General features: G+C 42.8%; 1 protein-coding gene across 1 annotated transcript; it reads right to left on the bottom strand.

Moving 5' to 3' along the window:
* Positions 1-69,826: 69,826 nt before the first annotated feature.
* LOC126239888 (esterase FE4-like) lies at positions 69,827-142,500 on the bottom strand. Its single transcript, XM_049947893.1, has 11 exons — positions 142,386-142,500; positions 135,049-135,186; positions 126,598-126,726; positions 126,292-126,439; positions 109,463-109,648; positions 106,936-107,135; positions 95,132-95,297; positions 91,396-91,577; positions 86,879-87,011; positions 70,944-71,064; positions 69,827-70,329 (listed from the first exon to the last, which is right to left on the bottom strand). The coding sequence occupies exons 1-11, from the start codon at positions 142,452-142,454 to the stop codon at positions 70,170-70,172; spliced, it is 1,632 nt and encodes a 543-aa protein (XP_049803850.1). The 5' UTR covers positions 142,455-142,500; the 3' UTR covers positions 69,827-70,169.
* Positions 142,501-144,179: the final 1,679 nt, after the last annotated feature.

Genomic DNA, 144,179 nt, shown 5'->3' with positions numbered 1-144,179 from the left:
CGAGGGGACCGATGGCATCTCTGTTAGGTCCCCTCCCGCCCAATCAACCAACCACCCAACATATTCACAAGAAGTTACAATTTGGGCGGGATGTTCAGTGACAGGTCCAGCTAGTGAACTTTTTTGCAACTACAGTAATAAAGTACAAATAATTCCATCATGTATACATCTCAGTGGACAAGAAAAACTAGGGAAGTGTACTCTGTCTGTAAGCCGAAAACTGGGCAGCGCCCATGGCCTTTTCGCGTAGAGCGCCACAGCTGCAGTTAAAGACGACTAATAATCAATTTTCCCTCTAGCAACGAAAAAGAATTTGCAGATATTTTCGAGGATTCTGTCCATATGCGTTTCTTGCGTTTGTGTTATTAGTAACTCATATCAGTCTTCCATGCAATGTTAACGAACTTTGTTTAAAATAAATACCCCTGCCCCGTCACCCTCCGGCATGTGCGCACACTGCCTCACCAATGATTCATAAGGTGAGCTGTCGAAGATTCGGAATAACCTCGTGAAACATCCTGTAACTGCTTCTAGTGGTGTAATTGGGTCAGACAGTGGGAAATAGCCTGCTCGCTCTTGAGATTTTACGAATATTTTGCCGTCTTGACGGATGTTCTGGAATGTTTTACATTATTCTGGAATGTTCTAGAATAAGACTTGGAAATGGCACAGACCGAATTTATCTTCACTGCGGCAAAATCTTGTTAACTGATGAGTTGAACAACTTAGTACAGGCATTGGGGCAGCTCTTGTGAAAAATTTATTCGCTACATAAACTAACAATTGTTGCTTGAGTGAATAGTTGGTTCAAATGGCTCTGAGCACTATGGGACTCAACTGCTGAGGTCATTAGTCCCCTAGAACTTAGAACTAGTTAAACCTAACTAACCTAAGGACATCACAAACATCCATGCCCGAGGCAGGATTCGAACCTGCGACCGTAGCGGTCTTGCGGTTCCAGACTGCAGCGCCTTTAACCGCACGGCCACTTCGGCCGGCAGTGAATAGTTGTAGCGATAACAAATGACGTAGTTCAACAAACAAATCAACAAATACAGAATATGATACCAAACGAAGAAATAATTATTAAATCTACTGATAGAATGGTGAACCAAGACGAAAGAACTGAAATTGAATTTTTAACTAAATTTTATTTGATGCTGTAGGGTTACATTGTGCACAGTTTGATGTGTGTGTAATATAAGACACATTAAACAGAAGAACCGTTCATTATCACTTACTTCCAAAGGAGCAAGTATTGACTATAAAGAGCAATGTTTACAAATTCAAGGAAAACCCATTGCAGGATTGAGACTCGAGGATCTGGGTTCACTTCCCAATACTGCCACAGGTTTTTCCTTGGTGGGAGCGGTGAAACGGGATGCTCTCAACCTCGTGATGCCAGGTGACGAGTTACTCGGACGAACTGTAGCGGCTCCAACGTCTGGGAAGGCGGAATAAAGGTCGGGAGAGTGGCGTCCTCACCCCCTCCCCTCCATACAGCATCCAGTGACGCACCTGGCTAAAGTCCAGAAGGTGGAGCTTGTCTGTTTCAGTTGATTTAATAGGTACCCTTTAATACAGTAAAATACCTTTTTCATCAGACAGTCTTCGTGTTTCTTTGGAAAGTCAGTGTCATGTATGTTACCGTGCAGATTTTTACGCAAACTTCTCTTGATATCTGCGTACCGGGGTCTTTTTTTCAAGAACTGTCAGTCGGTGGGGTATGCCTTGTATTCTGTTCTTCCTCTCGCTCTGTCTCTCTCTCAGGCAAAAGATTAAATACATGTATTTTTAAAGCATGTTCTGCATGTTGCAGGTAGGAGTCCTTCTTCTTAAAATGATCACAAGTGCTTTTTGTAATGTGAACACACGTTTTATTTCTTGAATGTTTGAATTTCCTCACACTGTCACTCCATAGTCTAGGTATGGTTCAAAGAATCGATGGGACACTACACACAGACGCTGTCCATGTGCACATTGCGGTAGCTGCTTCATTTTGTTTCTTACATACGATGCTGGATCACTGTTTCTATTTCGGCTGTATCCACAGTAATACCTTAGAAGCTAGCGGATTCTACTTTCCCCAGCTGACTATCGCCCACATCTAAATCCATATGCACAGACTTCACTTTGATTCTGAACACTACACACGGATTCTTTTTCCGAGTTACGAGCAGTTTAGTTTCCATTAGCTACTGGAGAAATATTTCCTCTTCTCTCACGCTGATTTTATCCTATTGTAAACCAACACAGTTCAATTGCACTATTTTGTGTGTCAGATTCTTGTGCGGCTACCCAAACCCTAACCCCTGGATCTGGCACAACTGGATCCACTTCTGGACACTATCCTGGACTTAACACGGGTGAATCCACCTTCAGGCGCTATTCCGTACTTAATGAGGGTGGTCCACTACTGAACCCTATCACAAACACTCCCTGCACTGTGTGGGCATCATGAGAGACTGACACAGGTAACTGAGCTATGTTGCTTACAATAGGACAAAGGCAGTTCTCTGGACATTATTGTTTTTTATTTTCGATTATTCCCTTTTGAGACACCGATTGAACTTGAGTAGTCATGATTTCTTCTTCGTTCTCCCCAAATTCTCTTCATACGTTCACTGTCTTCTTGCGTTCTTCCGACCATCTTTTCCCATTCTGTTCTCTGTACATTCTTGTTTAAGTGTGTGTTTCTTTACGATGTTTCTAAACTGTTCTCTATTGTTTATGTTGTCTTGAATGATCGCCAGTTCTTTAATGTCTTCTGCTTCAGTGATCCACTTTGTCTTGTTTTTGCTCTTGTTTACTGTCTCAAAGAATTTTTCTAGTGAGCCTGCTTTTATTCATCCCGCTGTTATGTCCATAAAATCTCATCCTTCTCTTTCTAATGGTGTCTGTTATTGTTTCTATGTCTTTGTAAATACACTCCTGGAAATGGAAAAAAGAACACATTGACACCGGTGTGTCAGACCCACCATACTTGCTCCGGACACTGCGAGAGGGCTGTACAAGCAATGATCACACGCACGGCACAGCGGACACACCAGGACCCGCGGTGTTGGCCGTCGAATGGCGCTAGCTGCGCAGCATTTGTGCACCGCCGCCATCAGTGTCAGCCAGTTTGCCGTGGCATACCATCGCAGTCTTTAACACTGGTAGCATGCCGCGACAGCGTGGACGTGAACCGTATGTGCAGTTGACGGACTTTGAGCGAGGGCGTATAGTGGGCATGCGGGAGGCCGGATGGACGTACCGCCGAATTGCTCAACACGTGGGGCGTGAGGTCTCCACAGTACATCGATGTTGTCGCCAGTGGTCGGCAGAAGGTGCACGTGCCCGTCGACCTGGGACCGGACCGCAGCGACGCACGGATGCACGCCAAGACCGTAGGATCCTACGCAGTGCCGTAGGGGACCGCACCGCCACTTCCCAGCAAATTAGGGACACTGTTGCTCCTGGGGTATCGGCGAGGACCATTTGCAACCGTCTCCATGAAGCTGGGCTACGGTCCCGCACACCGTTAGGCCGTCTTCCGCTCACGCCCCAACATCGTGCAGCCCGCCTCCAGTGGTGTCGCGACAGGCGTGAATGGAGGGACGAATGGAGACGTGTCGTCTTCAGCGATGAGTCCCTTCTGCCTTGGTGCCAATGATGGTCGTATGCGTGTTTGGCGCCGTGCAGGTGAGCGCCACAATCAGGACTGCATACGACCGAGGCACACAGGGCCAACACCCGGCATCATGGTGTAGGGAGCGATCTCCTACACTGGCTGTACACCACTGGTGATCGTCGAGGGGACACTGAATAGTGCACGGTACATCCAAACCGTCATCGAACCCATCGTTCTACCATTCCTAGACCGGCAAGGGAACTTGCTGTTCCAAGAGGACAATGCACGTCCGCATGTATCCCGTGCCACCCAACGTGCTCTAGAAGGTGTAAGTCAACTACCCTGGCCAGCAAGATCTCCGGATCTGTCCCCCATTGAGCATGTTTGGGACTGGATGAAGCGTCGTCTCACGCGGTCTGCACGTCCAGCACGAACGCTGGTCCAACTGAGGCGCCAGGTGGAAATGGCATGGCAAGCCGTTCCACAGGACTACATCCAGCATCTCTACGATCGTCTCCATGGGAGAATAGCAGCCTGCATTGCTGCGAAAGGTGGATATACACTGTACTAGTGCCGACATTGTGCATGCTCCGTTGCCTGTGTCTATGTGCCTGTGGTTCTGTCAGTGTGATCATGTGATGTATCTGACCCCAGGAATGTGTCAATAAAGTTTCCCCTTCCTGGGACAATGAATTCACGGTGTTCTTATTTCTATTTCCAGGAGTGTATCTCTAGTTGGCCTCTTCATCCAGTTTCCTTCCCGAAACACTGGTCCATATGTTTTCCTCAGAATTTTTCTTTCCTGCTTTTCAGTCTCTCTGATCTTCATATGACCATGAATCACTGTAGTTTCTGCAGCATAAAGTGCTTCTGGTGGGACTACTGTGTTGTAATGCCTTAGTTTTGCATTGACAGAAATAGATTTCTGATTATAGTGATTCTAAGTGAGCTTAATGTTTTTTGTACTCTGGAGATCCTGTCTTTACTGGCTATTGAGTTCAGTCCTGATGGTTGGATTATCTCTCCCAGATATCTGAAGTGGGCAACTTGTGCCACTTTCCCGTATGCAGTAGTAATGGGGAGATTATCTGCAGGTTTGTTTTCCATATACTGTGTTTTCTCGTAGGAGATTTGTAGCCCAGTTTTCTGTGAGATTACGTCTAGTTTTTCCAATTCAAGTTTGGCTTCCTCTCTATTGTTCGTTATAATGGCAAGGCCGTCCGCGAAAGCCAGACACTTCACCCTAATTCTCTGCTCTTTTTTAATCCCAAGTTGAATTGCTTTTATTTCCTTTTCCCATGTCCTCACAATTTTTTCCAGAACCATGTTAAACAAAAGGGGGGGACATTCCATCGCCTTGGCGAACACCAGTATGAATATGAAATGCTTCTGATGTTTCTCCCATGAATTTAACTTTGGAGGTTGTATCTGTTACTGCCTGTTGAATAATTGATATTGTTTTCCAGTCAATCCTGAACTCCTCTAAAGTGTGAAATAATGTTTGTCTATCTATTGAATCTTAAGCCTTTTTAAAATCGACAAATGTTGGCACAGTATTTCTACATCTTCTTATTTGCAAAATTGTTTTTAAGTTCCATATCTGCTCGATGCAAGATTGACCTGTGCGAAACCCTGCCTGATACTCCCCTATTAACTGGTCCGCTTGTTCTTCTAGTCTGTTTAACAGGGCCTTTGAAAAATTTCTGTATATTACAGGGAGCAGTGAAATTCCCCTGTAATTATTTGGATCGGTTTTTGCACCTTTTTTATGGAGAGGGTGAAATAATGCATATTTCCACTCTGCAGGTATTTGTTAAGTTTCCCACATATTTGATATAATTCTGTGGGTTGCTTGTGTGAGATTATTGTCATTTAATTTCCATACTTCTGCTATCCCCCCCATGAAGCCGGCCGAAGTGGCCGTGCGGTTAAAGGCGCTGCAGTCTGGAACCGCAAGACCGCTACGGTCGCAGGTTCGAATCCTGCCTCGGGCATGGATGTTTGTGATGTCCATAGGTTAGTTAGGTTTAACTAGTTCTAAGTTCTAGGGGACTAATAACCTAAGCAGTTGAGTCCCATAGTGCTCAGAGCCATTTGAACCATTTTTGAACCCCCCATGAACCATGGACCTTGCCGTTGGTGGGGAGGCTTGCGTGCCTCAGCGATACAGATGGCCGTACCGTAGGTGCAACCACAACGGAGGGGTATCTGTTGAGAGGCCAGACGAACATGTGGTTCCTGAAGAGGGGCAGCAGCCTTTTCGGTAGTTGCAGGGGCAACAGTCTGGATGATTGACTGATCTGGCCTTGTAACATTAACCAAAACGGCCTTGCTGTGCTGGTACTGCGAACGGCTGAAAGCAAGGGGAAACTACAGCCGTAATTTTTCCCGAGGACATGCAGCTCTACTGTATGATTAAATGATGATGGCGTCCTCTTGGGTAAAATATTCCGGAGGTAAAATAGTCCCCCATTCGGATCTCCGGGCGGGGACTACTCAAGAGGACGTCGTTATCAGGAGAAAGAAAACTGGCGTTCTGAGGATCGGAGCGTGGAATGTCAGATCACTTAATCGGGCAGGTAGGTTAGAAAATTTGAAAAGGGAAATGGATAGGTTAAAGTTAGATATAGTGGGAATTAGTGAAGTTCGGTGGCAGGAGGAACAAGACTTTTGGTCAGGTGATTACAGGGTTATAAATACAAAATCAAATAGGGGTAATGCAGGAGTAGGTTTAATAATGAATAAAAAAATAGGAGTGCGGGTTAGCTACTACAAACAGCATAGTGAACGCATTATTGTGGCCAAGATAGACACAAAGCCCATGCCTACTACAGTAGTACAAGTTTATATGCCAACTAGCTCTGCAGATGATGAAGAAATAGATGAAATGTATGACGAGATAAAAGAAATTATTCAGGTAGTGAAGGGAGACGAAAATTTAATAGTCATGGGTGACTGGAATTCATCAGTAGGAAAAGGGAGAGAAGGAAACATAGTAGGTGAATATGGATTGGGGGGAAGGAATGAAAGAGGAAGCCGCCTTGTAGAATTTTGCACAGAGCATAGCTTAATCATAGCTAACACTTGGTTCAAGAATCATGAAAGGAGGCTGTATACATGGAAGAAGCCTGGAGATACTGACAGGTTTCAGATAGATTATATAATGGTAAGACAGAGATTTAGGAACCAGGTTTTAAATTGTAAGACATTTCCTGGGGCAGATGTGGATTCTGACCACAATCTATTGGTTATGAACTGCAGATTGAAACTGAAGAAACTGCAAAAAGGTGGGAATTTAAGGAGATGGGACCTGGATAAACTGAAAGAACCAGAGGTTGTAGAGAGTTTCAGGGAGAGCATAAGGGAACAATTGACAGGAATGGGGGAAAGAAATACAGTAGAAGAAGAATGGGTAGCTCTGAGGGATGAAGTGGTGAAGGCAGCAGACGATCAAGTAGGTAAAAAGACGAGGGCTAATAGAAATCCTTGGGTAACAGAAGAAATATTGAATTTAATTGATGAAAGGAGAAAATATAAAAATGCAGTAAATGAAGCAGGCAAAAAGGAATACAAACGTCTCAAAAATGAAATCGACAGGAAGTGCAAAATGGCTAAGCAGGGATGGCTAGAGGACAAATGTAAGGATGTAGAGGCTTGTCTCACTAGGGGTAAGATAGATACTGCCTACAGGAAAATTAAAGAGACATTTGGAGAGAAGAGAACCACTTGTATGAATATCAAGAGCTCAGATGGCAACCCAGTTCTAAGCAAAGAAGGGAAGGCAGAAAGGTGGAAGGAGTATATAGAGGGTTTATACAAGGGCGATGTACTTGAGGACAATATTATGGAAATGGAAGAGGATGTAGATGAAGACGAAATGGGAGATAAGATACTGCGTGAAGAGTTTGACAGAGCACTGAAAGACCTGAGTCGAAACAAGGCCCCGGGAGTAGACAACATTCCATTAGAACTACTGATGGCCTTGGGAGAGCCAGTCATGACAAAACTCTACCATCTGGTGAGCAAGATGTATGAGACAGGCGAAATACCCTCAGACTTCAAGAAGAATATAATAATTCCAATCCCAAAGAAAGCAGGTGTTGACAGATGTGAAAATTACCGAACTATCAGTTTAATAAGTCACAGCTGCAAAATACTAACGCGAATTATTTACAGACGAATGGAAAAACTGGTAGAAGCCGACCTCGGGGAAGATCAGTTTGGATTCCGTAGAAATGTTGGAACACGTGAGGCAATACTGACCTTACGACTTATCTTGGAAGAAAGATTAAGAAAAGGCAAACCTACGTTTCTAGCATTTGTAGACTTAGAGAAAGCTTTTGACAATGTCGACTGGAATACTCTCTTTCAAATTCTGAAGGTGGCAGGGGTAAAATACAGGGAGCGAAAGGCTATTTACAATTTGTACAGAAACCAGATGGCAGTTATAAGAGTCGAGGGGCATGAAAGGGAAGCAGTGGTTGGGAAAGGAGTGAGACAGGGCTGTAGCCTCTCCCCGATGTTATTCAATCTGTATATTGAGCAAGCAGTAAAGGAAACAAAAGAAAAATTCGGAGTAGGTATTAAAATCCATGGAGAAGAAGTAAAAACTTTGAGGTTCGCCGATGACATTGTAATTCTGTCGGAGACAGCAAAGGACTTGGAAGAGCAGTTGAACGGAATGGACAGTGTCTTGAAAGGAGGATATAAGATGAACATCAACAAAAGCAAAACAAGGATAATGGAATGTGGTCGAATTAAGTCGGGTGATGCTGAGGGAATTAGATTAGGAAATGAGACACTTAAAGTAGTAAAGGAGTTTTGCTATTTAGGGAGTAAAATAACCGATGATGGTCGAAGTAGAGAGGATATAAAATGTAGACTGGCAATGGCAAGGAAAGCGTTTCTCAAGAAGAGAAATTTGTTAACATCGAGTATAGATTTAGGTGTCAGGAAGTCGTTTCTGAAAGTATTTGTATGGAGTGTAGCCATGTATGGAAGTGAGACATGGACGATAACTAGTTTGGACAAGAAGAGAATAGAAGCTTTCGAAATGTGGTGCTACAGAAGAATGCTGAAGATAAGGTGGGTAGATCACGTAACTAATGAGGAGGTATTGAATAGGATTGGGGAGAAGAGAAGTTTGTGGCACAACTTGACTAGAAGGAGGGATCGGTTGGTAGGACATGTTTTGAGGCATCAAGGGATCACAAATTTAGCATTGGAGGGCAGCGTGGAGGGTAAAAATCGTAGAGGGAGACCAAGAGATGAATACACTAAGCAGATTCAGAAGGATTTAGGTTGCAGTAGGTACTGGGAGATGAAGAGGCTTGCACAGGATAGAGTAGCATGGAGAGCTGCATCAAACCAGTCTCAGGACTGAAGACCACAACAACAACAACAACTTCTGCTATGATTCCGTCCGCTCATGGAGACTTGTTCTTCAAAGAATTGATTATTTCCTTTAGCTCATTAAGTGACGGTGGATTTGAATCGGGACTGGATGTTGGTTTTTCGAAATCTAGTTGTTCTGTCGGAGGCTTGCAGTTGAGAAGTGAAAGAAAATATTTAACTAAAATTTGACAGTTCTTTTTAGGGCTGGTTTCCAGTGATCCGTCGGGCTGGCGAAAGCACAGATTAGGTGGTTGATACCCTGTTAGATTTTTTTCGAAAATTTTGTAAAAATGTATGGTGTTGTTCTTGATACATTCTTGTTCAATTTCTTTAAGCTGTCTTATTTCATATCTACGTTTTTCTCTTCGTATTGCCTTGGATGAACTCTTCTGTATTCTCAAAAATTCCTACCATTTTTCTGTAGTTTTGCTGCTACTGAAAGTTCTCCAAGCTTGTATTCTTTCTTATATTGCGTGATCACATGCACTGTTCCACCATCTGTGTTTTCTCTTTCTTGGGGGTTTGCCAAATTTCATGGTGTTTTTCAGTACTTCTACAAGTTCCTTCCAGTTCGTTGCGTTTGATTGCCCAATTTCCTGGAGAATTTCCCTCTTGTTAAGTTTAAGTTATTCTGGATCAATTCTGTTTTGTTCATTTGTGGTTTCTTTCTGCTAGGTTGAAATCTAATCTTTATTTGCAGCAGATGGTGGTCTGACAACAAAAAATCCCTTTCTTGTTCGTACCTTGAGTATTTCTTTGGTATTCTTATTAGATATGGCAACATGGTCTATCTGAAATTCACCCAAAGTTGAATTTGGTGATTTCCATGTAGTAAGTTTGTTTACAGGTTTAAGGAATTTTGTAGACAGGATTTTAAGATCAAAGTTTCGCAGAAGTTTATCAGTCTCTCGCCGTTTTTATTTGTTCTCTTGTGAGCCGTATGAATTCCCGTTGTTTTCCTGAATTTTTTCTCTTTGCCGAGTTGTCCACTGAAATCTCCTAACATAATTTTCACATGATGCGTAGGGATTTTATTTGAGGATGCCTCCAGTAGTTCCCAGAAGTCATCTATCGCCTGTGGATCTTTTCTGTTGTAATCATTTGTGGTGGCATGTGCATTTATCAGTGTGTATGCCTTGTTTCCAGATTTTACTGAGATTGTCGAGATTCTTTCTGATGTTGAATGGAAGTTTATTATTGAGTCTATAATTGATTTATTCACAACAAAAGTCGTGCCAAATTGTTTGGGTCCCTTGTTCAGCTGAACTGCTGGTTTTCCTTTTTTGATTCTGAAGTTTCCTGACTCAAAATGATTTTCGTCAGTAATCTGTGTGTACTTTAGTGTATTTATATATGAGGCTTGGCTTTGGCAGTTAGCATTATATGTTGATATAAGTTGTTTTTGTGAAGACGTTTGGAAGACGAAGAGTAACAGATATCTTATAGACAGTTTGTATGTCTGTCTGGCTTGATCGGGTGGGGGTGGGGGTGGGGAGCGCCAAAAAGTCACTGTTGCTTGCTAAAAATCTTCGAAAAGTAAACAATAAGAGCATATATATTCTTCTACATTTACACATTTACAGAAATATGGAAAACATGGAAAAATATGTAAAACATGGAGAAAAATACGGAAAAATCGAGATACAACAACAGGAATACAGGATATATATAATTATACAGAGGGAGTAATCGAAATCTGTGATATAAGCACTACATATAAAGGAGACTGATAATAGCACCTACTGGATGCAAAAGAAAGTGGGTATGATAAGCAATACGAACACATATATATATATGTGCATACAAATATGGAAAAAATATGGAAGTTACGAAAAAATATGGAAAAGATCGTTATATGAAATGGGAAAACAGGATATCTATGTTTATACAGTGGATGTAATGGAATATTATAACAGACTCGTGTGCGATGACCTACTCCTCACTGCGATTCGGAAACGTCTGGTGGATAACCTGTTCGGGAGTGTTTTGATACAGTTTCGGAAAGCACTTACTACCTATGACTAACTTGCGTTTTATAGGCGGAGATTTAATGCAAACTATTACGGGCGATCAAAAAGTTTCCGTTTGAGGGTGTCGTTGCAGTATAAGTGTAACGTAGTGTGACTCCAACGCGAGCACCAAAATGTAGGCAAGGGATTACTGTGGTATTCGTGTCTTTCTGACGTGTGTGCGGTAAACGCGAAAAAGTGAACGTTGGCGACTGTAATACTAAAAGTTTCCAAACAGGACCAATGTTTTGTTGATCTTTTCTTGGATGCAGAAGGACAAATACCGATATACGTGCAACAGAGAATGAAGAATGCGTATGGGGTAGCATGTCTGTCGAAAACCACTATTGTGGAATGGTGAGCCAAGTCCAGCGCTGGTCGGGATTCGACACAGGACTCTGGTGGATGTGACAGGCAGACCTCGTCCGTTGTGGACAGGTGGGAGACACTAGAGTGCCAGTTCTATGGTCCTGATCTCTCACCATGTGATTGTCAAGTCTTCGGTGCCTTAAAAAATGTCTCGAAGGGTCGATGATTCCCGTGGGACGGGGACTTGCAGCAGACAGTTAAGGACTTATTTAGACAGCAGGACGTGGCGTTTCACTAAATGGATATCTTCAAGCTGGTGCGTCGGTGGGATGCCTGCATGATTGGTGTACCGATTATGGACAGTACGGCCTTTGAGCAGTAAGTTTTAGATGACCCCTTAAATTATATGTCTGTCTATAGGTTTAATTATTTAACATGGAATCGAGTACACGAACTCCTACAGTTCGTACACTTGTTTAAAAGAATGTATTCTGGGACTTTGACTACAAATGATGCACATGCATACCTTATCTGGCAGGGTCATCATACTTCACAGCAATACCCTAGACGTGGACAGACTTTATTCTAGATGTTTAGAGTCAAAAAGCGATACTATGCTCGAAACAAAACAAGACTGAAAAATATATGCGACTATGTGGAAAACCTAAGTTCCACACATCTGCTTCCATTGCTCTGCTGTGTGAGTGGTTTCCATTCACGCAGCAGAGCAATGGACACTTTGTTACAGGAAATGTTCAAAATGTCCTCCGTTAGCGAGGATACATGCATCCACCCTCCGTCGCATGGAATCCCTGATGCGTTGATGCAGCCCTGGAGAATGGCGTATTGTATCACAGCCGTCCACAATACGAGCACGAAGAGTCTCTAAATTTGGTACCGGGGTTGCGTAGACAAGAGCTTTCAAATGCCCCCATAAATGAAAATCAAGAGGGTTGAGGTCAGGAGAGCGTGGCGGCCATGGAATTGGTCCGCCTCTACCAATCCATCGGTCACCGAATCTGTTGTTGAGAAGCGTACGAACACTTCGACTGAAATGTGCAGGAGCTCCATCGTGCATGAACCACATGTTGTGTCGTACTTGTAAAGGCACATGTTCTAGCAGCACAGGTAGAGTATCCCGTATGAAATCATGGCGGTGAATCGAGGAAGTACAGTACATACTGACGAAACTAAAATGAGCTCTAACGTGGAAATTAAGCGTTTCCGGACACATGTCCACATAACATCTTTTCTTTATTTGTGTGTGAGGAATGTTTCCTGAAAGTTTGGCCGTATCTTTTCGTAACACCCTGTATACCATTGTTATATAGGTTGGTCCATTGATCGTGACCGGGCCAAATATCTCACGAAATAAGCGCCAAACGAAAAAACTACAAAGAACGAAACTTGTCTAGGTTGAAGGGGGAAACCAGATGGCGCTATAGCTGGCCAGCTAGATGGCGGTGCCATAGGTCAAACGGATATCAACTGCGTTTTTTTAAGTAGGAACCCCCATTTTTAATTATATATTCGTGTAGAACGTAAAGAAATGTGAATGTTTTAGTTGGACCACTTTTTTCGCTTTGATAGATGGCGCTGTAATAGTCACAAACATATGGCTCAAAATTTTAGACGAACAGTTGGTAACAGGTAGGTTTTTTTAAATTAAAATACAGAACGTAGGTACGTGTGACATCTTATTTCGGTTGTTCCAGTGCGATACATGTACCTTTGTGAACTTATCATTTCTGAGAACGCATGCTGTTACAGCGTGATTACCTGTAAATACCATATTAATGCAATAAATGCTCAAAATGATGTCCGTCAACCTCAATGCATTTGGCAGTACGTGTAACGACATTCCTCTCAACAGGGAGTAGTTCACCTTCCGTAATGTTCGCACATGCATTGACGATGCGCTGACGCAAATTCAGGCGTTGTCGGTGGATCCACCTGTCATGAAATATGCTGTTCAATACCGCTTCAACCGCACGTGAGCTATGTGCCTGACATCCATCACGTTGGACGTACATCGCCATTGTGTCATGCAGTGAAACATCTTGTAGTAACATCGGCAGTACATTACGTAGGAACTCGGCATACATTGCACCATTTAGATTGCTATCGATAAAATAGGGGCCAATTATCCTTCCTCCCATAATGCCGCACCATACATTAACCCGCCAAGGTCGCTGATTTTCCACTTGTCGCAGCCACCGAGGATTTTCCGTTGCCCAATAGTGCATATTATGCCGGTTTACGTTGCCGCTGTTGGTGAATGACGCTTCGTCGCTAAATAGAACGCGTGCAAAAAATCTGTCATCGTCCCGTAATTTCTCATGTGCCCAGTGGGTGAACAGTACACGACGTTCAAAGTCGTCGCCATGCAATTTCTGGTGCATAGAAATATGGTGCGGATGCAGTCGATGTTGATGTATCATTCTCAACACCGACGTTTTTGAGATTCCCGATTCTCGCGCAATTTGTCTGCTACCGATGTGCGGATTAGCTGCGACAGCAGCTAAAACACCTACTTGGGTATCATCATTTGTTGCAGGTCGTGGTTGACGTTTCACATGTAGCTGAACACTTCCTGTTTCCTTAAATAACGTAACTATCTAGCGAACGGTCCGGACACCTGGATGATGTCGTGCAGGATACCGAGCAGCATACATAGCACTCGCCCGTCGGGCATTTTGATCACAACAGCCATACATCAACACGATATCGACCTTTTCCGCAAATGGTAAACGATCGATTTTAACACGGGTAATGTATCAAGAAGCAAATACCGTCCGCACTGGCGGAATGTTACGTGAAACCTCGTACTTATACGTTTGTGACTATTACAGCGCCATCTATCACAAAGCGAAAAAGTGGTCCAACTAAAACATTCATATTTCTTTACGTACTACACTAATTTGTAATAAAAATGGGGGTTCCTATTTAAAAAAACGCAGTTGATATCCGTTTGACCTATGGCAGCGCCATTTAGCGGGCCAACCATAGTGCCATCTGGTTTCCCCCTTCAAGCTAGACGAGTATCGTTCTTTGTAGTTTTTTCGTTTGATACTTATTTCGGGAGATATTTGGTCCTGTCATATATCCCTCCTGGAAATGTACCCTAAAGAGAGTCCACCACAAAAAAGTGCACCAGCCGAAATTTGACAGCAGAAGAATCAAATTAACTAAGCTTGGAGAAGTACTGTAAAAAGTCCAGGCAGATACTTGGGAAAAATTTCACAGTAAAGTAATCCAGAGAGCTAAAGTTTTAGTCCTCCTGAAGAAAAACACAAAACATCCATGGTGGGATACAGAGTGTGATGAAGCTTTGGGAAAAGGAAAAAAGGCTTTTCTTAACTACAACAGGAAGAAAATAGCGAAAGATCTTCAATACTTCTATGAAACTAGGAAACAAGTGGCGAAAATCATTAGGCAGACCAAAAGAAAATACCTGGAAACCAACTGAACTTAATCGATGAAAGCCTCCGCAACTACAATGCACAAGATTTTTACAGAACTTTTGCAGAAAAAATTCGGGGATACAGCCCCGAAAATTTATGTTTCAAGAAATCTGACGGAAAACTTGCACTCACTAACCAGGAAAACTATAACGAACTGGCACCTCACTTTTCAACACCCCTTAATTGTCCGAAACTACCTTCGAGATTCCCTAAGAAAGACCTGCTTACACCTACCCTGAATCATCTCTACTAACACAAGAAGAGATTCACAAACAAATTATTAAATAAAAAACAGTAGAATATCTGCTGAAGATGGGATTATTGCTGAGCTACTGAAAACTCTAGGACCAAATTCTCTGAGAGAGTTAACCAAAATCATTACAGATATTTGGGAGAGAAAAAAATTACCCCAGGAATGGAAATGTGCGCTTATCCATCCAATAAACAAAAAAGGAGACAAATCTGATGTAAATAATTGTCGAGGCTTATTTCTACTGCAGGTCACATGCAAAGCTCTATCAGCCTGTCTTGTTCAAAGAGTACAAGAGCAACTGAAGAACAAAATTGGTGAATACCCAGGTGGCTTTCGCCCTAGTAGATCCTGCACAGAACAAATTTTCATTCTAAAGACCGTGCTAAAATACAAAGCAGTCAGAAACAGCCCAATAATTTGCACGTTTGTTGTCTTTAAAAAGGCATACGACTCAGTTGACCGACAAGCACTTCTTGATATCCTCGAAGAACAAAGGTTAGATCCATAAACCGTTAACCTCATCTAAGAAACACTGACCGATACTACCTCCAAGGTGAAATTCATGGGTGAAATATCCGAGCCCTTCCTGATCAAAACTGGCGTTCGACAAGGTGGTGATCTGTCTCCTCTCCTGTTCAACCTTGTGCTGGACAAGGTCATCCGCGAATAGGAAAATGAATTGAAGAATATAAACTGCTGGAAACGTATACAAATGGGGCAAGTCAAGGATGGTATAAGAATATCATGTTTACCTTCTGCTGACGTCTTAGCTCAAAAAAATGGTTCAAATGGCACTAAGCACTATGGGACTTAACATCTTAGGTCATCAGTCCCCTAGACGTAGAACTACTTGAACCCAACTAACCTAAGGACATCACACACATCCATGCCCTAGGTAGGATTCGAACCTGTGACCGTAGTGTGGTGTCACCGCTAGACACCACACTTGCTAGGTGGTAACTTAAATCGGCCGCGGTCCTGTAGTACAAGTCGGACCCGCGTGTCGCCACTGTGTAATCGCAATCCTAGCGCCACCACATGGCAGGTCACAATACACGGACTAGACCTCGCCCCAGTTGTACGGACGACATAGCTTGCGACCAGACCTACCAAGTCTTCCTCTCATTTGCCGAGAGACTGATAGAATAGCCTTCAGCTTATTCCATAGCTACTACCTAGCAAGGCGCCATTTGTATCAGTGCTTATAGCTTACTACTATTCAAGAGATGTATTCCAACAAGAGAATAAAGTTAAGTATATTATTCCAGCTACGTACTGTTCTTCTTATTCATTAATAAGTCTCATGTTCCAGTACTTCACGCCCGTCTGCGTTAGTTTAGCGTGCACTTTCAGCCACTTCATTCTACAAGGTGTTGGCCCAGCTGCCGACACATCACATGGCGACGAGGATGGGATGCTCGATGGTTGGTTGTGGTCGATGCTTTCAGTAATTTTCCTTTTGTTGTCCGGATGTCTTCCACGACGTCTTCTGCCACAATCCAAGCCTTGTCTGCTATCTTTTGCATTGAAGGTCTTCCGCAGACTATTGTTTCCGACAATGGCCCACAATTCATGTCCGCAGAATTTCAGTCATTCTGCAAGGCCAATGGTATTCAACATCTGACGTCCGCGCCGTTTTCGCCTCAGTCAAACGGTGCCGCTGAACGATTGGTCCGGACTTTCAAGTCCCAGATGTTGAAATTGAAAGAGTCGCATTCTCGGGAGGACGCTTTGTTACTCTTTTTGTCATCGTATCGCTCTCAGCCCCGCGATGGTCGCTCGCCGGCTGCATTGCTCCATGGTCGATCTCATCGTACCCTGATGTCTTTGCTGCATCCGCCGCATCAGGTTCCTGTGCAGCGGCAGACTCCTGCTTTTGCTCCTGGCGACGTTGTCTATTATCGCACCTATCGCGGTTCACGGCGTTGGCTCGCCGGGCGCATTCTTCGCTGCCTCGGCCGCGCGATGTATTTGGTTTTGGGGGCCTCTGGTGAGGTGCGTCGGCATCTCAATCAGCTGCGCCTCTGTCGTCGCCTGGGTTCTGCCGCTCCCCGTCTGCTTTCAGCGACGGAGCCGTCAGGTCAGCGCCCTGGGGACCCATCTACTGGCTCGCCTCATCCCCAGGTGTTACCGACGCTGCCTCCATTTTGCCCCATGGCGTCGCGCAGCAGCCGCCGCAGCTGCCGCCGGCGCCGCCCGCAGCGGACGCTTCGCTGCAGCCGCCTGGCGCCTCACTGGGTCACGCGCCGCCGCTCGCTTCCCGTGCCCAGCCGTCCTCCGCCATGGACCTCTTGCCCGCTCCGGACCAGATGTCGTCTTCGCCCGTCGGGTGCTCCGACCACATGGAGGTCGACCCTTCTGTCTCATTACGTGCGCATACACCTCATGTTGACGTGCACCCTGGACTAGGTTTGCAGGCGTTTCCTAGCTCCCCTCGGACCGAATGGCCGGGTGCGGGTGGCACAGCCTCGCCTGTTGTTAGGCTCCCCACCTCATCGCATACGTCAACATGGGGTCCTCCCCACGGCGGGCGGAAGCCTTATCTCACGACCGTTCGCCGATTTGCGGGGGAGGAATGTGGTGTCACCGCTAGACACCACACTTGCTAGGTGGTAACTTAAATCGGCCGCGGTCCTGTAGTACAAGTCGGACCCACGTGTCGCCACTGTGTAATCGCAATCCTAGCGCCACCACATGGCAGGTCACAATACACGGACTAGACCTCGCCCCAGTTGTACGGACGACATAGCTTGCGACCAGACCTACCAAGTCTTCCTCTCATTTGCCGAGAGACTGATAGAATAGCCTTCAGCTTATTCCATAGCTACTACCTAGCAAGGCGCCATTTGTATCAGTGCTTATAGCTTACTACTATTCAAGAGATGTATTCCAACAAGAGAATAAAGTTAAGTATATCATTCCAGCTACGTACTGTTCTTCTTATTCATTAATAAGTCTCATGTTCCAGTACTTCACGCCCGTCTGCGTTAGTTTAGCGTGCACTTTCAGCCACTTCATTCTACAAGGTGTTGGCCCAGCTGCCGACACATCACGTAGTAGCAGCGCGGCTCCGGACTGAAGCGCCTAGAACTGGAAAACAGCGGATGATGAGATAACAGCAATCGAACAGGTTGAAACCCTTAAAGAATGTGCAGAGAAAGTTGGTCAGCAAATATTCTTCCTAAAGCCTGAATTCATCGCCACAAAAACTGATACCGAAAACTTGACTACAAAATACGATCATATCAATAGAGTTCCATATTTTAAATACTTATGTGAAGTCCTTGAACCTACAGGGCGATAGAAAATAGCACAAAAGATTGGCCTCCAAAAACTGAAGAGAGCCTATGGAAGAACCTTCAAGGTGTAAAATAAAAAATGCTTGTACAAAAACACTGAAATTAGGCACTATAATACATTAGTAAAACCTGAGGTCCTGCACGCCAGTGAAACGCTGACAGTCCACATAAAAGGTGACATAGAAATTTTGTTAAAGTAAGAATGTAAAATCATCAGAAAGGTACTAGTGCCAAAGAAAACAGAAGAGGGCTATAGACTACGATCTCATCAAAGCACTGAGAAATTGTCGAACCTTGCAGCAGACGTTAGAAAAAGGCAATTAAAATTTTAAGGGCATTTCTTTAAGGTTCCGAAAACAAGACTTATGCACAAAATTCTTAAATAGGTAGAAGGGCTTAAAACTATACCTTGGATATAAGAGATCAAAAAGGACCTACAAAAAACTAAGATAAATTATTTAGATATTTTGGACAGAAAGCTATTTAAGCAGAAAGTTGACAGATGAGAGATTAAGTCAGAGAACGAAGCAGGAACAAAATGGACAGAGAAAAGGAAGAGAACCCATACAGAAAAAATGACAGGCGTGTGGAAAAAAAGGAAAAAGAATAAAGAAGCTTTGCGTGATCCAAGAGGGTCTAATCGCTTATTATACACTCCTGGAAATGGAAAAAAGAACACATTGACACCGGTGTGTCAGACCCACCATACTTGCTCCGGACACTGCGAGAGGGCTGTACAAGCAATGATCACACCCACGGCACAGCGGACACACCAGGAACCGCGGTGTTGGCCGTCGAATGGCGCTAGCTGCGCAGCATTTGTGCACCGCCGCCGTCAGTGTCAGCCAGTTTGCCGTGGTATACGGAGCTCCATCGCAGTCTTTAACACTGGTAGCATGCCGCGACAGCGTGGACGTGAACCGTATGTGCAGTTGACGGACTTTGAGCGAGTGCGTATAGTGGGCATGCGGGAGGCCGGGTGGACGTACCGCCGAATTGCTCAACACGTGGGGCGTGAGGTCTCCACAGTACATCGATGTTGTCGCCAGTGGTCGGCGGAAGGTGCACGTGCCCGTCGACCTGGGACCGGACCGCAGCGACGCACGGATGCACGCCAAGACCGTAGGATCCTACGCAGTGCCGTAGGGGACCGCACCGCCACTTCCCAGCAAATTAGGGACACTGTTGCTCCTGGGGTATCGGCGAGGACCATTCGCAACCGTCTCCATGAAGCTGGGCTACGGTCCCGCACACCGTTAGGCCGTCTTCCGCTCACGCCCCAACATCGTGCAGCCCGCCTCCAGTGGTGTCGCGACAGGCGTGAATGGAGGGACGAATGGAGACATGTCGTCTTCAGCGATGAGAGTCGCTTCTGCCTTGGTGCCAATGATGGTCGTATGCGTGTTTGGCGCCGTGCAGGTGAGTGCCACAATCAGGACTGCATACGACCGAGGCACACAGGGCCAACACCCGGCATCATGGTGTGGGGAGCGATCTCCTACACTGGCCGTACACCACTGGTGATCGTCGAGGGGACACTGAATAGTGCACGGTACATCCAAACCGTCATCGAACCCATCGTTCTACCATTCCTAGACCGGCAAGGGAACTTGCTGTTCCAAGAGGACAATGCACGTCCGCATGTATCCCGTGCCACCCAACGTGCTCTAGAAGGTGTAAGTCAACTACCCTGGCCAGCACGATCTCCGGATCTGTCCCCCATTGAGCATGTTTGGGACTGGATGAAGCGTCGTCTCACGCGGTCTGCACGTCCAGCACGAACGCTGGTCCAACTGAGGCGCCAGGTGGAAATGGCATGGCAAGCCGTTCCACAGGACTACATCCAGCATCTCTACGATCGTCTCCATGGGAGAATAGCAGCCTGCATTGCTGCGAAAGGTGGATATACACTGTACTAGTGCCGACATTGTGCATGCTCCGTTGCCTGTGTCTATGTGCCTGTGGTTCTGTCAGTGTGATCATGTGATGTATCTGACCCCAGGAATGTGTCAATAAAGTTTCCCCTTCCTGGGACAATGAATTCACGGTGTTCTTATTTCAATTTCCAGGAGTGTATATATGGCTTAACCAGAAGCGCCGGAACGAAGATGACGAACGCAAGAGGAGAGAAGGCGGTGAAACGACGTCGACCAATGGTGCGCTGATTAGGACCGCACCACGACAGCAGCGGCCTCTACAGGAGGAGAATACAAGCACCGCTCCTGCTAGCCTCGGGCGTTCAGTAATCGGACAGGCCTAGCAGAGAACGCTACGATAGCAGTCATTAGCGATTCACAAACTGTGTGTCAAACTTACATGAACCTTGTATACAGCAAAGGACTCTGACTTATTTGCACGTCGCCCATCGCTTGCGACACCATTGTAAATTCCAAGTTAAGTATTGTCAATCTTTTTATTTGTAATAAAAACTATTAATGTTAATTGCTTGAATTGTTGTATATCATTCCGAGAACACAGCATCCCTTAGGCCCTCTAAATGAGGTGAGTGGGCAGGACCCCACAATTCACAATATATATATACACCATAGAAGACTGCAGTTTTAACGTAGTATTTGGTAATGGCCTGAGGCAGTACCAAATAACGATACTGTACTTTAAAGAAAATAAGACTGACAAACATACTGTAAATTATCTAGAAAATCTATGTTACACGGATTTGATTCCATTGCTGTGCTAGGAAACTGGCTGTTTGTCATAAGTACATTAATATCAAAATCTATGTGGGATGTATATTCCGTAGAAGACTTCTTATTTTTCACAGCATATTTGTTAATGCCGGGAGGCAGTACTACACACAGCAATAGTAGGTAGAGAAACACTTTTTTTTCTAGATCCAGGACGTCCTTCTCCATAATACTGTGAAATATACGTCTGAGGTTCGTTCGTCATGGATGACAATTCAAATGACCTGTAGGCAAAAGCCGGCCGGTGTGGCCGAGCGGTTCTAGGCGCTTCATCTGGAACCGCGCGACCGCTACGGTCGCAGGTTCGAATCCTGCCACGGGCATGAATGTGTGTGATGTCCTTTAGTTAGTTAAGTCCCATAGTGCTCAGAGCCATTTGAACCATTTTTTGTAGACAAAATCACTAAGGCTCTATTCACATTTTAAAATTAGAACCGTGGTGGATAACTATGAATGTCGATTTTTATACGTAGAAGTACAGGATATAGACAGTTATAGCCCCTTAATGTGGTTAACTTTGGTGCTTATACCATAAAAATGGTTCAAATGGTTCTGAGCAATATGAGACTTAACTTCTGAGGTCATCAGTCCCCTAGAACTTAGAACTACTTAAACCTAACTAACTTAAGGACATCACACACACACACACACACCCATGCCCGAGGCAGGATTCGAACCTGCGACTGTAGCGGTCGCGCGGTTCCAGACTGTAACGCCTAGAGCCGTCGGCCACACCGGCCAGCTTATGGGTTTGTTACTTGTTGATGTAACTGTGCTAGACAGCCCAAACACGAATCGTAGAGAAAAGAAACATGTCTTATACGTCTCGCAATGGTCAAATCCGAAAAATTAAGGGTAAAACTCGTATGTAGATTTACTGACAAAACTAGCAGAAACTGATACTGTTAGAGACTGGTAGGGTGTGAATTGCACCACTGTTATCTGAAAACTTTACCAGTTAGTCAATTATTTCTGTGTGTGGAATAGCCGGCCGAAGTGGCCGTGCGGTTAAAGGCGCTGCAGTCTGGAACCGCAAGACCGCTACGGTCGCAGGTTCGAATCCTGCCTCGGGCATGGATGTTTGTGATGTCCTTAGGTTAGTTAGGTTTAACTAGTTCTAAGTTCTAGGGGACTAATGACCTCAGCAGTTGAGTCCCATAGTGCTCAGAGCCATTTGAACCAATTTTTGTGTGTGGAATAATAATTGTCGAAAACCATACATATATTTTTGAGATTTGCTGTATGTATCGCTTTGTTGCGTGAGGATTCACTATACCTACAGGGTGTTTCAAAAATGACCGGTATATTTGAAACGGCAATAAAAACTAAACGAGCAGCGATAGAAATACACCGTTTGTTGCAATATGCTTGGGACAACAGTACATTTTCAGGCGGACAAACTTTCGAAATTACAGTAGTTACAATTTTCAACAACAGATGGCGCTGCAAGTGATGTGAAAGATATAGAAGACAACGCAGTCTGTGGGTGCGCCATTCTGTACGTCGTCTTTCTGCTGTAAGCGTGTGCTGTTCACAACGTGCACGTGTGCTGTAGACAACATGGTTTATTCCTCAGAACAGAGGATTTTTCTGGTGTTGGAATTCCACCGCCTAGAACACAGTGTTGTTGCAACAAGACGAAGTTTTCAACGGAGGTTTAATGTAACCAAAGGACCGAAAAGCGATACAATAAAGGATCTGTTTGAAAAATTTCAACGGACTGGGAACGTGACGGATGAACGTGCTGGAAAGGTAGGGCGACCGCATACGGCAACCACAGAGGGCAACGCGCAGCTAGTGATCCAACAGCGGCCTCGGGTTTCCGTTCGCCGTGTTGCAGCTGCGGTCCAAATGACGCCAACGTCCACGTATCGTCTAATGCGCCCGAGTTTACACCTCTATCCATACAAAATTCAAACGCGGCAACGCCTCAGCGCCGCTACCATTGCTGCACGAGAGACATTCGCTAACGATATAGTGCACAGGATTGATGACGGCGATATGCATGTGGGCAGCATTTGGTTTACTGACGAAGCTTATTTTTACCCGGACGGCTTCGTCAATAAACAGAACTGGCGCATATGGGGAACCGAAAAGCCCCATGTTGCAGTCCCATCGTCCCTGCATCCTCAAAAAGTACTGGTCTGGGCCGCCATTTCTTCCAGAGGAATCATTGGCCCATTTTTCAGATCCGAAACGATTACTGCATCACGCTATCTGGACATTCTTCGTGAATTTGTGGCGGTACAAACTACCTTAGACGACACTGCGAACACCTCGTGGTTTATGCAAGATGGTGCCCGGCCACATCGCACGGCCGACGTCTTTAATTTCCTGAATGAATATTTCGATGATCGTGTGATTGCTTTGGGCTATCCGAAACATACAGGAGGCGGCGTGGATTGGCCTCCCTATTCGCCAGACATGAATCCCTGTGACTTCTTTCTGTGGGGACACTTGAAAGACCAGGTGTACCGCCAGAATCCAGAAACAATTGAACAGCTGAAGCAGTACATCTCATCTGCATGTGAAGCCATTCCGCCAGACACGTTGTCAAAGGTTTCGGGTAATTTCACTCAGAGACTACGCCATATTATTGCTACGCATGGTGGATATGTGGAAAATATCGTACTATAGAGTTTCCCAGACCGCAGCGCCATCTGTTGTTGAAAATTGTAACTACTGTAATTTCGAAAGTTTGTCTGCCTGAAAATGTACTGTTGTCCCAAGCATATTGCAACAAACGGTGTATTTCTATCGCTGCTCGTTTAGTTTTTATTGCCGTTTCAAATATACCGGTCATTTTTGAAACACCCTGTATCAAGCTGCAATACAAGCGTCACTTTAATACCTCTAACGTTTCTCCCGAGAACCGCTGAATTAGAAGAGTTGTGTATAGCAGAGAGGTTTACTGCTGTAAAAATCGGAGGGAGTATGCTGTGTGTAATATATTACTTCCTCCCATATACATCCCGTGAAATGACCATAATGAGGAATTAGAGTTAGTATATGGTCTTTTTAGCGACAATAATTCTTTCTACACTGACTGAAAAAATAGAAACACCAAAAAGTAATTAATGTAAAGTTATGAAATTTTGGGAAGACATTTGTCCAAGTGATATACTGAAGTGATTAACATTGAAAGATCACGAGTTAATGTAAGTGCGAGATAAGCCGTTGTAAATGTGAAATGCGGGTACATTAATAACCTATGTAATCGCCATGGTGTTGAATGAAGGCACGCGAACTTGCATACATTGTGTTGTACAGATGCCGGATGTCAATTTGTGCTAAGGAGTCAAACTGCACGGTCAGTGAAGGGACGGATAATGCTGTTTGTGGTTGCCGCTGGAATTCTGGTCCGATGATATTCCATATGTGCTCGACTGGAGACAGATATGGTGGTCGAACAGGCCAGGCCAAGCCAACATGTCAACACTCTGTTGAGCATGCTGTGCTACAACAGCAGTATGTGGGCGAGTGTTATCCTATTGGAAAACTCCCCTGGACTGCTGGTCATGAATGGCAGCACAACAGGTCGAATCACCAGACTGACGTACAAATTTGCAGTCAGGGCGGTCGGAATAACCACGAGAACGCCTGTTGTCATACGAAATCGTAACGAAGGCCATAAACCCAGGTGTACGTCCAGTGTGTCTAGCACGCAAACAAGTTGATTGCAGGCCCTCAACTGGTCTCCGCTTAACCAACACACAGCCATCACTGACGTCGAAACAGCACCAGCTTCCAACATATAACATAACAGATATCCATCCTGCCCTCCAATGAGCTCTCACTTGAGAATGGCGTCTTTGTCGCCTTAAAGGCATTCTTGACTAACATCAGCTCACCTCGTCCAATCGCAAAGGTAAAAAATGCTCACGACCGTAACAGCGTGTAGTTAAAGCAAACCCGACTTGCATCCTCGTATCGGCGCTACTAGCGTCACTCTTATGCGACTGGCACGAAATCTTCAGAGGCGTCATCTTTCAGATGTAGAAACACGCCTACAAACTTTCGTTTATGTCGCACAATTCCTTCTTGGTATTTGTTTCCGTCAGTGTATATTGGTGCATCACTGCAAACCGTCCTGCATATGGTGAGCTGTACAATGCCGTCTCCTCGTATTACGTCGCCATGATGAAATCTTTCGCCCACAATATTTTAACACACTGACTGCCATGATATAGTTGGGTTACCGACCCTTGAGGTCATTTACTTTTTTTCAATATTCTGCTTTAGTTTGCTCCAAGTAAACTTGTTAAGTGCAAATGAAGTGAAAATATGGCATTTTAGCACCTTTTTTAAATTTTTTGTGTGAGTTACATGTTATTCACATGGCCCCAGAGTAAGGGTACCAGGTGTGTCATTTGCTACGTCGCTAATAATTTTAGGTTTGTACTCTGTCAGTTTTTCATTCCACAGCATTAGTTGTTTACAGTTCCATTATTGCTTTCCTGCATTGTTGCTACACTCTTTATTTACTGTTGTTTTCTCTGTAGCAAAGTGATATTGTGGCAGAAGAAATTGTCTCGTAGAAGCTATAAAGATGAACAAAGGCATGTACAGCAGGTTTTAGATGAAGTTATGGACATAAGGGATGAAGATTCTATGTCTTTATTTGGTGATAGCTCAGACGAATTTTTAGCAGAGGAGACTGGAAGCGAAACCGGAAGTTCTGATGGTGGAATCACATCAGTGAAGGTAGGAAGAAGAGTTTTATGTTAACATTCAGTCAAAAAACCAGACTTCACAGCTGTTAAAACCAGGCAACAAAGCTCCTCTAACCGTGTTAGTGCCATAACTACTGCAGTTGATTCAGGTTCAATTGAAGTAAGTGTAATATCAGAAACTTCTGAAGATGATGAAGATGACACACTTAGAACAAATTCTAATGAGATTGTCTGGGGGGACAGTAACGTGTAAAATATGAAAAACTTTACCTTTATTCATTCCAGTTATGGTGTAATTGCTTCTGTTGCACTAGCTCTCAAAGGCAAGACACCATACGATTTCTTCAAATATTTTGTAACTGATGAAATTTTAGAATATCTGACTCAACAAACTAATCTGTACGCAAAACAAGTCTTAGAAAGTCATTCAGTAACTGTTAGTTCATGACCGAAAAAGTGGACTGATGTCAGCAAAACTGAAATTGAACAATTTTTAGGATTTTTGTTATGAATGTCACTAAATGTAAAACATTGGTCAAGAAATGTGCTCTATCACAACAATGTATAGAAAGTTATGTCACACAATCCTTTTGAACTGCTTTTACGTATGTGGAATTTTTCCGATAACAACCAGTGCCCACCGGGAAACTGCTTATTCAAAATTCAACCTCTTATTGATAAATTACTGCAGAGATTTCAAAGTGCAGTTGTGCCAGAGGAAGAAGTTTGAATTGACGAAACACTTGGTGCCATTTCAAGGAAGATCAAGTTTCATTCAGTATATAAAGAATAACCGCCATAAATTCGGAATTAAATTGTTCAAACTTTGTCTAAAGGGTGGCTACACCTGGAACATGAAAGTTTACTGTACGAAGAATGTGAATTCTGGGGTTCCTCTTGCCACTTCTGTTGTTATGAGCCTTATGAGTGCATTACTAAATGAGGGCAGAATCATGTATACAGACAATTTTTACAGAAATGTTCATCTAGCACAGCAGCTTCTCGAACAATCAACACATTTAGTTGGTACTCTAAGATCAAACAGGAAACTGAATCCTCAAGATGTTGTACAGGCAAAACTGAAGAAGGGGAACACAAAGCAAAGTTAAGTACCACAGTACTGAAATGGAGAGATAAGACGGATATCCTAATGCTGAGTGCTGTTCATGGAGAAGAATAAGCAGTTCAAACCAGGAAGGGTACAAAGAAAAAACCAGCAATGATAATTAACTATAATCAGTCAGTCTTTCATGCATCTTTCTGACCAAATGAAGTCGTACTCGCATTGCCTAAGGCGGGGTGTGAAATGATACAGAAAGCTTGCAATTGAATTGTTGACAGGGTCAGCACTGGTAAATGCTAATGTGATTTACCGATACATCAACAACAAGAAGATCTCAATCACAGAATTCAAAGAGGAAGTGACTTTGAGACTACTCCATATAGAAGATGCCGATGAGCCTGAGACATCTCTCACCAAAGGCACCGCGTTACCTGCAGATTGTGCACCTGTGAACATGGGAGCAGCCAGACGTAGGTGTACAGTGTGCTACGAAAAAATGTAGAATGAATTTGGACGAGAGCAAGCTGTCAATAAATGCAAACAAACTGCATGGAAATGTAAGAATTGTGACTCATATTTCTGTGTAGTGTTTTTTTTGATAAAGCACAGTGCATACAGGTGTTAGAGAAACTAAGTGGAATGACCTAGATTTTTCAGTTTCGTTGTCGTTGCAATTAGAGTTGAAGAATGTCAATAAAACTGTATGTAATTTGCAATCTACTGTGAAAGTAATATGTCAAACTAAATAATAAATAAATAATAAAGAGAAGGAAAGGCCAATACGACTGAGCCAAGTGAGTTATATATAACTCACGAATTCAGATTTCAATAACTACTCTTGAGCTCTTGAAAACCGTAGGCCACGAACATGATTTGTTACCGAGGCCATAGCCTACTGTAACACCGAGTCACAGCACACTCCTGTGAGTAACAAATGCATTATGGAGCTTTAAATGGAAACAGTTCCATGAGTTGTATTTACATCAATGGCCCGAAGAGAACACTTCCTGTGAATTATATTTAACTCACCTGGCAATCAATGTGTTAAGGTAAACTTGGTCAAACTTGTTACTATACTTGTCTGTATATAATAGAGGGATGAGCACATCGTCACTTGTGTCAAAGTTTGGCTTCTCTCCAATCATCCACTGGTCCTTTTGCAGTATCGACACTTAAGAGATTAAGTTGCTATTTCGCAAATAATTTTATAAAAGTTGAATACTGTGTATGCAAAAACATGGGCTCTGACAATCAAGACTAAATATAGTCACTACGCCGTTATGCAAAATTCCAGAACTGTAGAATGAAATAATAATAACCGTGTGAGACCTGGGACTTAGGAAAAGCAGGAAAAGCTGTGGGTGGGGCCTAATCAGTTACCGTTGGTTTCGCAGTAAACACATACACTTTATTTAAGGAAATATTTTTTAAAAAAACAATTATTTAAAAAATTGACTGTAACACAAGCTACACTGACGGCTAAAGGCCTTATTAAGCAAGAATTCAAATTATTTGTGAGCTGAAGGCCATGAGCAGTACTTCAGAACAATTAATGCCTGAAGGCCTGAATTACAAATGAAGAAGACAATTACACGTTAAAAATACCAAAATAATTTTTAAAACCATCATTAAAAAGAATTGACTGTAACACAAGCTACACTACAGCTGAAGGCCTTATTAAGAAGATTTCAAATTATTTCTCGGCCGAAAGCCACAAGCAATAGGAATAATTTAACCAAAATATTTTTTAAACAATTAACACAATCAGACCAAATAAAAAAGGGAGTAATCCACAGACAGTGCTCCAAGGATCGACCTGAGAAAAGTCCCTATAGCTGCGTAAGTGGTGAGACATGCAGCCAAGAGTTATGCTCAGCTAAGAGGATAGCAAGTCAAACTAGGGACAGTTTAAACGCCGATCAATCCTCTTACCAAATCCACCTAACGTGTTGTTGTTGTTGTTGTTGTGGTCTTCAGTCCTGAGACTGGTTTGATGCAGCTCTCCATGCTACTCTATCCTGTGCAAGCTTCTTCATCTCCCAGTACCTACTGCAACCTACATCCTTCTGAATCTGGTTAGTGTATTGATCTCTTGGTCTCCCTCTACGATTTTTACCCTCCACGCTGCCCTCCAATGCTAAATTTGTGATCCCTTGATGCCTCAAAACATGTCCTACCAACCGATCCCTTCTTCTAGTCAAGTTGTGCCACAAACTTCTCTTCTCTCCAATCCTATTCAATACCTCCTCATTAGTTACGTGATCTACCCACCTTATCTTCAGCATTCTTCTGTAGCACCACATTTCGAAAGCTTCTATTCTCTTCTTGTCCAAACTGGTTATCGTCCATGTTTCACTTCCATACATGGCCACACTGCATACAAATACAAAATTGTTGAGGCTTTCGTGGCCACTTGTTGACAAACTGCCTATTGGCTTCTGTCTCGGGTTCTTCGGCCGACGTTCATCTAATGATTTTTCTGACGTTTCGCCAGCACGAGTGGCTGGCATTGTCAAAGCTTCACCGGCAATGGAGGGTGAAGCTTTGACAATGCCAGCCACTCGTGCTGGCGAAACGTCAGAAAAATCATTAGATGAACGTCGGCCGAAGAACCCGAGACAGAAGCCAATAGGCAGTTTGCATACAAATACTTTCACAAACGACTTCCTGACACTTAAATCTATACTCGATGTTAACAAATTTCTCTTCTTCAGAAACGCTTTCCTTGCCATTGCCAGTCTACATTTTATATCCTCTCTACTTCGACCATCATCAGTTATTTTACTCCCTAAATAGCAAAACTCCTTTACTACTTTAAGTGTCTCATTTCCTAATCTAATCCCCTCAGCATCACCCGATTTAATTTGACTACATTCCATTATCCTCGTTTTGCTTTTGTTGATGTTCATCTTATATCCTTCTTTCAAGACACTGTCCATTCCGTTCAACTGCTCTTCCAAGTCCTTTGCTGTCTCTGACAGAATTACAATGTCATCGGCGAACCTCAAAGTTTTTACTTCTTCTCCTTGAATTTTAATACCTACTCCGAATTTTTCTTTTGTTTCCTTTACTGCTTGCTCAATATACAGATTGAATAACATCAGGGAGAGGCTACAACCCTGTCTCACTCCCTTCCCAACCACTGCTTCCCTTTCATGTCCCTCGACTCTTATAACTGCCATCTGGTTTCTGTACAAATTGTAAATAGCCTTTCGCTCCCTGTATTTTACCCCTGCCACCTTCAGAATTTGAAAGAGAGTATTCCAGTCAACACTGTCAAAAGCTTTCTCTAAGTCTACAAATGCTAGAAACGTAGGTTTGCCTTTTCTTAATCTTTCTTCTAAGATTTCTACGGAATCCAAACTGATCTTCCCCGAGGTCCACTTCTACCAGTTTTTCCATTCGTCTGTAAAGAATTCGCGTTAGTATTTTGCAGCTGTGACTTATTAAACTGATAGTTCGGTAATTTTCACATCTGTCAACACCTGCTTTCTTTGGTATTGGAATTGTTATATTCTTCTTGAAGTCTGTGGGTATTTCACCTGTCTCATACATCTTGCTCACCACATGGTAGAGTTTTGTGTTATAACCAATAAAACGATGGAATAATTGAAGCGAGGGTGAAGTGACAGACAGCACTGCGTCTTCAGAATCTGGTGTTTAAAACATCGAAAGGCAGAAGGAACCACAACAACCAAGCTAGACAAGAGAAACCACAATCCACACCGCAATCAATGAGGCTGTCCAGCTACACGTCATGCCAGACAGCATCGGCAAGACGAGGAAAAGTACACTGCTGCAAAAAATACGCTAACCTCCAGGGCAGGTAACTGTGGCTTTAGCGGCCACTAGGTAGTAAAATACCGCTGGTTGCACTTCACAAAATAATAACACAAAATTAAAAAAGTAATAACAGGCAGCAGAAGACAGCTAATAGATTCCACCAACTCGACATGCTCCACCTGTTGCTATGTGTCCCACGGCGACACTGCAAGCAGCAACGCACGAACAATCGGCGTGATCACAAATAGTGGAGGTTTCACTACTGGATGAATGTTCACTCAACTCAAAGTGCCGGGTCCGGTGGAGAGCGAGGCTGTGGCCCTCGCAACTACAGACCCTCGACCCGGCAGTGCCTGCGTGCCGCCAGCGGTCCCGGCGTGTCCTCACGCTGCCGGACCTCACTGGTGCTCCGTCCCAACCGAACTGCCGACACATCCGACCCGGGAAACACCTCACGTCCTTCCAAAGATAAACGCTGCTGGGACAGACAGCGCTAGCAAACGTAGTGGCGCCAGTAAAGAGAAGAAGAAAACGAGACGCCACTACCCCTATTACACGATGCCAACGTACCAACGGCACCAACGCGAGCCGCGCACGCCTCACCGTGTAATGGCAACAACTTGTCTAGCTTATTCTGACTGCCCAGTAATCGATAAACTGTGTAGCGTTTCTAATTTACGCTTCGGGTTAATCGTCTGGTATTTGTGTGTCGTACTAGAGCATATAACAGTCCATTTGGGCTTTCTTTAATTAAGCCAATGGTTTAAAATGTTATCCACTTGTAAAATCCTTCACTTCCGTTTCGCTTTCAGAACTACATCTTATTAATTTGCTGTAAAGTTCATCGTTTTTGTCCTTGTTACATCTATTTCCATGGTCTTACTTTTCGTTTTGTTACACTGACTTCCGAACGGTCTTTTTAAGACATTGATCAATTAAGACAAACAGAGAAACGTCGTTTCCAGTAATATGAACTTCTTTTATGTGAATTGTGACTTGTAAAGATTTTTAAAAGCCTAAAATATAGCCCACACAGTTACTAACATGAAAAGTGGTAAAGGCTGCTTCTTCTGTCATGTTCGTTCACTTCATGTGCACTGTATCGCAGATACCTCAAGAACGTAGTTCAAAGTATTCGTAAAACTGGGCATTTTACAATAAAAATTCAATAAAATGCCTAAGTTATACCGCTGTCAACCCAAAGATCTGTATTCAGTGGAAGTTAATATTAGAAATTTTATCTTTACGGTCTTGGGTTACCTGACATATACTGATACTGCATCCCCACACTCGAAGTAGACGATATCCAGAGTTTACATTTGCACCTAAATCTCCAGGCCTGCCGCAGCGAAGCTGCGACTCTTCTCATTTATGACGCTGGCCTTTCTACTTCCACTGCTACATAAAACGTCGTATTTACCACCATGTTCACCTCGATTCTCTTTTGATACCTTAATAAGCCGGATAGTTTCGTTATTTGCTCGCTATTGTTCCCATAGATCCTTTCTCAAGAGAACAAGCACCGCATCTTTTATTTTGCATTTATCAACGCAATGTCCTCACCGATGTTCATTGAATGGATTGCCAAACAAAAGGTTCTTGTGCTCCGAGTTTTAATAAGTGGACGGTGGAAGAATATCTTTCTTTCTTATCCGGCACTCTTTCTGAAAACACCGTTCTCTTTGTAAGCCCAAACAGTAATACAAACGGCGTCTATCCCTATTGTCTCTCAGAAAAATTAATCAGAGAGCCAAGTGTTCAGTTAGGGCTATTGTCGTGAAAGAAAATGAATACCTCTTGTGCAGAAGACTACATTCATATACCTGAGGAGTAGTCAACATCGGAGCAATTATTTTAACAATAAATAGACAGTTAGAAATGTTTGCTAATAGTTGACTTTATACTTCAAATCGTATGGATCTATCATCGGATGCTTGTTTGTACTAAATCTCTATCTTATGGGTTACTGTCTTTTGGCAGCCTGTTATGAACATTATTGTTAGTTACAGGTTGATCATTTTAACTGAATGTGCAACGATATCAGAAAATTATCACGATGAAAACTGTGATTTCTTTAAGTGTGCTTTCGCCTGTAGCTTTTAAATACGCGAAAGTAGTAGTAAATTCTGAAAATGATTCGCTCAGACACATCAGGCTAGCGTGTAACAACTCAGAGATGTCATAGTACCAATCAAAATTTTTGTGACTTGACTGAGGTTTCTGCGTAGTTAGCATTTTATCATGGATGTAGAATCATCGAGAGGAGTAACAGTAACCTGTAAGAACACTGGTGTCCAAAATTAAAGTAGCAAACGGAAATTTTGCAAGGTTGCGTTTATTTTGCCAACGAACATTATAAACAGGTGTTAGTAAAGTAGACGCAACGTAAAGAATAAAGAACGTAAGCAACTGCAACATGCGTAACGGCAGACAAAAATGTTCTTCGTTTTTGTCAACGGATTTTCACACAAATTCCGGCAATTTGTTAAAGTGTTCAGTACGGGGTGTGACCACCTCTGGCAGCAATACAGGCCTGACAACTATGGGGCTTGCTGTGGATGATGTCATCAATCTTACGCCCTTTCTTCCTGCAGAGCTGCTCGCAAGTCTTGGTGAGTGGTTGGTGGACCCTGACGTCATGCAGCCCGTCTCCCTAGCGCGTCCCAGCCGTGGTCTATGTGATTCAAATCGGGAGAGCGAGCAGGCCGCGTGGTGCGTGCAATAACTTCCGTTGCCAAGAAAACAGTCTGTGCTCTAAGAGGCTGATCATTTTCGTCTATCACTAGGAAGTCTGGGCCCACAGCACTTCGCAACGACGGCACATTAGGTGCCAAGTTCTCGTCACTGTACCTGACAGCAGTTAAACCTTGCCGATTCACCCATACAAGTTCATGAAGGAGTGATTGAGTGGTCAACATAATCCCTGCCGACATCATTTGGGATCATATTCCAAATCAGTCTCTTTTCACAGTGTTTGGGTGCCTAAATCGTGTTCCACGTTCCCAACAGATTTGGGTCTGCCGTGATTCACTCTCCAGGCCAAATTGGGAATCATCTGTAAAAGGAACGGTCCGCGTGGCATCTTAACGGCTCCAGTCTAGACGTTCTCTTCACTGAAGAGGTGTCAGAGAGTCACATACAGCAAGAAATAATCGCGTGGCATCGTTGGCCGGAGGGCCCCAGCCGCGGAAATTCGGCCGCCGAGTTGCAAGTCTCATTGCAGGCGACGCCACATTAGGCGACTTGCGTGTCGGTAATGATGAATAATGATGACAGCACAACACGCAGTTCACGAACGGTGAAAATCTCGAATCCGGCCGGAAATCGAATCTAGACCCACCACATGGTAGGCAAACACGTTACCACTCACCTAAGCAGGCGGATACATATACAGCAGATCTCCGACAATAAAGGCCACTCTGCCGTAGCCTTCTCTACACAGTTTGCCTCGATACAACACGTCCAGTGGATGCTGCGAGGTCAGATGCCAGCTGCCGTGCAGTACTGGGCGGTACCGTCGTGCGCTTACAGTCAAATAACGGTCTTCTCGCTCTGATGCAACACGTGGTCGGACCTGAGTTGGTCTTCGGGATACAGTTTAGGATTCTACAGGGTGGTCCATTGATAGTGACGGGGCCAAATATCTCACGAAATAAGCATTAAACGAAAAAACTACAAAGAACAAAACTCGTCTAGCTTGAAGGGGGAAACCAGATGGCGCTATGGTTGGCCCGCTAAATGGCGCTGCCGTAGGTCAAACGGATATCAACTGCGTTTTTTTAAATAGGAACCCCCATTTTTTATTACATATTCGTGTAGTACGTAAAGAAATATCAATGTTTAGTTACACTACTTTTTTCGGTTTGTGACAGATGCCGCTGTAATAGTCACAAACATATAAGTACGTGGTATCACGTAACATTCCGTCAGTGCGGACGGTATTTGCTTCGTGATACATTACCCGTGTTAAAATAGACCGTTTACCAATTGCGGAAAAGATCGATATCGTGTCTATGTATGGCTATTGTGATCAAAATGCCCAACGGGCGTGTGCTATGTATGCTGCTCGGTATCCTGGACGACATCATCCAAGTGTCCGGACCGTTCGCCAGATAGTTATGTTATTTAAGGAAACAGGAAGTGTTGAGCCACATGTGAAACGTCAACCACGACCTGCAACAAATGATGATGACCAAGTAGATGTTTTAGCTGCTGTCGCGGCTAATCCGCACATCAGTAGCAGACAAATTGCGCGGGAATCTCATAAATGTCGGTGTTGAGAATGCTACATCAACATCGATTGCACCCGTACCATACTTCTACGCACCAGGAATTGCATGGCGACGACTTTGAACGTTGTGTACAGTTCTGCCACTGGGCACAAGAGAAATTACGGGACGATGACAAATTTTTTGCACGCGTTCTATTTAGCGGCGAAGCGTCATTCACCAACAGCGGTCACGTAAACCGGCATAATATGCACTATTGGGCAACGGAAAATCCACGATGGCTGCGACAAGTGGAACATCAGCGACCTTGGCGGATTAATGTATAGTGCGACATTATGGGAAGAAGAATAATTGACCCCTATTTTATCGATGGCAATCTAAATGGTGCAATGTATGCTGATTTCCTCCGTAATGTTCTAGCGATGTTACTTACTACAAGATGTTTCACTGCATGACAAAATGGCGATGTACTTCCAACATGAGGGATGTCCGGCACATAGCTCGCGTGCGGTTGAAGCGGTATTGAATAGCATATTTCATGACAGGTGGATTGGTCGCCGAAGCACCATATCATGGCCCACACGTGCACTGGATCTGACGTCCCCGGATTTCTTTCTGTGGGGAAAGTTCAAGGATATTTGCTATCGTGATCCACCGACAACGCCTGACAATATGCGTCAGCACATTGTCAATGCATGTGAGAACATTACGGAAGGCGAACTACTCGCTGTTGAGAGGAATGTCGTTACACGTATTGCCAAATGCATTGAGGTTGACGGACATCATTTTGAGCATTTATTGCATTAATGTGGTAATTACAGGTAATCACGCTGTAACAGCATGCGTTCTCATAAATGATAAGTTCACAAAGGTACATGTATCACATTGGAACGACCGAAATAAAATGTTCAAACGTACGCACGTTCTGTATTTTAATTTAAAAAACAAACCTGTTACCAACGGTTCGTCTAAAATTATGAGCCATATGTTTGTGACTATTACAGCGCCATCTATCACAAAGGGAAAAAAGTGGTACAACTAAAACATTCATATTTCTTTACGTACTACACGAATATGTAATAAAAAATGTGGGTTCCTATTTAAAGAAACGCAGTTGATATCCGTTTGACCTATGGCACCGCCATCTAGCGGGCCAACCATAGCTCCATCTAGTTTCCCCCTTCAAGCTAGACAAGTTTCGTTCTTTGTAGTTTTTTCGTTTGACGCTTATTTCGTGAGATATTTGGCCCGGTCACGATCAGTGGACCACCGTGCACAAACTGTCGCCACATCCGAGAAGCAACAGAACGACTGACATTAAGCCATCGGGTCACATCAGTTTGCGACAGCGTGCTTCCATTCTTCCTACGGCCCTCCACCTCATAGAGCCTGGTAGTTTTCTCTGAGCCATACTGCACCGTCTGTGTCTGGGTACACAGCGATTGTGGTTGTGGGACTACCCGGCAAACACTAACCCGTTTCATAAGTAATCTGACGACATCGTTGGCATGGTTGTCTTGCGTGCAGACCACGATCATACGGACACCTGTTGACAATTTGTATGACTATAAAGTGAATTAAACATAGGGAGATAGCGATTTGTTGCTTCAATTTTGGACACCGGCGTATGATGGGACCATTGTCGTTTACACTGCAGACAATATTTATAGTAAACTTAGACTTTTCGCAGATCATACATTTATTTATACTGAAATAACACCTGGAAATACACTGCTCGACAAAAAAGTAAAACACCCAGAAGACATGATAGGGCGTCAATGTGAGTTCGCACACGTGCACGCTGCTGGCAAGTTTCTAAACCATTGGAGTTCAATTCCTTGTGATGGGTAGAAGGGACATCATAGTGCATTACTGTTCTTCGTGTTTAGTGTTGCTATCGGGCTTGGTAGGGTACAGAAGGGGTGTGAACAGCGTCAGGTGTGGAGGGATCACTGTGACGGACAGGGAGATGCTGCGTACTCATGTGAGACGGCGCTATCAGCACCTGACTTATTGTCGGTCTCAGGACGACTGGTCGAGTCGTGAAATGTCCAGATGTGTGGGGCCTTCTGATACGACAGTGATCCGGTCGATTTCGGACTGCACGCGGACGTGAAGGGAGTCACACTCGTCGTCAAGGTTTCGGTGGATCGCGTCTGAGCACCGCAGGTGAGGATCGCGGTTATTGTGCGCGAAACTCGCCGTAACCCCTTCACACCTGCGCCTGCAATCCGAGAACAAGGGATGGTCTCGATGCAACGTTCTGTGACATATGGCAACCGTTGTCGGAGACTAGCTGCAGCTGCACTAGGGAATTGCCGTCTCATGTAAACGCTGCCCTTGGCGCCAACAAACGAACGGCTCCATTTGGAATGATGCTACGACTGGGAAGCACGTTCTGCTGAAGAATGGCAACACATTTCGTTCAGCTTCGATCCACCGTTTTCCGCTGTCCCTATGACCGACGTCGGCCAGTACTGCGGTGAGGTCCCACTCTTCCAGTGTTCTCGAGAGGCACAGCAGTGTTACTGCTTGCGTCACGGAGTGGGGCACCACCAAGTACATCTTCCGGCATTTCTGATCTGTAGCGATTCCTTCAGTTGCTCGAAAGCTATATCCCTGTGTTATCCCAAAAATCCTTTGGTCACCAACTTTCAGGACCTACTGGTTGACCTTTGCAGCTCTGGAAAGACAGTGAGATTCATCTGGACTCCGAGCCACGTAGGCGTTCCAGGAAACGAACTCGCAGACCGTCTAGCTAAATACGCAACTACAGGAGATCAACTTAACGTCAGAATACCGGGCACCAGCTTACGAATACAACTTCACCTCAATGTTTTGAGGGTCTGAGAATTGCAATTGCAACCTACGAGGGTCACTCGAAAAGAAATACTGTGGTGTGCGTACTGTAAGACCTTCGGTACACACACCATCAGATTATTTGACTTGTCGCTCTAACGAAGTAGGCGAGTGTCAGCAATATGTTTCGTGGTCTTATCGTGGCGTGTTTATCTTCTGCCTTTAGGTCACACGATAGAAATGCCACTTGCACGCTTAGAGTAGCAGATTGACGGTGACCAACTTTAAACATAGCTTGATTAGTTTTCACACACATTTATTAAAATAATAAAAATCATAGATATTACCCAACTTGATTCTGGATGCTGTTTACAATTGACAATCTGAAGTTCCTTTGGTCTTGGTACGTTAATCTTATTCTCACATATCTCTGATACTTGACAAAGTGTCTATACATTTCTCTTCATGGCTATGTACAGGAATATGATAATCTTATTAGGCGCAGACTGAAACTTAACTATAGACTAATGCAGACTAACTAATCGGAGGTCTGTACACTCGTTATAATACCTCGCGCGTTCAGGTATCACTGCGCGACTGTGATCCGCGAGGAGAAAAGGTTCTGCGTTAGCAGCAATCTCATTGGCTGCATTACATATTAATACGCAGATCGGCGGAAGTAGAATTTGGTCCGTCTTTATGGCAGCGCCATCTCGTAGAGCGGAGACGGACGAGCGCTGCGCCTGCGCTGTTGTGCTCAGCGGGGCGCGCTCTAGTGGGAACGTTGTGTACCCGCTGTCTACGCGGAACTATGTACACAACAAATACACACTATTTTTTTTAATCCATCTTTTATTCTACATGTTTGAAAGTTTTACAGTGTGTAGATACATCCTTTAGGAACAATATTTTCATTTCTCCACATAATTTCCATCCCTCTCAACTGCCTTACGCCATCTTGGAACCAGCACCTGCATACCCGCACGGTAAAATTCTGGACCATCCTGTTGGAGCCACTGTTTGGCAGCGTGCACAAGGGAGTCATCATCTTCAAACCTTGTTCCACGAAAAGAGTCTTTCAGTTTCCCAAAGAGATGATAGTCACATGGAGCCAGGTCAGGACTGTAAGTCGGGTGTTTCAGTGTTGTCCATCCGAGTTTTGTGATCGCTTCCACGGCTTTTTGACTGACATGTGGCCGTGCATTGTCGTGCAACAGCAAAACATCCTGCTTTTGCCGATGTGGTTGGACTCAGTCGAGCTTGAAGTTTCTTCAGTGTCGTCACATATGCATCAGAATTTATGGTGATTCCACTTGGCATGATGTCCACAAGCAAGAGTCCTTTGGAATCGAAAAACACTGTAGCCATAACTTTTCCAGCAGAAGGTGTGGTTTTGAATTTTTTTTCTTGGGTTAATTTTCGTGATGCCACTCCATTGATTGCCTCTTCGTCTCTGGTGAAGACATCCTTCCGCCTCCTTGATTTCTGTCTCACCATCTGTGGCCGTCCTATCGCCCTCACATCTACCCTTAAGTACCTTGGCGTCACCCTCGACCGTCGACTCTCCTGGACCCCCCATCTCCGGACAATCCAAGCCATGGCACGCTCCCGACTCCGTCTCCACAAGATCCTTTCCGGCCGTACGTGGGGTCTGGTACTGCACGCCGCGGAATTTGAAACCCCGCCAGACGTCATGGACGTCGAAGACCCCTAGAGGTCTCTGCACTATCGCGCCGTAAGCTGTGGCGGCGCGCGCCTCCTGGCTCGCATTTAGAGTGAGGGCGCCACAGTGGAACACGTGGTTCCAGCGGTCAATAGGGTCTCCCCGATAGAGTACTTGAGCGCCTGCTTCTCGCCCAGCCTGCACCCCTTCCTTCCGCCTCCTTGATTTCTGTCTCACTATCTGTGGTCGTCCTATCGCCCTCACATCTACCCTTAAGTACCTTGGCGTCACCCTCGACCGTCGACTCTCCTGGACCCCCCATCTCCAGACAATCCAAGCCATGGCACGCTCCTGACTCCGTCTCCACAAGCTCCTTTCCGGCCGTACGTGGGGTCTGGACCCCTCCACCATACTCCACACCTATAAATCCCTCATCCGCCCTATCCTTTGTTACGCCCATCTGGCCTGGATCTCCGCCCCCCCTACCTTTTATAAATCCCTACAAATCCTTGAACGCCATGCTCTCTGCCTCGCCTATCACATCCGTCTCCCCTCCCCCACGCGGATCCTGTATGATCTCATCCCCTTCCCCCACCTCCTCCTTTTCCTTGAAAGGATACGGATCCTGTACACATCCCGCAAACTCGATCCTCCTCATCCGCTTGTCTCACCCATCCTCTCCCACCCCCGCCTGCTGCCGCGCCTGTATTCCCACGTCCCACCCAGTCTCCATCTATCCACCCTCCTTACCCTCTCCCAAGGTGGCTCCGCCAGCTCCCCCTCCCTGATGATGCCCTCCTCCCCTCCATCTACCCCTCCTACCAACTTTGATCCTCCCTTCCTCTTCCTGTGTTTGTTCCTTTGGGCATCCTCCCACCCTCATCCCTCCCTCCTCCTCTCCACTCCTCCTTCGGGCTTCCCCTCCCCTGTCCCTGTCCTCCTCTCCCGATCTCCTCAGCCATTGGCATCCTTGTTCTCCCCTCTCCCCCACCTCACCCTTCTTCCCCTCTTGGCAGGTCCCCGGACTCGCACACGCTCAGTGGACATTCGCGCGCCGGAGATCATCGCCATCAGTGTCTCGTGTGTGCCGTCGTGTTTAGTGTTCAGTGTTCACCGTCACACTCCATCGTTCACCAGTGCCATCGACATCTTCAGCGTTTGTGATTCGTGTCAACAGTTTGTAGTGTGGATTGTCATCGAGTGTGAACGGCTTCATGTTTTTTATGTTCATGTGTCTACTGTTTTTTCCCCGCCGTTTTGTTCCAACCCATGTGTCTTCTCTGTTTTATTATTGTACTATCTATGGCTGAAGAGCGGCGTATTGTGCTGCTGCCAGCCTACCTGTTACACTAGTATTAAAATCACAATAAAGAAAAAAAAAACGAAAAAAAAAGCTCAGCCTGCTAGTCTAAACTTGCGTACGTCTCGCCTAAGACAGTGTATTTACTTTCGTGTTTTGTTTACGAGTGGATGTGGTTGTCTAGTTAGGTTTTCTTGACTGTTGTTTTGTCCTTGTTGTTGTCGTCGTAAGGTCCTTCGTTGGTCCTCTCCCGTTGTGTTGTTGTTCGCGGGCTGCTCCGCGGGTCCTGTCGCGTTTTCCGTCAATACAACCCCGCGACTGTTCCGGTCGCCGTTACAACAGTGTCTACACACTGTAAAACTTTCACACATGCAGAATGAAAGCTGTATTTTTACAAAAACAGTGTGCATTTCTTTTGGAGTGACCCTCGTACTATATCTGAAAACAAGTTGAGAGGGATTAAACAGTCCACTAAAGAGTAGCTTACAAGGGTACCCAAAAAACTGGAATTATTTTTTTTGCTGGCTACATATTTTCAAATTATTTACGAAACAATCTTATCCACTTCAAAATATTCTCCGTTACAACTAACAAATGTGTCCCACCGGTACTTTCACTGGTCGAAACACTTTTTGTAGTCATCTTTAGAAATCTCTGACAGCTCCTCCCTCGTTTTTTTCTTGACTTCTTCAATGTTGCAAAATTGGTGTCCTTTCGTGCCCCTTTTCATGTGTGGGAAAAATAAAACGTCGCATGTAGCCAGGTAAAGGCGTGTAAGGTGCATGGGGCATCGGAACCATGCCTTCTTTACGAGAAGCTGTCTAATAGAGATGGCTGTGTGTGCAGGTGCGTTGTCGTGGTGGAAGAACAAGTCCCCTGTCTGCCAAAAAGTTTATATAATATTCAACGACAGTCTGTTGTCATTTATCGTGAGCACGCTTGCGCAAGAATGCTCGCATATTTATTTATGAACCAAGTATTACTTGTGAATGACCTGAGTGTAACCGAATGTTTATGACATATCTTTACTTAACTATTGTTATAATATGTTGTTTAGTGCGCAAAAGTGGTCTAATGAGTCAAACAATGACTGCAGAGCTTGAGAACGATGTACCTTTGGTGAGGACGGCCTTCAGCCAACGAAACTTCGACAGAGGCGGAACGCTGCTGCCGTCATGTGGAGACTGGGACTTCTCGAGTGAAGAACTCAAGGGATCGATTCGGAAGTTAGTTAGTTAGTTGGTTGGTTGGTTGCGTGTTCCATTGATCAGTCGCACGGTACCGTAGCCGTTATGATGTGGAACGTGTCAAATGCACAAGAAATACACAAATGAAACAAGATTTTTTAATATATAACATGGACCAGTTTAAAAACAACAGTGACATTCATTATTATAATACCAGAAAAAAGAAAGACTTACACTATCCTCTACTCAACCTATCTTTGGCACAGAAAGGGCTGCTATAAAAATTTTCGACAAATTACCAGATGAAATAAAATGTATGACAGACAGCAGTAATAGCTTCAAAAATAAATTGAAATCATATCTCCTTGACAACTCCTTCTATACTATAGATGAATTCTTGGATAGGAATAAATAAATATATAAATATAGCATATGCATTTTGTGCCATTTTAGGGAATGGGGTAAATAATAGAAATATTAACCATTAACTATATATATTACAATACAGAGTTAAGGATTAATATTTCTATTTCTTAGCCTGCCGCTGTGGCCGAGTGGTTCTCGGCGCTTTAGTCTGGAACCGCGCGACCGCTACGGTCGCAGGTTCGAATCTTGCCTCGGGCATGTTAAGTCCCATAGTGCTCAGAGCCATTTGAACCATTTTTTCTATTATTTACCCCATTCCCTTAAATGGCACAAAATGCATATACTCTATTTATAGATTTATTTATTCCTATCCAAGAATTCATCTATAGTGTAGAAGGAGTTGTCAAGGATATATGATTTCAATTTATTTTTGAAGCTATTATTGCTGTCTGTCAGACATTTTATTTCCATCTGGCAATTCCTCGAAAATTTTAATAGCAGCATATTTTACCCCTTTCTGTGCCAAAGATAGGTTGAGTAAAGGATAGTGTAAGTCTTTCGTTTTTCTGGTATTATAATCATGAATGTCACTGTTGTTTTTAAACTGGTCCATGTTGTTGAAAACAAATTTCGTTAGTGACTTCATGTCTTCTTGAAGAAGGCAGAGCTGCCTGCTATACAATGCTTTATTCGGTCGTGTGGCTGTTAGGTTCTGGGCGGTGAAGGGCTGCTGGCATACTTTAATTTCTCAAGCGACTAATCTGAACCGAAGAAGACTAACTTTTGCAGCTTAATTTACGGAACTGAAAATAGAGTATGGGTTGTTATTCTTCGTATCGCATGGGTTAATATGAGAACCAGCATGTTGAACTCTGCACTATTTTGAGCTGGTGATTCTCTCGTGTATTGTGATCACGAAGTGTATTTCGTTTTCGTCAGTCTCTTATAATTACGTTGCTACCATTCTCGTATCGCTCTCAACGTAACTTTAACGCATTTGATAAGGGTATTTTCTGTCTGTATTTTAACTGAATATCGTAGGACCACTTCCTGTTTATTTGGGATTTATTTCCTTAAATAAACATTATTTAACACAATTCTCTGTCGTCTACATCAATTACAGATTTTAGAACCACTGTTATTAAATTATTCATTTATCTTTCATCTTATATTTCTGTGTATTTCATCAATTCGCAATTCTAGCCAATGTATAAATTATTTGACTGCAATATCACTGCTACAGATTATTATTTGCAGTGGACTACCTGCAGGGCATGAAAGCAGACGTGCGCGTCTCGACCCGATGACTATATGTAGGTACTCTTTTTAAACATAGCCCCAGTACATAAACTACGAGTAACTGCAGATAAAGACGCAGCTGGTTTGCTCGTATGGACTGGCAGTGGCAGTAGCCGATAGGCACCGTCGCAGATCAAGCGTGACAAAACAAGCAGCGTGTTCACGCGCCCGCCTCCTTGTACTCTCAGAAGGCAAACGACCACATCCACCGTATGCGGCCCTCTCTCCACCAGCCCATTAGCTTCCAGAGTCGTCCGCCACTGCGTTTACTGGGAACCTCGGCTGAATGATGCCTCGCAAACTTCTCTGCCCAACTAGTTGGGCGGGAATACAGAACCAGGGACAGGCCACTCACTTCCTTTGAAGCAATTCACGTCATCACTAAAGATAAGCAAATGAGCAGATCCCAACTACTCTAGCCATATTAACAAAAGAAGAAAAATGACAAATAAATGCATCCAAGTCTAAAAAAAAACTAGCTATTTTTCTTTTGATGTAGATTTCTTTCGTCTTTATAGGATTTGAGGACTGAATCTGGATGGAATTACGAAACAAGAGAGCATGTCAGTTGCCGACGCGTTTCACTATCACAGGATTACGTCAGTTACATTTGGTAATAATGTGAACAAGTTCCACGCAGATCACTGTAACACAGGGGAAATGTCCCTATAGCCTGTAGTTGAGCACTGCCGACAAAATCCTGTGGCAATACAGCAGGACGAGACGACGAATTTGGCGCAGGTAAAGCAGCCAGGAGCGATCCTGTGCTCAGAGTCTGGTGGCAGTGGTGGTGATGAGGCAGTGGCCTACAGTAGCTAGCGGAGACATGCCTGAAGTGATTGACTGAAGAGAACTGATTGCCACTGCTGAGAGGAGCAGCATACCAGCCATTTCGTCAATCATTTCAGTAGCATGCCGAAAACGTAATTTCAGTGCACGTTGTAAGGCGTCGTTTTGTGGTTTCTTCAAAATCCGTAGGCTTCAGTCTTCTATGCTGCCCCATACAACAGCAGCATATTCCAGTATTGACAAGATCATAGTTTTGTGTATGGTGAGCCCGAAGTGACGAAGAAGAGATACACTGTCCAATCACATTAGCGTGACTATCTGTCAAAAGCCTGAATAACCATCAGCGGTGCGAGACGCGAAGAAAGAGTCAATGAGGTCATGAAAGCTACCAACAGGGATGTGGAGCCATGCCAACAACAGTCCCCCAGCCAGCTGCACTATGTTTCTCGGTTGAGGATCCACAGCGTGAACACCCCATCAGGCAGCTAACTCTAAATATAGATAAATGTAAATTAATGCAGATGAATAGGAAAAAGAATCCCGTAATGTTTGAATACTCCATTAGCAGTGTAGTGCTTGACACAGTCACGTCGATTAAATATTTGGCCGTAACATTGCAGAGCGATATGAAGTGGGACAAGCATGTAATGGCAGTTGTGGGGAAGGCGGTTAGTCGTCTTCGGTTCATTGGTAGAATTTTGCGAAGATGTGGTTTATCTGTAAAGGAGACCGCTTATAAAACACTAATACGACCTATTCTTGAGTACTGCTCGAGCGTTTGGAATCCCTATCAGGTCTGATTGAGGGAAGACATAGAAGCAATACAGAGGCGGGCTGCTAGATTTGTTACTGATAGGTTTGATCATCACGCGAGTGTTACGGAAATGCTTCACGAACTCGGGTGGGAGTCTCTAGAGGAAAGGAGGCGTTCTTTTCGTGAATCGCTACTGAGGAAATTTAGAGTACAATTTTACTGCCGCCAACTTACATTTCTCGGAAAGACCACAAAGATAAGACACGAGAGATTAGGGCTCGTACAGAGGCATATAGGCAGTCATTTTTCCCTCGTTGTGTTTTGAAGTGGAACAGGGAGAGAAGATGCTAGCCGGCCGCGGTGGTCTCGCGGTTCTAGGCGCGCAGTCCGGAACCGTGCGACTGCTACGGTCGCAGGTTCGAATCCTGCCTCGGGCATGGATGTGTGTGATGTCCTTAGGTTAGTTAGGTTTAAGTAGTTCTAAGTTCTAGGGGACTTATGACCACAGCAGTTGAGTCCCATAGTGCTCAGAGCACTTTTAGAAGATGCTAATTGTGGTACGAGGTACCCTCCGCCACGCACCGTATGGTAGATTGCGGAGTATGTATGTAGATGTAGACTGGTTCAACAGCTTCTGTGTGACATATTGCAGTGTCCTTCTGGTAGGTGGCATCATGCCAGACAGCATGTAGGGGTGGACACTGTCCCCAAGGATGGATGCATACTCGTGTTGATCCGTTGTGCCTTTCAGAATGACGAGATTACCCAGCGAATGCCACGGAAACATTCCCCAGACTATAAAACTGCCTCGTTGGGTCTGGACCCTTCTGACGATTGTTGCAAGATGCTGCCTTTCAGACATTTCACGTCGATGGAGCATAAAACGTGATCCATCTGAAAAGGCCACATATCGTTAGTCAATGGACGTTCAGCTGAGATACTAGTGCGCAAATTCCAGCCTTCGTCGCCGATGAGCGGAGTCAGCATGGGTGCGTGAACCAGGTGCCTGCACCGGAGGCCCATACGCAGCAACGTTCAATGAACAGTCGATAAGGAGACGATGTTGGTAGCCCCTTGGTTCAGCCGTGCGGGCAGTTGCGTAACACTTGCACGTCTGTTCACCTGCACACATCCCCGCAGTCGTCGTGAACCCCCGCCATCTGTGGCCCGTGATGCAATACAGTTGTCTCGGCACCAGCTCTGGACAGCACCGTTTTGCCTTACACGGTATACTTTAACTACAACGGCACGCGAACAGTTTACAAACTTTGTCGTTTTGGATATGCTTCCACCCATGCCCAGAGAGCCAATTATCATGCCCTTTTGGACGTCAGATAAAACGCTCCGTTTCCGCATTACGACGACGACTGCATTGTGATTAAAATTCTGCTGGGTATTATGCCGCCTCATTGCTAAAAACTAACAACAATAGTAAACTAAAACCGATGTTTCGGCCGAATTGTAACGGTCTTCATCAGGGCACGACTGGTTTTGCATGGGGAGAGCCACCACCACCCAGCTCAAAAGTATTCTGTTCTACATACGTTAACTTCCCGAGCTTACCGGATAAGCGATGAAAATAACATCAAAGAAGAATTAAAGGGGCTACAACACACGTTTCATGCCAGCGGCTATGATGACATCATAAGAAAGGTAGCTAAAACCAAAGGGAGCAGAACACGAGTAGAAGGCAAAGAAGAGAAGCTTCCACCGGTACACTTACCATATGTAAAATGCGTCAGTGAACGGCTAGGCAACGTCCTCCGCCGACGAGGTTTCAAACCGATTTTTCGAAGCAGTCAGAGGATCCACGAAATGATAGGTTCCACCAAGGATGTAGTCAACAATCTTAACACTGCAGGTGTTTACGAAGTACGGTGTGAGTACGGAGCTGCCTACATAGGAGAAACAGGGAGACCTGTCAGCTTACGAGTAGCAGAACACGAACGATATGTACGATTACAACAACATAACAAATCGGCGATAGCGGAACACCACCGTGACTGTGGACAACCTATCAGGTTCCAGGAAGCCCGAGTACTGGCGAAAGAATCGTGGATGCGAGAACGCAAAATAGGGGAGGCGATCGAAATTATTAAGCAGCATGACAACATCAACAGAGAAGATGGCTACAAACTCCCGGCGTCCTGGCTACCGGCCATCCCAGTCCAACGGGTCGCGAGCGGTCGCAGGCCAGAAGCTACACGGGACACGGACGTATCTGCACGAACAGCGGTAGAGCAACTGTCAGTCCACTTCCGCGCACACCAGGAGGAAAACTTGCCGATCAGAAGCCGAACGCTGATTGGCGGACAGCTACCAATCGTTGACTACATGGACATCCACGAATAGCCTCTTTCCTTAAATCTTCCCTTACGTCATGACTAGCCAATCATATTAGAGGGCCAATTAAAAGTTTTACGACATTGACGTCAGACATCGATAGTCTATAATAAATAGAAGCACCTATCCCCATGCAAAACCAATCGTGCCCTGCGGAAGGCCGTTGCAATCCGCCCGAAACGTCGGTTTTAGTTTACTATTGTTAGTTTTTAGCAATGATGCGGCGTAATACCCAGAAGAATTTTAATCACTATGACACTGGCTGCGGAAGCCTACGTTCTTATATCAATGACTGCCCTGTTTTCCACATCCCCCCCCCCTATACACACTTTTTATACACTCCACTGCTAGTGCTGCCACGTGTGGTCTGTGAGTGAATATTCGACTTCCAAGTTAGGTTGTCGTCGCATTACTGTGACTGGCTGTGGGGTTTATGAGGGGTACAGAACCCTCAGCCCTTACTCTGACCTGTAGCACGTGTTGCTGTCACGTCAGTGTCCAAGATACCTGGCTGTAGGGAACCATGCAGTGGGTTCACTCCGCACCATTCCTTTCTGTATTTTTCTTGGCACCATCTCCCCAGTAGTTATGGTACTTTGGTTTTTTGATGGATTATATGAGAGTCACCATTTCCTTGCGCACTCAGCGAGTTTGTAGATCGCATGCTACACTCGGCACAGTATGTCATCGAAATTTAAACCAAGTTGGATCCTCTAGGTCTGTAGTCGGTTGGTCGTGTAGATCGTGCGCAACAGCTGACCTTGTATAGACTCCAGGGGAGAACCTGCGTAGATGAAGCGATGTTGTTCGCCCTTACGTGAGAAATTGTACTTTGCAGGTAACTCAGTAGTTACATGGTGTGTAACATGGAGCCCTTGCCCATGTAGCTTGTACGAGACATACAGAGACAAAAGCTTGTGAAAGATCAAGGAAAATGTTGCCGGAATGGTCCCGACGTTCCACGACTTGCGTAGCGTCTACTGCTAGATGACAGAGGCAGTGATGAGTCGTGTGACCACGGTGGAAATCGAGTTATCCGTCTTCTATGTGAATAGACCACTGGAAACGTATCAGACATATTCTCCCAAACAGTTTTGACAGCGCAGGAAGAAGGCTTATTAATCTATACCTCTTTGGACAGTGCTGTATATGCCTTCGAAACAGCGACGATTTCGGCGTGCTTCCATGGTGTCAGGAATTCTTCTGAGCTGAGTACTCGGCTAAAGCTTTCTGCCAGATGTTCGGCTGCTGGAAGTGGTAGATTTCTGGTAGCAGGTTAGTAAGTACAGAAAGGTCTCCTGCTTTCTCGGTGCCAATGAAGTTTATGTGTTTCTTGACTTCTTCCGGTATTATTGGTTCTACGACGTCGTCTTCCGCTACGAATGTTGGTAGTCACTCAGCGACGAGGCTGCCATGTTGTGGTTTCATTGGGTCGTTGTGTAAAATTACAAGCAAAGACGACAACCGAGATGTTCACTTTCGTATCTGTTATGATGACGACGAACTGATCGTCGCCAATGTGAATGACTGGTGACCAATGGTAAATAGAAACATATACAATGGTATAACAGGTGTAGGATTCATTATGAATAGGAAGGTAGGACAGAGGGTGTGATACTGTGAACAGATAGAGAAAGTGTATGAGGATATTGAAAGGGCAATGCAGTATGTAAAGGGGGACGAAAATCTAATAGTCATGGGCGACTGGAATGCAGTTGTAGGGGAAGGAGTAGAAGAAAATGTTACAGGAGAATATGGGCTTGGGACAAGGAATGAAAGAGGAGAAAGACTAATTGTCTCCTGTAACAAGTTTCAGCTAGTAATAGCGAATACCCTGTTCAAGAATCACAAGAGGAGGAGGTGTAACATTACGAGTCAAGATAGCTGTAACGGAACTTGAATAACGTAAAGTTATCGTTAAAAACGCACGCCGCGCGACATGTTACGATTTGGTCGGTCATAATAATAGTAACATGCTTTTGAATACAATTAAAATAATACGGCGATACCTGTTTAGTGTTATTGGAAATAATATGTAGTAAATTAATGAGCAAGATAGCCGATCCTATAAGAAGAGGTAAAATTGGGCATATTAAGGTATTTTGCTTTATATCGACTAAGCCGATGATACGTCTTTTTTTTCCATTTACTCTTAGAGAAATAGACAAGTAAAGAAGTACTAATTGTGCATTGTGAAAAATATAGGGGCGAATTTTAAATAGCTACGGTGTATAATCAGACTAACAAATGGACATTCAGTTACGCGAAATCGCGGATAGCGAAATGTGGTCATTAAATTGAGTACACCTACAGGGCGGTCAATTCCGGGACAAGTCTATTCGCATCTCACGAGGGACGCGGTATTGGGTGATTATTTTATTATATTTATTTTTTGTTTATTTAATTATTTAATATAAATAATTTTGTTGAATTTTGTCTTAGTATATTTTATAAAATCGATTTTTTAAATTATAGTTTATTGGTAATGTGTTTTATGAAATATTATTTTAAATATTTTAAACTAGATTTTATTTATTGTACCTTTTGTATCAGGGTTTATCAAAGTTTTAGTATTTATTTTACTTGTCTCGATTTATAAATAATTTATAGTTAATGTATAATAATTATTATTAAATTATTTATAGAAATTAGATGTTAATCGTTTCCTAAGATATCTAGTTTCTTAAGAAAAAATTTAATTTTTTGAAGTTAATTGTTTTTATTTAATTTTTTAAGTATAAATATTAACTTATTTATTCTTTAAGGGATAAGCTTTGAAGTTAATAACCTATAATTTGTTTTATAAAATATAATAGTAAGCTTTAAACCAGCTATCTTTAGGATTACGTTTTAGTTCATTATTTTTTATTTTGATTTTGTAAGTATTTTAGGTTTTTATTATGATTATTAATTTAATTTTAAAATTTTTGTAATAATGATAGAATTAGTATATTTATTTGTATAAAATTTTTACCTTGTAAACTTATTATAAGGAACTAGGCAAAATTGATTTCTGCCTGTTTATCAAAAACATGTCCACTTGAAAATACTTTGAAGTCTGGCCTGCTCACTGAGCGGATTTTTAAAGAGCCGCGATATTTTGACTGTGCAAAGGTAGCATAATCATTAGTCTCTTAATTAGTGGCTGGAATGAATGGCTTGACGAGAAATCAACTGTCTCTTAATAAATTTTTGAATTTAACTTTTGAGTCAAAAGGCTTAAATTCTTCTTTAGGATGAGAAGACCCTATAGAGCTTGACATTTTATTTTTATATAGTTTTTTGTTTGTCTTTCTATATTTAATGATGATGTTTTGTTGCAGTGACATGAAGAATAAATAAACTCTTCATTATTATATCATTGATTTATGTTTGTTGTTTTGATCCATAATTTATGATCATAAGATTAAGTTACCTTAGGGATAACAGCATAATTGTTTTTGAGAGCTCATATCGACAAAGCAGATTGCGACCTCGATGTTGGATTAAGAAAAATTTTGGGTGCAGGAGCCCAGTGATTAGGTCTGTTCGACCTTTAAACTCTTACATAATCTGAGTTCAGACCGGCGTGAGCCAGGTCGGTTCCTATGCTAAGATTATTAATCCATATTAGTACAAAAGGACCATATGGTTGAAATATTTTTTATTATATTGATTAATATTAATTAATTTACTATTTTGACAGATTAATGTGTTGAATTTAGAATTCATTTATGTAGATTTTTTCTACAAATAGTATTTATACTTTATGATTTATTTATGTTTATTTTGAATTTTCTTTTATTAGTTATTTGTGTCTTAATTACTGTTGATTTTTTAACTTTATTAGAGAGTAAGGTTTTAGGTTATATTCAGATTCGTAAGGGTCCAAATGAGGTAGGATTTGTAGTAATCCCACAACCTTTTAGTGATGCTATTAAGTTGATTTGTAAGGAGCAGCCAATTCCTATTATATCTAATTATTTACTTTATTATTTTTGTCCTGTTTTTAATTTAATAATTTCTTTGGCTGTTTGAGTAATTTTCCCTTACTTAACTTATGTGTTCTTTTTCTTATGGGTTTTTGTTTTTTTTATGTTGCACTAGATTAGGTGTTTATACCGTTATGATTGCTGGTTGATCTTCTAATTCAAATTATTCTTTATTAGGTTCTCTTCGTTCTGTTGCTCAAACACTTTCATATGAAGTTAGTTTAGCTTTAATTTTATTATCTTTAATTATTTTAATTGGTAGTTTTAACATGTTTGATTTTATAAATTATCAGCTTTATTGTTGATTTGTTATTATTTCTTTTCCTTTAGCTTTAGCTTGCTTTGCTTCCTGTTTAGCTGAAACTAACCGTACTCCTTTTGACTTTGCCGAAGGTGAGTCTGAGTTAGTCTCAGGTTTTAATATTGAATATGGTGCGGGTGGCTTTACTTCAATTTTTTCAGCTGAGTATACTAGAATTGTTTTTATCAGAATATTGTTAGCTTAATTTTTTTAGGTGGTGATTTTTATTCTTTTATATTTTTATTAAGCTTGCTATTATATCCTTTGGCTTTATTTGAGTTTGTGGTACATTATCACGGTTCCGTTATGATAAGTTAATATTCGTAGCTTGAAAGAGTTTTTCACCTTTATCTTTAAATTTTTTTTATTTTCTCTGTTGATTTAAAGATTTTATTTATCTCATTTATTTAGTGAAATTTTTTAAGACAAGTTAATAGAAGAGTTAAACTTCTAGTTTTATGTTTTCAAAACATATGCTTTTCCTAAGCTAATTAACTTATTATTCCTTAATTAGTTTATCTCATGCATTTGCAACATGGACGTTAATTAAGAAGTATGTAAAGCAAATAATTGTTAAGATTTGTCCTGTTATAATGTAATGTTCTTCAACAGGTCGTTTACCAATTCATGTTAACAAGCATACAACAACTACTATAATTCAGAGTAAAATCTGACTAATAGGATAGAATTGGATACCTCAGAACGGTGTTTTATTATAAAATGGTAAAATTGTTAAGATTCTAATTGATAAAAATAATGCAATAACACCTCCTAACTTATTAGGAATTAATCGTAGAATTGCGTATGCAAATAAGAAATATCATTCTGGCTGAATATGAACCGGTGTTACTAATGGGTTAGCAGGTACAAAATTATCTGGATCTCCTATAGTTCAATTCTTTTATCTTGGCGGCTCGCGCATGCCCACCCAGATGCGGGAGATTGCTGCGTTGCCAGTTGCACACGACGCACGCGCCAATAGAAGCAGCGCCATAGTATAGCATAGTTCGCAAACTTACGTTTAGGGGGGAGCGCGCAGTTTATGAAGTAAAGCCACCACGGCCGCATTAACCCTTTCGCTGCTACAGAGACGTGCTCCCCGTATTCCGCGCTGTGCGCGATTTTGTCACTGCACTGCTCGCCTGTGCAGACACATTGTGTTCCGACTGCTTTGACACTCTTTATCATTCGATTCCACAAAAACTATTTGGCTCAAAAATTAGATTTTTACGTATCTTCTTGACTGATACGTTCCCCCCATAAATGACTTAATTTTGTTTCGATGTTCAACGCAGTTATTGTGCAGCATTAAATGTAGTAAACCATTGCACGAAATTTTGAAGAGTTTGCAGAAGTAAAAGTCCATAGAGAATACTTTCCGGATGGTCGATTTTAGTTGTCACAATGTTGAGAATGAAATGTGGACAAGATACCTATATATTTCATTTAATTTAAGTACCACATAAGTGTCGTATGTAATATTGAGAAATATTCCACCTTTCGCGACTGTAACAAAAGTTTTACTTACACTGGGCACGTTTGGCTTTATTTTAAAGCACTTCAATCAATCAAAAGGAAGTAGACAAAATACATTAAACAAAACTGTGGACTTACAAAAACATTAGGACTTGTATATACCGTCTGTCAGTGAAGTGCTCAGAGCTATGTCAAATATAATTTTGTGTGTGGCACACACGAACAGCATTTATTTGCTAAACCACTGATCAGCCGACACAAACGTTGAATATTGTGTTACCGCAGCACAAAACTACGAAAGGTGACTTGGCAATGGAGGAGACAAAATACTGTCCACTGAAGATGCTTCAAAAGAGAGAAACGCATCTGGTCTAAATAAGTCGCTTATTACAGTTGCAGAAGAGGAATATATTTCAATACCATAAGTAAAACTGCGACTGTGGAACAAAAACAAGAAAGAGAACATGAGTACCATTGTGTATGTACCATACCTTTCATTGATTGAAGTGCTTTAAAATAAAGCCAAAAGCGCCTGGTGTAAATAAAACTTTTATTGCAGTCGCGAAAGATGGAATATTTCTCAATATTACATACGACACCTATGTGGTACTTAAATTAAATGAGATATTGTTATACAGTAAATTTTATATGAAATTTAGGTATCTTGTCCACATTTCATTCTCAACATTGTGGCAACTAAAATCGACCATACGGAAAGTATACGCTATGGACTTTTACCTCTGCAAACTCTTCAAAATCTCGTGCAATGGTTTACTACATTTAATGCTGCACAATAACTGCGTTGAACATCGAAACAAAATGTAGTCATTTATGGGGGGAAGGCATCAGTCAAGATGATGTGTAAAAATCAAATTTTTGGGCCAAATAGTTTTTGTGAAATCGAATGATAAGTGTGTCAAAGCAGTGGAAATACCATGTGTCTGCACAGGCGAGCAGTGCAGTGATGACAAAATCGCGCACAGCGCAGAATGTGGGGAGCACGTGTCTGCAGCAGCGAAAGGGTTAATGAAGAGACAAAGCACTAGAAATTTCAAAAAACTCCATTCAAACGAATAAAATTCTTGAAGTAAGACACTTAGATATTGTATTTAAATAAAGAAAAATATATGCACCACACAAGATTTGAACTCATAACTTTTCACTAGGCAGCTCAGCACTTTAACCGTTACGCTAACGCAACTCGTCTGGCAACAAGACTCCATAAGGATTCTAATATGTCAAGCAACATACTGACAAACACTATTGGTATGACTATGAATTACTCATGCTTCGTCGAAGTACAATAGGAAATAAACAATTACCGCTGTTCTTTATTGCGAAAAAGCATTTCGTGAGATTGATACAAACGCCTTCCCTTGTTATCGCCTGAATTAGGAGTCTTATTGCTTGTTTGGTTTAATTAATTAATATAATATGAAGCAATTGGTATAAAGAACACTTTTTACAAACTTTCTATAAAAGAAAGTCTGCTATCAAGACATGGCTTTTGTACTATTACTTTATTTATGACTGAACGTTTCTAAAACTGAAGACACTCGTCCGTGCTCTGCACTGCAGTCGAGATCTGGCAACGTCGTTCTCTGTTCATTGGCTAACTGTGTTTTGTGACGTCAGATGCACAGAACGAACCTAAACCCGGCCGCCAAGATATATGACGCGCACTTTAGGAGGTAAGGATTAATTAAGCATAATATAATTAATAATCATGTTATTAAAACAAATGTAATAGAATCCTTGAAAGTAAAGTATGGGTGAAATGGGATTTTTTCAATATCTCCATTTAGTCCTAAGGGGTTATTAGACCCTGTTTGGTGGAGAAAGAATAAGTGAATTGCAGCTATAGCTGCAATAATAAATGGTAATACAAAATGAAATGTAAAAAATCGATTTAATGTTGCATTATCTATGGCGAATCCTCCTCATACCCATTGAACTAAATCTGTTCCTAAATATGGAATTGCTGATAATAAATTAGTAATTACTGTTGCACCTCAAAATGATATTTAACCTCAAGGTAAAACATATCCTATAAATGCAGTTGCTATAACTAAAAATAGAATTACTGTACCAATTATTCAGGTGTGTATGTATATATAAGATCCGTAGTAAATTCCTCGTCCTACATGCAAATAAATACAAATAAAATATATAGACACTCCATTTGCATGTAAAGTTCGAATAATTCAACCATTATTTACGTCTCGGCAGATGTGTACTACACTACTAAATGCTATCTCAATATTTGATGTATAATGTATAGCTAAAAATAGTCCAATTACGATTTGAATTACTAAGCATAACCCCAGCAAGGATCCAAAATTTTATCAAAATGAAATACTTGTTGGTGTGGGTAAATCAACTAAAGAGTTATTAATAACTTTAATTAAAGGATGTCTTAATCGTAAGGGTTTATTCATTAGTAAGTTATCTTATTTTATGAATAGGCCCCTGGTTAATATTAGTAATTTTAACTACTGCTAATAGTGCTAAAAATAAATAAATTATTATTATTATTGTAATAATGAATGTTGGTCTGTTATATAACTTTTCTAAAGATATTGTTATTTCTTGGTAATTGATTTAATTATCAATATTTATAGTTTCAGTATTTTTGAAAAAGTCTATAAATATTGTTATATCTAGGATAATTAATGTTGATATAATAAATACTCATATTGTTAAGGTAATAATTATGGTAATTGATTTAGGTTGAAACATTCCATTTGATGTAATTCTTGTAATATAAATAAATAGAACTAATATACCACCAAGAAACGTTAAAAATAAAATATATGATAATCAATATCTTTCCATTATTGTTCCTGTTATTAATCCAACTAAAAAGGTTTGTAGGATAATGAAAAGCATTATTGATATTGGGTGTCTTAATTTGATAAAATTAAAATTTATTACGTTTGATAGTGATATAATTATTATTTTAATTATTTCAGGGACTAGTTTATTTAAAATATTGGTTTTGGGGACCGATGATGGAAGCTTTTTCACCTCTGAAGTTTTAAAAGTGGGGGCTAGACTTATTTCCGGTTTACAAGACCGGTGTTTTTTTTAAACTATTAAAACTTATGTTTATATTCTCTGTTTTTACTTCTTTATTGGTTTATTTTGCTGGTGTTTATGTTTTTCGTTCTAAATGTAAACTTTTATTGATGGTTCTTCTGAGATTAGAGTATATTGTTCTTTCTTTGTTTATATTGATTATTGTTTTTCTTATTGAGTTTGATTATGATTATTTCTTTCCTGTTATTTTTTTAGTTTTTTCTGTTTGTGAAGGTGCTTTAGGTCTTCCTATTTTAGTTTCAATAATTCGTTCTCATGGTAATGATTTTTTTTATTCTTTGGGATTATCTTTATGTTAAAGTATTTATTTATAACTATTTTTTGATCCCTCTTTGTTTGCTGAATAATTGTTATGGTTGGTTCATTCTTTAATGTTTCTGTCGAGTTTTGTTTTTATAATTTGTGTTTATTCGTATGCGGATTTGAATATAATTAGATATTATTTTGGTACTGACTATTTTTCTTTTAGTTTGATTTTGTTAAGTTTTTGTATTTGTTCTTTAATAATTACTGCTAGAGGTTCAGTTTATTTAAGTTCTTATCATTCTAATTTTTTTGTCTTTATGGTTTTAATTTTAATGATAATGCTTTATTGTTCATTTGCTAGATTAAGTCGTCTTTCTTTTTATATTTTTTTGAGGCTAGAGTAGTTCCTACTTTACTTTTGATTTTGGGTTGAGGTTATCAACCTGAACGTTTACAGGCTGGTGATTATTTAATTTTTTATACTTTGATTGCTAGACTGCCTTTATTGCTTGTTTTATTTAAGGTTTATGATTTTTCGAACACTTTATATTTTCCTTTATTGGTTGATTTTGGTTCTTATTATTTTATATTTTTATGTGTTTATAATCTTGGCTTTTTTAGTTCAGATACCAATATTTTTGGTTCATTTATGGCTTCCTAAGGCTCATGTAGAGGCCCCTATTTCAGGTAGAATAATTCTTGCTGGTGTTTTATTGAAGTTAGGTGGTTATGGTATTTTTCGTGTTATAAAGGTTATTTCTTATTTGGGTTTAAAGTTTAATTATTTTTGATTATCTTTAGGTTTATCTGGTGGGGTTATTGTTAGATTTATTTGTTTTCGTCAGGTTGATTTAGTCTTTAATTGGATATTCTTCTGTTGCTCATATAAGAATGGTTATTGGTGGATTGATAACTATAAATTGATGAGGTTGTATAGGTTCTCTTTCCTTAATGGTTGGTAATGGTTTATGCTCTTCTGGATTATTTTGTTTATCTAATATTATTTATGAACGTTTAGGTAGATGAAGATTGTTAATTAACAAGGGTATAATTAATTTAATACCAAGAATGGCTTTATGGTGATTCCTTTTGAGATCTTCAAATATAGCTGCTCCTCCCTCATTAAATTTGGTAGGTGAACTTAGATTATTAAATAGAATTATGTCTTGGTCTTCTTTTAGATTTTTTGCTTTAATTTTTTTATCTTTTTTTAGAGCTGTTTATACTTTATATATATATTCTTATTCTCAGCATTGTAATTATTATTCTGGGGTTTATACTTGTTCTCTTGGTTATTTTCGTGAATATCATCTTTTGCTTTTACATCGATTGACTAAATATTCTCTGTTTAAAGGGTGAATATTTCTTTGTTTAATTTGCTTAAGTATTTTAATTAAAAATATTGTTTTGTGGAATCAATGATATGAAGTTTTTCATCTTAGGCCGTGAATTTATTTTCTATTTGTTCTTTGAGCTTTTTTTCTTTATTTTTTTCTTTTTTATTATATCGCGGAGAGCGGGCTTCAATTTATAAAAAGGAGAAAAGCTGTATCATTATCATTAACAAGCAACCAAAACTGTTCATCAAAAGGTTTCGGTGAATGAGTGGTGAATGCGAAATGAAACTGTGAACGAAGTTATGTTAAATAAAACAGAAGAGACAAGACAGTTTGATCGTATCTGTTATTATTCCATAAACTGTAACATTTCTTCTCGTTGTACGAAGCCTTTATAGACGATTGTTATGACAATTTGCTTTGAAGGGATCTCGTTACGAGTTAAGTTTTGGGGACCTGGTCAAGAGGGGATTGTTCGTAGATACTAACTACTGCAGCTATTCTGGAATTAGGTGCTACAGTGACCGTTGTGTGTTGTCAATGGCTTAAGGTCATCATATCTCATGCTCTAAGATAGACGCGCCTTTCCTCTTGGTATAAAGGTGTCTCACGGTAACAACGACAACGCCGACGACGAAAGAAGATACGGTAGAGAGGTATACTTGGAAAAGGCCGGGAGATACGGGAAGATTTCAATTAGATTACATCATGGTCAGACAGAGATTCCGAAATCAGATACTGGACTTTAAGGCGTACCCAGGAGCAGATATAGACTCAGATCACAATATAGTAGTGATGAAGAGTAGGCTGAAGTTCAAGACATTAGTCAGGAAGAATCAATACGCAAAGAAGTGGGATACGGAAGTACTAAGGAATGACGAGATACGTTTGAAGTTCTCTAACGCTATAGATACAGCAATAAGGAATAGCGCAGTAGGCAGTATAGTTGAAGAGGAATGGACATCTCTAAAAAGGGCCATCACAGAAGTTGGGAAGGAAAACATAGGTACAAAGAAGGTAGCTGCCAAGAAACCATGGGTAACAGAAGAAATACTTCAACTGATTGATGAAAGGAGGAAGTACAAACATGTTCCGTGAAAAATCAGGAATACAGAAATACAAGTCGCTGAGGAATGAAATAAATAGGAAGTGCAGGGAAGCTAAGACGAAATGGCTGCAGGAAAAATCTGAAGACATCGAAAAAGATATGATTTTCGGAAGGACAGACTTTGCATACAGGAAAGTCAAAACAACCTTTGGTGACATTAAAAGCAACGGTGGTAACATTAAGAGTGCAACGGGAATTCACTGTTAAATGCAGAGGAGAGAGCAGATAGGTGGAAAGAATACATTGAAAGCCTCTATGAGGGTGAAGATTTGTCTGATGTGATAGAAGAAGAAACAGGAGTCGATTTAGAAGAGATAGGGGATCCAGTATTAGAATCGGAATTTAAAAGAGCTTTGGAGGACTTACGGTCAAATAAGGCAGAAGGGACAGATAACATTCCATCAGAATTTCTAAAATAATTGGGGGAAGTGGCAACAAAACGACTATTCACGTTGGTGTGTAGAATATATGAGTCTGGCGACATACCATCTGACTTTCGGAAAAGCATCATCCATACAATTCCGAAGACGGCAAGAGCTGACAAGTGCGAGAATTATCGCACAATCAGCTTAACAGCTCATGCATCGAAGCTGCTTACAAGAATAATATACAGAAGAATGGAAAAGAAAATTGAGAATGCGCAGTTTGGCTTTAGGAAAAGTAAAGGGACGAGAGAGGCAATTCTGACGTTACGGCTAATAATGGAAGCAAAGCTAAAGAAAAATCAAGACACTTTCATAGGATTTGTCGACCTGGAAGAAGCGTTCGACAATATAAAGTGGTGCAAGCTGTTCGAGATTCTGAAAAAAGTAGGGGTAAGCTATAGGGAGAGACGGGTCATATACAATATGTACAACAACCAAGAGGGAATAATAAGAGTGGACGATCAAGAACGAAGTGCTCGTATTAAGAAGGGTGTAAGACAAGGCTGTAGCCTTTCGCCCCTACTCTTCAATCTGTACATCGAGGAAGCAATGATGGAAATAAAAGAAAGGTTCAGGAGTGGAATTAAAATACAAGGTGAAAGGATATCAACGATACGATTCGCTGATGACATTGCTATCCTGAGTGAAAGTGAAGAAGAATTAAATGATCTGCTGAACGGAATGAACAGTCTAATGAGTACACGGTATGGTTTGAGAGTAAATCGGAGAAAGACGAAGGTAATGAGAAGTAGTAGAAATGAGAAAGCGAGAAACTTAACATCAGGATTGATGGTCACGAAGTCAATGAAGTTAAGGAATTCTGCTACCTAGGCAGTAAAATAACCAATGACGGACGGAGCAAGGAGGACATCAAAAGCAGACTCGCTATGGCAAAAAAGGCATGTCTGGCCAAGAGAAGTCTACTAATATCAAATACCGGCCTTAATTTGAGGAAGAAATTTCTGAGGATGTACGTCTGGAGTACAGCATTGTATGGTAGTGAAACGTGGGCTGTGGGAAAACCGGAACAGAAGAGAATCGAAGCATTTGAGATGTGGTGCTATAGACGAATGTTGAAAATTAGGTGGACTGAGAAGGTAAGGAATGAGGAGGTTCTATGAAGAATCGGAGAGGAAAGGAATATGTGGAAAACACTGATAAGGAGAAGGGACAGGATGATAGGACATCTACTAAGACATGAGGGAATGACTTCCATGGTACTAGAGGGAGCTGTAGAGGGCAAAAACTGTAGAGGAAGACAGAGATTGGAATACGTTAAGCAAATAATTGAGGACGTAGGTTGCAAGTGCTACTCTGAGATGAAGAGGTTAGCACAGGAAAGGAATTCGTGGCGGGCCGCATCAAACCAGTCAGTAGACTGATGACAAAAAAAAAAAAAAAAAAAAAAAAAGAAAAAATCTCGTCTTTGCATATACAGCAGGCTTGTCAGTGAAGTCTGGGTCTACAACGACTAAAATGATCAGAAGTCGTTGGTAAAAAATAATATATTGTACTTAACTGGTGGTACAGGAGTCTTCATAGTCAGGAGGAATGCCGGCCGTGTTGCCGAGCGGTTGTAGGCGCTTCAGTCTGGAACCGCGCGACCGCTACGGTCGCAGGTTCGAATCCTGCCTCGGGCATGGATGTGTGTGATGTTCTTAGGCTAGTTAGGTTTAAGTAGTTCTAAGTTCTATGGGACTTATGGCGTCAGATGTTGAGTCCCATAGTGCTCAGAGCCATTTGAACCATTTTTTTCAGGAGGAATATAAGTACAAACAGAGAGCTATAGAGGCATCACATAAGCCATACTTTAACTAAGCGCGTTGTTAGAATTTGCTTCCTATCAGCTGAAGGCTATACTACTTTCCTGTTTGGCGTCCCGAGCAAGAGTGGCTGAGCGCAGGCTAGAGACTTGTTGCAAGCAGCGGAGCGACGCTGGTCTCGACTCGCGGGTCCAACGATACTAATACGGACCGTGGTCGATAACTGCAACCTCTAACAAGTGTGGTATCGATCGTTGATACCACAGTATACTTACAGACGGTGTTTTCCAATAGAAGCGATGGTATTTTGTTACACTATTTCGTGAACAAACTTTTTGATTTTCATGGCGTTCCATCTTAAAACGACGGGTTGGAAAGTCTGTGTGCCATGATTGATTCGGTGTTCTGCTGCAGCCTTAATTTAGCTTCTCATCCCACTGAGCAACCGCTTGGTGCTCGGGTAGCGACTGATCTGCACAGTAGCATGTAGAGATGGCTACTGAAACAGCAACTCATTTGCTGAGTGTGACAGTCTGAATAATTCAGCCAGCTATCTAAAAATGCAACTCATCCAGAATAACTAGAAACGAACCGTGAATGAGCGGATGGATCGTTCCTGAACGTACATGCACTCAACACCCAACTGATTCCAGACCCAGCAAAAGTTGCAACATTGAATGCAATGAATGTTGTTATTGTTGTGGTCTTCAGTCCAAAGACTGGTTTGATGCAGCTCTCCATGCTACTCTATCTTGTGCAAACCTCTTCATCTCCGAGTAACCACTGCAACCTACATCCTTCTGAATCTGTTTAGTGTATTCATCTCTTGGTCTCCCTCTACGAAACAATTATCTATATCACCTTGACAGGAGCGTCTTTGGTTCTCTTTTCAGTTGTGGTGTTCTCTGAGACATGGAACTGACCACTTCTAAATCACAGTTTTTAATATCCCTTGCAATCAACATTTAAATTAAGTTACTGGTAAAGCAGTAAACTGTTAACTCAATAAATACCGAAGTATGACAAAATGGGAGATATTCATGCTGTGTTCATTTACTGTGTAAATCTGGACAATACGATGTTCTGATAAACATTTGCGTAACGAAAAAAGCTATAAATGATATAAAAGACCTCTTAATAAATAAAATAGAGATAGATACGTAGCTCTCAGCGATGATACCTACAGTGCAATGCTATCATCTGAGATATCATTTCTTGAAACCGCATGAAGCGATTGAAAGTTATTAATTCAGAAGTTCATCGATTCAATGGTTATTTACTGTGAAATGTTAACTTCTGTTGTTTTGAAGATACCGAAACGTTGTTATGTCGTTGGATGCATCACATTTTTCTGAGATCGTAGATGTTTTCAGATTTGCATTAATATTTGATGTGAATTATTGTCAAATCTCAGATAGCTGTAACTTGGCCGTCTTTAAGAGTGTCTGACACTCCGCCATTTCCTGGAGCACATTCTGCACAAAGGCAACGCAAGCACCCACAGTCCCAGCTCTGGGATTTACCCGTTTCCGGTGACGCGCTCGCTGCCTCTGTACCTGAGATCTCCTGGGGCGGAAACGGTTAACCAGCCAGACTGTCCAGGGCGCCCTCTGCCCGGAGCCCTCTAGCGTCCAGCCGTGCATCTAATTCGGCTTACCTCGCAGCAACACTAGGCGGCCCATTATCTCGCCTACATACGCGTAACGTTACGGGTCTGATGCGTTAGTAGCTGGTGCGTCTTCTGCAGGTATCTCAGGGTGCTGTCTAAATGTCTGAATGGGATTTTATTTTCCCTCATATGCTGCAACATGTATGTTGCTTATTGTTTTATGTAGCTTGCTGGCTTTACAATTTAATTTTGCAACATTTCCTTTGTGTGATGAGCAACATGGCAATAGGTCAGCTGCATAAAATGTTACAGATATCTTTTGCTTTGCTAATTTACTTGTTCTATTCAGTGGAAGATCATTCCAAAGTCTGGCAGGCAGTGAAAAACTTTCAGAGGGCCGATCGTAGGGCCTCCCCGGTTCGTTTGACGAACAGGTTTCGGGCGTTATCTGTGGCGGACGATGTCTCTGAGACGGATGCTAATATATCCGCCGTCCGCGGATAGGAAAATCTCAGAGTGTGAGTTATAGCGTTTTTATTTGAACTAAAGTCTTTCTTCAAAATTTACAAAACAATATTCGTGAGGTAGGACTGATCCACCAAGCCTACCAATAACTAAATCAGAGATTCTTACAAACATAAACTGTCTGTAGTAACCATACAACTTCACCAAACCAAGCCCCTGGCGTCTCGTGAAGAGCGGCGCGGAGTCCACGTTGCCGTCACCTGAGTCCGAGGACGAGTAGAGGCCCTGCGAGGATGGCTAAGGTACGCTGGCGGCGGTGGACGATGACGCGGCGGCTACGATGACACCAGCGGGCTCGCTCGGCCTGAACTGCCTCTCCAGGCTCCTGCGCCAGCCTAAATACTGCTTGGCGCATGGATATGGCTGGCTCTATTTGCAGTCACGTGTCGAGCGGAAGGAAAGAGGTCCGCGGCTGTAGCGACCTCTTGCGGCGCCGTGGACGCCTCCTGGTGGTCTCTGGGAAGCGTCTGTGTTTCCGGGACGACCGGCCAGGCTGACCCCTACGCGGTCCGGGGCCCGCTGTACCGGTCTGCTTCGCGGGAAGCGAGAGTTGCATGCGCTTGGTCTGGACACAGTAGATGCAGTCGTCTACCCTGTTCCAGGGGAAGCTTCTCGGCCCGCAAGTTCGAGGCATTCACGGAGGGTGGGTTTGCTGGTAATTGGGAGCTCAAACGTTAGGCGCGAAATGGGACCCCTTAGGAACATGCCTGCCAAGGAGGAGAAGGAAGCCAGTGTGCACTCCGTGTGCATTGCGGGCGGAGTCATTCCAGATGTGGAAAGGGTGCTTCCGGATGCCATGAAGAGTACAGCGTGCAGCCAACTGCAGGTGATGGCTCATGTCGGTTCCAATGACGTGTGTCGCTTTGGATCGGAGCAGATTCTGTCTGGTATAGGGCGGCTACCGGAAATTGTAAAGACTGCCAGTCTTGTTTCCAAGATTAAGGCGGAGTTCACCATCTGCAGCATCGTCGATAGAACCGACAGTGGTCCTTTGATGCAGAGCCGAGTTGAGGGTCTGAATCAGAGACTCAGGCGGTTCTGTGACCGTGTAGGCTGCAGATTCCTTGACTTGCGCCATCGGGTGGTGGGTTTCCGGCTGCTGCTTAATAGGTCAGGAGTCCACCACACACAGGAGGCGGCTACACGGGTAGCGGGGGCTGTGTGGAAGGGACTGGGCGGTTTTTTAGGTTAGAGGGTCTCAGGGAACCACAGAAGGGGCATCCGTCAGAAATTGGGCAGGTAAAACACAGTAAGGTAGTTGTAGAAACGATCGGTATTGTAAATTGTCGTAGCTGTGTTGGGAAAGAACCAGAGCTCCAAGTACTAAAAGAAAGCACTGAAGCTCAAATAGTTGTAGGTACAGAGAGCTGGCTAAAGCCAGAAATAAGTTCAGCCGAGATTTTTTCAAATGGTCTAACAGCGAAATTGAAGTAGATAGTTCGTGTGAAATAGTATGGGTAGTGGTTATACCTGACAATCGGACTAAACTATTAATTGGATCATTTTACCGACCCCCCGACTCAGAAGATATAGTTGCCGAACAGTTCAAAGAAAACTTGAGTCTCATTTCAAATAAGTACCCCGCTTATACAACTATAGTCAGTGGTGACTTTAATCTACCCTCGATATGTTGGAAAAATTATACGTTTAAAACCGGCGGCAGGCATAAAACGTCATCGGAAATTGCACTGAATGCTTTCTCAGAAAATTATTTTGGACAATTAGTTCATGAGCCCACTCGAAGGTTGCGAAAGCATACTTGACCTTTCAGCAACAAATAATCCTGGACAAATAGTGAGTATTGTGACGAATACAGGGATTAACGACCACAAGGCAGTTGCTGCTATGCTGAATACCGTAACACCTACAACCATCAAAAAGGAACGCAAAGTATATCTATTTAAAAAAGCTGATAAAAATGCTCTTAACGCCTTTTTAAGAGACACTCTTCACTCCTTCCGATCTGATCATGTAAGTGTAGAAAAGCTGTGGAATGTTTTTAAAGAGATATTATCGACAGCAGTTGAGAGATATATACCACACAAATTAATAAGTGATGGTAGTGATCCCACATGGTACTCAAAACGGGTCAGATCGCTAATGCAGAAGCAGCGAAAAAAGCACGCCAAATTTAAAAGGACACAAAATCCCCGATATTGGCAAAGTTTTACTGAAGTTCGAAATATGGCGCGTACTTCAATGCGAGATGCTTTTAATAATTTCCACAACGAAATTCTGTCGGGAAATCTGGCAGAAAACCCAAAGAGATTCTGGTCATACATAAAGCACACCAGTGGCAAGACACAATCAATACCTTCACTGCGCGATAACAATGGTGAAGTCACTGATGACGGTGCCACTAAAGCAGAGTTATTAAACACGGTTTTCCGAAACTCCTTCACCAAAGAAGACGAAGTAAATATTCCTGAATTCCAATCAAGAACAACTGCCAAGATGAGAAACATAGAAGTAGATATCCTTGGAGTGACGAAGCAGCTTAAATCACTTAATATTTAGCAATTATATACAACCACGCGCTCACAGAAAGATCCGTACCTAAAGACTGGAAAATTGCTCAAGTCCAAATGCAATATCCAAAAAGGGAAGTATGACTAATCCGCTGAATTACAGGCCTATATCACTAACGTCGATTTGCAGTAGGGTTTTGGAACATATACTGTTTTCGAACATTATGAAGTACCTCGAAGAAAACGATTTATTGATACATAGCACGGATTCAGAAAATATCGTGAAACATAACTAGCTCTTTATGCTATGGACAGGCGATGGCAAATTTATTCCATATTTTTAGATTTCCAGAAGGCTTTCAACACCGTTCCTCACGAGCGTCTTCTAGTCGAACTGCGTGCCTACAGAGTATCGCCTCAGTTGTGCGGCTGGTGATTTCCTGTCAGAAAGGTCATAGTTCGTGGTAAAGTCATCGAGTAAAACGGAAGTAATATCCGGCGTTCCCCAAGGAAGTGTTTTTAGGTCTTCTATTGTTCCTGATAGGAGACAATCTGGGTAGCCGTCTTCAATTGTTTGCAGATGATGCTGTCATTTACCATCTTGTAAAGTCATGAGATGATCAAAACGACTTGCAAAATTATTTAGATGAGATATCTGTATGGTGCGAAAAGTGGCAATTGACGCTGAATAAAGAAAACTGTGAAGTTATTCACATGAGTACTAAAAGAAATCAGCTAAATTTCGATTACGCAATAAGTCACACAAATTTGAAGGCTGTAATTTCAACTAAGGGATTACAATTACAAATAACCTAAAGTGGAACGATCACATAGATAATATTGTGGGAAGAGCAAACCAAAGACTGCGATTCATTGGCAGAACACTTAGAAAGTGGAAGAGGTCTACTAAAGAGACTGCTGACACCATGCTTGTCCGCCCTATTCTGGAGTATTGCTGTGCGGTGTGGGATCCGCATCAGGCGGGACTGACGGATGACATCGAAAAAGTACAAAGAAGAGCAGTTCGTTTTGTATTATCGCGAAATAGCGGAGATAGTGTCACAGACTTGTTACGTGAATTGGAGCGGCAATCATTAAAACAAAAGCGTTTTTTGTTGCGCCGGGATCTTCTCATGAAATTTCAATCACCAGTTTTCTCCTCTGATTGCGAAAACATTCTGTTGGCACCCACCTACATAGGGAGAAATGATCATTACGATAAAATAAAATAAATCAGGGCTCGCACAGAAAAATTTAAGTGCTCGTTTTTCCCGCGTGCCGTTCGAGAGTGGAACGGTAGAGAGACAGCTTGAAGGTGGTTCATTGAACCCTCTGGCAGGCACTTTATTGTGAATAGCAAAGTAATTACGTACATGTACATACAGAGATGTAGATACTTCCCTTGTGCTATTTATCGAGTGGTTGTGGGTCTGTTTGATATCCTGCAGGCCGAAAGTGCTTTCTCAGTATTTCTTTCTCTTGCTAAAATATTCCAAATGCTTCCTGCTTACTATTTTTGATACGCCTGTTGAATTACTTGTTGAGTTTCGTATTACTTCTTATATGTGATGTTCTAAGTGCGATGCTGAACCTGTTAGGGGGCATTTGAATTGACCCAATATTTCCATGGCGACTCATTCTCTTCTATGAATGTTACAGGAAGGACGTCATTTGCCTTTCTAGTCCAAATTATAGCATTAACTGATTAATTTCGGGCTGCTTGCTTTGTCTGAAAATCCACTTGGATTTTATCACATGAGAGTCCTGGAGTGATGCAATGGTCCGAAGTAATTTCGACTTCAAGTTCACCGAATCGTGCAATATTCATGTTTTGTTTGTAGTTTTACCGGTTTATTTTCTCGTTGTTATAGACCTCCACAAAGTCAATGGCAGAGTGGCATGGAGACGACTTTTTGTCTGATAGAGTGATATTATCACGTCGCAATAGGATTCCAAGAGGAGAATATTACGTTAAACTTTCTCGCAGATGAAACGCCTAAAATGCATATAATGTAAACGAATCTCTAGATGAAAAGCAAGTGTAGTTCTGATTCTGAAAGATTACATGTAACTGTTGGGGAAAGAATTCCCAGGTTATACCGAGGCGACGAACGCCGTGAGAGACCACCTCTTGTCGTGTCGCATCTCGTTTTCCCGGCGTACTGCAGCAACTCGAAGTAGCGTGGACTCAACAAGTCGTTGAAAGTCCCCTGCAGAGATGTTGAGCCATGCTGCCTCTATAGCCGTCCATAATTGCGAAAGTGTTGCCGGTGCAGGATTTCGTGCACGAATTGACGTCTCCATTATGTCGCATGAGTGAAACTTCCTGGCAGATTAAAACTGTGTGCCCGACCGAGACTCGAACTCGGGACCTTTGCCTTTCGCGGGCAAGTGCTCTACCAACTGAGCTACCAAAGCACGACTCACGCCCGGTACTCAGAGCTGCAGAGTGAAAATCTCATTCCGGAAACATCCCCCGTGCTGTGGCTAAGCCATGTCTCCGCAATATCCTTTCTTACAGGAGAGGTAGTTCTGCAAGGTTCGTAGGACAGCTTCTGTAAAGTTTGGAAGGTAGGAGACGAGGTACTGCCAGAAGTAAAGCTGTGATTACCGGTCGTGAGTCGTGCTTCGGTCGCTCAGTTGGTAGAGCACTTGCGCGCGAAAGGCAAAGGTCCCGAGTTCGAGTCTCGGTCGGGCACACAGTCTTAATCTGCCAGGAAGTTTCATATCGGCGCACACTTCGCTGCAGAGTGAAAATCTCATTCTGGAAATGTCGCATGAGTGTTCGATGGAATTCCTGTCGGGTTATTCACTCGATTTGTCCAGGATGTTATCTAAACCCGTCATGATCAACTGTGACCTGGTGACATGGCACGTCGTCACGCACAAAAATTCCATCGTTGTCTGGGGACATCATGAATGACTGTAACTGGTCTCCAAGTAGACGAAAATAACCAGGACCCACTCCATTACGTGTAAACATAGCTCACACCATTATGGAGCCACTACCAGCTTGCACAGTGCCTTGTTCACAACTTCGTGGAGTTTGCGGCACACTCAAACCCTGCCATTAGCTCTTACCAACTGAAATCTGGAACCATCCGTCCAGGTCACGGTTTTCCAGTGGTCCAGGGTCACGAGCACAGGAGAGTCGCTACAGGCGATGTCGTGCAGTTAGGAAAGGCAACCCGATCTGTCGTCTGCTGGCTCAGCCAATTAACACCGAATTTCGCACCACTGTCGCAACGGATACGTTCGTTGTACGTTTCACATTGATTTCTAAGGTTACTGCGCGCATTGTTGCCTGTCTATTAGCACTGACAACTCTACGCAGAAACACCGCTGCTCTCGGTCGCTATGCGAAGGACGTCGGCCACCGCGTTGTTCGTAGTGAGGGGTAATGCCTGAAACGTGGCATTCTCCCACACTCTTGACAGTGTCGATCTCGGAATATTGAATTCCCTAATGATTTCCGAAATGGAATGCTCCCTGTGTCTAGCTCCAACTACCATTCCCAAGCCGCAATAATCACGTCGTAAACCTTTTCATATGAATGACCTAGAGTACAAATGACAGCTCCTCTTATGTACTGTCCTACTTACCTTGTGTACACGATACTACCAGCATCTGTATATGTGCACACCGCTCTCTCGTGGGTTCTGTCACCAATGCATATTTACAATTGTGAGCGTGTTTTATGATATGAATACCAAGTCACTCTGTGGTACCTCAATTTTATGAATTTTGCTGCTCAAATCCATCTGAGTTTCATGTTTTGGATGATGATTGCCAGGTGATTACATGATATTTTATACGCCGCAATATTATTTGTATAAAATATGTTTCTTCGTTGTATTTGTTTTCGAACAATTTGATTTTACAGAGGATTCCACAACAACTATCCATACAGCCACAAACTTTGGCTACAGAAATACACAGTTTTCCAGTTATTTCTACAAATTAAAGAGAAAGAAACATAAACGTTTGTCTACAGAAGTACGCCATTTTCCATTTACTTGTACAAATTAAAAAGGAAGAAACATAAGAGTATTAGCGACCCGCCCCTAAGATTAGGTTTCACATATAGACAGAAAACCGCAGCTGGTGACATTATAATACATAAAGATAAATTAGGTCGGACACGCACTTACATTAAAGATCATTTTTTCGTGAAGGTTCTAAGGAAATGACGACGTAGACAATGCTCAGTAAAAAATTACTTTACTGGTTATCACTCAACGCTTACACAGGTTCAACTTCTTATTCGAGTAAATACAAAACACAGTGTATAACAGTATTTCGCCGGACAAACTCATGGTATTCATAGAATTACTTACATGTCACAAAGTATCTGTAAAAAAGGGAAATAAAACTAAAGACCTGTCATGTATCAAACCAGTTCCAAAAATTTTCGTTACCAATGTCAGTTTTACTCAAAAGATTGCAGGCACACCTAGCTTCTATGAGACTGCTCTCTCCGCATATAGTGTCTCATTAATTTACGTCAGTACGTCTGTGTTGAAATAATTGTGGTGAGTGTAGGGCCTTTAACTAAGAGGGAGCAGGTCGTGCCAGAATTTCATGTACGGACCAAACACATTGGTACCGTTACTAAGCGGTGATGTTATCTGCAAATAGAATTGGGTAGACTCGTCGTACTGTTTCCACGTCAGTGGCACAAGTGATGTCACTTCCGGCGTCGGATTGCTGAAACAACAGTAAATATGTCAGTTGGACAAACCACTTCTCAGAATTAGTATAAATGTTCAGAAACTGTTTTAAGTGGTTTATTTTACAACGCAACTCACACTCTAAAAATTAACAGAGTATTATAATAGGACGTTTAGGAATCTGGGAAACAGGCAACAGAAATGAACTATTGTGCTCTTTCTTTATTTGAAAAGGCAATAATTTTTTGTGAGTTGCTATTTTTCATTGCTGCTTATCACATTTCACCTGGATAGTAAATGTTTTTGCGGGTGCATCACCGTCTACAAATTGCTTTCACATTACATGCTCACGAATTCAAATTCTGACAGGGATATTCATCAATCTAATACATAAAGAGGTAAGAAAGGGACTTATCAATTAGTGGACTTAGTTGTGGCTTTAATAGTCTTACATTTCACATGGAAGTAGGTAGTTGAACTGGAACAAATTCCTATTACTATTTTTTTCAGAAAATCATTGAGTAGAATGGCTATCGGTTATATTACTTATCTAAATGCCGGTTTATACATATCTGCGAGAAATTTGATTCTTACCATTAACCATCACTAATGAAAGTAATAAATATGAAATATAATAAGTTTTATACTTACTCATATTTGGCGAAGTTAACCCACATTTGTGTCATTTGAGCCTGGATTATGCCTGAAGTGGAATTGGCTTCCACCGTATTTCTATTGAACAAATGATTCAGATCGTCACCATGTGACGCCCCTAAACACAAAAGGTAGAAGAGGAATTATGCACTGGATGTCGGTTGCTCGGAAATCGTAACAATTCTAGATACCTGAATGTCAATGTTTCTTTTTATCTATGGAGCAGAAACCAAACATTGCAAAAGCTTAATTTTGATAAAAGTAATCATTTTCAAATTGCCATTTTGTTATAAATACATACAATCTAGTAGGAATATCACAACGATGACGAAGCAACATTTCCTGAAACAGATTTCAATGTGCATGAGTAATATTTTCTATATTTTCTTCACTTTAGATTGAATTTCATTAATAGAGCAAACATTAAAATTAATTAAATTTTATTTTCCTTGATTTGTTACAGAACATCTATTAATTACTTTTTATTTGCTGTGGAGTCCATGTGTACCCAACTCAAGCACCATTACGTGAGATGGCAACTACATCTACATTTATAATTTGTTTTTGTCCCTAACACTTGTATCTAATAAACAGATAAATAATACCCTTTATAACGAAAATAAAAAAAATCTGTGACACACTTTTTACATTAGATGATTTTCAAAAATATTACTCTTATCAAGAACATGAATTAACCAAAAATCAAAGAGAAATTCAGTACGTTCAAAGGACATCATAAGAATAATCCATCCTATAGAATTATCTGTTGCTAATTGTGTTTTCTAACTGCTTCTCACATCTCTACATTATCCGTTAAGGCAGATAAGGAAACATTTCCTCATTTCTCACTCCCTACCCTTATCTGATTTCATGTAATTCCCCAACGTTTTTAATGTGGTTTGAAATGATTGAAATTAAATAAGCTACTGATGTCTTTTCATGTTAAGAGTATATATTTGCTAATAATAAACTTATTTGTAATTGCTAAGATAATGTTTGCATTATCATGAAAGAATCATAGAAATGCTTAAGAAATAAAACTGTTAATAATAAAGTTTTATGTGTTCTCTTGCGTGATCTAAATTAGGTTCGTGAAGATGCTGTCTGATTAGACTAAGTAAATCGGCCTGTAAGTTAAATATAACAGGAGGATTGGGATTCTATGACAATTAAGGAGCGTGTGGCGAGAATTTTTAATTAAATGAATAGCCACCATCAGAAACTTGTTAATTTTTAGATATTTCATTTTATTCCTCTTCACACTTGTGTTAACAACAAAAAACAATGATTCTCGTAATTACACTACTTGACGATAAAAGTGAAGCACACAGAAGGCGATGACGAAACGACATGAAATTCCACGGTTTGAGAGAGAGTGTGATATTATTTCAGGAATTACAATATCGAGTCCAATTTTCAAAAACAATTTGGCACTATGAGGTCACATATCAGAATAATGTTGCATCCCCTATGGCCTAGATGCATTGCAATTATTCTGTTGAGAAGAGTGTCAGAATGCCATTATATCCTCCCCTGCAGCCTACAAATGTTATAACTGGTCCTTGATATCTTGGAGTTTGGCACTGGGACACAACTGATGTGGGAGATCGTCCCACATTCCGTACATTCTATGGAGTACAGACCTGGGGATCATGTTCGCCACGGTAGTAGCTCCACAGCACGCAGACAGTTCATGTAGACACATGTCATGTATGGTCGAGCATAACCTGTTGAAAAATGGCACCACGATACTGTCGCATGAGAGGCAGCACATGTGGACGCAGGATGCCGGTGGCGTATCATTGTGTTGTCAGAATTCCCTTTTCACCACCAGCCATGACTAGAAGCCATACCTGATGGCTCCCCACACCAATAAGCCACAGTCTTACATATACATTCCTGACACTCACTGCTATGAGCCGGCCGGAGTGGCCGAGCGGTTCTAGGCGCTACAGTCTGGAACCGCGCAACCGCTACGGTCGCAGGTTCGAATCCTGCCCCGGGCATGGATGTGTGTGATGTCCTTAGGTTAGTTAGGTTTAAGTAGTTCTAAGTTATAGGGGACTGATGACCTCAGAAGTTAAGTCCCATAGTGCTCAGAGCCATTTTTGAACACATTGCTATGAGAACTTTAACCGCCTGCCAGCCGGTGCGACACTAGCGCCCCAAGCGGCGAAAAAGCAGCCATAAAGTTAAAGTTTGTTTTTATTTATTTTTCTAACCAAGCGAAACAGTTATTACTTTTTTGCTTTCCAAGCACTAGTAAATTATCAAGAGACGTGATTGATCATGAAATACACGTAAAAACAGCCGAATCTCCCTGTTTCAGTGACATAAGCCACAGTTTAATGATGAAGAAATACTTTCGAATATGTGAAAAATTTTCTTTCTGCCATATAAACAAGACAATGTAAACACATATTTCATGTATGAGAAGAATATATTTATTTTGTCGTCTGTTCTTGTTATGACAGGCACTTTCCTAGACATATAACAACTTTGTAGGGAGCCTAATGTTTCACACAGTGCTACACTTCACTCGACTTTGTAATACATAGATGTTGTTCTTGTGGTCTGCAGTCCTGAGACTGGTTTGATGCAGTTCTCCATGCTACTGTATCCTGTGCAAGCTTCATTATCTCCCAGTACCTACTGCAGCCTACATCCTTCTGAATCTGCTTAGTGTATTCATCTCTTGGTCTCCCTCTACGATTTTTACCCTCCACGCTGCCCTCCAGTACTAAATTGGTGATCCCTTGATGCCTCAGATCATGTCCTACCAACCGATCCCTTCTTCTAGTCAAGTTGTGCCACGAACTCCTCTTCTCCCCAATTCTATTCAGTACCTCCTCATTAGTTATATGATCTACCCATCTAATCTTCAGCATTCTTCTGTAGCACCACATTTCGAAAGCTTCTATTTTCTTCTTATCTAAACTATTTATCATCCATGTTTCATTTCCATACATGGCTACACTCCATACAAATACTTTCAGAAACGATTTCCTGACACTTAAATCTATACTCGATGTTAACAAATTTCTCTTCTTCAGAAACGCTTTCCTTGCCATTGCCAGTCTACATTTTATATCCTCTCTACTTCGACCATCATCAGTCATTTTGCTCCCCAAATAGCAAAACTCCTTTACTACTTTAAGTGTCTCATTTCCTAATCTAATTCCAACAGCATCACCCGATTTAATTCTATTACATTCCATTATCCTCGTTTTGCTTTTGTTGATGTTCATCTTATATGCTCCTTTCAAGACACTGTCCATTCCGTTCAACTGCTCTTCCAGGTCCTTTGCTGTCTCTGACAGAATTACAATGTCATCGTCGAACCTCAATGTTTTTATTTCTTCTCCATGGATTTTAATACCTACTCCGAACTTTTCTTTTGTTTCGTTTACTGCTTGCTCAATATACAGATTCAATAGCATCGGGGAGAGGCTACAACCCTATCTCACTCCCTTCCCAACCATTGCTTCCCTTTCATGTCCCTCGACTCTTATAACTGCCATCTGCTTTCTGTACAAATTGTAAATATCCTTTCGCTCCCTGTATTTTACCCCTGCCACCTTTAGAATTTGAAAGAGAGTATTCCAGTCAACATAGTCAAAAGCTTTCTCTAAGTCTACAAATGCTGGAAACGTACGTTTGCCTTAATCTTTCTTCTAAGATAAGTCGTAGGGTCAGAATACATGAATATTTTGTAAATATAATTACTTTTGCTCAAAAGTGAATGTGTTGAGCATTCTTGCCGTTTTTGGATCAGGCGCAGCAACGATTGTGGAAATGGCTTCTTCTGTGTTGAGAAACAATTTTTTTGCTTTTGTTCTTCTATTAGCACTTCTATGTGATTTTTCCTTCAGCGGAAGTTGTGGAGGCTTATCTGCTACGTTAAATAATGTAGGTACTGCGTTCCACACACGTTTCTTACATTCCGCTTTCACTGATTTGACTGGAAGTGTAGCAAGGAAAACTTCACGTTTTTGAGTAGATGGACGCGTTTCTGCAAAAGGTCAGGTCTTCTGTTGTTCACTGGCAACTTTTTTGTTCTTAAGGAACACCATATTCTCCTGTCAATATCTATAGGTTACAAGGAAATCGTAAATAAACTGTTCTGTAAAATAACGGTTCACACCTCCTAGGATCGTTAGGAAATCTGAAAAAAGACAAATGTCGTGTCTTCTTCTTCTTGTTGCCGCAGTTTATTGTGCAACAGACTCTACCGTCCGTAAAATCTATTCCACTGCTGTCGCTCTCAAGATCTCGCCGAACTGAACAGTGTAACTTCCTGGCCGCTTGGTAGGTAACAAAAAAGAGACAGAGTGTCGCGACTGTTGTGTTAGACTGTGATTACGCCAGTACTGACACCGCTGTGCCTCTCCGTATCATTGGAGCCATACTCGCTGAGGATGGTCTTCCGGGTAGCACAGAACCCCAACTCACCGATGAACGGAACGCGACGCCATTCATCAGCAGTCCGAGCTTCCCAAGTACGGCACCACTCCAAACGCAGCAGTTTGTGTTGTGGCGTTAACGTCAGCCTATGCAAGGTGCGGTAATTCCCTAGTCCAACTGCTGGTAGTCTGTGACCAAAGGTGCGGGAAGATACAGAATGTTGCGGAAGTCCATTAGTTGTTCTCGAATGACAGACGCAGAAGTGAGTGGGTGCAGACGTGCGTGTTGAACTATATGGCGGTCCTCCCTTGTGGGGTCAGACGTGGTCGACCGGAAACCTGCCGAGTATGCCTGTCCTCAGGTTCTCATGCACCCAAACATCGGGCCACTGTCAGATCTGAATGCCCTACAAATCTGGATATTGTACGAGGTGTGTTCAAAAAGCAAACCACCTTTCGAAATAGCACGCCAACCAGCAGAGAGAGCGCGCTGCGGCTGCTGAGCGCAGCCAGCGGCAGGTTTAGACAACAAACTGCCATTTGCCTCGTGCAGCTCGGACAATTAGCAAACGAACCGTAACTCGTGAAGTAAGCACTTGTACAGCCTGCTCATCGGATTAGTGCAATGAAGCAACTTGAAGAACAACGTGTGTGCCTTAAATTCTGCTACCAACTTGCCAAAACTTTCACAGGGACATTTCAAATGCTTACCCAAGCGTACGGGAAGGACTGTATGAGCGTACGCAATGCTACGAGTGGTTCCAACGTTTACAACAAGGTGGAATGTCGGTCTGTGACGATTCCAAGTCTGGACGTCCTTCCACATCAACAGATGATGGCCATGTGGACAGCTTTCGTGCTGTGATTCGCGGAAACCGTCGTTTAACTGTTCGGGACGTTCCTGAGGAGGTGGGCATTAGCGTAGGATCATGCCATCAAATTATGAGATAAAAACTTGAGATGCGTCGTGTCAGGGCGAAATTGCGTTTGTTGACTGGAGATCAGAAAGAGACTCGTGTTGAAATGTGCGAGGAACTGCTTGCCACTGTTAATGACAATGAAAACTTTCTTAAGAACATCATAACAGGCGATGAGACGTGGGTGTACGTACGGCTATGATGCTGAAACGAAGATGCAGTCTTGTCAGTGGGTGGGCAAAGGGTCACCTCGTCCAAAAAAAGCGCGCATGAGTCGGTCAAAGATCAAGGTGATGTTGGTTGTGTTTCTTGACTACAAAGGCATTATCCATCATGAATTTGTACCACGTGGTCAGATGGTAAACAAGGAAATCTACCAGGGAATCCTACTGCTCATGAGGGATGCTGCCTGAATTGTGGGTAAACCAGAGTTGCACGTTGCATCACGAGAAAGTGCCAGCTCACGCGTCTCTCCTTATCTGCAGCTATCTAGCAAAACACAACGTTCCCATTGTGCCCCATCCCCGGTATTCTCCGGATGTAGCCCCAGCACACTTTCTCCTGTTTCCCAAACGGAAAAACACATTGAAAGGACGTAGTTTCCAAACCATAGAGGAGATACAGGACAATGCGATGAGAAACCTGCGGGTCATCTCACAAAATGTGTTCCAAGAGGCGTTCCAAAACTGGAAGAAAGGAAAGGGAACGGTATATTTCCAATAGAGGGTACTATTTTCAAGGGGACAATGCTTAAAATTGTGTGCGATAAGCAATAAAGCTGATACAGCAAAAGTTCGGTTTCTTTCTTAACACCCACAATGAGGCCCATTTGAGATTCTGTCAGATGCTAATAACGCTGTCTCACATAAATACGCGTCATGTCCTTCACACTCATCAAAGCCTGGCGGTGCTCACTCCTCTTACATATATGCTCTACTAGGCCTACTAACAACACGAAACACGAGCAACACTAATGCACACTGGTGGCCGTTCTACGTTTCACAGAGAACTGCAGCTCTACTCATTGACATGCCCGTCGATGATACACAGGGTGGTCCATTGATCGTGACCGAGCTAGATATCTCACGAAATGAGCGTCAAACGTAAAAACTACAAAGAACGAAACTCGTCTAGCTTGAAGGGGGAAACCAGATGGCGCTATCGCTGGCCCGCTAGATGGCGCTGCCATAGGTCAAACGGATATCAACTGCGTTTTTCTAAATAGGAACCCCCATTTTTTATTACATATTCGTGTAGTACGTAAAGAAATATGAATGTTTTAGTTGGACCCTTTGTGATAGATGGCGCTGTAATAGTCACAAACATATGGCTCATAATTTTAGACGAACCGTTGGTAACAGGTTTGTTTTTTAAATTACAATATGGGTACGTTTGAACACTTTATTTCGGTTGTTCCAATGTTATACATGTAACTTTGTGAACTTATCATTTCTGAGAACGCATGCTGTTACAGAGTGATTACCTGTAAATGCCACATTAATGCAGTAAATGCTCAAAATGGTGTCCCTCAACCTCAATGCATTTGGCAATAGGTGTAACGACATTCCTCTCAATAGCGAGTAGTTCGCCTTCCGTAACGTTCGCACATGCATTGACAATGCGCTGACGCATGTTGTCAGGCGTTGTCGGTGGATCACGATGGCAAATATCCTTCAACTTTCCCCACAGAAAGAAATCCGCTAAACATGCGGGCCATGGTATGGTGCTTCGACGAACAATCCACCTGCCACGAAATATGCTATTCAATACCGCTTCAACCGCACGCGAGCTATGTGCCGGACATACATCACGTTGGGAGTACATCGCCATTCTGTCATGTAGTAAAACATCTTGTAGTAACATCGGTGGAACATTACGTAGGAAATCAGCATACATTGCACCATTTAGATTGCCATCGATAAAATGGGGGCCAATTATCCTTCCTCCCATAATGACGCACCATACATTAACCCGCCAAGGTAGCTGATGTTCTAGTTGTTGCAGCCATCGTGGATTTTCCGTTGCCCAATAGTGCATATTATGCCGGTTTACGTTACCGCTATTGGTGAATGACGCTTCGTCGTTAAATAGAACGCGTGCAAGAAATCTGTCATCGTCCCGTAATTTCTCTTGTGCCCAGTGGCAGAACTGTACACGACTTTCAAAGTCGTCCCCATGCAATTCCTGGTGCATGGAAATATGGTACGGGTGCAATCGATGTTGATGTAGCACTCTCAACACCGACGTTTTTGAGATTCCCGATTCTTGCGCAATTTGTCTGCTACTGATGTGCGGATTAGCCGCGACAGCAGCTAAAACACCTACTTGGGCATCATCATTTGTTGCAGGTTGTCGTTGACGTTTCACATATGGCTGAACACTTCCTGTTTCCTTAAATAACGTAACTATCCGGCGAACGGTCGGGACACTTGGATGATGTCGTCCAGGATACCGTGCAGCATACATAGCACACGCCCGTTGGGCATTTTGATCACAATAGCCATACGTCAACGCGATATCGACCTTTTCCGCAATTGGTAAACGGTCCATTGTAACACGGATAATGTTACGTGATACCACGTACTTATACGCTTGTGACTCTTACATCGCCATCTATGACAAAGCGAAAAAAGTGGTCCAACTAAAACATTCATATTTCTTTACTTACTACTTGAATATGTAATAAAAAATGGGGGTTCCTATTTTTAAGAAACGCGGTTGATATCCGTTTGACCTATGGCAGCGCCATCTAGCGGGCCAACCACAGTGCCATCTGGTTTCCCCCTTCAAGCTAGACGAGTTTCATTCTGTGTAGTATTTTCGTTTGATGCTTATTTCGTGAGATACACTCCTGGAAATTGAAATACGAACACCGTGAATTCATTGTCCCAGGAAGGGGAAACTTTATTGACACATTCCTGGGGTCAGATACATCACATGATCACACTGACAGAACCACAGGCACATAGACACAGGCAACAGAGCATGCACAATGTCGGCACTAGTACAGTGTATATCCACCTTTCGCAGCAATGCAGGCTGCTATTCTCCAATGGAGACGATCGTAGAGATGCTGGATGTAGTCCTGTGGAACGGCTTGCCATGCCATTTCCACCTGGCGCCTCAGTTGGACCAGCGTTCGTGCTGGACGTGCAGACCGCGTGAGACGACGCTTCATCCAGTCCCAAACATGCTCAATGGGGGACAGATCCGGAGATCGTGCTGGCCAGGGTAGTTGACTTACACCTTCTAGAGCACGTTGGGTGGCACGGGATACATGCGGACGTGCATTGTCCTGTTGGAACAGCAAGTTCCCTTGCCGGTCTAGGAATGGTAGAACGATGGGTTCGATGACGGTTTGGATGTACCGTGCACTATTCAGTGTCCCCTCGACGATCACCAGTGGTGTACGGCCAGTGTAGGAGATCGCTCCCCACACCATGATGCCGGGTGTTGGCCCTGTGTGCTTCGGTCGTATGCAGTCCTGATTGTGGCGCTCACCTGCACGGCGCCAAACACGCATACGACCATCATTGGCACCAAGGCAGAAGCGACTCTCATCGCTGAAGACGACACGTCTCCATTCGTCCCTCCATTCACGCCTGTCGCGACACCACTGGAGGCGGGCTGCACGATGTTGGGGCGTGAGCGGAAGACGGCCTATCGGTGTGCGGGACCGTAGCCCAGCTTCATGGAGACGGTTGCGAATGGTCCTCGCCGATACCCCAGGAGCAACAGTGTCCCTAATTTGCTGGGAAGTGGCGGTGCGGTCCCCTACGGCACTGCGTAGGATCCTACGGTCTTGTCGTGCATCCGTGCGTCGCTGCGGTCCGGTCCCAGGTCGACGGGCACGTGCACCTTCCGCCGACCACTGGCGACAACATCGATGTACTGTGGAGACCTCACGCCCCACGTGTTGAGCAATTCGGCGGTACGTCCACCCGACCTCCCGCATGCCCACTATACGCCCTCGCTAAGTCCGTCAACTGCACATACGGTTCACGTCCACGCTGTCGCGGCATGCTACCAGTGTTAAAGACTGCGATGGAGCTCCGTATGCCACGGCAAACTGGCTGACACTGACGGCGGCGGTGCACAAATGCTGCGCAGCTAGCGCCATTCGACGGCCAACACCGCGGTTCCTGGTGTGTCCGCTGTGCCGTGCGTGTGATCATTGCTTGTACAGCCCTCTCGCAGTGTCCGGAGCAAGTATGGTGGGTCTGACACACCGGTGTCAATGTGTTCTTTTTTCCATTTCCAGGAGTGTATTTGGCCCGGTCACTATCAATGGACCACCCTGTATATGTGTTCGAAGTTATATTGGCGTCCGACTGTGTCTTGTGGGAGCTTTACTTTTTTATCAGAGAATATTTTTATAAGTACCCCGTCACTATTCGTCTATGTGAAACAACTCACGATTCTAGCGTATTAAAACATATTTAAGAGGAAAAAGATGATGAGGCGTGAGTGGGGAGACAAAACTATGTTGTCAAACTTTGTGTATTACTTTTGAAAGCTGAAAATCCTTTTTCTTGCTGCAGTATATATTTATTTATGTTCCAGACCCTTGGTAGTAATGGCACCTTGCAGGGTAACCACGCAATCCGCGGAATACCACGATGTGGCTGCCCAAATCAGTCACCGAGACACCGTTATGTTTCACTCTTAGCACGTAAATACGATCAGAAGTTGGAAACAGTGTCAAACAATACTCATCCGAGCAATGACTTTCTTCCACTTCTCTGTAATGCAGGTTTTATGGCTTTTGCACCACGTTTTCCTTTTAGGGGCATTTGCATCATTGATGGGCGGTTTTGTAACTTAAGCTCGCCCTGCATTTCGCTGATTATGGACCTCTCTTCGTGTTGTTTTGTGGGTTCGTGAGTGCGACATTCAGCTCTGCAGTGACTTTTGCAGCTATCGTCCTCTCAGTTTACGTCACAGTGCTCTTCAATGACCGGCTGTCGCGACTGTTCAACACAGACCTCCACCCGCGTTGTGACTTAACGGATGATGTTTTTCCGCATCCCCTGTACGCAGTATAACTCTTGCATACGGTCCCTCCTGTAACAGCAAACACTTCGGCCACCTTCATTACGGAAACACCCACCATACGAGAAGCAAAGTTTACCGACGTTTGACTTCACTTAGCTCTGACGTAATGCACTCACAACTACACAGAACACTGTTCTAATCTGCAACTTATTGAAGACATCGCATGCGCCGTTCATGGTCACATACAACAGTGCAACCTGCAGGCTTGGCTAGCACCTGCGTTTCTGGCGGCTTTTCTATATTTTCATCCAATCCCTTTATCTATAGCGATGTACTCTGAAGTATACAGTTTTGCTCTTGCATGCGATATTCAAAATTTAGGAAACAGTTTGTAATCCGTCGCATGTGAAAACCAAGTTGCATAATTCCACATTGAATGCTCTGAAGATACGTTGATGTAAAATGTTAACACGCCGGGACATAAACAACTAAATACTGCAGTAAAGAAAGGCGTTTCAGTTTATAAAATGAGTACACTATTAACCCTTTCGTGGTTGAGTGCCAGTTCGAGTGTCGGGATATATGTCGCCCAGCTCTGCATGGTGCTGCCATCTAGGGACGACTGTACTGAACCTGAGAAAAAATCGGGACTGCAAAGGCAATAGAGAAGGCGGTGAGCGGACATTATTTGTAAAGTTATTTAACGGTTTGAAATATAATGTGACGCTGTTTTATTCCTTTTCACACTGAAAATAATACAGTTAAAGCTTGCTATTAATGAATTATCATTACTATCTTGCAGGTAGTAAAAGACAGTGAGATTCTCCATTACCTTTTCTCGCTGCCAGATGATCCTGAGGATTTGGGAGCTGAAGCTGATTATTTTGAAGAGGACAATACTTCCGATGCAGAGTCATCTAGAAGTGGTATGCCACATGAGGTGTCAGAAAATCGAACAGCGGGTGGTAGTTCAGAGATTTCACATATAACAAATAACACTGACAGTAGAATTGCAAAATGGCTCTGAGCACTATGGGACTTAACTGCTGTGGTCATCAGTCCCCTAGAACTTAGAACTACTTAAACCTAACTAACCTAAGGACATCACACACATCCATGCCCGAGGCAGGATTCGAACCTGTGACCGTAGCGGTCACGCGGTTCCAGGCTGTAGTGCCTAGAACCACACGGCCACTCCGGCCGGCGTAGAATTGCAAACGTCTTTCCTGATATTTTCGCTGATGAGAACTCTTATGAAAAGGCTGAACATAATGCATGTGTTATAAACACTGAAGAGACAGGAGATCAAGATGTAAGTGATTCTGACAGTGACTGGGGTGATGATACTACATGTTTTAAAAACACTGTGATTCTGTGTAAGGAGCCAAAATCGAAAGTAGATTTCAGTGTAACAGACAGTGAATATGTTTATTTTGAGAAACTTTTTTGCAAAAACATTATGGAGCACATATGTTTTCAAACAAATTTATATGCTGCTCAGAAGAAGTGTCAAATGGAAAGAAATAACTGCTCCTGAACTGAAGGCATTCATAGGCATGCTCATAATAATAGGTATCCATCAACTACCAGCAGCTGACAATTACTGGAGTTCAGATCCAATGTTGAAAGTGAGTTCAGTTTCAAACGTCATGACACTGTCAAGATACAAGAAAATCGTACAGAACCTGCACTGCAATGACAACAATGTTATTCTTCGTCCAAAAACAGATCCAAACTATGACAAACTTTATAAAATTAGACCCATTATTGCAGCACTAAACAAAAACTGTTTTGCAGTATATGAGCCACTTCTACATTAGCAGTAGACGAATCAATAGTGGCATTCAAGGGATGTACGTCTCTCAAACAGTATATGCCCATGAAGCCAACAAAGAGGGGCTACAAAATTTGGTGTCTTGTAGACTCGAAAAGCGGTTTTGTTTCAAATTTTGAAGTGTACACTGGTAAATACAGCACTCCAATACAAGACTGCAAGAATTATCAGATGTGTGAACGATTGGTTCTGGAACTGTGTCAACCATTTTTTTTACACAGGCAGAATCATTGTTTTCGATAATTTCTTCACAACTTACAAGTTGATGAAAGGACTGAGGAACAAAGGCCTATATAGTTGTGGAACTGTAAGACGAAAGAGGAAAGGACTACCAGGAATATTAGAAAACAAAAAAAGTGATCTCAAACGTGGAGAGTTTCAGTTTGCAGTAAAGTGTGGTGTAGCTGCTCTGAAATGGCAGGACAACAAAGCAGTTTGCCTTCTTTCCACATACAACAATCCAAAAGTTGTCAAATTTATTGAAAGAAAACTGAAAGATGGCTCTAAGGTAACTGTATCCTGTCCTGAAGTAGTAAGTCATTACAATAACATAATGGGCGGCGTTGACCGATTTGATCAGCTACGTGAAAGATATATGGTAGGCAGACGATCCATAAAATGGTGGCATCGAATATTCTATTTTTTTCTTGATCTGGCTATTATCAACTCTTCATGGTTCATGGGACATATGTGTCCCACTTCCTGTTGTGAAAAAAATGGAGAACTTAAAAAATATTTTGGTGGTGAAAATATAATAATGGGACTGAAAAGAAACCGTTAGCACCTTAATTTTTTAAAAATCTGTAAAAAATGAATTTTATCCATGAAAGGGTTAAGTCGGGGCAACGGCCTTGCCACAGTGGATACACCGGTTCCCGTGCGATCACCGAAGTTAAGCGCTGTCGGGCGTGGCCGGCGCTTGGATGGGTCACCATCCCGCCGCCACGTGCTGTTGCCATTTTTCGGGGTGCACTCAGCCTCGTGATGCCAATTGAGGAGCTACTCGACCGAATAGTAGCGGCTCCGGTCAAAGAAAACCGTCATAACGACCGGGAGAGCGGTGTGCTGACCCCATGCCCCTCCTATCCGCATCCTCACCTGAGGATGATACGGCGGTCGGATGGTCCCGATGGGTCGCTTGCGGCCTGTAGACGGAGTTAGTTAGTTTAGTTTAGTTAGAAAGGGTTAAGTCAATAGTATGCAGACACCTATTAGTGGACATGTGATAAGAGTGTGCACATCCTTCGGCTTTATGAAACCCGCTAAATGACCTGTTTGAATGTTTGTGGAGGAAAGGCAGCCCATTCGTCCTCAAGCGCTGAAATGAGAGAAGATAGTGATGCTGGAAGCCGGATTCTGGAGCGAAATCGAAATCGTTCCAAAAGTGTTCCGTTGGTTTCGGGTGGGACACTGATCAGGCCAGTCCATTTCAGGAATATTGTTGTCCACAAACCATTGCCCAGAGACACTGCCTTATGTGAGGTTGCATTGTGACGCTAATACGAGGGGCGTTCAGAAAGTAAGCTCCGATCGGTCGCGAAATGGAAACGACTATGAAAATCCGATAAAGCTTTGCACAGATGTGTTGGGTAGTGTCTCTAGTATAACCCCAGTTAGCATCACGTCGCTCTTCTCATTTCTGAGCTCGCAGTGAGTGCGTAAAGATGTCTAGAAAATAGTTTCTGCCGCCAAGTACGAGGGCCTGGTGAGAAATTTCGCCTGAAGCTATGCAGCTAACATTACATAACTGTCGTGCTGTTTCTTCTTCAAGACAATTCTCAGCCGCATTCTGCAGGGGCAATGAAGATGCTCCTGCATCGTTTTCAAATGGAAATGTGAGATTACCCACAATACAGTCCGCAATTGTCTCCCCCTGAGTTTCATCTCTGGTCACATGAACCGCTGTCTTTGAAGACACCATTTTGACACAGACAACGAGGTGTAGGCCAGCGTGGAGAATTGGCGGAAAGCACTGGCGGCTGCCTTCTATGATGAGGCTATTGAAAAGTTGGTACAACGCTATGACAAAAGTCTAAGTCAGAACGGCGACTACGTAGAGAAGTAGCTGAAAGGTGTAGCTAATTGTTACAAGTAAAACATTTCTGATGTTCACTGTGGTTTCAATTTGGCAATCAATCGGAGCTTACTTTCTGAACAGGCCTCGTATAATCAGCATCTCCGAACTGTTCCTCTACTGTGCGCAGCACACAATGCTTTAATATATGTTCATATCCTTCTGCATTTAGTGTTTTCTTATGCGTGATAAGTGGAATACAACTTAAGCACGGGAAACACAACAGTACCACAACACCGCCTTCTTACTTCCCTGTTGGCACTACACATGATGGCAGACAACTTTATCTGGGAATTCGCCAAGCCAAAACCGTTCCACTGGATTGCCACAGGGCTCAGAGTGACTTAGTGCTTCCGGTCACTCATATCCAGGCGTCCTCTGTCCAGTGGCGTGACTCTTTACACCATCTCAGGTCTCACTCAACTTTGTCTACACAAGCGTCTAGCTTACGAAAAACTGTACCACATTATTTTTAACCCCTACACACAGGCATTGTCGTACATCAACTGCTGTTAGTTCTTTGGAGCTCATGCTGATTTCATACGACTTTTTACATCCCTCCTCTTCATTGCTCTACGATCTCTCTCAGTACGTGAGGGTGCCTGGACTTGGTTTATCTGTGGTTGTTCCTTGACATTTACACTTCACAGTCGCATCGCCAATCGTCGATGTAGGCAGCTTGAGAAGGGCTGAAATCTACCTGATGTATTTGTTACTCAGGTGACATCCGATGACTGATCCGCATTCTAAGTCACTGAACTGTTGTGACCGACACATTCTGCTGTTACGGCTTTTCTACTGACAACACAGTGGTTGCTGACTCCTTGTATATTGGCCGGTCTGTCTCTAGTGACATCTGGTGATCAAGTCTGCATTTAATGGCTGAGTCACGATATTTTTGATCAGATAGTGTATTTATAAATATTATGCCAAAAATATCCGCACAAAGAGGCTTGTTAGCTTTTATGCAGCTATGAAAACAAAATGCAGTGTGGTAATTAGCACGGAATCAGTGAATAATGCGTTTTATCTCACTCGTTCTTGAAAGGGCGCTTTCTGTGTGATAACAGGAGTGCCCTCGATCATACACGAAAGTGAAGTTCTCGTAAGTTTAGCAGCAGATTGTAGTTAAACATAAAGGTTATGATTTTTTAGTATCTAGCAGCATGAATTTGTCAGCATATAGAGACACTATGCAATTTGCATGAAACAACTGTTAACGTTCGGAACCTAATCTTAAGGCAACAGGTTTATTTAACGGCACAACTGGTGATCGGATGGCTGTCTGTCTTGAGTGAGACTGGCTTATTTTATTTATCATGTACATGTATGATGTGCGATGTTTGAACAGGCAAATCTACACGATCGCCCTGTCCCATGTCCCCTAGGATGTTGCGTGTAGAGCGCACGCTTGATATTTTTTCAAAACCATATTTGGGACTGCAAAGAGAAACGACACGTTTTACGCCATACTATATCACATTACTCCTTAAAATTTCCACCATTTTACATCAATATGAAGTTTTACAAAAAACCACAACACTATAACTTTAATATTCTGATACAACAAAATGCGCTTTCAGCATTAAAAAAAGAGGAAAACAGAAAGAGAGGGTGAGCTTGACTTGGATACGACTTAGAAAGCATCATGAAGTGATTTAAGCAAACCAATTAAGTGATTTCTATGCTTTAGCAACTGCGCGACGTACCTGCGCCGTGAGGGTATGCACTGAGGGGACCTTTGAACGAGAACTGGTAGTAGTAGATAGGCTCTGTGGAGTAGCGGGCCATGCTCCTCACCATGCCGTCCACGCCCTCCACGAAAAAGAGGTGCGAATCGAACTGCAAGATATAATACATAGGTTACGGGATGCACAAGGTAATAAGAATGATAAAATGTAACGAATTACTTTTTACCTGGCGCTTGTTAAATGGCTACAGTCTGTGGCGTCACCTGGAAGCCTATCTAATGTATGACGCGATTTATTCAACTGATATGAATGAAATGTAGAAAGAGAAAATAACTCATTTTGTCGAGTCTGATAATATTCTATGACAAACATTGTAAATACTTTCCATTAATTGCAAAGAATACTATATTTCAATACGTTCCATGAAAGCATGGAACTTCAAGTGTAATATACATACACAAGATCGGTGTTGCTCGCCCCTGTTTGTTCTCTGTTTTTCGCTTGTTCTCTCCCTCCTGTGGATTGATGTATGTACAACTAGCTATCTGGATGAGCTTTAAGGTTACAATATATTATTAATTGAAAGTATTTATGTTTCCTTTCAAAAATACCTCTCCCTCCACGTGATATTTATTTAAAGATAATAATAATATTGCTGTCGATTGCCCATCTGGCTTCGACTGTTTCGGTGGCGCTGAAGCCGCCATTGCGTGTACTAAAAATATTCCAGTGTTTCCAAGCTTCACTCGCAAAGGAAAATAATTCAAAGTGCTTTTATGAATTTTCACAATCGGTTCTCAATATTAAAGTTAGTTAATATTTTTGATTACGAAACTTATCTAGAGATTTAACACCGCAAGGCTTAGGTGAGGCTTCACGTCTGGTTTAAAATATTTTCAGTTATTCCAAAGATTAAAAGACAACTCAATTCTTAAAGAGATAAAGTTAAAGAAATTCTTTGCAATTATTTCAAAAAATACGTAGATGTTTGTACCATTCTTTCTTTCTGCGTAACATTAGATTAATTTGCTGGGAAAAGAAATCATTTCATGCTCCATATTATCGCTGGTTTAGTTGCAGGTTATATACCATTCTTTCTTTCTGTGTAGTATTAGGTTAATTTGCTGGGAAAAGAAATCATTTCACGCTCTATATTATCACTGTGTTAGTTGCAGGTTACGTTACGTTGTCATTCATTGAAAGAGAGCGTAACATTTCCATTAATAATAAATAACTTTTTGCCTGCATATTGAGATTAAGTCATGTTACGTATATTTAAGGCACTTTTACTCGCTCTCAAAATATACGTGGCTTTCCGAAAACAATATACAGAATTCAAACTGCTACGTTGCAGTATTATCGCTATGGGTTGTGACTGACGCCTGCGCGCGTATTTCAAACAATTCAACACTAGAACAATTACGCAGAAAGGAGGTAATGGTACAAGTGTGATGTAAAGGTATGAAAATAAAAAGCGTCGATGAAAGTGTCATGCAGAACAATTTCGTAGTTAATCATTTAGTTCCTGAACAGTTTCTATGAGAGCCAACATGCTTGCGCTTTTTTATTACAAAGTGCTAAAAGTTAGTGCAGCAACATCGCTGACTCTGAACGTTACCTATGCCATTTTTATCTCGCAGTTCTCGAAATTTCCCCGTGTGGTTGTGCTGTTTAACGTACATCTACATGCTTTATGGTATGAGACGGACGGTATTTTGTGTACTTTTGCTGTTCCAGCCGCGAATTGTTCGCGGGAAGAACGAGTGCTGTTAAGCCTCCGTGTGATCTCGAATTTCTCTTCATTTACGTTCATGAAATTTTAGCAAAATGCACATAGGAGGAGCCGCGCTGGGTAGCCACGCGGTCTAGGGCGCCTTATCACGGTCCGTGCGGCTCCCCCCGTCGGACGTTCGAGTCCTCCCTCAGGCATGGCAGTGTGTGTGTTGTCCTTAACGTAAGTTCGTTTATGTTAGATTAAGTAGTGTGTAGGCTTACGGACCGATGACCTCAGCAGTTTGGTCCCATAAGACCTTACCACAAATTTACCACACATAGGAGGAGTAATGTGTTGATTGACTCGTCTTACAACGTACGCTCTCGGAACTTCAGCAGTAGACCACACCGTGATGCAGAATGTCTCTCTTTCAGTCTCTGCAACTGGAGTTCGGTGAGCATCTCCGTGACGCTTTCGCATCCTTGTAAATGAACCTGTAACGAAATGTGCTGCTTTTCTTTGGATCCTGTTTGGTGGTGGTCGGACGAGGGTTCTGTGAGCTACCTCCTTTGTGGCTTGATTTAGATTTCCTGAGGATTCTTCCAGTGAATCTTAGTCTGGCAGCTGCCTTACCGGCCATTAATTTTATATGGCCGTTCCACTTTAAATCCCTAAGTACGCATACTGTCAGAAACCTTATGGATGTTAACTGCTTCCAGTATTTGTTTTTCTGTTTTGTAAAAAGACAGTAATGGGTCTTTCTGCCAATGTTACGTCCGTTAATTTGAGCATCAATTGTCAATCCCTGCAGCAAGTATTGATGCTCTTTGCCTTTCCGCTACAATTTTCTAGCGTTGGGACTTCTCTACATGCTACAGCATCATCTGCGAAAAACCTCATCGAATTTTCGACGTTAACGAATACATCATTATACATTATGTGAAAAACAATGGTAGCCTACAATAACACGTGCCTTTGGGGCACGCCTAGAGTTACTTTTATGTCTGAAACTCACTCTCCGCTGAGAATGATATGCTGCGTTCTGTTTGCTAGAATACAGTCCCGTCGCATCAGCTGGTCTGATATTCCGTACGCTCGTATTTTGTTCATTAGGCGCCAGTACAGAATTGTATCGGAAGCCATCTGGATGAAACACGGCATCAACATGGACGCCGGTATCTACTGCTTGATGATTAAGGAAGTGATACAGTTATATTCAGACAGTTAGATTTTATGTAGAAACGATTTGGCATACATTCCTGGAAATGGAAAAAAGAACACATTGACACCGGTGTGTCAGACCCACCATACTTGCTCCGGACACTGCGAGAGGGCTGTACAAGCAATGATCACACGCACGGCACAGCGGACACACCAGGAACCGCGGTGTTGGCCGTCGAATGGCGCTAGCTGCGCAGCATTTGTGCACCGCCGCCGTCAGTGTCAGCCAGTTTGCCGTGGCATACGGAGCTCCATCGCAGTCTTTAACACTGGTACCATGCCGCGACAGCGTGGACGTGAACCGTATGTGCAGTTGACGGACTTTGAGCGAGGGCGTATAGTGGGCATGTGGGAGGCCGGGTGGACGTACCGCCGAATTGCTCAACACGTGGGGCGTGAGGTCTCCACAGTACATCGATGTTGTCGCCAGTGGTCGGCGGAAGGTGCACGTGCCCGTCGACCTGGGACCGGACCGCAGCGACGCACGGATGCACGCCAAGACCGTAGGATCCTACGCAGTGCCGTAGGGGACCGCACCGCCACTTCCCAGCAAATTAGGGACACTGTTGCTCCTGGGGTATCGGCGAGGACCATTCGCAACCGTCTCCATGAAGCTGGGCTACGGTCCCGCACACCGTTAGGTCGTCTTCCGCTCACGCCCCAACATCGTGCAGCCCGCCTCCAGTGGTGTCGCGACAGGCGTGAATGGAGGGACGAATGGAGACGTGTCGTCTTCAGCGATGAGAGTCGCTTCTGCCTTGGTGCCAATGATGGTCGTATGCGTGTTTGGCGCCGTGCAGGTGAGCGCCACAATCAGGACTGCATACGACCGAGGCACACAGGGCCAACACCCGGCATCATGGTGTGGGGAGCGATCTCCTACACTGGCCGTACACCACTGGTGATCGTCGAGGGGACACTGAATAGTGCACGGTACATCCAAACCGTCATCGAACCCATCGTTCTACCATTCCTAGACCGGCAAGGGAACTTGCTGTTCCAACAGGACAATGCACGTCCGCATGTATCCCGTGCCACCCAACGTGCTCTAGAAGGTGTAAGTCAACTACCCTGGCCAGCAAGATCTCCGGATCTGTCCCCCCATTGAGCATGTTTGGGACTGGATGAAGCGTCGTCTCACGCGGTCTGCACGTCCAGCACGAACGCTGGTCCAACTGAGGCGCCAGGTGGAAATGGCATGGCAAGCTGTTCCACAGGACTACATCCAGCATCTCTACGATCGTCTCCATGGGAGAATAGCAGCCTGCATTGCTGCGAAAGGTGGATATACACTGTACTAGTGCCGACATTGTGCATGCTCTGTTGCCTGTGTCTATGTGCCTGTGGTTCTGTCAGTGTGAACATGTGATGTATCTGACCCCAGGAATGTGTCAATAAAGTTTCCCCTTCCTGGGACAATGAATTCACGGTGTTCTTATTTCAATTTCCAGGAGTGTATTTCGCTCGAGTATGCCGTACTTTGCGTTCCCCGGTTTATCTTTAAATTCCTGGCATGTATTTCCAGCCCGCGCGAGCTCCTGTAAGGTCAGCGAACAGCTGCAGGGGGGTATTTCTAGCAGCTGCGGTGCCCTAGACTCACCAGCGCTGTGGTGTAGCTGTCGTCCAACGTGATGTCGCTGCCGTTGTAGTAGAACTGCTTGACGGCACGAGCGCCTTCCAGTCGCTCTTCCTTGGTCGGCAGCCTGATGTCACAACCCACGATCTCCTCAAAGTTTTCGTTTAAGTTGCTCACTTGTTCCTCTGTGGATAGCACTCCATTTTCTGCCAGAACAGAGAAGTTAAAATAACAGAGAGCGCAGGCTACACACATATTAAAGTAAAAAGAGAAGAAATGGAAGAAAATAGAAAATTTTGTTTCTGTCAAACTTGCGAAAGTAAATTAGCATGAAAATTTTTCATACCTTGCACATCGGTTTTATAACTCTAGAGAAGAATACTGGACACAATATTTTTTGTAAGTGGCATGAATAGGGATGGGCCCCATTAAAATAACTACTTGTATTAAACCAATACTGCCACTGATTCATTTCTATTAAGCAAATAGTATGTTTCACGATAGAATCTATTAAAATTTTAATAATATAAGAGTCACCAACAAAAATGCTGGTTCACATCATTCATTTCGTTTTTGGATAGGAGTGAGATCGGATATAGTTTTGACGAAATCTTCTTGAGCTTCCGTATGGATGGTTGCGTTGAAATTCCGCGACATTTCGACGAGAGTGACTCTCATGATCTTCTGCCGAAGTGTCGAGGTGAAGCGGGCATTCCACATGTATGGAACTCGCACAGGCTTGGTGGGTGCACAGAAACGTATTCTCGTTCTCAGCGCTGTGCGAGATCAGCCCTCTCTTCCGCGACTGACAAGTACTGTATGGTCGTTGATGCATGTGGACGTGGTGTAAAACATCTCCACAGCGCATATCACACGTAATCGATGGAATTTAATTCAAGGGAACGGGCAGGCCAATCCATTCGCCGAATATCCTCCAGTTGCAAGAGCTCCTCCGACTGCAAGTGCCCCCGGCTTAAATCTCATCGAGTACGCGTGGGATGCGTTGGAAAGACGTACTGTAGCAAGTCCAAATGGCTCTGAGAACTATGGGACTTAACATCTAAGGTCATCAGTTCCGTAGAACTTAGAACTACTTAAACCTAACTAACCTAAGGATATCACACACATCCATGCCCGAGGCAGGATTCGAACCTGCGACAGTAGCACGTCCACATCCACCAAAGACCGTCCAGCAGTTGTTAAACACGCTGGTAGAGGAGTGGAACTTCCCACCACAAGGCCTCACCAACTTTGTGCCCAGCATGAGAGCACTTTTTAGAGGATGCACTGCCGTCCGCGGTGATCAAACATCCTATTAAGAACCACGTCCCGCCTTTTTAAATGTCCAGGGGACCATCATATATCGCGATGACTTAAATGTAATTATTGTCTTTGAATAAACGTGTCATTGGCGTTCGACGCATTGTGTATTTTTTTTTTTTTGAGTTACCTTCTATACTACGAAGGTCACTCCAAAAGAAATGCACACTTTTTTTTTTAATCCATCTTTTATTCTACAAGTTTGAAAGTTTTACAGTGTGTAGATACATCCTTTAGGAACAATATTTTCATTTCTCCACATAATTTCCATCCCTCTCAACTGCCTTACGCCATCTTGGAACCAGCGCCTGTATACCCGCACGGTAAAATTCTGGAGCAACCTGTTGGAGCCACTGTTTGGCAGTGTGCACAAGGGAGTCATCATCTTCAAACCTTGTTCCGCGAAGAGTGTCTTTCAGTTTCCAAAAGACATGATAGTCACATGGAGCCAGGTCAGGACTGTAAGGCGTGTGTTTCAGTGTTGTCCACCCGAGTTTTGTGATCGCTTCCGTGGTTTTTTGACTGACATGTGGCCGTGCATTCTCGTGCAACAGCAAAACATCCTGTTTTTGCCGATGTTGTCGAACACGACTCAGTCGAGCTTGAAGTTTCTTCAGTGTCGTCACATATGCATCAGAATTTATGGTGGTTCCACTTGGCATGATGTCCACAAGCAAGAGTCCTTCGGAATCGAAAAACACCGTAGCCATAACTTTTCCAGCAGAAGGCGTGGTTTTGAATTTTTTTTTATTAGGTGAATTTGCATGATGCCACTCCACTGATTGCCTCTTCGTCTCTGGTGAAAAATGATGGAGCCATGTTTCATCATCTGTCACAATTCTTCCAAGAAATTCATCTCCACCATTCTCGTACTGTTCCAAAAGTTTGCCGCATACCGTTTTTCTTGTTTCTTTGTGAGCCACTGTCAACATCCTGGGAACCCACCTGGCACAAACCTTTTCTAATGCCAACGCTTTCAGTATTCTGCAAACACTTCCTTCCCCTATCCCAATGTAGCGTGACAATTCGTTCACTGTGATGTGTGCGTCAGCATCCACCAATTCGTTAACTGTCTGCACATCGTCTGGAGTGTGTGCAGTACGAGGCCTGCGGCTACGATGACAATCCTCAATGTTGCCGTGCCCGCTTTCATCACGTAACCTGCTTGCCCACCGACTAACTGTACTGCGATAGACAGCAGCATCTCCATACACCTTTTTAAACCTCTTGTGGATGTTTCCCACTGTCTCGTTTTCACAGCACAGGAATTCTATGACAGCATGTTGCTTCTGACGAACGTCAAGTGTAGCAGCCATCTTGAAGACATGCTGTGACGGCGCCACTCAAGGGAACAGGTTGAACTACGTTTGAAAACAAGCGGGAAGGATGTATCTACACACCGTAAAACTTTTACAGATGCAGAATGAAAACTGTATTTTTACAAAAATAGTGTGTATTTCTTTTCGAGCGACACTCGTATATTGTACCAGTTCTTTCTATGTATGGTACAAGTTTCATTGTGGTGTGTTAGCGGCAGTGACTCGGCATGCGAAAGTTACTTTCTTCATAAAGTTTTGAATACCAGTGTAGATACGCCTGGGCAGCGTGTGACCCGTGACTGCGCTTGTTCCCTTCTTTGGTAACGGTTGACAGGGCCTCCTGGCAGGTCCAGAGATGTTCCAACGCGCAAACAGTGCTGCTGTTCCAACTGAGACACGTGTACAAGTCCATGGGTGTTGTGGGCTCTTTACGGAAACTGTCATTTGCTGCGATAAAACGTAGTATCGAATTTTTACGTTAAATTTTGCATGTAATTGAACAATTAAAAAAACCCACAAATCTAGCTATAAGTGGATATATTGTGCTTTAAGAGACGAAAGTAACAAAAGATGTCTTGGTTCTCCATGTTGGTAGCACCAGTGCCTTGCCAGAGGATTTTTATCGAAAAACAGGCTACGTAATAACACTGGATTTAGTACAAAACGTGTTGAAAAGATGTTGTTTTTAAAAAGGAACGCTTTCGAGTTGAATGACTGATGAGTATAATTTCTTGAATCTTAAATAAATAAAAAGTCCAGATGATTTCTTTAACCACATGAAACAGAAAACATTGTTACATCACTGCGTCACTGCGAACTATTTCGCTGGCTTCTGTGTACTTCACGTCCCGCGTGGAACGAATCATATATTAGTAACTTATTAACAGATTTTCCAATGCTATTTTCTCGCTGGAACTGGAACATCGCAACTTATTACTGCTAATTAACAGTTTAGCCCATCCTTAGAAATGATTGCAAAAAGTGTTTTCAAATTTGCGTCGATTGGTAGCTTCTAAAAAGTAGGTTCTCCAAAACAGTGAAGGTCAATGATACCAAATCATTGAAAGTCAGTGACGATAGAATCGAAAGGAAGGATCGCAAGCAAGTAGCTTGATACTCACTCTGTGTTTGTCTCAGCTGCTCCAGGTCGAGTGCTCCGGTCATGAAGGGGACTTTGTTGAAGCGACCCTCGGCTATAATTTTCTGCGGCTCCTCTGTCAAAAACGCGGAATCATTTTCTGGTTCAATACTAGGGGCCCACACGCAGGTGAACAAACTCACACTATCCTGCAACAGAAAAATTAATAATTTTTTACCCGAGCAAGTAGTGTACATCTGCAGTGAATCTCAGATATAACGTAAAAAATTTAGTTAACAATACTGACAAAGAAGTAAACCAAATCGTTTTTTTTAGTTAACAACTTCAGGTTTCCGCCCAATACTTACATTGAACGAGTCACATTATAGGATGAGATATTTACCAAAATTACTAATTTTCCAGAAGGAGGCGCGGCTACTTCAACAACTTTATACAATTCTTATCGTGACAGTAGATGCAGTTATCACGTACAGTTTCGGCCTGATACAAGGTCGTTGTCATGTGATATGAAGTACACGTGCGATCATATGAGCAACGTTACGACTTCACTTGTTACAGTCACTACACAAGTGAGCCAACTACGACAGGCCACCACAAATAAACCGAAGAGTCAGACAAACTGGTACACCTCCCTTATATCGTGTAGGGCTCCCGCGAGCACGCTGAAGTGCCGCAACACGACGTGGCATGGACTCGACTAATGTCTGAAGTAGTGCTGGAGGGAATTTACACCATGGATCCATCAGGGCTGTCCACAAATCCGTAAGATTCGAGGATGTGCAGATCTCGAACAGCACATTGCAAGGCATCCCAGATATGCTCAATAATGTTCATGTCTGGGGAGTTTGGTAGCCAGCGGAAGTGTTTAAACTCAGAAGTGTGTTGCTGCAGCCACTCTCTAGCAATTCTTGACGTGTGGGGTGTCGCATTGTTCTGCTGGAGTTGCCCACGTCCGTCTGAATGCACAATGGATAGGAATGGATGCAGGTGACCAGACAGGATGCTTACGTACGTGTCACCTGTCAGAGTCGTATCTAGACGATCAAGGATCCCATGTCCGCGGCTCGTGGTCTGAGGTAGCGTTCTCGCTTCCCGCGCACGGGGTCCCGGGTTCGATTCCCGGCGGGGTCAGGGATTTTCTCTGCCTCGAGATGACTGGGTGTTGTGTGTCTTATTTCATCCTCATTCACTCGCAAGTAACCGTAGTGGCCTTAAAGAACTTGTGGAGCGGCGGCCGAACCGCCCCGCGAGGGGTCTCCTGGCCACCAATGCCATACGCTCATTATTATTATGAAGGATCTCATATCACTCCAACAGCACACGCATCACACCATTACAGCGCCTTCACCTGCTTGAACAATACCCTGCTGACTTGCAGGGTCCATGGATTCATGAGGTTGTCTCCTTGCTCATACATGTCCATGAACTAGATCGCTCGATACAATTTGAAACGAGACTCGTCCGAGCAGGCAAAATGTTTCCAGTCATCAACAGTCCAATGTCGGTGTTGACGGGCCCAGGCTCAGTTTAAAGCTTTGTGTCAGGTAGTCATCAAGGGTACACGAGTGAGGCTTCCGGTCCGCAAGCCCATATCGATGTTGTTCAATTCAATGGTTCGCAAGCTGACACTTGCTGATGGTCCAGCATTGAAATCTGCAGCAATTCGCGAAAGGGTTGCACTTCTGTCACGTTGAACGATTCTGTTCAGTTGTCGTTGGTCCCGTTCTTGCAGGATATTTTTCCGGCAGCAGCGATGTCGGAGATTTGATGTTTTACCGGATTCCTGATATTTACAATACACTCATGAAATGGTCGTACGGGAAAATCCCCACTTCATCGCTACCTCGAAATGCTGTGTCCCATCGCTCGTGCGCCGACTATACCATCACGTTCAAACTCACTTACATCTTGATAACCTCCCATTGTGCCAGCAGTAACAACTGCACCAGATGCTACTTGTCTTATATAGGCGTTGCCGACCACAACGCCATATTCTGTCTGTTTACATATCTCTGGATTTGAATACGCGTGCCTATACCAGCTTCTTTGGCGCTTCAGTGATTATCCAGAAAGAATAAATACACTGACGGAAAATATGGCATCATCAAGGAGTTGTGAGACATAAAAGAAAGTTGGTAGACATATTTATACATCTGAAAGATGATGTATATTGAATTTTCGCGCCAGATGCATAAGAGTGACGCTAATAGCGACGGTATGAAGATGCAAATCACGTTTGCTGCAGCGGTCGTGAGCGTTAGTAGCATTTGAGACTGGACTTAGGGAGTTGATGTCAATCAAGAATGCCTTTAAGGCGACAAACGCGCCATTACTGAATAAAGTTCCTTCTGCGATATTGCAAAAAGACGTGGCAGGACTGCAGCCACCGTACATGACCGCTGGCAGCGGTAATCACGAGAACGTACCCCCGCAAGAAAGCTGGGCTCCGGACGGCCACGTGGCAGTATCGAGAGGAGAGACCACCGTGTTCGACGTATGTTTGCTTTAGGGTGCCAAAAACAGCTGGGGTCATACGCGCTCAAGCCAACACTATAGAACACGAAGACAGAGAGGAGTTATAAAACGACTATACGTCAGTCCCAATGAACATAATAGAAGACAGCTAAAAACTGGCACGTGGAAAATGGGCTAAAAAAAGACACCATACAGAAACGGAGGTCCAAAACTAAAAATTAAATGGCCTTCGCCACCTTGCTTTGGAGGATAAAAAGTAAAACGCGGTCGACAGCCCGCGCGTCATTTGCCGATAACTCAGACGGCAAACCGAAGCGGGAACGTAAACGGTTAAGAAATGGGCAGTCAGTCAGGAAGTGGCGGTCAGTTGAAACGTAGGCGCAATGTGTACAAAGTGGTGGGGCAGCGCCACTTATCAAATAACGACGGTTAAGAAGGCAGTGCCCAATACGCAGCCGAGTTGAAATCTCCTCCCGGCGGGAGGGCCGAGAGGAGGTCGTCCAAGCCACTGGGAGAGGCTCAATAAGTCGGAGATTATCCCCGTGAAGCGAGAATCATTGGCGATGCCAAAGGGGCACCACCTCCTGATAGACGGCAACGCAGAGGAGCTAGTGGGCTGCCTTGGCAGCAGCGTCGGCAGCCTCGTTTCCTGGCAGACCGACATGACCAGGATACCACAGTAACATCACACTGGCTCCACCAAGAGTGAGTAAGTGACAGTTTTCCTGGACCCGCTGCAGTAAGGGATGGGCGGTGTACAGCGCACATAGATTTTGAAGGTGAGTGATTCTGAGCAGAGGACACAATCGAAAAGGCTGTGTCGCCGCATGTGCGCCGTGACATCATACAGGGCGAAGAACTCGGCTGTAAATACTGAGCAGTGTGCCGCAAGCCGATATCTAAAGACACGAGTGCCAACGACGAAGGCACACCCGACCCCACGATCAGTCCGAGAGCCATAAGTGTGTACAAAGGTACTATCGCGAAGTTCCATGCTGAGGTTGTGAAACTGAAGGCTACAGACCGAGCCTTTCCTTAGGAAAGAATGAAGGCCAAGGTTAACATGGGCCTCTTCACGAAGCCAAGATGGTGAAGGATTAACACCCACCGGTAAACGTGCAGGTAGTGTGAAGGTAAGCCGCCGTAGCAACTGCCGAAAGTGGACTCCAGGACGTAACGGAGAAGAGGGCGCGCCCCATACTGGCGATCAAAGGAATCATCAAAGAAGGAGGCACAGGATGGGTGGCCATGCATGGCAGTCAAACGGCATGCATACCTGCTGAGGAGAAAGTCACGGCGGTAGGACAGTGGTAGTTCAGCAGTTTCAGCATACAGACACTCAACTGGGCTAGTGTAAAAGGCGCCCGTGGTCAAACGGATGCCACGCTGGTGGACAGAGTTGAGACGACGTAAGATGGATGGACCTGCAGACGCATAAATAAAGCACCCATAGTCGAGTTTCGAACGGACAAGGGACGAGTTCAAACCGAGGAAGGTGGTTCAATCGGCACCCTAAAATGGTTCAAATGGCTCTGAGCACTAAACATCTGAAGTCATCAGTCCCCTAGAACTTAGAACTACTTAAACCTAACTAAGGACATCCTACAAATCCACGCCCGAGTCAGAATTCGAACCTGCGACCGTAGCGGTCGCGCGGTTCCAGACTGTAGCGCCTAGAACCGCTCGGTCACCCCGGCCGGCTCGGCACCCTAGGAAGTACCATTGAGGACACATAGGACATTGAGGAACCACGTACAGCGGGCTGCCAAATAAGACATATGGGAGGAAAAGAGAGTTTGCTATCGAGCATGAGCTCCAGTATTTCGTAGTTTAACGAACGGAAGGGCAACAGGCCCAAGATGTAAAGATGGTGGAAGAAACCAATTGAGTCGCCAGAAATTCATACAGACGGTTTTGTCAGTGGAGAAGCGAAAGCCATTGTCGATGCTCCAGGAGTGAAGACGATCAAGACATCGCTGAAGACGTCGCTCAGTGAGACAGGCCCGTGGAGAACTGCAACAGATGGCAAAATCGTCAGCAAAAAGAGAGCCAGATATGCCTGGCAGGAGACAGACCATTATAGGGTTAATGGCGAAAGCAAAGAGGACGACGCTCAGGACGGAGCTCTGAGGCACACCATCTTCCTGGATACAGGTGTCCGACAAGGCAGAACCCACATGCACCTTGAAAACTCAGTCTTTTAAAAATGCCTGAAGGAAACAGGGCAGGTGGCCACAGAATTCCCACGTGTAAAGATTACGGAGGATACCAGTTCTCCAGCAGGTGTCGTAGGCCTCCTCCAAATCGAAAAAGACGGCCACAGAAAACCATTCATGACATGGGTGGACAAAGTAACGAGATGGTCAACTGCAGAACGCCGCACTCGAAATCCACACTGTGCATTCATCAGTAAATTGCGAGACTCGAGCCACCACCATACCTTGCAAACGCAGCTGGTAAGAGAGATGAGGCGGTAGCCAGATGGAAGGTTTTTGTTCTTACCGGGATTGGTATGACGGTGGCTTCACGCCAGCGTCTGCGAAATGTGTCCTCTGCCAAGATGCGGCTGTACGTGTTAAGAAGAAAGTGCTTGTCCGCAAGAGAAAGGTGCTACAACATCTTCATGTGGATGGCGTCTGGCCCTGGAGCGAAGAATCGGGATGAACTGAGAGCTCCCTCATAGTAAAGGTGGTATTGTAGCACTCATGATTCGGAGAAGGGTATCGCCCGAGCCTCCTTCGCTCGTTTCCGATGGAGGAAGGCAAGGGTGAAGGCCAAGGGTGATAGTGGGAGGAGCTCGTCACTTCTGCAAAATGGCGGCTCAATGTGCTGGAGATAGCAATAGACTCCATGAGGACAATGTCTGCTTATGTCAGGCCGGAAACTGGCGAATGAATCTTGGTCCCAGAGAGCCTTAGGAGGTTGGCCCACACGACAGAGGAAGGGGTGGAACTGTTAAAAGAACTACAGAATGAAATCCAGCTAGCTTTTTTGCTGCCTCGACACTTTGCACTTTGCACGCATCTGTTTATCATGAGTGCAGTTCGCCATTGCAGGATGACGGTTAGAAACGTGGAGCTCGAACTGCGTCATGGCATGCCTCAATCCACCAAGGAACTGGGGCATGACGTGGTAAAGAGGAAGTACGAGGAATGGAACGTTCTGCAACAGTAAGGTTCAAATGGTTCAAATGGCTCTGAGCACTATGGGACTCAACTGCTGAGGTCATTAGTCCCCTAGAACTTAGAACTAGTTAAACCTAACTAACCTAAGGACATCACAAACATCCATGCCCGAGGCAGGATTCGAACCTGCGACCGTAGCGGTCTTGCGGTTCCAGACTGCAGCGCCTTTAACCGCACGGCCACTTCGGCCGGCTAACAGTAAGGATAACGTTGGCGAGATAGTCCACCTGGTCATCACAACTGGGGAAATCTTGTTCTTCGAAGGTCGCCAGGGAGGAGTAAAGCTGCCAGTCGCCGTAGTAAGCTGCCATTTGGGCATGTACGCAGATGGGGTAGGAGTCAACAAACGGATAGCACACGGGAAATGGTCGCTCGAGTAGGTATCAGAAAGAACGGACCACGCTAGACGACGGGCAAGCTGGGCAGCGCAAAAGGATAGGTCCAAATGGGAGTAGGTGTGTGAGGAGTAAGAAAGGAGTAAGCAGTGTTAAGGCAGAAGAGGTTAAGTTGGTTTAGAAGGTCAGCCAAGAGGGCACCTCTCTGGCAGGTCCTCGTAGACCCCAAAGGGGATGATGCACATGAAAGTCAGTGAGTAGCAAAAATGGGGGAGATAGCTGACCAATAAGCCGAAGGAAGTCTGCCCTGGTGACATCGAATGATGGAGGGACATAAATGGTACAGAGCAAAAAAGTCAGGTGGGGAAGGAAAAGGTAAACTGCAACAGCTTGAGGATGGGTAATCAGGGAGATGCGTTGACTATGAATGTCATCCTGTATGAGCAGAATGACGCCCCCATGAAATGGAATGCCGAACTCAGGGCGAAAGCCGGCCTGTGTGGCCGTGCGGTTCTAGGCGCTTCAGTCTGGAACCGCGTGACCACTACGGTCGCAGGTTCGAATCCTGCCTCGGGCATGGATATGTGTGATGTGCTTAGGTTAGTTAGGTTTAAGTAGTTCTAAGTTCTAGGGGACTGATGACCACATATGTTAAGTCCCATAGTGCTCAGAGCCATTGGAACCATTTTTCAGGGCGAAAGTCAAAACGAATTGGTAGGGAGTAATCCTTCTGTCCTTTCCTGCCTATCGGTTGTGCAGCTGGTGGCTTCGCCCCTTGAGGCGTGAGTTTGACGGCTTGTTGCACAAATGGACGGGGGGATGGCGATGCTATCTTGACACCGGGGGATTTCACAACCTCAGAGTTGAATTGCAGGTCTCACATCTGCGTGGCCATGTCCTTCATGGAGCGAGGGGTAACAAGAACTGTTGGTGCCAGATGGGAGAATGCAGGGTTTTCGACGACCCAGTAACTTTCAAGCTACTGGATAAGGCACTTTTTCCTTTACCCAGATCTCTTGGACAGTCCGCTCATCAAGATACACGGGACAATCCCGAGAGGAGGCGGAACGGCCGCCGTTGCAGCTGATACAGCGGGGAGAATGAGGCAGGCAATCGCCCTCGTGAACATCCCTATCACAGGTGACCCATTTAGCCAGGTGTTGACAAGACGTTCTAGTGTGGTTGAAAGGATGACACTGGTAGCAGCGCAGCGCAGCGTTCGTAGCCTGCTTTGAGTTTGGACGGAAGCACCACGCTATCAAAGGTGAGAAAAAGAGTGCAGGTGGGTACTAAGAAGGAAACTACCTTCTTCATTACACGATGGACAGTAATGACGCCCTGATCGGAAGGTATGATTTAATTTCGGCCTCGGTTGGACGGTCGAGCAGCCTGGTGTGTATTACACCACGGGAAGAATTCAAAGTTCTATGGGCCTCGACACGAACGGGGTAGCCATGGAGAAGCGAGGCAGCAAGCAGTTGTTGTGCTTGAGAATCAGAAGTAGTCTGCAAAAGCAAAATGCCATTCCGTAAACGAGAGCAGGATTTCACAGGGCCGACAACTGCAACACTTTTCTGAATAATAAACGGATTTACCGTGGCGGAGGACTGACTGTCTTCAGTACATGAGACCATGAGGAATCGTGGTGCAGCGGGAAGGGTCTTTGAATCATTACTCTCATTACGGTTACGTTTCGTAAACGTTGATTGGGAAGATGCGAGAAAATCACCCATGACCGCCAGCGTCTCCGATGGCGCGCTCCTTCCAACTGGGGGCCCCTTCACAAGGGGGCACACCCGCCTTAGGTGATTGTTCACACCTCAGGTCACACCTCCCAAACACCTGGCAGAGGGACCAATCGGCAATTTGGGAAGGTTGCAGCTCAGCCAGTCACGCCTCCCTGGGCCTGGCCTGTTCAAATGGCTCTGAGCACTATGGGACTCAACTGCTGAGGTCATTAGTCCCCTAGAACTTAGAACTAGTTAAACCTAACTAACCTAAGGACATCACAAACATCCATGCCCGAGGCAGGATTCGAACCTGCGACCGTAGCGGTCTTGCGGTTCCAGACTGCAGCGCCTTTAACCGCACGGCCACTTCGGCCGGCCCCCTGGCCTGTACCACAGGGTATGTGCGAACCCTACCTGTCGATCCAGGGCTGGGATTTACGCGTTACCCAGCCACCTGTCATGCGTCAGACCCGTGGGCTGGCCTTCAGGAGCGCACAAGGAGGAATAAGAAAAAGAGGAACCTCAAACACCGGAGGGATGAAAGGAAAAGGGAAACAAAGAAAGGAAAATCGAGCGAAAAAAAGGTGAGACTGTTCTTACGTCCGTGACAGTCAATGCAGAACATTTCCAGTAACGTCCCAGACATGTTCTCCAAGTGAGGGGAAAAGGATAGCAAGAGGATACACATGCAGCACAAAAGGGAAAAAATGCTGCAAAGACTAGGGCCCCATGGCAACAAAGCACGAACCCACCATAGAGTGGCGAGCCTCCTGGGGGACAGTGTTCGACATATGGTTCTGGCGTATCGTACTACCTCTACAGCAGCACTTTGATCAACAATGACGCAAGGAAGTCTTACAAATCGGTTATTCCAAGGACGCTCTGAACCAGACCTCCTGTAAAGTGCATTCCACTGTCGAGAAACCGCCATCTTTTGTGACTTCAGTGGTGTCAAGCGAGAGCACAGTGGAGGTGCACTGTGGAAGTCTGCTGTTTTGTCTGGTTTCAGTTATGGCCATGTGCTGGTTAAGAGGAGACCAGATGAGGGGCTGCAGCCAACCTGTCTGCGTGCTAGACACACTAGACCTACACCTGGAGTTCGCATGACAGCAGGAGCACTCTCCTGGTTATCCCACGAACCCCCACTGCAAATTTTTTCATCAACCTGGTAATTCGACCTGTTGCGCTGCCATTCATGAGCAGCATTCCAGGAGGTGTTTTCCAGCATGATAACGCTGGCCCTCGTACCGCTGTTGTAACCCAACATGCTCTACAGAGTGTCGAGATGAAGCTTTGGTCTGCTCGAGTACCAGATCTGTTTCCAATCGAGCACATATCGGATATCATCGGATGACAACTCATCCACAAACAGCAGTAACCGTTCGTGTATTGACCGACCAAGTGCAACAGGCATGGAGCTCCATGCCACTAACTGGCATCTGACACTTGCATAACGCAATGCATGTAGGTTTACATGCTTGCATTGAACATTCTGGCGATGACACCGGTTATTAATGTGTCAGAATTTCACATTTGCAATGGCTTATCCCGCGCTTGCAATGTTAATCACATATGTTTCTTAGACTAATGAACTCTGAAATTTGAGTACCTACGTTACTTATTTTTTGGTGTTGCAATTTTTTTCCGTCAATATATATTGAGGTGCAGTTTTCGTCAAGTTATAGTGGACAATATGGCGAATTTCCTGACGTTCTAAAGCTGTTTTTATCGTCTGCAATAGGTGAATTGCGACACCAATAGCGTTTTTTCCCCTAATGGTACTATAAAGTCTTTTGCTGTGGCATTTGAAACAAGGACTTCAACAACATAACTTGATCAAGTAATATCAAGATAACAGTACTGCAAACCACTGCCCTGCCATCAGGAGAAGTGGTTCTACGAACTTCAATCCTGTTATACCAAATGCGCACAAGCACTTAACTCAGGCGCGTCAGTTTGGAACCGCGTGACCGCTACGGTCGCAGGTTCGAATCCTGCCTCGGGCATGGATGTGTGTGATGTCATTAGGTTAGTTAGGTTTAAGTAGTTCTAAGTTCTAGGGGACTGATGATCTCAGTAGTTAAGTCCCATAGTGCTCAGAGCCATTTGAACCATTTTTGAACTTAACTCAGGTACATTTCTTCCGCTTATTATGACGGCTGTCAAAGCAAGTGCCCAAAATACTTTCCGTGAGTATTGCTACTTGCTATAAAATGATTCGGAAGAATCAGTACTGGACGCTGAATTTCATCTACAATTAACGGCAGCACAGGCCCATCTTATAAGGCACCTCATTCCTCCAGGAATCATCGGCGTTTTTTCATAGACCTGAGCGTTATTTCCAGCGTTCTCTACATGTTCTCTTAGGAGGCCCTGCCATTACAGGTGCGAAGTGGCAGGAACATCCGTCGTGATGGCACCACACTGGTCGCCTTATGTCCAGTAGGATGTCTTCCAGTAACTGAGACAGCAGCGTATCTTAGGAACTCGAGATACTTGAGAAATTTAGATTCCCATTAACAAAACGGGGACTAATGACACAGGTCTAGACAAATACGCACCAAACTTCGACAGACGAACAGCGTTGTTTTTATCCATTTCTTTGAGTCATCGTGGATTTTCAGTTGACGATTAGTGCATATTGCGAAAATTGACTTGTCAACAATTTGTAAACGATGCTTCTACCTGAAAAATAATTTTGCGCAGCTTGCACTTTTTGTAGATAACTTTCGCAGAAGTGTAACCAATTTAGGTTGAAATGAGGGGGATAAAGTGTTCTCAGAACACTCGTTTGATGATATCCATCGTAGTTGTGAGATGCCTCTTAGTGACATTTGCATTGTGTGTTACTTCTTTGATCAGTTGTTCTTTTTCCGTGACGTATTTTACTCTCCACACTTCCAGTGTAGAACTGTTTTTAGAATATTTGTAAAGGCAGACCTTGAATTCTTGGCACGATCTGGATACTCTTCAGCATACAACCTTACAGCTGCTGTAATATTTTGGCGACATACGCCGTAAACGATTTCCACTTTTTCGACTGTCGTATACATTGCGAATGTCTCAGAAGCTTTACGAGGAAGTTATCTGACTGCTACAGCAGCATAACGCACACTGATAGGCTTCAGGTGCACAGGTAAATAAAACCATACCTGAGTAACGTGTTTGTTTCCATTGGTTATAATAGGGCAGATATTTATGGCACCTCTTCTCCTGACGGTGGGACAGTGGTTTGCGGTACTGTTATCTTTGTACTATTTGGTCGAGTCCCACACATGTTATGTCGTTGAAATTCTCTTAGAAGCTTCTTTCAAATGCCACAGAAAAAGTGTGTAGTCCCATTAGAAAGAACAAAGTCGGTATCATAATGCGGCAACTAGAAACGATAAAAATTACTTGCGAACTTCAGGAACTTCGCCATATTGTCTCCTATAAGTTGGTGAAAACCGTACCTCGAGGTATTTATTCCTGCCTCGCCTTGTATAACAACCTATCGTGCTATCTTGCAAGACCCGCACGTGAGTGAGACGTCTATCAATTTCGTGCTGCTAATTAATTCCTCTTCCAAAATATCTGAATGATTCCCCATCTTAGTTCTTAAAACACACGACATACTGTCGTTTAAAATATTATAACATAACTGGATTATTACCGATGCATTGGTGTACTATACGTGCAATACTGACATGTGTAGAATGACGTGTAGTTTGCTGAGCTAAACTGTTTACTCAACAAGACTCTCAATCACGTTACAACCGTAAAAAAAGAAAAAAAAAACTTCCTTGATGACAACGATTGCCCTTAGCTGGTGTACGTGAAGAAATTACATGGTAACAGCTGAGCATTTCATAAGCTGCAATTCGCCAATCAGTAATCAAGAAAGAATATTGAAACTGTAGAGGTTACCAAAATGGTTCTTGTATCTCATCATCATTGCAGTATGAAATCAGTAAACGATGTTATTACACTGTCATCAATACAATTTTTTGGGAACCTCTGCTTTTTACTGAATATTCAGTTTCCTTTCCCTGCACGATAAAATTCTGAAGCTTGAGCAATTTCTTATTCAAGGAAAGAAAATTGTACATCTTATATACATACCTCTTCCGATAAAGCACTGTTTCTGTCCACTACGAGAGTTCTCGCCTCAATAGTTTTCAGGAATTCTAAAAGTTCCGTTGAAGTTGTTCCGTTATATCCCAAAGTTTTGGCGTACCGTATTGCCCTGTCGCTTGGGTTTTTGGAGAATGCCCAAGGGTTTAACGCTGATCCGCTCATTGCTATAGCGTTCTTGAACAGGCCTGGCGAAAAGCGGAGACTTATGATAAGTTTTAGCGATCACGAATAGCACAACTGTATTGTGAATTTTATAAGCAAAGCTAATATCGTAATTTAAAAAGTACATGTGACTCTATTGATCTATATTACATTATTTGTAAATTAAAATACAACGTAAAGTATACGAAGATAGACATTTCCAACTGGAGCTCATTACACAGCAAAATTCTTTTGGGTTTGTGACCTCTTCGTAACTGTAAAAACTGTAACCAGACTTTCTATTAATGTTAGAGTCAGCATTCATTGGGTTGACATTAATTATTCGTTGATGTGTTACCTAATCAGAAAATGATTATACAGTGTGAAGTATTTCCTTCCAGAAGATATGGGAATGTCTACAGGCACTCAGCTTAGAGTGCTCTGCTACAAACTTCGTTACATAAGTATTCGTCGTATCATGATGAAATTACTGTAGATTTTTGAGGAAGATTCCATGATGTGACATTTAAAAATGATACTGAGTACTGCGAGGACGGAACTCAGCTCTCGTCGTCCGGCCATCAAGATCCGGGAATTCTGTGAATTTCCGAGAGTATCTCGCGTGAGTGCTACAGTCCTTGCTTCAACTAGTGCTCCACCTCTTTTCAGATCCGCACTGAGTAAAGGTGAAAGTATTAAGTTACGTCCTTCCTTAATTTCAATGATTATACTAATGTTTGTATTCATACCTCTGCAATAATACGACATATTTTTACCTAACGTTAATGCAAACACAAATACTCAATCTATGATGCGAAATGGTTTGGCCAGTACTGCTCACGGAAACAAGAAGATAACGGAAGAGTACTCCATCTTCACTCACTGGAGCTGCTAGCTCATTTAATTTTAATAGGAATAATCCCAAGGTTTCAGGACATCGTGACCATTCTTCCATGCTCACCGCTTCGGTGTCCATTTTTGGTAGAATGTCGTCAGTAAACCAACGGATTGCTTGCAATAAAGCGTCACCTTTTGAGAGGCAACTGGTGGCCAAGGAATGCTTCTTGTGCTATACAGGTCCAAAACGATATAATCTAATGCTATAGTCTTTGTGGAGAACTCGCGATCATTGGGCGGAGAGTGAAGGATGTTCATCTACGTATGGAAACCCTCCAGCCCAGATTTCTATTCTGCAGAGATTCGTTGTGGTCTCCTGAAATAACACTACAAAAATTGATTCTGAGATAAGTTGACTTTTCGGTCAACCCCTTTATACAATGCCACGGACGCTAGACAGAGATGGGACGCTGGAGAATAACACCCGTCACTTCACCACACTACAATATGTGCTCAAAAGTATTTGGACACCTGTTAGTGGACACTAATAATACGGGGTGTGCCCACCGCTCGCCTTTATGACGGGTTGAACTCTGCTGGGGAGAACGTCAACGAGTTGTCTTAGTATCGGGTGATCAAAAAGTCAGTATAAATTTGAAAACTTAATAAACCACGGAATAGTGTAGACAGAGAGGTAAAAATTGACACACATGCTTGGAATGACATGGGGTTTTATTAGAACAAAAAAAAAAAAACAAATATTGCTAGACGCGTGAAAGATCTCTTGCGCGCGTCGTTTGGTGATGATCGTGTGCTCAGCCGCCACTTTCGTCATGCTTGGCCTCCCAGGTCCCCAGACCTCAGTCCGTGCGATTATTGGTTTTGGGGTTACCTGAAGTCGCAAGTGTATCGTGATCGACCGACATCTCCAGGGATGCTGAAAGACAACATCCGATGCCAATGCCTCACCATAACTCTGGACATGCATTACAGTGCTGTTCACAACATTATTCCTCGACTACAGCTATTGTTGAGGAATGATGGTGAACATATTGAGCATTTCCTGTAAAGAACGCCATCTTTGCTTTGTCTTACTTTGCTATGCTAATTATTGCTATTCTGATCAGATGAAGTGCCATCTGTCGAACATTTTTTGAACGTTTGTATTTTTTTTTGGTTCTAATAAAAACCCATGTCATTCCAAGCATGTGTCAATCTGTACCTGTCTCTGTATTGTTCCGGGATTTATTCAGTTTTCAAATTTACACTGACTTTTTGATCACCCGGTACATCTCAGGAAGTCACTGATTTAGTTTTAATAATGCAGTTGTAGTGTACTGCAACCTTAAGAATATGTTGCATTAATACAGTATCACTAATTTGGTAAACTTTATTCCTGTCTGTTCTTGCTTCATGGACTGGCGTCGTTGCCAAAGACAGAAATAGTTATATGTGGATTTTCAGTCATCCCTTGAAACCCATACTGTCGGTTAAAAAGACGGCAGATTAGATTAACGCAACAGAGTTGGATTACCTTTGCTCATGGGAGACAGGAGGTGGTACTGAACGGACGCGCTTCCGGCACTTCCACCGAGTATGGTAACCCGCTGTGGGTCGCCGCCGAACACCGCTATATTCCTTTGCACCCAGCGAAGGGCCTCTACTTGGTCCTTGAGACCCATGTTTCCAGGAACGACTTCATCACCAGTGCTTAAGAAACCTACGAAAAGAATACATCATTTTCATCGCACGTTGTAAAATATTTAGTTAAACATACATTGAATTCATGAGTAGGTAATATATGGTTAGTGAGAGTTATCAATTATTTAAGGTTTTTTTTGCCTTCATCAAACTGAACTGCGTTATTAAGAACCAATATATCCACATACCTGTGTGAAACGAAAATATTGCAACAGACTGTGTTTGTATCTGTTGGTGGATCTTATGTTGCATGATGTGATGAGAGCCATAAGTGCTTCTCTAACATGAATCAAGTAATTTTTAATATTTCATAAGTACATTCATTGTGACACATGTTGCCAAACATAGATATATTAACGTGTGATTCATATTTTGTACAAGCTATTGCCTGCAGCTGCACTTACTTATCAGTAGTTTTGTTATGACGTGTATTGGTGAGCATGTAAGCTGTTGCACGTGCAACAACGTCAGCTGCCCTCACATGTCTGCCTGTTCGCGTAAGCATAGCTGGTGGCGCATGCTGCCCGCTCACCCCAATGCACGATCATGTGGCACGTGCAGCGTCACTTGTGACCGCTTCCAAGGGGTGCGTGTACAGAGGAGCGTGGGTAGGACTGGGCATCTACGTATTGTGCTATTGAAGGAGCCATACAATATACAATGTGTACATTATGCAACAAATTTAATAATTTTTTAACATGGTTTGTGATTAAAAACAGATGTCCCCTCCGTACTTCGCCGTCTTAGGGGTCGATTTTTTTTTACGTTCTAAAATAACCTGTGTTCTTCTTCAGGTTTCAGGCTATCTCCATGCCAAATTTCATCGAGATCGGTCCAGTGGTGTAGTCATGAAAATGTAACAGACAGATCTAGTTTTGGTTTTGTAAAACTTCAAATAACTATATCTTTCTTTCTATGATTCAGTTTTGATGAAGTAAAACCTGCATGTTACCCCAATCTACGCACGAGTTTCCTGTGTAACTTTGGAGATTAGCGTGTTCAAACAGGCAGACAAGACAGTTTTAGATAAATCTTTAAATCATGATATCTTTTTTCGGATTAGATTTTGATGAAATAAAGCCTGTATGGTGCCCCAGGCTATGCTTAAGTTTCCTCATAAAAATTAGCCTAATAGTTTCGGCGATTAGCGTGTTCAGTCAAACAGACGACACAACAATTTTAGATAAAATTTTAAATCACGATATCTTTTGTTCGTGGTCCGATCTGGATTAAATAGGACTTATACGTTGCCCCAACCTAAGTTCAAGTTACCTGTGAAAACCCCGTGAAAATTAGTGTAGTACTTTCAGCGATTAGGGTGTTCAAACAGACTGACCGACACTACGGTGTTACAGTTTTACTACCGCTATAGATTGAGTGTAATGTATAGCAGAGTAATGAGAGTAATTACTATGCTAGAAATAAATATAGCTTTAATTTTCTTTGTGAGGATGATAGTAAGGGGCGTTTGGGGAGGAAAGGTCAATATTTTAAACAGTGAAAGTATAAGTAATTCTGAACAAAAAATGTTATATGAACATAGGTCCGCTCATGCTTCGTTAGGGAGGTATGGGTATTGAAAGGGACTTTAATTCTATAAAATTGAAGTGCACAACGTGAACGTATACGCAGTACAAGTGGACTGTAACGTGATTTTCTTGCAAACACTGCACGGGTACACGCCATGTTTACTCTATGCAACCTACCACACATTATGGTCACGTGACGTACGTAGTACAATCACTCCGTTGTTTGCGCAGTTGTGCCGTGTAAGCCGCAGTGTGTAGTGTATCGGCGACGGGTCCGTTAGCTGTGTAATGTATGATGTTAACTGTGTTCGTACAAGTTCTGCTAACAATACGCAGATACGGTGCATGTTTATAGCTTCTGCGACATTAGTGCTACCGCTGCAAGAGAAGACCGCTGTAAGAGAAGAATACCACAAGCCCTTTCCGACTCGACTATTACCTGATCACAGTGTGTTTACCAAAGTGTTCATCACTTTCCGTGCAACACGCTCTCTTCCAAGTAGACATTTTTCGTCCGAGCGCTCACGTCAACAAACTTTGCAAGGACAGGAAGAAATTATCGTAAGTGTTGAGCGAAATCCCAGTACGAGCATACGAAGAATGTCCCTGCTTATGAATGTTCCACAGACACGTGTACGGGAAACAATACATGCGGAAAACCTGTATCCATCTCGCATACAGCGTCTCCAAAATCTGCGCGTTGGCGACAATGCCCAACGACTTCAATTCTGTCACGGGGTGATTGAGAATAGTCATTTGCTTCCATACATACTGTTCTCTGACGAAGCCCAGTTTTCACTACATGGAATAAAAAACACCTCAGTAATCATCTACGGTCACTGGAAAATACACACGCTTCAGTGGATAGCAATTTCCAACTTCCTTTTGCCATAAATATTTAGCGTGGCATGATAGGTAACCTTTTGATAGGTCCATTTATTATCAATCAGCGATTGACGCAAGAGAGGCACCTGCATTTTTTTTACATTCGTTTGTGGAACTATTGGAAGATGTTCATTTAGCCAAGTGAACTGGAGTGTACTTTTAACATGACGGTGCCCCTGCACATGTTACCAACCGAACCACCCTAATCGCTGGATTGGCCGTGGCGGTGCTATTAACTGGTCTCCCAAGATCACCTGACCTTACACCTTCAGATTTGTGTTTGTGGGGTTGGATGAAATCAGAGGTGGACAAAGTGAAGGTAAATACACGAGATGAAGTGCTTCGTCGCCTCACGGACCCTGCGTAATTGATTAAGAACCAACCACAGGCAACTGAACAAGCAACGCAACATTTTATCGCTAGAGCGCAAAAGTGCATTGACGTTCATGCTAAGATATTCGAACCTGTTCTGTGAGCTGTACAACATCTGTATGATAAGTGTTAAAGTCGTTTGTAAATGTAACATTCATGTTGTAATGCATTATGTACTAAATGCAAAGTAAATAAACATTATGTACAAATGTGTAACATAATTTTACTTCTCTGTAACATTGTATTCAAGAAAATCACGTTACGGTCCAGTTATAATGGGTATACGTCCACGTTGTGCACATCAATTTTGTAGAATTAAAGTTCATTTCAATACCCATACCTTCCTAACGAAGCATTTGCTGACCTATGTTCACATAACATTTTTTGCTCAGAATTACTTACACTATCCCTGGATAAAATATTGGCCGTTCCTCCCCGAACATCCTGTATAGGTAGATAGATTTAGTTAGTGGGTGCTGGTAGTAGTAGATATGGATGGATAGTAAAGATACAGATAGAGTAGCATTTCTAGAAGAACATTCTGAAGTGGTGGAATACAAGCAATTAAGAATCTGGAGAAGCAAGATGGCGTGAGTGAACGGAAAAGAAGGGGTAATGAAGAATTATGTGTCGTTCAACAAAGAGCTGTGGCTACTATAGAGAAATATCTTGGATAACGTAAGGAAATTGCACATTCTTAAGTGTAACATAGTACTAGCGTATCTCGTTCCAAAAGCGGACAGGGATAACGGAGTAAGTGTTTGAGGTCGCTTTCATTTTGCAGATGAAAACAATCTGTGTACAACATGTAGCGCTGTTACTACTTTATTGGCATTACTAGCGTGTCTACCACAGTTATTGAAGAAGCCATAAAGAGCCTGGAGGCGCTAAGTCATCAACAAGCCAATTTCAGCAACAGGTCTGTTAACGCACTGCAAGGCAGGCCAAACCAAGTAGATGCAGCGGAAAGACGGTAGTCTTGCAGGTCAGGCCAACAAATGAGCTTCTAACTCGTAGTGGCCGAGCAATTCTAGGCGCTTCAGTCAGGAACCGCGTGACTGCTACGGTCGCAGGGTCGAATCCTGCCTCGGACATAGATGTGTGTGATGTCCTTAGGTTTAAGTCGTTCTAAGTCTGGGGGACTGATCGCATCAGATGTTAAGTCCCATAGTGCTTAGAGCCATTTGAACCATTTAACTCGTACAAATAAACATCAATTTTAGCAGAGGTATTCGTAATCCAGCAACACTTGATACAACGACAGGGCTAGGTTGGGCGCCGGATTGATAGGGTTAGCAAATAGTCACCACAATTGTGGGCCTCTGTCACCACCGGACCAACTTCTAACGCTAAGCCATCCTCCCAGGACTGGTTCAAATGGCTCTGAGCACTATGGGACTTAACATCTATGGTCATCAGTCCCATAGAACGTAGAACTACTTAAACCTAACTAACCTAAGGATATCACACAACACCCAGTCACCTCCCAGGACTTGGCGCCTTACTGGTGGGCCGCCCCAGGGTCACTCCACCAGGAGCCAGACTCCTGCCTTGAAAGGCAGCAGATCGAGACCAGGGCGGTACAGCCACCCTTCCTACTATGCCGCTGCAGACGTCCTGGCACGATACGCCTTCGCTCGCAGGGGCGAGTTTCACATCCGGAGGCTGCCATCCCTTGCGAGTACACAGTACAGTCACATTAATATGACCACCGGCTATATTTGACGTCAACGTGCAATTACGACTCACAGAAGGCATATGACAGCACAAACAGTGATGGATGTAGGAAGCGTGGGAGGGGAGGGGGGGTGGACGCGCAAAACTGCGCAGTATGTCTTCGTAATGAGGAAACAGAGCGATTATCTGCAGTCCGAAAGGGTATGATCACTGACTTTCGGGCCAAGGGTGGAAGTATTCCCGAAACGGCTAGATTTGTAAAGTGTTCGCGTGCTGCTGTGGTGAAAGTGTACTATGGATGAGAAAATGGCAGTATCCAAAACTGGTACTGAGGAAACTGGAGAAGCGCGGCCATTGATGATAGGGGTGAACGATTGTTGTGGAAACGGGTACGGGCGGATAGAGCAACCGACCACGCAGGTGAAACTCGGTGCTACCAGAAGTGTCTCCACCAGGGCCGTTCAGCGAACGTTGCTGCGTGTGGTCCTCCTCCGCAGGCGCCGGTTACCGCACCCATGCTGACTGCTGTTCATCGGTGATAAAGCACGGAATTTTGACAAAAACACCGTGACTGGACGTCCACTGAGTGGCGACAGGTTGCCTTTTCGGATGAATCATGTCTTATGCTCCATCAAACAGATGGCTGCTGTCGTGTACGACGTGAAACGTGTGAAAGCAAACGCCCTGCAGCAATCTCCGGAAGGGTCCAGGCTGGAGGGCCTTCCCTGGGTACTCTTGTCATTGTTGAAAGCATAAAGCATGAACACAAGTATCCGTCAATCCTCAGGGACCATGTTCATCCCTACATGCATGTTGGAATCTACCGGCAGGAGAGTTCAAGGTGTCACACAGCTCGCAGTGCACAGTGTGTTGTATCCACGGACCAAAAATGTTCAAATGTGTGTGAAATCTTATGGGACTTACTGCCAAGGACAAACACTCACACCCATGCCCGAGGGAGGACTCGAACCTCCGCCGGGATCAGCCGCTCAGTCCATGACTGCAGCGCCTAAGACCGCTCGGCTAATCCCGCGCGGCATCCACGGACCCAACCAACCAACCAACCAACCAACCAACCAACCAACTCGCGCACGCGCGCCCTGACCGTGACATCGCTGGCCACAGTTCCTGTCGCGGCCGTCGGCGTCTCAGGGCGTTACCGCCGACGGAAGAGGCCGCGCCACGTCTGAGCTCGGGACCGCAGCGCCCTCTGCCTTTTGCATATAAGGAGGAGCGCTGGCCCCGAGACGGACAGTCTATTGTCGATTGTCTATTGCTAGCCTTTCGTGGAGTTTATAGCGGAGCAGCTGCAGTGTGATATTTGCTATTGTATTCGACTAGGCTCAGTACACGGATTACTCTTGGATATTACTCGGACTTGTATTGCTGGTGCACGTTTCGTCAGAAATAAAGATAAGTTATCTCTTCATTCTAGCTGGCGCAATTCTTGTCATTAATTATTTTTCGGCCAACAGACATAGCTAAATCCTGGTCACTACCCACGCTTTATACAATTTGTGGTGGCTGCCCCAAAAGTACCGCCGAGGACCTTGGGTTTGGGAGCCGTCACAAAACAGTGGTTCGAAGAGCACCATGACAAGTTTATCTTACTCCCGTGGACACCAAACTCCTAGAATTTAAGAAGTGTAATTTTTTTAATATTACAAGTTGTGATTTAGTTGTAGTTCGATTGTAACCGATAATCTAATTTGGATCACTATGTGAAACTCTCTTCTGTCCTTTACATTTCTGCAATTATTACTTGTAATGTTAACTAACAATCACAATTTCATTGATACAGCTGGTTTTTACACTGAGTTCTGCGACGAACATTTCATGTGTAATATCTTCCCTAGAGTCTTTCAGCACTGAATACTGTTCCAGGAGACGATAGTTATTATATAACGATGTAAACTACAAACAGGTCCCAAAGAGGAAAAAGAAACATAGAAAACCCATAGTTTTCGTCCAGAAACACATCACTTGCACGTTACAAGTACAAAGGTTTAAGACACGGCAAACAACTATCCTGTGAGTCCTGGCTGAGAAAAGCGATACTAATTTTCTGCGAATGTGCTGTTTGTTTCGTAACCAACTAATTAACTTATAAAACCAATCCTAGTCATAGCGGACGAGAAAAAATCCGGTATGTAAAGTGACGCTCTGTTTGTACTTTAGTATTGTAGATTTCCTTCCTATTTCATTCACATATTTTAACACATGTCGTAAATATGCAATATCTTACTTTTCAAGCACACACCGTGACAGCCCTCATATTAGAGAATGGGCAGCAGTCAGGGATGGTACGTGCATTTAGGGTGTGGTAATATCGACAGGGACTCCATGTGCCATCCTTCTTTTTTACCAGATTCAGTAGTGATGTCCATAGGCCACCCAATCTGCGTGCGATGCCAGTTTGCATCTCTTCAAATTCTGTTTTTGCTAGCCGGCCGGTGTAGCCGAGCGGTTCTAGGCGCTTCAGTCTGGAGCCGCGCGACCGCTACGGTCGCAGGTTCGAATCCTGCCTCGGGCATGGATGTGTGTGATGTGCTTAGGTTACTTAGGTTTAACTACTGAATTCTAGGGGACTGATGACTTCAGACGTTAAGTCCCATAGTGCTCAGAGCCATTTGCCATTTTTTTGTTTTTGCTGCGGAAAAACTGTCGGATTCTAACCTCCAAGGCTGTTGAAACACTGGCTGTCCAGGTGTCGTATTCGTACGGTGCACGGTGCTATGCGGCATTTTTTATAGTTGGCCACCAGCTTCATGGCGGGTTGCTGGTGTAATCGAGATATGGGGTCGGTTGTTAGTCTTGGCAGCGCATCTGTGATCAATTCACTGCTCATCTGAACCTCCTGTACTGAGGTTTGTCTCCCAAACTTTGGTCATGAATAAAATCTGCTCCACACACCGTTTCAACGGCGTTCTTCAGGACGGTCTACTGACACTCAAGTCAACTATCACTTCACGGTTACCGAACGTTGTGATAGGTCAACTGTGCCGTAAGGTGGAGAGGAGTGGCTGCCATTACGCCCTCGCTCTGCCTGAATGTTAATGTACTTATGTCTGAACCCGAATCGATCAGACAGCAACGGTCTACTTTCTCGTCTTGTACACTGTAAGCAAACACGACTACTTTGCTGCGTGTGTGGTTGGGCTGTCGTTAATTACTCTCTCTTGATTAATCATGGTTATATGCATCATGTTGCTTTAACGGCCCGTTTCGTTTCCTTTATTTATAATTTGGCACTCCCATGGCCGCATGGGAGTTCGTGGCCAGGTGCGCATATTGCAGACCGCTGAGGCAGTTTGGGTAAGCGCACGGACCGTGAAGCTTGTGGCCTGCTCACCAAAACGCATGTGATACCAGCATGACTGGGTCGTGTTGCTTCACTTGTGCCATTTATCCGTCTGCTTTATTAGCCCAAGCATTGTGGAGAAGTGCTTGCAATAAGGTCGTATAGGAAATTAAATTCTAAGCAGAGTTTCTTTTCCATGTAACGCAATTCAAGATGGCGAAAATGGCCAAAAATCCACAAATTTTCAGAAAAAGTTTTTTCGAAATAAGCAAGAACTTATAGCTCCGGTCGGGAAATCTTAAATTAGAAAGTTGTAGGGGTTTAAAAAAAACCATCGCTTTCCTTTTTTAAGAGTCGATGTTTTCTTACGTTTCGAAATAGATCGAAAAAACCCTTACAAGTCGGTTTCGCTATAACCTGATAACATACACGTTCCCATACTTTCTATTTACTGTACGTATACTCCACAGTAAGTCAAAAACTAATTGTTTGAAAAATTAAAAAAAATATATTGTTGCTCGAGATACATCGAACTTTCTTTTTTAAAAAAGGCGCTGTGGATATTTGGATAGATCTTCCCAGCCGATGGCCGTACACTAATGGTATTAGGCTTATTTTCTTCGCAAAGGGTTGTGCCACCATCCTATCAAAAATTTTTACGATTTTATTAATTGCAAGGAGCAAAAAATTAGTTCCAAACACTTGCGCTTTTGTTGGGTGTGTTTTTTTAAGCTAATTATTTCAATTTTTATTTTATCAAAAGAATTCTTAATAAAAGAAATTCCTGCCATTTGATCACGGCACAGTGTTTTTCTACGACGTTCGGGAACCGACATAACTTCCATTTTTTAAAATAATATACTGGACGTAATTAACGTTTAACTGTGATGATGGAGGTTAATATTGAGAATTTCTATATTCGTGCTTGTTTTAACATACTTTTTTAAAAAATGTGGAAGAGGAAGAACAAGAAAATGTATCAGAAGACTACCCAGCAAAGTAAAGAAGGATTTCATCCGATAAATAATTTTATCTTATAGAACACATGTATAATGTCTGTATACATATTTTACAGACAATTATATTATTAAATATTTGCGTAAATAAATAAAGTTCCTTAAGTGTATGCTGATAGCCATGTCTCCGCAATATCCTTTCTTTCAGAACTGTTAGTTCTGCAAGGTTCGCGGGTGAGCTTCTGTAAAGTTTGGAAAGTAGGAGACGAGGTACTGCCGGAAGTAAAGCTGTGAGGACGGGGCGTGAGTAGTGCTTGGGTAGCTCTGATGGTAGAGCACTTGCCCGCAAAAGACATAAGTCCCGAGTTCGTGTATCGGTCCGGGGCACAGTTTTAATCTGCCAGGAAGTTTCTGTATTTATTTATTTTTGTACCCAAAATAATTGACTGAAGTAATGATGTAAGTGTTAAAGAAACCAGCAACAAGTATAACACAAGTATCATTAATGAAGCAAAAACATTTAAGGTGTTCCATCAAAACATTGTTGTAATAACACAAAATTAAATAAAAATTAAATATTTCCAGGACTATTTTGCTTGTACACCGAAAGTGACTGTAACATTCATGCTTGGATCGTCTAGGCACCCTGGAGTAAGCATAAAAGGATTTTTGTAAGTGGTTCAGAATCCGAGAGTATGTGACCGCGGCTGTTTGGCATGTTTCCACAGCGAGCGCCTGCCGATCCCCCCCTTCCGCCGCTTGCCCCAGCCCCAGATAAAGCAAAAATGTTCAAATGTTTGTGAGATCTTATGGGACTTAACTGCTAAGGTCATCATTCCCTAGGCTTACACACTACTTAACCTAAATTATCGTAAGGACAAACACACACACCCATGCCCGAGGGAGGACTCGAACCTCCGCCGGGACTAGCCGCACAGTCCATGTCTGCAGCGCCTTAGACCGCTCGGCCCAGATGAAGCACTCCGCGCTTGCACGCTTCACTCTACTACTCAAATACTTAAGCGCCCACTGCTTCACTCACGTTTGTGTAGTAGTTACATCAAAAATAGTTTTATAAGCATAGATTAGGCCTCCTGAAAAATTAATGTATTAATGGGCCATTTCTTTTTCTATGCAATTCTGACAAATTTGTCGTGCTGACTGTTAAATAACCTCCTTTCATTTAGTTCACAAGTTGCAACTCCTTATAAACTTTTCAAGCTAATTAAGGCTTCTAAAGCATGGTCTACTCCAAAAAGCAATTCTAGTACCTAAAATCCAAGGTTTATGTTAATCATGCCTCTTTCGTTCTTGTGGTTATATTTTCGTAGAAACTTTCATCCATAACACGTTCTTTACGTCTAGCTGAGAACTGAAATACCAGTTTGCGTGGGTTTAGCGTTTCTTAATATAAATAAATATTTTCTTAAGAATTGCCATCCACTATTTCACCCCATTGGGGGTTGAATTTCTAAAAACAATGAAACATGTACTTTTTTATTTCAAACAGAGACGGCAAATACAAATTTTGATAGATTTACCTTTGAAAAGGCTTTCATAATGAACGATTTCATAAAATTTTTCATTCCGTATTTCAGGTAGATGAATTCCTAAAAACACTGACAGACGTATTTTTATATTTCTAGCCTAGAAGTCAAATATCAATTTTCATAGGTATAGCTTTAAAAGTGCTTTAGTAGTTCTTTAATAATTTATTAAAAAAAATTCACCACTATTTTACCCCCTTAGAGGTTGAATTTCCAGAAATTCTGAAACAAGTGTTTTTTTTTGACAGAAAAAAATACTAATTTTCGTAGACCTAGTCTCTAAATTGTCTTAATAGCGTCGTATTTTTAAAAAGACTTTCATCCCCTTTTTCACCGCCTTAGGAGTGGAATTTCGAACAATCTCTTCTTAAGAGGAGTTGGAACGCCCTATCCCGACAATGGTAATTGTTATGACTTGGTTTCCCTGTATTTCAGGAACCGCTGTAGCCATTGACATGAAACTTTAGAAGGACGTTAAACTGTATGTTCTGAGTCTACTGAACTAGAATTATTGCATTACAGCCACTGGTTTCGGAAACACAATTTTTTAATTGCACAGTTAAAATTTTGGGTACTTTTTTGTACGTTATCCCAAATAATTTTATTTGTTTATAACTTTTGGTTCTTATTTTAGTTCAGCAGACTCAGGATATGGATGTTATTACTCCCTGAAAATTTGAATACTTGAGGTGGTTTCTGAGATTTAGTGAAAATTCAACAGGAAATGTAAATTTTCAGGAACGGCTTATAAAGTTTCAAACGACTGTAACTCACTTAATATATGTTTAATTTTTAATTTTTAGTCACTCAGGTGAACCCTGCACCATACTGTATATCATCCTCTGGTCTTTTTCCAAGGTTTTTCTTCTTTTCTTTTCTGGACTCTTCAGTGGCTAACTGTGCTGCATACTTTGCTTTCTCAATGCGAACCTTGTCCATCCGTTCAAGTTCTCTGATGCAGTTTGCTCCAGGATTAATTCCCATATGCTGTAGCACTTTCAATCTACCAATGTTGCCATCATTAAAAGCAATAACAGTATCACAGACCCCGCCCCCCGCCCCTCCCCACTTTAATGTCTTCATTCCAACAAAAACGATTTTTGGTAAGCGGGTGCATAGGGCTAAGATTATCGAACGACTCATTGGAATTTTGAGTCTGACCATGCAGACACTTCAGTAATTCAGGATTTGCCAGCTCTCCGTAAACAGGTTTTATGATATCCATGACTGCTGCTGGGATGGAATGTTTATGGCTGTATGAACTGTTTCAGTACTGGGCATTGCGGTAATTGCACCATGAATCAGGTCGATGAGGGCAAATGTGGTGTACTGGTTTTCATCAGTTGACAGTCTGTGGAAGAAGGTAGCCCATACTGACTGCTTCATTTTCAACAAATCCTCAGTATTATTTCTAATGGCCATCCCGTAATACTGCTGTAGTTCATCAATCATTTTGTCTGTCAGCCTGCCTCTTATGGTTTTACCATCATAAAGTTTCTTGCATGTCAAACTTTGTTTAAACTTCCTCAATCTGGTGCCTGTCCCTCTCTGGACATGAGCAACACATTCCAGTTTTGTAATAATCTTCTCAGCACAAGGCTGAGCGGCTACTACATTGTTATATACTTTTGGTCTCCATCACCTAAGAACTTAGTGTAACATACTCCCATTTCGTTCACAGATCGACTAAAAATTTCAATAGCTGCAGAGGCCTCCATACCACCACTTCTTCCTTCATAATTTCTGTCACAGATATGCTCTTCTTCATTCTCTGATTTACACTTGTAACAATGTTTGGTTGTTGATGTTGTTGTCGTGGTCTTCAGTCCTGAGACTGGTTTGATGCAGCTCTCCATGTTACTCTATCCTGTGCAAGCTTTTTCATCTCCCAGTACCTACTGCAACCTACATCCTTCTGAATCTGCTTAGTGTATTCATCTCTTGGTCTCCCTCTACGAGTTTTACCCTCCACGCTGCCCTCCAATACTAAATTGGTGATCCCTTGATGCCTCAGAACATGTCCTACCAACCGATCCCTTCTTCTGGTCAAGTTGTGCCACAAACTTCTCTTCTCCCCAATCCTATTCAATACTTCCTCATTTGTTATGTTATCTACCCATCTAATCTTCAGCATTCTTCTGTAGCACCACATTTCGAAAGCTTCTATTCTCTTCTTGTCCAAACTATTTATCGTCCATGTTTCACTTCCATACATGGCTACACTCCATACAAATACTTTCAGAAATGACTTCCTGACACTTAAATCTATACTCGATGTTAACAAATTTCTCTTCTTCAGAAACGCTTTCCTTGCCATTGCCAGTCTACATTTTATATCCTCTCTACTTCGACCATCAGCAGTTATTTTGCTCCCCAAATAGCAAAACTCCTTTACTACTTTAAGTGTCTCATTTCCTAATCTAATTCCCTCAGCATCACCCGACTTCATTAGACTACATTCCATTATCCTTGTTTTGCTTTTGTTGATGTTCATCTTATATCCTCCTTTCAAGACACAGTCCATTCCATTCAACTACTCTTCCAAGTCCTTTGCTGTCTCTGACAGAGTTACAATGTCATCGGCGAACCTCAAAGTTTTTACTTCTTCTCCATGAATTTTAATACTTACTCCGAATTTTTCTTTTGTTTCCTTTACTGCTTGCTCAATATACAGATTGAACAACATCGGGGAGAGGCTACAACCCTGTCTTACTCCCTTCCCAACCACTGCTTCCCTTTCATGTCCCTCGACTCTTATAACTGCCATCTGGTTTCTGTACAAATTGTAAATAGCCTTTCGCTCCCTGTATTTTACCCCTGCCACCTTTAGAATTTGAAAGAGAGTATTCCAGTCAACATTGTCAAAAGCTTTCTCTAAGTCTACAAATGCTAGAAACGTAGGTTTGCCTTTCCTTAATCTTTCTTCTAAGATAAGTCTTAAGGTCAGTATTGCCTCACGTGTTGCAATATTTCTACGGAATCCAAACTGATCTTCCCCGAGGTTGGCTTCTACTAGTTTTTCCATTCGTCTGTAAAGAATTCATGTTAGTAGTTTGCAGCTGTGACTTATTAAACTGATAGTTCAGTAATTTTCACATCTGTCAACACCTGCTTTCTTTGGGATTGGAATTATTATATTCTTCTTGAAGTCTGTGGGTATTTCGCCTGTTTCATACATCTTGCTCACCAGATGGTAGAGTTTTGTCAGGACTGGCTCTCCCAAGGCCGTCAGTAGTTCCAATGGAATGTTGTCTACTCCGGGGGCCTTGTTTCGACTCAGGTCTTTCAGTGCTCTGTCAAACTCTTCACGCAGTATCATATCTCCCATTTCATCTTCATCTACATCCTCTTCCATTTCCATAATATTGTCCTCAAGTACATCGCTCTTGTATAGACCCTCTATATACTCCTTCCACCTTTCTGCCTTCCCTTCTTTGCTTAGAACTGGGTTTCCATCTGAGCTCTTGATATTCATACAAGTCATTCTCTTATCTCCAAAGGTCTCTTTAATTTTCCTGTAGGCAGTATCTATCTTACTCCTAGTGAGATAGGCCTCTACATCCTTACATTTGTCCTCTAGCCATCCCTGCTTAGCCATTTTGCACTTCCTGTCGATCTCATTTTTGAGACGTTTGTATTCCTTTTTGCCTGCTTCATTTACTGCATTTTTATATTTTCTCCTTTCATCAATTAAATTCAATATTTCTTCTGTTACCCAAGGATTTCTACTAGCCCTCGTCTTTTTACCTACTTGATCCTCTGCTGCCTTCGCTACTTCATCCCTCAAAGCTACCCATTCTTCTTCTACTGTAGTTCTTTCCCCCATTCCTGTCAATTATTCCCTTATGCTCTCCATGAAACTCTCTACAACCTCTGGTTCTTTCAGTTTATCCAGGTCCCATCTCCTTAAATTCCCACCTTTTTGCAGTTTCTTCAGTTTTGATCTACAGGTCATAACCAATAGATTGTGGTCAGAGTCCACATCTGCCCCTGGAAATGTCTTACAATTTAAAACCTGGTTCCTAAATCTCTGTCTTACCATTATATAATCTATCTGATACCTTTTAGTATCTCCAGGGTTCTTCCATGTATACAACCTTCTTTCATGATTCTTAAACCAAGTGTTAGCTATGATTATGTTGTGCTCTGTGCAAAATTCTACCAGGCGGCTTCCTCTTTCATTTCTTAGCCCCAATCCATATTCACCTACTATGTTTCCTTCTCTCCCTTTGGTTAAAATCCGCAAATTTATTACCTTTCCAGTATCCACACTGGTCACCGTAGCAACTGTAGCTGTGCCTGTGCCAAGTGCCATCGAAAGTTACTGGTATGTCAGTCATACCACTATTTATTTCAACAGCTTCGTTTGCAGCACCCCTCATTGAGTCATAAGCAACAGATTCCACAGCAGCTCCAATAAATCCTGCATACTTGTCGATTTTACAAGGTGGGAATGGAATATTCATCACGGCACACATTGTTTCTGCTACAGTGTGTCCTTTGCCAATAGCTCTCAATCCATAAAACAACCTAACATTTACTTCAAAATAATTATCTTTACAATTATCAGAATTTCAAAATAAGTGAATATATTTACAACTGGCACAATTAAAGATAAGTTTCCCCGATAGTCCATTTGATACCTTACTGTCTTCATGTAAACTAAGTGGCCCTCCACACATTTTACAACGCACACATTCACCTAACCTATCATTTACATCACTTTCGTTTTGAGAAAACTGTATATCACAACGTTTTGTTTTAATCTTCGGAGCACTAATGGGTGTTTCTCTAGATACTGACGAGTTTGCCTGTTTATCATTGTCTGTAACTTCACACGCCACATGTTGAAAAAAATGTTTCCCTTTATTCGAAAATCTGTTACCATGAAATCCACGTTTCTTAAAAACACTTCGTTTCGGCGTCCTACTTTACATTTTGAGAGATTTACCAATCTATTCGTCACTTTTCCTTGGAAAAACGTTAGCACTTCAACATAAAACGCATGTTTATACTATGAAACGACACGATACTGTTTTTGGCAGTGCTACCAATACAAACAAATAATTTAAGCATCATAACACAGTAATCCACAGCCTTCTATATAAAAAAATTACCGTTTTTTTTAGATCTTGAAGTAATGCACATAAAACTTTAATATTTTCAACCGGTGTAGATTATACTAAAAAAAATAAAATAAAATACTTCCCATGTATATATCATTTTATTCGGAAAATTGCAAATTTTATAATGAGATAAAATTCCAAAAACATGAAACAAAAATTTTTTTCTGTTCTAAGTCACCTTAAACGGAGCCTACAGTATAAGATCAACATCCTTTTCAAGTTTCAGGTTTCCGTCCTTAGCGGTTTCTGCTGGGCGATGACAAGTCAGTCAGTTGGCACGTTGTCTTTTACACATAGACATTACTAATACTAAAAATCAATTAAACATATCCTAGAATTCTTTCTTGAAAATATATTCAGTATTAAACTCCGTCAAGCGCATCGCTGTAAAATGATAACTGCATCCAATACATTTTTTAAAGAGAATTTATGTCGGCCCCGGAAGGTCTCAGAAAAATATTTTTTAAAGAAATTTCGAGAAAGATTTTCCGCAGTTTGTTTCTTTATAGGTTATTCTTTGAAAGCAGTTGCAGTTGCAGTTGCAGGCGCCACGCATCGTTGTTTGGGTTTGTGGGATAAATTTTGCACTCACTTTGGTCACCTTCAAAACATTCTGGAGAATGCCTTGAACACTTTTTTTAGAGATGCTGCTCCACTGCAACTTTTCACACAACAACGTTGACACACAACGGTCACACGTTCAGTAGCTAATACAGCCTGCTCACAACTGACTGGCGGAATGCACATCTGTTGCTGCAATCGTTAGTTCAAACTGCCATCGAAGTTACTACGCTGACGTCGCTTATATGCCAGGACAAAAAATCAGCTTCGGAACTTTCTGGACGGAACCTCTCCACAGTACCTCGAGCGGTGCGGAAATGTGACGCCGTTGATGATAATCTGCCTGTCAGGTGATGTGCAGGCAGGCGGCAGGCGGCAGGTGTTGTACAAGCAGATTAGTCTCTCCGTTCCTTTCATTTCACATTCATATAAATAAGAAACTACACTGCACTGGCATGTTGAACAATCGACTCTTCATAAGAATTCGCGAGAAGGCAACAGCAAACTACATACTGTAGACTTAGACTTTGTATTAAAGCACAATAAGGTGAGATGCTTGCACTAAACTAACTCTCACTGGCTGAGAACACGACTGACTTTGACAGTGGTAAGGGCAGAATAAGATATGAAGCGGCTTCATGGCACTCAGAAGTCCAAATATATATAAACGGTTGACATAACAGTTTAAGTAAGCTGTAAAATATTTACCGAAAATTCCGAGGCGATAATTGAAGGTCACGAAAATGACGCCGCTGTCCACGAAATAGTACGGCACGCCGCTGGTTCCAGAAGACGACGTGAAACAACCGCCGTGGATCCACACCACAACAGCCTTCAGAGTTTCATTCTGCGGAGCCTGCAAATCAATACGCAGTTGATACAATTCAACATACAAAGGGAGGAACGAAACACTTTTTCCCAACAATATTCCTTCTAAATTCCTAATACGAACAACATTTTTGATTAAAATGGAAAGAATAGGTAATAGCCGCCTTAGGATCGTACGATACTTACACCAGGTCCGTAAACGTTGATGAACAGGCAGTCTTCAAAGCCGGTCGCGTACTTGGAGTACTGCGTGCACTTCGAAGAGGCTGCCAGCGTGTCCAGGACACCGGACCACGCCGCTTTCCTCACTGGTGGCTGTCGACGTGACGGTACAGTTCGTTAATACAGGTTATCGTTTCAACAAGACGCAGAGATTTGTCTGTTTAAGGTACGTGATGTGGGTTACTGGTGATGGGTTACTAACGGTAGTGGAAATCGAAGTGGCCAGATACGATAAGACCTAAATGAGGATCTGAGGTTGGAGAGTGAGTCAATAAACAAGTCGCTAACTGGGACAGAGACATTAGAGTAACGCGACCAACCTGAAATTTATTTTGTTTTTGAAGAAACTGCCCATGTAACCATAACACAAGCGATTCTAAGCCTGCAGCATAGAATTTTTGTCAAGGCGTCAACGTCTAACCGTGCGGGATATAAGAACTTTATTTGGTTTCTTAAATTGCTGCAGTCCACAAGTGCGATGTTTCCTTAGGGGGGGGGGGGGGGTAGCGAAATACGTCTACACTTTTTGTTTGTGATTTTTTTCTTGTCGATAACCAACTGTCCGTGAAATATAGGTGGAAAATTTATGGGACGAATTCCGCGAACAGTCCCTCGGCTCATAAAATTCGTGTTGTCCTAGTCGGATGCACATTTATAGGACACATGTCATTTTGATATGACTGGAGATCATTGAACATTGGCCGTGCTATACTGTGAAATGGCTACCTTCCATGCGACACGTGCTGCAACCTTCTAGCTATACAGGGTGGTCCATTGATAGTGACCGCGCCAAATATCTCACGAAATAAGCATCAAACGAAAAAACTACAAAGACAGAAACTTGTCTAGCTTGAAGGGGGAAACCAGACGGCGCTATGGTTGGCCCGCTAGATGGCGCTGCCATAGGTCAAACAGATATCAACTGCGTTTTTTTAAATAGGAACCCCAATTTTTTATTACATATTCGTCTAGTACGTGACAGATGGCGCTGTAATAGTCACAAACATATGGCTCCCTATTTTAGACGAACAGCTGCTAACAGGTAGGTTTTCCAAATTAAAATACAGAACGTAGGTACGTTTGAACATTTTATTTCGGTTGTTCCAATGTTATACGTGTACCTTTGTGAACTTATCATTTCTGAGAACGCATCCTGTTACAGCGTGATTACCTGTAAATACCACATTAATGCAATAAATGCTCCAAATGATGTCCGTCAACATCAATGCATTTGGCAATACGTGTAACGACATTCCTCTCAACAGCGAGTAGTTCGCCTTCCGTAATGTTCGCACATGCATTGACAATGCGCTGACGCATGTTGTCAGGTGTTGTCGGTGGATCACGATAGCAAATATCCTTCAACTTTCCCCACAGAAAGAAATCCGGGGACGTCAGATCCGGTGAAAGTGCGGGTCATGGTATGGTGCTTCGACGACCAATCCACCTGTCATGAAATATGCTATTCAATACCGCTTAACCGCACGCGAGCTATGTGCCGGACATCCATCACGTTCGAAGTGCATCGCCATTCTATCACGCAGTGAAACATCTTGTAGTAACATCGGTAGAACATTACGTAGGAAATCAGCATACATTGCACCATTTAGATTGCCATCGATAAAATAGGGGCCAATTTTCCTTCCTCCCATAATGCCGCACCATACATTAACCCGCCAAGGTCGCTTATGTTCCACTTGTCGCAGCCATCGTGGATTTTCCGTTGCCCAATAGTGCTTATTACGCCGGTTTACGTTACCGCTGTTGGTGAATGACGCTTCGTCGCTAAATAGAACGCGTGCAAAAAATCTGTCATCGTCCCGTAATGTCTCTTGTGCCCAGTGGCAGAACTGTACACGACGTTCAAAGTCGTCGCCATGCAATTCCTGGTGCATAGAAATATGGTACGATTGCAGTCGATGTTGATGTAGCATTCTGAACACCGACGTTTCTGAGATTCCCGATTATCGCGCAGTTTGTCTGCTACTGATGTGCCGATTAGCCGCGACAGCAGCTAAAACACCTACTTGGGCATCATCATTTGTTGCAGGTCGTGGTTGACGTTTCACGTGTGCCTGAACACTTCCTGTTTCTTTAAATAACGTAACTATCCTTCGAACGGTCCGCACGCTCGGATGATGTCGTCCAGGATACCGAGCAGCATACATAGCCCACGCCCGTTGGGCATTTTGAACACAACAGCCATACATTAACACGATATCGACCTCTTCCGCAATTGGTAAACGGTTCATTTTAACACGGGTAATGTATCACGAAGCAAATACCGTCCACACTGGCGGAATGTTACGTGATACCACGTACTTATACGTTTGTGACTATTACAGCAAGATCTATGACAAAGCGAAAAAAGTGTTCCAACTAAAACATTCATATTTCTTTACGTACTACACGAATATGTAATAAAAAGTGGGGGTTCCTATTTAAAAAACGCAGTTGATATCCGTTTAAATGACATATGGCAGCGCCATCTCGTGGCGCAACCATAGCGCCATCTGCTTTCCCCCTTCAAGCTAGGCAAGTTTCGTTCTGTGTAGTTTTTTCGTTTGATGCTTATTTCGTGAGATATTTGGCACAGTCACTATCAGTGGACCTCCCTGTATACAGGGCGAAATTTAAAACTATATGCCGTGTTCTGGAGTTTGCGACTTATTTATTGACTCACCCTCATACTTCTGCGGTGTGTACATATGTATGTAATTCACGAGCGTCGCAAGGGTTCGTATTTCAAACATTGACACGACGCACTGCATCTATGGTTAGACTGTTTACTGTTAATACAGACAGCATTGTGTGGCAAGGATTTCTGACAGGTCTTCAGAGTTGGACCACTGAACTTATTTTGTTGAGCAACAAAATGTGGTCATTTTTACCTAGGTTTTCCGTGATTTCCTTTGACCATTTCAGTCAGGTGGAGATATGGTTTCGTCTAGACGGCGAACATTCTTGTCCCCTGATCTAGCGTTCTGGGGACTTCCGTAATTACCACGACATTGAAAGCACGCTACTTAATAATAATGTAGTAGGCAGATATCTGTCCAGACCATCACACAGGAATTCCAAACTGCGTCAGTATCCACTGCAAGTCCTATGACAGTTAGTGGGATGAACCCGCTATTATGAACTATTATGTGTTTTTAACCTGGCAACTTATTAATTAATAATAATAATATATAAGAATATACAGTATAAAAAATGAAGACCGCTTACAATGATAAACATTATAAGGACTGATATTGAGAACAATTGTTCATACATCATATAAACACATGCCCTTATTTCTTTAAATGACGTCCCAGAACATGGTGTTCCCACCGTATAGCGTCACTTCTAGGCAGGACTGTTGAGGATGGAGGAAGGTGAGGTCATCTCCACATACAGGCCGCTATGGGGTGAGGAACGGTGTAGATGGAAAAAGTCACACTTGGTTTTAGATTAGATTAGATTTACTTTCATTCCAATTGATCCGTAGTGAGGAGGTCCTCCAGGATGTAGAACATGTCAGAAAAACAACAATACATGAAAAATATTTACAACGCAAACAAATAAGCTAATGTACCATTCCACAGGTCCCAAGTGACATGGTCGTAATTTTTAAATGAATGCTATATGAAAGTATCATTTTACAAATACTAATGCACTGAATTTAAAATAAAGAAGTTTTTTATTTATTTATAAGGTAATAAACGTGTAATACAACTACTAAATACTTATTTACAATGAACACATTACTGCATTGACCTGGTGCAGAAGTTAGATTGTACTCACACACACACACACTTATTTACAATGAATACATTACTGCACTGAAATTGTGCAGAAGTTATATTGTGCTATATATATATATATATATATATATATATATATATATATATATATATGAAAGTCAGTTGGTTCTACTGAGAAATTCATCAATGAAGTAGAAGGAGTTGGCCACCAAAAATCCTTTAGGCTTCTCTTAAATTGAATTTTTATGGCTGCTGGCAAGTTATTGGAAATGTGTGTTCCTGAATAATGCACACCTTTTTGTACAAGACTAAGTGACTTTAAATCCTTGTGAAGATTATTTTTATTTCTAGTATTGATTCCATGAATTGAGCTGTTGGTTTCAAAAAGTGATATATTTTTAATGACAAATTTCATTAAGGAATAAATATATTGGGAAGCAGTAGTTAGTATCCCTAGTTCCCTAAACAGGCTTCTGCAAGATGTTCTTGAGTTCACACCACATATAACTCTTACCCACGTTTTTGTGCCCAGAAAACTTTAGCTTGGCTTCATGAATTACCCCAAAAAAGTAATCCCATATGACATTATGGAATGAAAATAAGCATAGAAAAAAAAGTAAAGGCCCTAAAATGGAACCTTGTGGGACCCCACATGTAATTAGTTCCCAGTTGGATGATGCCTGATAGGTTGATACATGTCTCTTTCCTAATAACACCCTTTGTTTCCTGCCAGAGATATAAGATCTGAACCATTTTGCAGCATTTCCTGTTACACTATAATATTCTAATTTACGTAAAAGGATATTGAGATTTACACAGTCAAATGCCTTTGACATATTACAAAATATACCAGTTGCCTGCAATTTTTTGTCTAATGAATTAAGCACATTTTCACTGTAAGTGTAGATAGCCTTCTCAATATCAGAACCCTTTAGAAATCCGAATTGTGACTTTGACAGTATGTTATTTGAGATAAGATGGTTATGTAGCCGATTGTACATTACTTTTTCTAAAATTTTTAAGTATGCTGGCAAAAGTGAAATTGGACGGAAATTTGATGCTATTTCTTTATCTTCCTTCTTAAACAGTGGCTTAACTTCATATTTCAACCATTCAGGAAATATTCCACTGATAAATGACTGGTTACACAGATAGCTTAATATGTTACTTAACTCAGAATCACATTCTTTAATTAACTTTGTTGATATTTCATCATACCCACTAGATGTTTTTGATTTTAATGATTTTATGATGTATATTATTTCTGCTGGGGTAGTGAGGGTCAAATTCATATTATGGAAGTTACTTGAAATGTCTGGTCTGAGGTATTCCATAGCAGCATCTACAGAACCTGACAACCCCATCTTGTCAGTAACAGTTATAAAATGTTTGTTAAAAAGCTCTGAAACACTATACACGTCTGTCACCAATGTACCATTTACTCTTAATGCTACTTGTTCCTCTTCATGTCTGGTTCTACCAGTCTCCTCCTTCACTATATCCCATATAGTCTTTTTTCTGTTATCTGATATGACTATCTTTCCCTTGTAATATATTTGCTTTGATGGCCGTATTACAGTCTTTAATATTTTGCAGTATTTCTTGTAATGTGCTATAGCATCAACATCGGAACTGTTTTGGATTGGCAGATACAGTTTTCTTTTTGTTTTACAAGATACCCCTATTCCTTGAGTAATCCATGGCTTCTTTGTAGACTATCCTCTAACCTTGGTAAGTTTTGGGGGAAAACAGTGGTCGAATAAGGTAAGCACTTTATTAGCAAAAGTGTTATATTTTTCATTCATGCCATAGCACTGTAAACATCAGTCCAGTGAATGTCTCTGAGGAGTGTCCTAAAATAATCAATTTTTGGCTTATTGATTACCCTGTTGAGCTCAGATTTAACAGATTTTATATCCTGTTCAGTATTAACATTTAACAGAAGGAACTGCATGTCATGGTCTGAGAGGCCATTGACTATTCGTTTTGTAATATAATTTTGTTCATTGGACTTTTCTATAAAGATATTATCAATGGCTGTGTGTGAGCAATTGGCTACCCTATTGGGAACTTTACAGTGGAAATGAAGTTGAATGGTAGTGTTACTAACTCAAGTACTTATTGGGAGAGTCTTTAAGGAAATCTACATTGAAATCACCAGCAACCACTATTTCTTTGTTTTTGATTGTTAAATGGGCCAGTACAGCTTCAAGGTGGTTTACGAACAGATTAAATTTACCTGCAGGTGCTCGATATACACTTAATATTATGAAGGATTTTTTGTGAAATTCTACTTCTGTTGCACATACTTCCATGTGCTGTTCTAGGCAAAATTTATGAATGTCTATGTTCTTAAATTTATGACAGTTCCTGATGAATGTGGCAACTCCTCCTTTCTCCATTTCTGATCTACAAAGGTGAGATGCTAACCTAAACCATGTAACACTTAGAAGTTCTATACCAGTGGTCACATGATGTTCAGAGAGTCAGATTATGTCAGCTGGATTTGAAGACTCTAATTCATCTATGCAGGTAATTAATTCATTAATTTTATTTCTCAGTCCTCGAATATTTTGATGCAATAAAGATAGCTGACATTTCACATTGACTGAGTTAAAATTGGGTAGAGTTAAAATACCTGCTGACTGTTGTAAATTCTTAAACAATATCTGTTAATGCTGATGTAATAAGCTAGAATTATGTTTTTTGGTTTCTTTCTCAAACTGAAGGTTTGTCTCAAACTGAAGGTACTCGCAGTGTATGTTGCAAAGACTTCTAGGTTATTGCGTCCACACTGTAATCTCATGCAGTGTTTCTTAAAGAAGCTTTATCTTATCATGTTACAGCTATTGTTTTTCTTACCGCGATAAAAATATTCTGAGCAGCCAATTTCCATCGATGATGGTTAATGCCATAAGAAAACAACTTCGAGGACGTATAAAACCGTTCATCGTTCGATAAGTGGATGAATATGTTTGTGACACTGTTAGTACGCCACCATTTGCTCAATCTAATTGTGACCTCACACCATGCTACGGTCTTTATGCCTATCGAGACATACATCCATTTCAGTGTGCAGCACGTCATAACATAATAGATACTAATGGAACTAGACAGAGCTTATGGCAGCCGTGATCTATTGTTCACAAATGTTTTATTGAAATTCTCCTGCTAACAACAAAATCTTTTCGCTTTTAATTTATGAATTGTATTTGACTTTTAAATAATGTGTTCTACTGTCATTATATTTTCAGACCTATATTTTATCTTTATCTACTTCTTCTAGCACATGTAAGCCGATCGTTCTTCTGCGTCCTCAACTGATAAGAATTTATTTCACTGTTGTGTTGCAGAAGCACGGAAGGCAGTTTTTATTTCGAGACCACTGCTGTGACACTTTACTCGGCAACTAGCTTAATGAGTATGTTTCCTCTAATTTTCTGTACTTTAGTCATGATGATGGCTGTTCAGTAGTTGAACCGGTCACCCTTCATATTAATTTCTTATATCTAAGACAATTTCAGTAAAAATGACAGATACTCTCGGAGCCATTCCTTGCAAAATGCAGCTCTTTAATGCTCTATTCGCCAGTTTGTTACTGAATCATAAACTCGCCAAACCACACGTTCACTTGCTGTAACACATTATTTGCTAACCAATCTTTAAGCGAAGACGACTCATACGACGTAGAAGGTAAGAAAGATTACCTTCGTGGAAATACGGGAAACAAACAAACAAATAACACAGAACGCCAACGTCGTATCAAAAAACAGAACTCAATTTCCTTGTTCCCTCTGTTAAATTAAGTTTTAGTTACAAAAGCTAGATGAAAAATTGTAGCTTCGGCTTTATTTTTCGTCAATTGTTACATGTACTCGACACCAAAAGCTGTTTTTCCTCTTTTATTTGCTGTCACTGTTTCTGCATGTTAAAAATGTACCGTTTTCCTACGTAAACAGTAGGCACGTCATTTATGCATTTTCTGTGTAAATAATATCAGTGTGATCCGCACGTCGTTTTATCTGTGTTTGCGACATTCAGGTGTCACCCAAAGACGGCCTAAGAAGCCGAAAGCCGACTCGTGGCCAAATTAATATATTTACAATAAAAGTTGGTTTTCATTTTTCCTTCTTTCCATCTTTACTTGCATTTGGGCGTCACATACATCGTATCAGGCTTTTATTTACCAGTTCTATTCTGTATTACTGTAATTACAGTAGCTCAATTTCATGACGTTGGGGAATGAAATCGGCTGTGGACTGTTCCAGAAAACAATCTCTTTTTTTCAGGAATTTAGGGAAACCATGGAAAACATAATACGAAGAGCGAGACAGAGATTTGAAATCAAAGAGCCGGCCGGAGTGGCCGAGCGGCTCTAGGCGCTACAGTCTGGAACCGCGCGACCGCTACGGTCGCAGGTTCGAATCTTGCCTCGGGCATGGATGTGTGTGATGTCCTTGGGTTAGTTAGGTTTAAGTTCTAAGTTCTAAGGGACTGATGAGCACAGCAGTTAAGTCCCATAGTGCTCAGAGCCATTTGAACCATTTTTGAAATCAAAGATTTCTGAGACACCACTGCTGTAAACAAGTTCTTCCTGTTCTGAAATTCGTAAGTGTCTATAGCTCGTTCTCGACAGTTTGACTGAAAATAACTGGTATGAACCATTTACCTGGAAACGAAGATCCCATTTGGGCGGTTCTGCATACGGGATACCTTCAAACCTGAACATGGGTTTGCCCGTGTACGTCTCTGCCAGCCTCCCTCTGATAGTGCCTTCCTGTGTGTCCACTGTCACATACTCCTCGGCCTGTGACCACAGGATGAAAACGTAAGTATTAAAATAATATAATTACAAGCATAAGAAGCAAACATAGTAAACTATGAAAGTTTAGCTTAATACCTAGTACACATCCTAAACAGTAAATAATAATCTCATACTATCGGATCCATGATATCATTAATTTAACAGCATTCAGAAAGCGAAAAAGAATAATGCTACATATTCACTAACAAAAAAACTATCGAATTACATTCCAGGAAAAAAATAGACGACTTGAGTACATTCAATATAAGGAAGACAACAGCTATAATGTCTACATCTACATCTACATACGTACTCCGCAGGCCACCGTACGGAGCTTGGCGAAGGGTATCTTGTACCACTGCTAGCCATTTCTTTCCTGTTCCACGTGCAAATAGAGCGAGAGAAAAACGACTATATATGTGCCCCCGTATGAGACCTGATTTCTCGAATTGTGGTCCTAACGCGTAATGTTGGCTGGCGGCAGTAGAATCATTCGGAAGTCAGCTTCAGATGCTGTTTTCCTAAATTTTCTCAGCTGTGTTCCTCGGAAAGAACGTCCCCTCTCCTCCAGGGACTCCCGTTTTAGTTCTCGTAGCATCTCCGTAATACTTAGGTTTTGTTCGAACCTACTGGTAACAAATCTAGAAGCCTGCCTCTCACTTGCTTCGATGACCTGGTACGGATCCCAAACACTCGAGCAGTATTCAAGAACAGGTCAAACCAGCATTCTATATGCTGTTTCCTTTACAGGTGAACTAATCTTTCCTAAAGTTCTCCCAATAAACCGAAGTAGACCACTCGCCTTCTGTACTACATCGTTACACGCTCGTTTCATTTGAAATGGCTTTACAACGTTACACCCAGATATTTAATCGACGTGACCCTATCAAGCAGTACACCACTAATGCTGTATTCGAACATCGCGGATTTGTTTTTCTTACTCATGTATATCAACTTACATTTTTCTACATTTTAAGCTAGCTGCCAATTATCACACCAACCAGAAATTTTGTGTAAGTCATATTGTATCCTCCTAAATTCACTCAACGACGACCCCTTCCCGCATACCCCAGTATCATCAGCAAATAGCTGCAGACTGCTGCTCACCCTGTCCGCCGGATCGTTTATATACATGGAAAGTGACAGCTGTCCTATCACACTTCTCTGGGGCACACATGACGATGTGCTTGTCTCTGAACACTCGCCATCGAGGACATCGTACTGTTTTCTGTTACTTAAGAGATCCTCGAGCCACTTAAAAAACTGGAAGCCTACTCCGTGTATTCGTGTATTTGTTAACTGTCTGCAGTGGTGCTTTTCCGATACCTAGGAATAAAGAATCTGCCTGTTGCCCTTCATCTAAAGTTCGCTGTATATCACGTGAGAAAAGGCAAGCTGAGTATCACACGAGCAGTGTTTCCAAAAACCGTGCGATTTGTAGACAGGAACTTTTCCATCTCAAGGAAATTTGTTATATTCGAACTGTGAATATGTTCAAGAATTCGGCAGCAAACCGATGTTAGGGGTATTGGTCTGTAAATGAGCGAGTTCGTTCTTTTACCCTTCTTACATAAAGAAGTCAGCTGCGCTTTGTACCAATCGCTTGGGACTTGGCGCAGGGCGAGCGATTCACTTTCTAAACCCGAAATAGAACGCAGTGGTTAGCACACTGGACTCACATGCGGGAGGACGACGGTTCAAACCCGCGTCCGGCCATACTGATTGAGCTTTTACGTGATTTCCCTAAATCGCTTCAGGCAAATGCTGGGATGGTTCCTTTCAAAGGGCACGGCCGACTTCCTTTCCCATCCCTCCCTAATCCGTTGGGACCATTGACCTCGCTGTCTGATTCCCTCCCTCAGATCAACCAACCAACCAACGAAAACTGAACAGGGATTCGATCCGGACTAGGCGACTCATTTGTTTACAACGCTTTCCGTTGTTCCTCTGCACCGGAGATGCCTATTAATATGCACTCCACAAGGGAGTCTGTGCGATGGACAAACGATGACAATAGCCCTGCGTGGACTATTTCTTAAACACGAAATTAAAAGTTCGGTTTACTTTTTGCTATCTTCTATTGCCACACCAGACTGGTCAAGAACTGACTGGATAGAAGCCTTAGACCCGCTTAGTGGTTTTACGTAACAGCAAATGATGTTACTTAAGATCAAAATTTTCCCAGATTCTGGGCATGATCTTTTACTAAGGAATGACGGTGGTAATTGTATGCTTCACGTGTAGATCTTTTCCCAGACTCACGATTCACTAGTAATGATAGCATTTCGTCATTTGCGCGTTGTCTTTTAAATCTACGGTGCAAGAGCCTTTGCTTTCTCAGCAGTTTCTGGATTTTATTATTAAACCACGATGAGTCTTTTCCGTCTCTAACCCACTTACTCGGCACATATTTCTGCACAGCATGATTTGCAAGCCGGTCAAACTTTGCCTATAATTCATCTATGTCCATCACACTGGAACTAAGTGGGATACTAACAACTGCTTATCTGCAGAAGTACTCTCGTAGCCTTTTTGATTGGTTTATTGTTTGGTGGTCTAATGTGGACCTCAGGTGCTTATAAAAGCACAATTTGTTCATGATGTTTGGGTACAAAAAGTACTAACTATGGGGATTGCCACTTCTGTAATTTGTGTTCGTGGCAGATCGTCGATAATTGGGAGCTAGTGTTTGCCCGCACTTTAAATAAGACGGGAAACGCAGCAGAAATTAACAACAACTGTGGGACCCCATTACTATTATTGACATACAAAGTCATGCATCTGTCCATTTTAAAAATACTAGAAGAAAAATATGAAAAAACAAACCAAAGGGAGGTTCTCCGTGTGGTCGCTCAGGAATGGAACACATACTCAATCTGAGAATGACAATGTTACTTGCTGTGTTTCACTTTTGCAATCATATTGAATCACTCGTTAAGGGCCGGCCAGTGTGGTCGAGCGGTTCTGGGCGCTTCAGCCTGGAACCACGCGACCGCTATGGTCGCAGGTTCGAATCCTGCCTCGGGCATGGATGTGTGTGACGTCCTTAGGTTAGTTAGGTTTAAGTAGTTCTAAGTTCTAGGGGACTGATGACCTCGGACGGTAAGTCCCATAGTGGTCAGAGCCATTTGAACCACTCGTTAAGGAAAGTTGTAAGGTAGTATTGCGAGTAAGAAAGATCACAACAAATGAGATTATAGTAGTCATCTAAATAATGTTCATTTCAACATACAATCAGTTGGTATTGAATCATCCAGAGAAAGCTCTTATAAAAAATTTACAACAAGTAATTTACTCAGATTCAAACTTTTGGCTTTCGCCTGTATAAATGTTTTTCAAGTCCGTTCGTTTCTTTTGATTGTTACAGGACTCTGCACAACAGTGCATGGTACTAGTACGTCCCAAAAAGTCGCACGCGAAAGTACAATTCTTAAAGGGGTCATGTCTCGCATTTTATAGATCCCAAGGTTAAGGGGTGGAGTGTATTGGATAGCTCCTGCCCTACCTATCAGAAAAGCGGCCATACTGTAACCATCCTACAGTACAGAGTCGAAACTTAAACGTTGCAGACTTCTTGCAGCCCAGGCAAACTGAGCAAATCTGTTGGTTATTTTGCATTAGGTGTGGTCTAGACTGGACCTTAGGTGTCATATAAAAGCAACATTTGTCTGTGGGCGATTTCTGAGCAAACCACGAAAGACCATGGTTTTTGGGTATGAAAAGTACAATTGTGGGGTTCACCACGTGTATAATTTCTATTCGTGGCAGACTGTCGAAGCTTTCACCATGCGTTCCTAAGATGATGTTCTTGGGGAACTTCGCAACTTGTTTCGTTACCATTATCCGTTACCGAAATCCAGAGGTTCAAAGTTATAATATGTATGCACAAAACTGCAAAAACCGATTTCTAGCTGTTTTTGCACCATGGGCCGTAAATATGTAAATATTGTAAGTGGCTCAAATTTTAACTGTACCTTCATTAAACATTTACCTAGATAACGCATTTTCCAATTTTCGATAATCTTTATCCGTTATCAAGATACATCCGAAGAACCGTGATTTTTAGCTACCAAAAGTATTAATTGTGAGGCCAAGCTATGTTTTTAGTCAACATTTTTTCACCAATAAAACTTAATGACACACTGTCTCTACGAAGACCACTTCAAGGCAATACAAATGTGTCCAAAGTGGTACTGCAGTGACAAAAAAATGGGCTAAAAAGAGTTTTAACATGACTGAAAAGAACTTAAAATGAGTGCTAAAAGCTATCTAAAACTGGAAAGGTCGCAAATCCAATGAAGTATTCTAACAAAATTTTTAGTCTTGCAAGATACAAATCACAAGTTGGGCGTTTACATGAATTACGATCTATGAGCACTGTATCCATAAAATAATTTAAAGCAAACGATTTTGTGTTAACCTTATATCACGAGTACTTATTTGTTGTTTATACAGGGTGTTACAAAAAGGTACGGCCAAACTTTCAGGAAACATTCCTCACACACAAAGAAAGAAAATATGTTATGTGGACATGTGTCCGGAAACGCTTACTTTCCATGTTAGAGATCATTTTATTACTTCTCTTCAAATCACATTAACCATGGAATGGAAACACACAGCAACAGAACGTACCAGCGTGACTTCAAACACTTTGTTACAGGAAATGTTCAAAATGTCCTCCGTTAGCGAGGATACATGCATCCACCCTTCGTCACATGGAATCCCTGATGCTCTGATGCAGCCCTGGAGAATGGCGTATTGTATCACAGCCGTCCACAATACGAGCACGAAGAGTCTCTAGATTTGGTACGTGGGTTGCGTAGACAAGAGCTTTCAAATGCCCCCATAAATGAAAGTCAAGAGGGTTGAGGTCAGGAGAGCGTGGAGGCCATGGAATTGGTCCGCCTCTACCAATCCATCGGTCGCCGAATCTGTTGTTGAGAAGCGTACGAACACTTCGACTGAAATGTGCAGGAGCTCCATCGTGCACGAACCACATGTTGTGTCGTACTTGTAAAGGCACATGTTCTAGCAGCACAGGTAGAGTATCCCGTATGAAATCATGATAACGTGCTCCATTGAGCGTAGGTGGAAGAACATGGGGCCAATCAAGACATCACCAACAATGCCTGCCCAAACGTTCACAGAAAATCTGTGTTGATGACGTGATTGCACAATTGCGTGCGGATTCTCGTCAGCCCACACATGTTGATTGTGAAAATTTACAATTTGATCACGTAGGAATGAAGCCTCATCCGTAAAGAGAACATTTGAACTGAAATGAGGATTGAAACATTGTTGGATGAACCATTCGCAGAAGTGTACCCGTGGAGGCCAATCAGCTGCTGATAGTGCCTGCACACGGTGTACATGGTACGGAAACAACTGGTTCTCCCGTAGCACTCTTCATACAGTGACGTGGTCAACGTTACCTTGTACAGCAACAACTTCTCTGACGCTGACATTAGGGTTATCGTCAACTGCACGAAGAATTGCCTCGTCCATTGCAGGTGTCCTCGTCGTTCTAGGTCTTCCCCAGTCGCGAGTCATAGGCTGGAATGTTCCGTGCTCCCTAAGACGCCGATCAATTGCTTCGAACGTCTTCCTGTCGGGACATCTTCGTTCTGGAAATCTGTCTCGATACAAACGTACCGCGACACGGCTATTGCCCCGTGCTAATCCAAACATCAAATGGGCATCTACCAACTCCGCATCTGTAAACATTGCACTGACTGCAAAACCACGTTCGTGATGAACACTAACCTTTTGATGCTACTTAATGATGTGCTCGATGCTAGTACTGTAGAGCAATGAGTCGCATGTCAACACAAGCACCGAAGTCAACATTACCTTCCTTCAATTGGGCCAACTGGCGGTGAATCGAGGAAGTACAGTACATAGTGACGAAACTAAAATGAGCTCTAACATGGACATTAAGCGTACCCGGACACATGTCCACATAATATCTTTTCTTTGTGTATGAGGAATGTTCCCTGAAAGTTTGGCCGTACCTTTCTGTAACATCCTGTATGTGTCAAAGTAGATAAATTCGTCGAAATATAGAAATAAGCTGTCAAAATTTTACTGACCTATATAAGTCCTTTTATATAAGCACCACACTCTACTATTACAAGGAAAAGGAGGGATACACAGCAAAAATGCTGCTGTCGGAGCACAATAAAGGCGAATATGTCCCTGTTTAAAAGGCTCTGACAGAAAAGTGGGGAACCAGCTGATTGTGTCTCCACTCCGCCTTTCTCATCAAAAATTTTTGTGCCGAACGAGGGCAAGAGAGAGACAGTGATGACCGAAGAGGAGATAGTCACAGTGGGAGAGAAAGAGAGAGGAGACAGTGAAGCGGGACAAAGATGGATGAAGAAGTGGGAGCCAAAAAGAGAGGAGATAGTGACGGGCAGTGAAAGACAGTGGAAGTAAAAGTGAAAGAGAGTGGATGGAGATAGAGGCTGTGGGAGCAAAATAGAGAGAAGGCAGTTAAATGAAAAATACAGATGAGTGCAGACCGTTCATAGACTTGTGGGGTTTGGACTCTTTCAGGCCTGTGAACTTTAACACGAAAGTGTAGGGGAGGGCGCAGTTTGGATCTAGTATGAGGGGGGAGGGGGGAAATAAATTGGAAACCTCTAGCAGTTTTGAGCTGATGATGCATGGTGGAGACAGACAGAGGGGAGAGAAAGACAAAAGGAGACATTGTAAGTGAGAAGAGACAGTGGCAGTGGGAGATTAAATCAACGGGAGATAAAAAGGAGACAGTGGGAGAGAGATGCATATAAACAGTGACTATGAGATGGAGATGCTGAGTATAGAGACATAGTCACAAAGAGAGACTGGGTGAAAGGTCTTGTGTTAAAACAGAGAGAATACGTTCGCGTGTCACAATCTTTGGATTGGAAGTCGGAATGAGGATTGAGGCTGCTGCTTACCAACTTGTCTGTCAAAGTTTTTCAGAAAAGAACATATTCGCCTCTTTTGTGCTCCATCTGGAGTATTTTTCTGTTCGATTTATAGTTATAATAATAAGTTAAAGTGAGAACTCCGCTAATGTTTCAATTAAATACTAATAAATATTAAATTTTCTCCATTTCACTTTATTGGTTGAGTCATATGCTATACACGTCTACCCATCAAACATGTACTGTTCTGAAAACAAAACAATTATAAATAGGACACGCTAACCAACTTACAGTTACTGAGAATGTTAACAGAGAGAGGTGCAGAACTGCGACCAAGCGGAATAGCACGCTGAGCTCCATTGTGGCCAGGAGCTGCAGAGACAGTGGAGTGGCGAGAGGTGACGGAACTATATATACTGCGAAGGTTCGCGACACCTCAAGCGCCTTATCTGTAAACGACACGCCACTCGAATGCGTGGGAAAATCACTGCATCAGGTGATCTACTTCAGATAGTGATTGATATAATTAACTAAGTGTGATTGCTGGCTAATAGTTTGTTTCAAGTAACAGACAGAAAAATATCTAATCTTCAGAAATTGCCACACAATCTGATAATAAAAATGTAGTGGCGTGGCAAGACAGCCAAGCCACTCGGAGGTAGCCGAAAGGCACGCGTTAAGCTCACGCAGATTGGCGTGAGGTCTGGAACAAGGTAAAGTAATTATCCTATAAAGAAAAGAACGTAGTTCTTGGAATACTTAACTTTAATCCACAATTGGAGAACATCGCTCTTGTTTAGACATTATTACACTGAATATAAACTGGTAATGGCGCCTTGCTAGGTCGTAGCAAATGACGTAGCTGAAGGCTAAGCTAACTATCGTCTCGGCAAATGAGAGCGTATTGGTCAGTGTAGCTTCGCTAGCAAACTCGGCTGTACAACTGGGGCGAGTGCTAGGAAGTGTCTCTAGACCTGCCGTGTGGTGGCGCTCGGTCTGCAATCACTGACAGTGGCGACACGCGGGTCCGACGTATACTAATGGACCGCGGCCGATTTAGAGGCTACCACCTAGCAAGTGTGGTGTCTGGCGGTGACACCACAAAAAAAATATACGAGATCACATGACGTAACGATGTGACGCTGTGATTGAGACATTACATTTGTGTTTTGGAGGAGCTTAAAAAAATCTCTTACTCTGTATTTGCATTTGGGAGGACCATAACAGAATCTGTTTCATATAACTCGGACTCGACCTGTGATTTGTACGTGTAGAAATGTGCAAAAAAGAAGCATCTAAACATGGAATATGAACTACTGAATTACGCTCAAGTGAATGAATAAGCAGTAAGAAGTAATCACCATGACTGAAGAAAGGCCCAAATCGTACCGTCTCGGAGTTAGCTCTACATATTCACCACACGAAACGATACATTTCCTCCACTGGTGAATGAGTGGTGGGTGTCCTGATTGAAGAACTCGTGACATTAACTACACTACCGGGAAGTTGTTCCACCTTTCCCACTACTTCACAGTCTTCCTGGATGTGCCATGTAGTTAGCTCGTCATGAAAGGTAAGAGGAAGGCCTCGCTGGATTGAATGTGAAGGACAAGTTTTGTATCACAAAATGACCCTACGGGCTAATGTCTGTTTTGAAGTTAGCAACGCGTCGTACGGTTTGACATTTTTTGTCTGACATAGCTTCAGAAATTTTGTCAAAAAATCCTGCCAACATTTTTCGCCATTTGCCTGTCCTCCAAAAGCATGATCTGTCAACAATAAAAATGATATCCTCATGAGATGATCAACATGAGCTCACTCAGTGACACGTGACATGCGGTGGTGATGCTGAGTACTTCCGCTGGTCGATCTACTGCTGATATCGCTGTGAGTGTGAGGGTGGCAAATCTGCAACATACAGGGTTATTCAAATGCCCCCTAAGGATTCCTAGTAGATTGTTCGTGGGTATTATTAACTTAAACGTGAGCCGGCCGCGGTGGTCTCGCGGTTCTAGGCGCGCAGTCCGGAACCGTGGGACTGCTACGGTCGCAGGTTCGAATCCTGCCTCGGGCATGGATGTGTGT

Source organism: Schistocerca nitens, chromosome 1 (genome assembly GCF_023898315.1).
Source record: "Schistocerca nitens isolate TAMUIC-IGC-003100 chromosome 1, iqSchNite1.1, whole genome shotgun sequence".
Classification (NCBI taxonomy): Eukaryota; Metazoa; Arthropoda; class Insecta; order Orthoptera; family Acrididae; genus Schistocerca; species Schistocerca nitens.
The sequence above is the reverse complement of the archived record's forward strand: the minus strand, read 5'-3'. Positions and strand labels throughout refer to the sequence as shown.

Coding starts and splice junctions, on each gene's coding strand:
- LOC126239888 (XM_049947893.1), bottom strand. CDS start 142,454: ATGGAGCTCAGCGTGCTATTCCGCTTGGTCGCAGTTCTGCACCTCTCT. Junction 126,727..135,048: donor AATGGGATCTTCGTTTCCAG/GTAAATGGTTCA, acceptor TCACGTCGACAG/CCACCAGTGAGGAAAGCGGC. Junction 70,330..70,943: donor GTTAACTTCGCCAAATATGA/GTAAGTATAAAA, acceptor CTGTTGTTTCAG/CAATCCGACGCCGGAAGTGA.